Here is a 144,179-nt window from a genome sequence, read left to right as displayed (position 1 = left end):
TTTTAGTCTGTGTTACTGGTTTGCCATGAATAAGATAAGTGGAATTAATTTGTTTTAGTTTTTTTGTTACTCTTAACAACTGACATTTTTCTGGGTGGAAAGACATGCTCCAATTTGATTCCCATTTCTGTAATTCATCTAATTCTCTTTGTAAAATATCTGTGTCTTGTGTTGTTTTTATTGTTCTATATATTATGCAATCGTCTGCAAATAATCTAACTTTTGTTCCTGAAGTAATGCAATTTGGTAAATCATTTATGTAAATTAAAAATAGTAGTGGACCCAAGACTGTTCCTTGAGGTACACCTGAGTTTACTGTTATCGGTGTTGATTTAGAGCCATTTATTATTACAGTTTGTTCTCTCCCTATCAGAAAGTCTTTAATCCACTGATGCAGTGGACCATTAATGCCGAAATATTTTAATTTTTTAAGCAAACTATGGTGGTGAACTTTGTCAAAAGCCTTAGAAAAATCTAGTAAGATAGCATCTATTTGTTCACTATTATCTAAACCTTTTGAAAAATCATCAATTAGTCCTATTAGTTGTGTTTCACATGATCTATATTTCCTAAAGCCATGTTGGTATGGTGTGAGGACATTATGTTTGTCTAAGTGGTTTATGATGTTGCTACATATTATGTGTTCTAGGATTTTACATGTGATGCTGGTAAGTGATACTGGTCTGTAGTTTCCTGGGTCAGATTTTTCTCCTTTTTTAAATAGGGGGGTGACATTAGCTTCTTTCCAGTCCTTTGGTACTCTGCCCTGGTTAAGAGAAGCCTGAAAGAGTATTTTGAACACTGGGGCTAGCTCATTACTTAGTTCTTTGAGTAATCTAGCTGGAATACCATCAGGTCCAGAAGCTTTATTTGGTTTGGTGTTGGCTAATAGTTTTTGAATTCCATTTTCTTGTACTACTATATCTTTTATGTTGTCTACTTGGTTCAAATTCAGTAATATGTCTTTGTCTCCTGGGGCTGAGAATGCTGATGCAAAGTATTTGTTTAGAATGTTTGCTTTAGTTTCATTATCATTATGTATTATGTTATGTTCATCTTTTAATGGCGCTACGCCTGTTGTTTCCATTTTCTTAGACTTAATGTATGACCATAGGTTTTTGTTGTTGTCTTTAGATATTACATTGTTTATGTATTCACTCTGCAGCTGTCTGCTTACTTTTTGGGTTAAGTGTTTAATTTTTATATACTTTTTGTAAACTCTTTCTGCATTAGTTTCTTTAAATTTTCTATATAGGTTTTCCTTCTGTTTACAAAGCTTCTTTAGTCTATTATTAAACCAGCATTTATTTATTTTGTTTGATGTGTATTTAGTTGGTATTTGATTTTCTATAATGCTTTTAAGATGGTTTTTAATGAAATTCCAGAGGTCATCAACTGGATGGTTAATGTCTTTTTCTAATAAGAATGTTTGTTGAAAGTTTAATGCAGCTTGGTGTAGTTGTGTTAGGTTACATTTATTCCAGAGTAAGATTTTTCTTTTGGGTTTTATATTGGCTACTGCTTTTATCTGACTGTGTATTTTTATGATCTCATGGTCTGATAGACCAGGGATAATATCATAATCAACTACTAATCCAGGTCTGTTGGTTAAGAAGAGATCTAATGTGTTGTTTAATCTAGTTGGCTCGTTTTCCACCAAGCTTATCTAAACTCACCTCGTCAGTCTGCCCGACTAACACCAATTAATTAATCATATAACTACTTACTTAATTACAGGTGTTCAATTAGTTTTGTCTTATATTGATAAAGGTAAACAAATCTTACATCATTTAGATTTGTGGCTATAAATGTGCAGTGTTTCCCCTTATAAAAACTTTTTTTTTTTTTTAATTTTTTTTTTTTTTTTTTTTACTTTTAGAATTATATTATTCTTGTATATATAATTTATCTTTGTACACATTTAGTTGTATTTAAATATATTTTATTTTAATATTTTAATTGACTCATCTAGGCGCATCCAATTGTCTTTCGAAACAAAAGGAGCAGTATATTTTAATTCAGCAGAAATCGTTACATTTTATAAAAGACATTATAAGTGTATTACTATAAGTATACTATAAGCTGAAATAAGCGACTTTTTTTTTTTTTTGTGCTTTACATCACTGAAACAATGTATCTTTAACTTAAAATAGGAAATTCATTAGATATTATGCTTTTAATTATAAAACAGTAAAAATTGATTCTTCTCTAGCTATAAATCCCTATGAGCGCAAATTAGATATAGTAGTTGTTTATAGTAGCTTTCAGCTTTTACCTAAGGTCAAAGAAGTGCTACTTATATACAGTAGTTATTTACTGTAGTACTCATCGTTTACCTAAGGTCGAAGCAGTAGTTGGAACTTGTTGATGGCAAAGTCCAGTAACTCTGTCACACGTTTGTTGCAAGCATAGATTGTTACATTCATAACTGCAGTTGTGTCCCCATTTCCCTGAAGCACATTCTGTACGATAATAAACAATGAGAAATTTACCATGCTGAGAATTACTCCCTTAGAGCACGAAAGAGGAAGCGGGAAGTGAGTTGCAAAGTCACCTATCCCCGTACAAGGACAGGCCTCTTGCCGCACATAGACCAGTATTCTCTCTTTCTCAATTCCTTGTCCCGATCGTCCCCCATGCAGAGCTCGGCATTCATAAAGAATGTGCTCTATTGTCTCGTCGTCCTCGACGCATTGGCGGCACCGTGTGCCGTAGTTCTCCTTCCACCATCCAAAGTACGCGCCCGACTCGGAACAGGGCTAGGACTGCCTGCTCCGCATGGCAGAGCTCACACCACGCGTCCTTTCGGTCTGGTCTACTCGTCTGTCTATGTAGCTCTCTGCCCTTGTCGAAAGCGTCCCAACTGTCGTACCAACGTGCCAATAAAAGGGTGTCGGCTAGGGATCAAACACTCGCGAGGGAGCACGGTTCATCATAAAAGGTGCACGTTGCCGCCGCGCCTTCGCTTTCAAGACCAGCTTAGGCGCCAATTTGCCTTAGCTGACATAGAAGACAGCACCTACTTCAATAGAAAGTGATTTTTTTTTCATCATATTAGACAATTATTTTTTTTTTACAATGTATATTCTAAATGTGACTTAAATAAGAGATTTACTGAAAGAGTCAATACATTTTTGAGAGTGTCATTTATTAACTTTGTTTATAATGGGTGATATAAGTTAAGTCTGCGAGTGAGTCGGTCTATATAAAATAACAATAGTGAGTCAATAAGCCTTTACTCTTTACCAACTTTTGTTTAGATCTATAGTAATGGAAAATCAACCATAAAAAAATTAAATCAATGATGTATTTATGACTAAATGAAAAATCTGCATTAAAATTTCGGCCTTCAAGTTATTAGTGTTTTTTTTTAACTAACTAGAATCCCAAATAACATCCAATTCTTCTAAAAGCTATAAAAAGATCTGATATTGTTCCAAATATTTCTTCGCCCACTAAAATTATAGAATCAATACAAAGTGATTGTGCACATAAACATGTAGACTTTCACACAAATACATGTAGTGACCTATGGCTATAAACTTCATCTTCAAGTACGACCGTACACACTACTATATAGTTTCTTTATTTTATTAATAAACAAGTTAGAACACTATTCATGTAAATACAATATACCACACCGATAAAATCAGAATTTGTTTTTATAAAAATCTGGCTATCACTATAGTGCTGTTAACAAAATTATGACTAATAATATTTTGAATGTCAAAACCGTCAAGTTGCTAGATTGATCATCATGTTTGAGTGTCTGTTAAACCCAGAGAATCAAGATCTAGTCTAAATAAGACTTATTTTGGCATATGTTCATTCACCATACGAGATATGTGTAAATTGTCTATGAGATTACCAAACGAGATATGTGTAAATTGTCTATTAGATTACCAAACGACATATGTGTAAATTGTCTATGAGATAAAAAAAATAATCCAAACTGGCATCACAATTCGATTAATGTGGTAAACAAGAAAATACACGAAATACAGGCTTGGCTAATTAGTCTATATTGGCTAAGAACATCAGTTATAAAGCTTTACAGTTATAGACCTAAGTCACATATTGGTTTGTTCACACTTACATCTGTAACATCTTCTATGACAATTACGTTTCCATTCATGATTTGCTGTAAAAGTGGCGGTAAAAATCTTCGGGAATGGTTTCTTTATGTAGTAAAACAAATCTACAGGAAGTCAATTTGATCATGCAACTAAGGACGCCTAGGTGAACGGGACTTATTTATTGAAAAATATAGGTTTATTGCTTAGTTTTGGCAGTCCATGTAATATATAGTCTATGATTATGACCTTGTTTCGTTTCTATTTCATTTTCATACAGCGTCTGTTTTAATAGGCGTCATGATTCAGAAAGTCTCAATTTTGAGTACTTGGCGCTATAATATTTAATGGTTATGAGAAAATACTATCTATTTTATCTTGTCAAGACAATAATAATAAGGCTTGTATTTCATAGTTTCTGATATTCTTTAATGAAAATATTGAAACCTGCCTTTTTATCTGCCTGAGCGGACTAAGGGGGGGGGGAAGGGGATTTTTGTTTGGAAACACAAACTGTCTTTGTAACTTCGTAGTTTAGATGCTTTCAAACTCAATTCAATTAAATGACTAATGATTATAATTGAAAAAACACATTAAGCAATGACTAATGATGCGCGACGGTGCACGATCCAGCGACCAACCAACCCACCTGGTTTGTTATGTAGCATCGTATAGTGTTTCCGTCACCTATAGTAAGTTTGATCAGTTCCACATCATTCACGGTGACCCTTCATCATCTTTCTGCAAATCAAGCTTATCTGGAGTAATCTTCGTAAATCTCCCGCGCACATTCCACACTGTTGATGGTCTGTATGTTGATAAGTCTATCTATGAATGTTGATGTTGTACGCGATGTTCGTTGCAGACACAACAACATATTAAACATAGAAGATAAATTGAATCAATCACAGCTGATAAACCTCAAACACTTTAATGCATAAGAAAAGGGGACAGTCCTCTGTCGTTGCTAACTTGGTGGCATCCTTCTTGTCCGTTACGACTCTATTTCCGTTCTTACTTTTTAATTTCTCGTCACGTCAATACGGAAAACCCCAATCAACCCAAACTTCTACGCGTCGTGTCATTACAATACGCACTGTTCAGGTACAGCTGGTTAGTCGTTTTTGGGTGCAGTGAAGCGTGACATCATATACATACAAAAGCAATCATAACTTCCCTTTCTTAAACCCACATTAGACAATTTTTTTTTTACAATGTATATTCTAAATGTGAGTTAAATAAGAGATTTACTGAAAGATACAGCATCAAATCATAATGACGATTTTTTATTAGAAGGTAAATTTAATAAAATGGCATCTATGTAGGAATTATTATCCAAGCCATTAAAAAAGTCATCTCTGGACCTATTAAAATAAACATGTCTTTTTATTACATGTAGAAAAGAAATCCGATGCCTTAATGGGACAGGACTGCTTGTTGTGGTGACTGAGCTGTCGCATGAGGTTCTCCAACAGAATGAACTACACACACCAAGAATTGCAATGACATGCAGGACAATTCCAGAAACTTGCAAACAGAAACGTCCTCGTATAGGCGTTAACCTTCATGGAGGACCTCAAAGCAGTGGACAACAGGTACCAGGTGGGAAGAGGCTTGAAACATAGCCAGTGACACATCTTTACGGAGCCAGCTTACCGACTAATGCTTCGAACGGCTAGAGAGGATCTAATTAAGTAATTACCTTTACTACAATGAGGAGGATCCAGATACCCTAGGCATTGATAACATGTTCCTGTATCTTGCTTGCACGAATATCTACATTCTGCCGGGCAGGGGCTTGCGCATTCAAGCCCCCATGTTCCTAGTTCACAGTCTGAAAATTAAAATAAAATAAATTAAAAAACTAAATCGCTATGTTTTTATATAGAATAAGCCTATATCTTATCCTGTAATGTGTATTTTAATTAACATATTGTATTTTTTTAAAAAATCGTATATAAATTTTAACTTTCCGAAAAACTCATGATATTGTTTTTACAAAGCTTTCATCAACTCACTTGTCTGTCTGGTAAAAAGTTTGAATATGTTGTTTTCTCCCATTTCCAGATCTCAGAATAAGTTACAATTTTGCACAATTATTCATTGCACGTGACAGGATATGAACCATTTCAAAATGAAAAAAATTAAAGAATTATTTGATTAATAGTCAGTAACTGATTAATTTTTTTTTAAATTCGAAACAAGGGAAATAATATGATACTTTATGAGAGATGTATGCATAGTTATAGTCGATAACAATACACGAATCGATGTAAAAATTAAAATATTAGTTAATTATTTAGTGCAAATTATTATTTTTTGTTTGATAATAATAATAAAAATAATAATAATAATAATAATAATAATACATGTGTTACATCGACTACAAAAAAGCTTTCGATTCAGTTCCGCATGATTGGCTTTTAAAAACCCTGGACATCCATAGAATCAACCCAAGAGTAAAACAACTATTAAAAGTCTGTATGAATAATTGGAAGATAAACCTGCACCTAAATCGTGATAAACTAGGTTCTGTGCACATAAGAAGAGGTATATACCAGGGTGACTCACTATCTCCACTCTGGTTCTGCCTAGCGATTAATCCTCTATCTACATTACTCCAAGACTCTACAAACGGTTTTAGGGTTGACACTAAATGTACAAAATGTGTGTCCCACTTATTATACATGGAGGATCTAAAGCTATATGAAGAAACCGAGCAAAAATTACACACCTTAATCAAAACGGTAAAATGCTTTAGTGACGATATCTGTATGTCTTTTGGTCTGGATAAGTGTGGCATCATAAGCATTAAAAAGGGCAAGGCAACGAACACCAACATTGCATTTGAAGGCATCGAGGAATTGAACTCTGCCTCTCTTTATAAATATCTTGGAATAAACCAGAATGCCAAGATAAACCATAAGAAATTAAAAGAGGACTTTCTTGGCAAATATAGACAAAGAGTTAATAAAATCCTCAACACCAAACTGTCTGGCAGTAATCTCATCACTGCAATTAACAGCTGGGCCGTCCCTGTGCTCCTTTACACGTTCGGTGTGATCAAATGAACTGACACCGACCTACATGACATTGACAGACTCACTAGAAAATTACTAACCAAGTTTCGATGCCTACACCCCAAGTCCTCCACCATAAGGTTATACCTGCCCAGGAAGGATGGGGGTCGTGGATTGCAGAACATCTTCAAATTGTGTAAGATGCAAGTTTTAAAAATACGATCAAAACTGCTCGCCTCCAGCAACAAATTAGTTTCCTTCCTACGGAAATACGACTCCGATGCAACCCCTCTGAACCTACACAATTCTGATGTCAATATCGGTTTGGACGACGTAGGGCATGAGATTCGCCAATGGGAAGAAAAAACACTCCACGGAAAATTTCCGGCTTCATTACATGGGGACAACATCGACAAGGCTGCTTCCTTAACATGGCTCAAAGCAGGTCATCTCTACCCTGAAACAGAAGGCTTTGTCACAGCAATACAGGACAGAGTAATCAGGACAAAAAATTACGAGAAGCATATCCTGAAACTCAATGTTGTCGACAAATGCCGAAAATGTGGAAATGTGGGCGAGTCGATTGAACACATTATGGCAGGATGTCCAGCCCTATCAGAATCAGCCTACCTAGGTCGCCATAACCAAGTTGCAAAGTTAATACACCAACACCTGGCTTTGATGTACAAATTGATCGATAAGGACACTCCCCCTTATTATAAATACTCTCCGCAAGAGGTTCTCGAGTCTACTGATCATCTGCTGTACTGGGATAGGCCTATTCTGACCGACAAAACGGTAGATTTCAAACGCCCGGATCTGCTGTTCATCGATAAAAAAGAAAAAACCGCTACCATTATCGATATCGCCGTACCACTGTCTCATAATTTAAGAAAAACTGAGATAGAAAAACAAAGAAAATATGGGAACCTAGGCTTGGAGATTAAGCGTCTATGGAAATTGTCCAAAATAACAATATACCCCATTGTTATATCAACCGAGGGGATAATAACAACTGACCTCACAGACACCTTCAAGGCCCTTAACATTCCTAGGAACATCTTCGTTGCCTGTCAGAGGGCGGTACTGCTGCAGACCTGCCACATCACCAGAAAATTCCTCAGTGGAAACTGTTAAAGGGACTACGATGAATTTTGTTTCTCTTTAGCGAAACTCGACCCTGGCAGCGCCAGAGAATGACTACTCGTTCATTTCTAACATAATAATAATAATAATATTTATTAAGAAAAAAACTCTACCATTTTTGACATTGCAATACCACTGTCTAAAGACACACGGAAATGAAAAACATCAATGTCGAATACCATGATTGCCTTGAGCTAGCCAGGAAAACCAGTGACTTGGCAGAATTTTAAGTCATTGGTTAATATGCATGGCTGCCTGGTCGTGCGGTTTGCGCGCTGGACTGTCGTTCAGATTTATCGATGGTCGAGGGTTCAAACCCTGCCCGCTCCCATCCCCCGTCGTCCTGCGGGAGGTTTGGACTAGGAATTAATTATCTTCAACTCTGAAGGAACATCCGAAACATGTAAAACATTTTACAAACAAACATGACGCGTAGGACTTAATCATCTTTTTTGAAGTAGCGTCTGTATTATAAGAGGATAAGATACCATTCAAGACCCTTAATATTCCTAGGAACATTCTTGTTGCCTGTTAGAGGGCGGTACTGCTGCAGACCTGCCACATCACCAGAAAAATTCCTCAGTGGAAACTGTTAAAGGGACTACGATGAATTTTGTTTCTGTCTAGAGATACTCGACCGTAGCAGCGCCAGAGAATGACTTCTCCTTCTTTTCTAACATAATAATAATAATAATAATAATCTTTATAATTATTAAATGTAGAAACTTGATTAACAATTTTATAGATATGTAACTAAGAGCTGTAATCTTTAGGTTGTTTTGAAATGTGTGTGTTTCTATGGTGACAGTAAGAACAGGTAACTGCGGTTAGCGATTGGTTCTGAATGATGTAGCATTGGTGACATTGTCCTCACATGGTCTTAGTTAGGGGAGATGACTCCAGAACGTGAGACAGAAAGGTTGTCTTATAGTAGTGAGTTCAATTTAAATAATAAATATTTTTTACCAGATTCTACTACTTTATTTTATTTCATTCCAACTTAATTTCGTTTATCTTATAAATTAAGTTTTATTTACTTATATAATATTCAAGTTATTTGAAGTTTTATCAATTTAGAAATAAATATAACGCCTGCAACGGTTAATTGTCTGCCAGTACTTTGGTGCTACAAGTCAACGACCGATAACAACACAAATAAATGATAATAATTATTTCCCTTCGATAAGCCTTACGTTCCTTACAGTGACTTTATTCCTTTAACAATTGCTATTGATTAGTATGGTTTATATATTTCGTCCATTGTGGCTCTGACATTGCCACTTTTGTCTTCCAGGGGGCTGAGGGCTTTGTACTGGGGTCATCTGCCTCCTCATGTGGCTGGTGAGACCTATGTGAGCCCGGAATGTTCGGCTATACTCTGGGCAAGTTCTTTCAGCTGAAACTTCGCGGAATTATACATTTGCATAGTCAAGACATGAATCTATTTAAAAACTTAGCGATTTGATAATTAATTACTGAAAATTGATTATTTTTATTTGATACTAACAAAGGAAACTAACACTATTCACATATATGGTTTAATGCAGCGGTTCTCAACCTTTTATGCTCGGCGACCCCTTTTTACAATCCCCCACTTAGCCGCGACCCCCCCCCCCTCTCGCACACACAGCATTAGAAGAATAGACAATAACAATCCATTTTTTCAATGGTCTTTGGCGACCCCTGGCAAATCGTCAATCGACCCCAAAGGGGGTCGCGACCCACAGGTTGAGAACCCCTGGTTTAATGTGTTTGGTTTAGTCTCTTTAAGTGTCAATGCTATGTCTCCATCATACTTCTTGGTTCAACTTCAAACAGTTATTTATTCTACGTAACAAAATAAGAAATAAAGAAATTAAATTTATCAATTAGTCAATTCATTATTGGTAATGTATTATTTGGTTTGATATCGTAAAAGGGAAATAACTTGAACATTATTGATATAGTTTAAGGGCGGAGTTCTTCTCCTTTAGATAACTATTGCTTGTTGATTATTCCGACCTCATACCGTTTTGTTTAGCTGGAAATCAAGCGCCGATAATTATAATGCTTGTCTTCGAGTCCGAAGATTAATGACGAATGCAGTATTTTCCATTGATACGCAGCCCCACTGTGACCTACATATTTTGCCACATCCAAAGCAAGCATAACCTTTGTCCACCGGTGGTCGATAAAGATTTCCTTTTCGCCGTCTGCTTCTGTCCTCGGCGATAATAATGATTTATCAATGACAGAAACTTACCTCCAAACACAAAGACTTCGCACAAAGTAAGTATAGCCATATGATATCGAGTGTCATTCTTAGTTGCTAAAATTAATATCTTCTTGACAGGTTTCTGCTGCAGAGTGTTTAATTTATAGACCAGTGACGCGTTGACTGGACCCTCGTATGTCCATACTGTGTGATTGTTAGTGTCCAGTGACTCTAGTTTAAAACTTTCGAGTCTATCACTGCAACAGTCGGCTGAAAAAAAAGTCACATATATATATGTAATTCTCTACGGCACCCATCCATGCGGGACACCAAGCACGCAGTCTCTCTAACCCTCCTCCCTCGTTCTCCAGGCATGCGCAACAGCAAACACACTATGATTGGAAAAGCTACATGAGACTCTATATGGTGGATATTAAATATACTAACATACAATAATTCTTGAGCCATTGAATATAATGTAGTATCTTATAATAGTAGGTATACATCTATTATAATAGTATCTAGACTTTAGATCGAAATCTAAGTATATGTAGGCCTACAAACAATTATTTTTATTAAAAAATGGATTTAGGTCGATTAGCTATTTTGATAGCTCCATTCATACTATTTTTACATTCACTCATTAGCTTTTTTATAACATTATTATTTCGTTTAATTGTTTCACAAAAAACAGAGATACTCAAATGAAGTCCCACGGGTCACGCGTAATAAATATGTTGTTTTTTTTTTATATTAATTTGTCTTTGAGAAATCATCCAGGTATCACGTTGCATGGAAACGTATTATGCTAGTCTATCCTATTACAAGGGTTCTTCAGCCGTGAAACGACAATGAATCATCACATCGTTACGGTGTCGCCTATAATGCAGTAAGCTGATACGGATTCTGAATAGCGGCGTCTAGGTTGACTGCGAGGCTGTAGCATCGTGTACTACAAGCTGCCTCAAGGTAACCGGCGCCTGATTTTTCTTTATGTTTGACTCCAGAAGCCTTATCCATCATATTAAACACAAAAATTGGCGAAGACAGATCTTTGTGGAGACAGCTTGCAACCCAATATGCCGAATGTCGCGTGAAGATCTAAGTTGAAGTAAGTAAGCACTGACCTTTGGTCGAATTGGTAACATTGTTTGTTCAAGCAGCTGACGTTGTAGAAATAACCGGTTCGATACCAGGTTGGAACCAATTTTTTTTTAATCCATTTTTTTTTTATATTTTAAATCGTATAATGGAGGTATTGTCTTTTTTTAATATATATTTAAAAATGTTTTCTTGTTTTATTTTTTTGGTCATTTTTCTTTTGGCTTAATTGTTTATATTCAGATATATTTTCTAATAAATGTTTTAAGATGATTAACCCTGTAAACATATATTAGGACATCTATAACTGGATCTATATTTATAGCCTGGAAAAACTGTTAGAAGATCAAAATGGACACGGTTGAGTTAATTAAATCCGGATCAAAAACATTAACAACAATAATAGTAAAAACAACAGTTACAACAACGCCAACAGTAACATCAACAGTAACATCAACAGTAACATCAACAGTAACATCAACAGTAACATCAACAGTAACATCAACAGTAACATCAACAGTAGCAAGAAGATCAAGAGTAACAATATGAACAATTAACAACAACATCAACAGTAACATCAGTAGTAATAATCACCTCAGCAGTAACAGCAATATCTACAGTAACAACAATAACAACAACATCAGCAGTAACATAAGCAGTAGCAACCATGTCAACAGTAACAACCACATAGACAGTAACAAGATCAACAGTAACAACGTCAACAGTAACAACAACAATAACAACAACATCAGCAGTAATATCAGCAGTAGCAACCATGTCAACAGTAACAACCACATAAACAGTAACAACCACATAAACAGTAACAACCACATAAACAGTAACAACCACATAAACAGTAACAACGTCAAAAAAGGGATGTATGTTTCGTTAAGGACAATGTGCACAAATTCCACTTGACCAGAGATTGGGGTGTGGAGAAATAATGTGGACAAATAGTGTACAAGACAGACAAGGCTGATAATAAATTTTGTAATAATCTACCTCTGTTATATATTGTAATCCTGCTGACCACTCGTGCGGTGTCCAGTGTTAGTGTCCAGCTTGCTGGATAGACACTTCGTGTTGAGTCTTGAGTGGTGTGAGTGCATTTATTTTGTAGAAAGTATGGATTGGTATCACCATCAACCGCCAAGGAAGAAGTATAAAAAAAATTAGACTCCTGATAAGTCCCCGTCTGATCTGAGGGTTGTTTTAAAGCAACATTGCGATCTGAAATAAAAAAGAAATAACCAAAACAATTTTTATTCACTTCCATAGTAACAAAAGTATAATTAAATATTTAATTAATATATTAATGATATTTTAAAATGTTCCCAACTTTTCAATGCAATCGCGAGTTGTTGTTTTTTTTACTATATTTGTATTGCTCTATATTCCTAAATGCCAGAGTAAATCGCCTGGCTTTCGAACAAGTAGACCAGGATTCGAATCCTGGTTAAGACTGTTTTTTTTCCCGTGCTCTTTGGGCGCCTCAGAGTCCACCCAGCTCTGATGGGTACCGGACATTAGTTGGGGGGTGAAGCAAGGGCGGTTGGTCGTTATGCTAGCCACATCTTGTTAACCGTAGGCCGCAGGAACAGATGACCTTTTCACATCATCAGCCCAATAGATCACAAGGTCTGAAAGGGGAATTTTATTTAACTGTATATTCCTATAAAAAAATGCTTTATCCCAATTTCGGTCAGAGTGTTACAAGATTATCTGTCGTCATTGACAAGTACATGGAAGTCCTAATTCATAAAGCACTGGTTGTGAATGTGTATGTGTTTAGTGTATGAATGTTCGAATTTTTCATGTATATTGTTATTGTACAATAGTTACGACGCTGAGGTTGTTAATTGTAGTCAAACTGAATTTCCATTTGATTAGATCAATAAAAATTATCTTATCTTATCATTTATCATAACGGTGTTCAATGTTTTGGTGTTAAAGAGTATTATGTTTATATATTGTTATTGTAATGCTATTTCTCAATTAGTCTGGCTTCGATGACATGGTGGTAATAGTTATACAATTTTATTTGATTGATTTGAAGCATAACTTCATTGTTAAATTAAAAACTCAAGATACGGACGTGTCGGAGAATTGTTCAAATGATTTGGGAAGTGTTAGATTTAGTTTTTTTTTTTTCTTTTTTTTTTTTAAAGTGTTAGATATAGTTTACAATGTGGCTAGTGTGTGTGAGGCTCCTCGTTTGCAAAACACGCTTTCAAATAAATTAATTTCATTTCGTATACAAAAATGGTTTTAGTAAATTGCATAATATTAAGAATAATGACAAAGGAACCTAAACATAAAGTAAAGCATTTAGAGTTACGAGTTTCTACAAAGTGCAATAAAGAAAATAAGCTCATTTCATACCACCACTGACGTATAACGAGCACAGTCCATTGAGACCAGGTCCCGTAACTCTTAGACTCGTTATTGTATTATTGACCTCACATCTGTAGTCTACGGTCAGTGTGTCAACAATAGCTAGAAGTTGATTTACACAACTGTATGATATATTGGAACTTGTAAATACAAAATGCAATTGCAAATTAGCTGTGGGAAGAAATAATAGGTATTAAAAAAGCAATCTAGTGTAATTATTCACACAATTTAATAATTAGACTTTTGTTTAAATGCCTATGAGTACTGCACTTTTATAAGCACTGGGTCTAGAGTTTTTAATGACAAAAGGTTGAGCTAAATCAGTGTTTCCCAAACTTTATCCTTAACGGAACACTTCGCACATTCAGAGTATTTAGCGGAACACTTTGCTTATTTTTTTTTTTTTTTTACAGAAATTAATTCACGTGGCGGCCTACTAGTTAAACCTAGTCAGGCCTCTCGGAACACAAAGGATAGCGAATTGACAGTTTGGGAAACACTGAGCTACATACATGAGTAGGGATGTAACAGACAGAGACAGAGAGAGTGAGTAACAAGTAGAAAGAAAGAGAAAGAGTGAGCAAGAGAAGGGGAGAGATACTGAAAGAGACGCAGAGTGAGAGAAAGAAATAATGAGATAGAGAGAAGGTCATCGAGACTTTGGATCTTTGACCATTCAATGAAGTGTACAACATTGAATTCTAGCAGACGGAGATGAAACTATTTTGACAAGCGTAAGCTGTTTGTCTTGGAGGCTCGGTGACTGAGCGGTAAAGCGTTTGGCTTCTGAACCTTGGGTCCCGGGTTCGAATCCTGGTGAAGACTGGGGTTTTTAATTTCGGGATTCCTTGGGCGCCTCTGAGTCCACCCAGCTCTAATGGGTACCTGACATTAATTGGGGAAAAGCGGTTGGTCGTTGTGCTGGCCACATGACACCCTTGTTAACCGTAGGCCACTGAAACATGACCATTACATCATCTGCCCTATAGACCACAAGGTCTGAAAAGAAAACTTTACTTTACTTTTTTTTAAGCTGTTTATCTTAAAGTCACCTTTTATTCAGTCATCTAGCTGGAAATGCCAAAGTTGTTGAAAAATAAGAGTAGCCATTTCATGGCTAAGGGTGCTAGCTTTTGGTAATTTTTAAATCATTATAGAAGAAATGAAAAATAATGCATTAGAACAATGAAACAGCTGTATCCTGTTTAATTACACAAAAAAAAATGAAAATATTTACATGCATTTTTAGCTTGTAGTCTTAACCATGTGAAAGGATAAGGTTTATCCCATTGCACTGTAATAGCGTCAAGACCCGGATCTTCGTTGCATGTTGTCACGTCTCGATCAGTCAACCATGACGTAGTACCCGAGCCAGCAGACGTAAAGATTTGTGTGCCATCAACAGTCACCAGGTCCTCTTAAAAAATAGGTTTTTCAAATGAAAAATTATTAATAAAAAATATAGACCTTTTTATAAAAACTGAGATTCTAGAAATATTTAAAAAATTTTTTTAATAAAATGATGTTTTTGTGAAATATTTTACATAATTAGGATGTTCTTTCAGAATTGAAGATAATATACTTCCTAGTCCAGGGGTTCTCAACCTGTGGGTCGCGACCCCCTTTGGGGTCGAATGACGATTTGCCAGGGGTCGCCTAAGACCATCGAAAATTGTCTACTCTTCTATTGCTGTATGTGTGTTTGTGTGTATGTGTGTGTGGGGGGGGGGGGGTCGCGGCAGAGTGGTGGATTGTAAAAAGGGATCACCGAGCATAAAAGGTTGAGAACCGCAGTCCTAGTCCAAGCCCAGTTTGCAGAACGACGTGGGAGAGCAGCGGTCAGGGTTTGAACCCGGGACCATCGATAAGTCCGAACGCTAGCCCAGTGAGCATACCGCACGACCAGTCAGCCACCAGGCAATGATTTCTAAGATTAAGTATGAGAGCAATGTTCCACGTGACTATGCAATGTTATATAATTAGGATACAGCACAATACCCATGTGTGTGTCTAAATATTATACACTATGATCTATCTATATATATAATTCTCTTCTTCCCTCAACAGTTTAAACGAGAAGTAAAGGAAAGATCACTCTCTTATTTCTGCGCATAGTCCACGAAGGGAGGGGGGGGGGGAGAACACGTTTTCACAGCTCACTACGGATGGCCGCGCGTTGGACTGTCAAACCCTGCCGGCTCCCATCCCCCTTCGTCTTGCGGGAGGTTTGGACTAGGATTTAAACTATCGTCAACTCTGAAGGAACAATCCTAAACATGTCAAACATTTTACAAACATTTTACAAACACTAAATAGTTTGGGTAGGGAAGCGGACAATAAGTGAAATTTAAGAGTTTGCATTAGAAAATAAATTCGTCTATGCATTTTATTCATTCTTTACTAGGTACAGAATTACTTAAACGAGCCTTGCGTGTAGCAAAGTCATACAGTATATCATAATAATTCTGTTTCCTACATAGATCCCGCTCAATAGCAAAAATTACCAAATGTTTCAATCTATCTTTGAGAATAGTTGACCTCAAGTAATTCTTCATTAGTTTGAGGCGCGAGAAGCTTCTTTCACCTGATTACACATTTACGGCTAATACATAATGCCGTTTTTATTAATAGCGCGTAGGATTGGCGTTTTCCATATTGAATGACACATCAAAATTACAATTTTTATCTATATATTTTCTTATATTTTGCAATTTCGGGAAATTTCCAGGAGCTCCTGGTAAATCGACAGGAAGGCGCGGGAAATCTGTTTTAAGTTATAAAATGGTTTAATTTAATAATCTATACACCTTGAACTAGCGCGGGTCCCATGAAAGTGCGGATCCTTCGGTCGCTTAGGTTGCAGTGGAATAAGACCGGCCCAGCAAAATAGCGGCGTATGCTACGCCGCGGGTCGACTAATATTGTTATAATTGCACTGGCGACTCGAAAGGGTTAACTGTGTCTGCGATTAGCTGGACACAAGTGACACAGGCCATTAGCACAGGTCAGTTTGCTTAGCGGTCACGTGTCAATGAAGGAGGGACAGTGCTTAAAATGTAAACCAGTGATATGATCATGGTATGAGGACTGGTAGTTATTCCAGTACTGTTAGTCAACTTTGAAGTCAGATCGATACTGTTAGTCCCCTTTGAAGTCATATCGATACTGTTAGTCCGCTGTGAAGTCAGATCGATACTGTTAGTCCACTATGAAGTCAGATCGATACTGTTAGTCCGCTGTGAAGTCAGATCGATACTGTTAGTCCCCTATGAAGTCAGATCGATACTATTAGTCCGCTGTGAAGTCAGATCGATACTGTTAGACCACTGTGAAGTCAGATCGATACTGTTTGTCCGCTCTGAAGTCAGATTGATAATGTTAGTCCGCTGTGAAGTCAGATCGATACTGTTAGTCCACTATGAAGTCAGATCGATACTGTTAGTCCACAATGAAGTCAGATCGATACTGTTAGTCCCCTTTGAAGTCATATCGATACTGTTAGTCCACTGTGAAGTCAGATCGATACTGTTTGTCCGCTGTGAAGTCAGATCGATACTGTTAGTCCGCTGTGAAGTCAGATCGATACTGTTAGTCCGCTGTGAAGTCAGATCGATACTGTTAGTCCACTATGAAGTCAGATTGATACTGTTAGTCCGCTGTGAAGTCAGATCGATACTGTTAGTCCACTATGAAATCAGATCGATACTGTTAGTCCCCTTTGATGTTATATCGATACTGTTAGTCCGCTGTGAAGTCAGATCGATACTGTTAGTCCGCTGTGAAGTCAGATCGATACTGTTAGTCCACTTTGAAGTCAGATCGATACTGTTAGTCCCCTTTGAAGTCAGATCGATACTGTTAGTCCACTTTGAAGTCAGACCGATATTGTTAGTCCACTTTGAAGTCAGATCGATACTGTTAGTCCCCTTTGAAGTCAGATCGATACTGTTAGTCCACTATGAAGTCAGATCGATACTGTTAGTCCACTTTGAAGTCAGATCGATACTGTTAGTCCCCTTGGACGTTATATCGATACTGTTAGTCCACTGTGAAGTCAGATCGATACTGTTAGTCCGCTGTGAAGTCAGATCGATACTGTTAGTCCACTATGAAGTCAGATCAATACTGTTAGTCCGCTTTGTAGTCAGATCGATACTGTTAGTCCACTATGAAGTCAGATCGATACTGTTAGTCCGCTGTGAAGTCAGATCGATACTGTTAGTCCGCTGTGAAGTCAGATCGATACTGTTAGTCCACTATGAAGTCAGATCAATACTGTTAGTCCACTTTGAAGTCAGATCGATACTGTTAGTCCGCTGTAAAGTCAGATCGATACTGTTAGTCCACTATGAAGTCAGATCAATACTGTTAGTCCGCTTTGTAGTCAGATCGATACTGTTAGTCCACTATGAAGTCAGATCGATACTGTTAGTCCGCTGTGAAGTCAGATCGATACTGTTAGTCCGCTGTGAAGTCAGATCGATACTGTTAGTCCACTATGAAGTCAGATCAATACTGTTAGTCCACTTTGAAGTCAGATCGATACTGTTAGTCCGCTGTGAAGTCAGATCGATACTGTTAGTCCACTTTGAAGTCAGACCGATACTGTTAGTCCCCTTTGAATTCAGATCGATACTGTTAGTCCACTTTGAAGTCAGACGATATTGTTAGTCCACTTTGAAGTCAGATCGATACTGTTAGTCCCCTTTGAAGTCAGATCGATACTGTTAGTCCACTGTGAAGTGAGACCGATACTGTAAGTCCACTATGAAGTCAGACCAATAATGTTTGTCCACTGTCAGGCTAATACTGTGAGTCCAGTGTGAAACAGTACTAGTCTTAGAGTAGACAGAGAGACCAGTAGAGTTATGTACAATTAGAAAAATATATTTATTGATTTACTTATTTTGGAGCTCTTTCTGTCTAGTTCTTGAATTAGATGTGTTGTGTTGAGCGGTGTTTGCAACGAACGCGATACAGTGGATCATAACAATATGATACGTTAAAATTTGATACCATACGACAGTTTTTCTTATCATTTTTTACCGTACTGACATCCCGGACCAAACCAGCCTGTGATACATTTTGTCGGACATCGACCATCACTGTCACACATGGAATTTCTTTCACAGTGACACATGTACTGACACTTGGAACCAAACCAGCCGACAGGACATTGAGCCGCTTTGAAATAAATTCAAAAGAAAAAACAATTATTAAGTTACTATGTGAAAGTTCTAAGTGTGTTAATTATATAAGACATCTATCACATATGATGGACAAGTATATTGGAATCCGTGGTTGTTTAATTGTATTGTACAATGTGTATTTTACTAGTGTAATTCCTGGTTTTCTAAATTATGTATTATTTATTATTTGTATTTATTGTTTGTGTATCTTTATTGTTTGAATTAATAGTTTGTATTTGAATCTCTGGCATAGCGATCAAATTTGAGTGTTCAGTAATTGTTTATAAGTAGAAACTTGCACTAAATTACAACATCACAAACGCATTGTCTGACCAACAAAACCTCATCGTAACATCAAGACATCTTTATATCAAGCACCAAAAAAACAAAAGATTATCACATCTGGCACTCAAATACTATTGATGGTTACACTCACCTAGATATTTCAAACGTGTCCACAGTATAAACCATATTGTAAACTGTGCTAAGAACCCCATTGAGTCGTCATGTAGATTGAGTAGAATTTAATCTGATTCCATGGCAAAAGAACATATCCACTTAGGAACGATGAAAAGCGAGCTGAATGCAGCACAAGTGATAAACCTCTTCCTCTAGTGCAAAAAGCTGAAATTTAACAGATCAGGACACAAATAATTTACACTATATACAGTGCCATGTTAAATATATTAAGCTTAAAATACAATCTCTGCTGTTATGCGGTGGTAAGTCAATAATACTATGGTCTATTTTTTGTTTCAATGCAAAACTAGGGTTATTAAATTTACCGTAAAATAAAAATTATAGTTCCCCCTTTCAGACCTTGCGATCTATAAGGCAGACGATGTTAAGGTCATATGTAGTGACGCCTTAAATTCTTACGAGGAAGTTTTATATATATATATATATATATATATATATATATATATATATATATATATATATATATATATATATATATATATATATATATATATATATATATATATATATATATAAAGAGAGAGAGAGAGGGGTAGAGAGAGAGGGGGGTAGATAGATAGATAGATAGATAGATAGATAGATAGATAGATAGATAGATAGATAGAAATGTACATACATATATACATACATACATACATACATACCAACATGCGTACTTACGTACATACATACATACAGGACCGGTCCTACAGATTGTGGGGCCCTATGTACAATGAATTTCGAGGGGCCCATTCTGGGTAAGCATAAGGAACATAAGTGAAAATTAAGATTGATATTAAAAAACTAAATTCGACTTTGCATTTTATTCATTCTTTACTAAGTACAAAATCACTGTCTAATTAACTTTACGAGCCATCTGCAGTAGATGGTAGTTTTCAACAAAAAGCCGATAAACATTCAGATCTGCCTTCTAGATTTACTATCAACTTTGCCAAATATGTTTTTTTTTATGTTTTTTTTTTTGAAGTGGTCAAGATGGATTTAGATCTATATTTTTATGCCAGTGACTGTTAAAAAAAAAAAGTATTGGAACTCTTGTTCTGGTTAAAATTTGCATTATTATTACAGGAACCCTTTTAGAAATAAGTTAAAATGATTTAATTTAATAATTTACACCTAGAATTTGCGCGGGGCCTTTGAAAGTGCGGGGCCAACTGCGTCCGCTTAGATTGCAGTAGCCAAAGATAGGCTCTGCATACATACATAGATACATAGATAGATACATAGATATAAATATATTTCATTTTTCATAGGTCAGGACACATTCTTTTATCCCTAGTGCCATTAGAACAAGGCACAGGTTGCCTCAGTATGTCAGGAACGGTTCCCTGACATCTCATCATACGAGACATTTCATCATTGCAACATTTCATCACTAAAACTTTTCATCATTGCAACATTTCATCACTAAAACTTTTCATCATTGCTAAATTTCATCACCATAACTTTTTATCATTGCAACATTTCATCACTAAAACTTTTCATCACTGCATAAAGTGCCTTTTGCAAACATATGTACATGTAGGTGTAATTAAGTAATTAACATACTGAGCAAGTTAACCCTAAACCCTAACCTTAACCCTAATGATGAATTGCTATAATGATGAAATGTTGCAATGATGTAATGTCTCTGTCACGAGTCGAGTCTGTGACCTATTTCGACCAGTTTCTAGAAGCGAGTTCAAACCTGTGCAAGTGTCCAGCGTAAACAAGTTAATTTTAGGTATCCAATCAAAGAAAGAGGTTAAGGGAAAAAAATAGCACACGTCAGCTTCTAGAAGGTCAAAGTTACTAAAATAATTATCTGAGAAGGTTTTATGATTCTGAAACGTACGATCAAAGAAAGTATAAATTAGGGGAAAGTCAGTTAGACGGGGTCCTCGCATAGTAGTAGTTCTTGTAGAGCGATGGTCCTCGCTTAGTCCTCGATTAGTAATGGTTATAAAGTTTTGTGATATTAGCGGGTCCATTAGTTAAAGTTTTATAATTTGAAGTTGAAGTACTAAGTGAAGTTTCATGTATCTTTAAGTTTTATTTAAGAAGTATCAAGTCAAGTTGTTATTGAATTGAGAAGTTATGCTGCACTTTTGGAAGGATGGCCTCTTCCAAATCTTCTAAATCTCTCACATATGTGTTCGAGCGCCATGTCCTAGAGAACCGCTTCAACTGGCGGACTAAACCATGTGAAGGGGTGGTGATAACAATGCACCACTGGGTGAAAGGCCTTATTGAATAAGGTCACCGGCTAGGCCCTGCAGCGGTTCTCAACCTTTTAAGCTCGGCGACCCCTTTTTAAAATCCCTCACTCTGTCGCGACGCCCCACCACCACACACACAGCAATAGAAGAATGGACAAAAACAATCCATATTTTCGATGGTCTTAGGCGACCCCTGGCAATTGTCAATCGACCCCCAAGGGGGTCGCGACGCACAGGTTGAGAACCCCTGGGCTAGGGTAAAAGAGTCCCAAGACAGACTAATAATGGACCAAGGTTAGCTACCTAATTTGAGGTACGCGGATGTTATTTGGAATGAATGTTAGGTTTATGTATATAATTCTTAATAATAAGTAGTTTTTATTTGTTATATTTTTTTTGTCACTTTTAAAAACTGGCTTTTTTCTGATTAGAAAGACAAGCTACAGTCTGGTATCTATTGATGCGAAACACTTCAGCACAGTTATAAACAAAATTAAATGAAACTAGCTGACACATTTAAGCAATTCTAAACCATAGAGACTATTCTAGAATTCAGAGTAAATCTTCTCAACACAAATAGTAACGAAATCCACATTGTGCCGTTCTAAGTCGATACTGGATCTCTAGACATGCAATTGATCGATTTCAAAAGTAAAGCTTTGTGGAGTGGGAAATTTACATACTAGAAGATCAAGTTGACATAATTGGATTTCTAGAAATGTATGAACGTAACGCATTAAAAGTTGACAGCTTGAAAAGAAATCCCGCTAGTTGAGGAAAGTCTAATTTTAACATCGAACCGTCTTCCAAATAGCTACAGTGATTTTTGTAAAATGTTTTACACGTTTCGGGTATTCCTTCATAGTTGAAGATTTATTTCCTAGTCCAAACCTTCCGCAGGACGACGGGGGATAGGATTGGGCAGAGTTTGAACCCGGGAGCATCGATAAATCCCAACGACAGTCCAGCGCGCAAACCGCACGACCAGGCAACCATCAGTCAGGTGAAGAAGTTGGCATTGGAAAGCTGACTATCTTCAGACTGACATAATCGTGCAATAAAACTTTCACTTGCATGAATACAATTACAATTTAAATAGGAAGCCAACTAACAACTGAAAATTTTAAGTTGTGTTTATAACTAAAATCAATACTTTATGAGCCAAATAGTACAAGCTACATTGTTTAGTAAAGTTTCAATTTTTTACTTGAATAACCTTGCACAGCCATAGCTCTCCATAAAGGTAAAGTTCCCCTTTCAGACCTTAAGGCCTATAGGAAAGATGACTTACATACATACAGGAAGCACAATACATACAGGAAGTATCATGCATACAGGAAGCACAATACTGTTATAACCCTAGTGGCGAACTGAAAGGGTTAATGACAAACAGGATTTATACCTATCACACAGGTCAAGGGCTGTTGAACAAGGGACATTAGTACTAATGCACGCAATATGACCAATGTTATGGTCCTGTGACCAAAAAGCCTTAACAGACGAGAGACAGTGTGTTAGAAAGGACAGTAGAGTCCGGGACAGCAATCAGTAAGGACTGTGTGCTACGAAGTGAGTCCTCGAAAATGTAGCTGTACGAGCAAGAAAGACTTGTAGTGATTAGTTAGGCAGTTCTGTAGTGTAGCAAAGGATTTGAAGTTCGTGTAGCCAATTGTGTTTATTGGCTGTTGTTGATGTAATTGTAAATAAACCGCCTCCTTGTTTATTGAAGCTCTTGTTGTCAAGTTCTTGTGTTAGATGTGCTGTGTTTTGTTTAGCAGTGTTTGCAGAAGGCCTGATTGAGAAGATCGTAACAAAACATACAGGAAGCACCATACATACATACAGTACCATACATAATACATCACCATACATACATACAGCACCATACATACAGTACCATGCATACAGCACCATACATACAGTACCATACATAATACAGCACCATACATGCATGCATAGAGGAAGATTCATTCATACAGGAATCACTATACATACATACAGCACTATACATACATACAGCACTATACATACATACAGCACTATACATACATACAGCACTATACATACATACAGCACTATACATACATACAGCACTATACATACATACAGCACTATACATACATACAGCACTATACATACATACAGCACTATACATACATACAGCACTATACATACATACAGCACTATACATACATACAGCACTATACATACATACAGCACTATACATACATACAGCACTATACATACATACAGCACTATACATACATACAGCACTATACATACATACAGCACTATACATACATACAGCACCACAATACAGGAAGCACATATGCATACAGTAAGCACCATACATACAGAAAGCACCATACATACAACACCATACAGACAACACCATACATTCATCACCATACATACAGCATCATACATACAGCACTATACATACAACACTATACATACAGCACCATAAATACAGCACTATACATACAGCACCATTAATACAGAACCATACACACAGCACCATAAATACAGAACCATACACACAGCATCATACATTCTGCACCATACATATAGTAACATACATACAGCATCATACATACAGCATCACAGCACCATACATAGAGCAACATACATACAGCACCATACATAGAGCAACATACATACAGCATTATTCATACAGAACCATACACACAGCATCATACATCCTGCACCATACATACAGCACCATAGATACAGCACCATACATACAGCACCATACATACATCACCATACATACAGCACCATACATACATCACCATACATACAGCAACATACATACAGCAACATATATCCTGCACCATACATACAGCAACATACATACAGCAACATACAACCTGCACCATACATACAGCAACATACATACAGCAACATACATCCTTCACCATACATACAGCAACATACATCCTGCACCATACATACAGCAACATACACACGGCATCATACATCCTGCACCATACATACAGCACCATACATTCAGCAACAGACATGCAGCACCATACATACAGCACCATACATACAGAACCATACACACATCATCATACATCCTGTACATACATATAGCACCATACATACAGCACCATACATACAGAACCATACATACTGCAAAATACATACAGCAACATACATACAACAACATACATACAGCACTTTACATACAGAACCATACACACAACAGCATACATACAGCACCATACACAGAGCATCATACATACAGCCCCATACATACAGCACCATACATACAGAACCATACACACAACAGCATACATACAGCACCATACACACAGCATCATACACACAGCACCATACATACAGCACCTTACACACAGAACCATACACACAACAGCATACATACAGCACCATACCCACAGCATCATACATACAGCACCATACATACAGCACCATACATACAGACCATACACACAGCATCATACATACAGCACCATACACACAGCATCATACACACAGCACCATACATACAGCACCTTACACACAGAACCATACACACAACAGCATACATACAGCACCATACCCACAGCATCATACATACAGCACCATACACACATCATCATACATCCTGCACATACATATAGCACCATACATACAGCACCATACATACATCATCATACATCCTGCACATACATATAGCACCATACATACAGCACCATACATACAGCACCATACATACAGCACCATAAATACAGAAAAGTATTTTGCACTTACCCAATTCCGAGTTTGTTGTCTTGAACTTTGCTACATCAAGACTATAGAAGACAGAGATACACTTCCACACTTTCACCAATAAAGTCGCAACTTGAAATGTCGTCTCAATAATCAAAAAGAGAGGACGTCCAACGGAGCTGCGCTTTAAACCATGTACATCAACAATGTAGGCGTATTACATTTTAGTACGCACCGGCAATATAGCAGGACAAAAGACGATATTAATTTTTAGCGCCCCGAAAGGGAAATAACGCTATTAGTTTTGTGTGGCCTGTCCGTCTGTCTGTCCGTCCGTCACGATTAGATCTCAGAAACTAGATGAGAAAATAAAAATCGGACATCATGATATTTTAGATCATTCAAAGTTCTGATGCAACGGCTATATTTTTTCTTTTCCGAAAGTTAACCATCTAATTTTTTTTTAAATTATATATGCAAGCAGATTTTTAAAAAAAAAATTACATCAATTTTCAATGAAAAACTTCAGGGGAGGTAACTCTTAATAACTCAATCTTCATTCAAAGATTCCAGCATTGGTACAAAAATTTACATTTTCCATTTATCAACTAATATATTGAATAGAATACTAATTCAAATGTTGCTTTTAAAAAATTATTTTGATATTATTTAAAGAGCTATTTGAAAAATATAATTTAATACATATATCAATATTGTATACATGAAAACTTTTCGCTAATAACTACACGAACACAGTCGACACACAGAACATAAAACCACATGTTTATTAAGCTAAACACAAAACGCTTGCATTTAAGAGTACGTGTACAAGTTAAATCCACATATAACACACATATATCAAAAATGGTAATATGTGACTTTTGCTTAATATAATTTGTGTATATATATATATTTGAGTAAGGCTATATTACAGAACTTATTATAATTAAATCTTCACTTGATAAATCCCCATGCAATTAAAAAATCCAATAAAATAATCTCTGATACAAAGATTTCAAAAGAAAAATATTTTTTTTGTTTCTGATTTAAACATTATTTTCATAACTCGCCTGTTTTACAACCAGGTAGATCTAGGTATCCATCTTCATAACACGTTCCTTTGTCCTGCTGGCAAGAGTTCCTACATTCTGCGGGGCATGGATTGACACACGATAGTCCCCAGGTGCCTAGTTCACAGTCTAAATATTTAAAAAAAGCATAATATATATATATATATATATATATATATATATATATATATATATATATATATATATATATATATATATATATATATATATATATATATATATATATATATATATATATATATATATACAAAGTATATATGAAGTGTATTGGTCTAGATTCTTCATGTAATTAATTTTGTAATGTATCTATTCATAATTAAATATATGGAAAATTGTATTATGGTGCGCAAAGGTGCACGCGTTCAATATAATAAAGTATCATTCTCCGCCATGACACTAATGGTTGTTAATTGTTTATTGCTGACTGTGAACCTTGATCATAATTAATAAGTGAGGCACTTTTTCTTAATAGCTTTAAACATGTATGCACATGTAGCCATATCTTTGAATGCTAGAGGATTAGTTTTCTTTGTTGGTATCAAACAAAATAGTTAATTACCAGTAATTAATTGACTGATTGGTTACATTTTATTGATTTATATTTTGTCTACGCCAATGCAAAGTTTCAACTTGATCCGAGAATGGATGTGGGAGAAATAACGTGTGCACAATTTTTGCTAGACAGACAGACTAATAGACAGACAGACAGACTAATAGACAGACAGACAGAGACAGTTGATATAAGCTTTGTAAAAATCAAATTTCGTAAATAAGATTTTTTTTTACATTGCTTTTTTTTGGCCCCATTTTAACCTTGCAATTTTTAAACGAAAAATGCATACCTCCAAATACTAATACTTCACATAAGGTGAGTATAGGAAAATGATAATAAGAATCATTCCATGTGGCTGAGATTCGAATTGTCTTGACAGGTTTCTGCTGCATTATGTTTAACGCATAGACACGCAATACTTTAGCTGGATCATCGAATGCCCACACAGTGTGGTTGTTAGTGTCAAGTGTTTCAAGTTTAAATCTGGACAGTCTATAACTGAAACTGTCTGCTGAAAATGGAAAAAAAACAACAAATTATTTGAGATGCATTTAGAAGAAATCTTCATTAGCAAGTTAATCACAGTTTGTTCTGTGTCTGCGATTGAGATATACAATTCCTGCTTAGTTCTCCTTTCAGACCTTGTGGTCTATAGGGCAGATGATGTAAAGGTCCTCTGTTTCTGTGGTCTATAGGGCAGATGATGTAAAGGTCATCTGATTCTGTGGCCTATAGGGCAGATGATGTAAATGTCATCTGATTCTGTGGCCTATAGGGCAGTTGATGTAAAGGTCATCTGATTCTGTGGCCTATAGGGCAGATGATGTAAAGGTCATCTGATTCTGTGGCCTATAGGGCAGATGATGTAAAGGTCATCTGATTCTGTGGCCTATAGGGCAGATGATGTAAAGGTCATCTGATTCTGTGGTCTATAGGGCAGATGATGTAAAGGTCATCTGTTTCTTTGACGTACGGCGAGAAGGGTGCCATGTCGCCAGCACAACGATCAACCGCGTTAACGTTCCCCCACATAAAGTCAAGTATATTAGAGTAAAGTGGACTTAGAGGCGTCCTAAGCATCCCAAAAATAAAAATCATAGTCGTCGCCAAGATTCGAACCCAGGACTCTAGGTCCATAAGCCAAGCACTTGATGCTTACATTTCTAAAAAAAAACAAAAAAAAAAAAAACAACAGAAAAACAGTAAAAATAAAATAATCAATACAATATAAGTTCCTCATTATAAAACTTAATATATAATAAAAAGTTAAATCTAAAAAAAATAAAATTGTTCGAATCTGTATCAAATCCATGATTTTAACACCGTCACTGCTTGAACGAACGATTTTACCTATTCGGGTATCGGCAATATACCTATACTTGTGTAATTATTCATGGTATTTTCATTATATTTACATCTAGATCTAACACTAGACCTTGACTTCTGGTGCAGAACCGATTTAGAACTCTTATCTTCAACTTGTTATATTGGATGAGTCCATATATTGGTAATAAATTCTTCGTTTGATATTGGACAAGGGAGATAACTTCTACATTATTGTGATATATTTTCGCATGTGCAGAGTTCTTACCCTTGTGTCGTTTGTTTTTAAAAGGATTCTTTAAAAATATTTTGCTTGTTTTTACAATAATAAATAATTTGATTAACTAGTGATTGTCCTAAGAAACACCCATTAATAAAGTTTTATCGAAGAAAAGTGACTCTATAATAACATAAAGAACTCTACCTCTGTTGTATATTGTAATCCTGTTGATCACTTTCACGGTGTCCAGTGTCAATGTCCAGCTAGCTGGGTAAACACTTTGTGCTAGCTTGTCCGTTGTATGAGAGCAAGTCTTGTTGTAAAAGACAGAGTTGGTATTACCGTCCACGGCCAAGGAGGCTCGATACCAAATATTGCCCTCCGAATAGGTTCCTGTCTGATCTGCCGTTTGTTTTAAAGCAACGTTGCGACCTTAAAGCCATAAAAAAATTGTAATATAGTTTAGAAAAGACATGCATGAATAGATCTCTCTTTCTTTTCAATCTTTTTCTCTCTTTCTCTTTCTATCTGTCACTTATTTACTTAGACGTAGATCCTCCAGTGCCGTTCAGCACATTGGCGGCAAGCGGTCTCCATAAAAATCTGTCACTGCAATGTCTTAAGCGTATTCCCACCTGGTGTCCACTGCTCTGATATTCTCCATTAAGGTGTGTCGCCATGTTTTACGAGGACGTCCCTATTTGCGCTTCCATGTCATCGCGGCTCGGTCACAATCTCATTTAGTGGTTGAATTCTAGTTCCTATGAACTTCTGCTCTTGCATTGCAAATGTTCCGATGTTATAATTATTATCATATTAAAATAGAGAGACAATAGCAGAAGCTGATGTATACACAGAAACTTTTAAAAAAAGAAATTATTTTATTTTCTGAATTTTTTAAAAACTTATTTAAACGCTATCAATTTGCTCAAAAGAAGTTTAAAGACTCCTAAACAAATTGCCCATGTTATCAAAAAGTAAAATCAGCTATTGAATTGTTTGAGGGTTAAGGTTAGGGTTTAAAACAATCAGCGACAGGCTATGTCCGTAGATTTGTTTCCTTGATATTTATTGAATATTGTAAACACAAATAGTTGCAGTTTTTATTTTTCTTCCAATGAAGCTTCTCTAGCATTCTTTTAAGCAGTAAATGTTAGTATTTGTTACTTTGTTTATGAACATCACGTTTATTTTACTGTCTTAAATACGCATCTGCTTTTAACCCGTGAATTCTAGTATCCCTTTTCACCTCCCTCACTCAGGTAATTTATTTTTGACATCATGTGGAATGCGCTCTGGACTGTCGTTTCATTAGTCCCCGGTTCACTACTTGTCACGGTTGACCACTCTTCTAGCGCTGGGGGCGATTTGTGTCGGCTGACTATACATATACACTATTACCCACATTCTCCCCAACACGAAAGTTATAACGATAAAATATAGTGTCAATCATCATCATCATCATCATCATCATCATCATCGTTAAACTCCATTAGAGTGAAGGCTTGAGAGGCTCAAATCCTCTCTTGCAAAAGCTCTGGACAGAAACCCTGCTGTCTTGCGTAGTGCATAAATGTCGCCATACAGGTCGAGATTTTTTGGTCTCCCAGTCCTGTCTAGACGGAGATCAGCAACTCTGGACTCTGGGGCAGTCAAACAGAATATGAGGCACGGTTTCCTCTTCTTCCCCGCAGCGCGGGCACCGTGAATCAAAATTTGGCCATAGCCCCGAGAAATATGAGCCAACAGGAAAGTGGCCTATCCTGCACTGTGCTTTAATAGCTTGCTCAGGCCTGGACAGCCTCCACCACGGGGAAGTGCGTTCAGGACGCCTCATGCGCTCCTAGACTCCACGGGCTTTTCGGGACTTGTCCCAGCACTCAAACCACTTTTCCATTTCTGTTTTTTTTTTAATTATAGCCAGAGCTTAATGAAAGCTTACAGCCTGTTCAGTGGGTGGAATTTGCCCTCCCTGGTAGGCCAAAGAGTCTGCGATTGTGTTGCCAGTCAATAGATTGTCAATAGATGTTTAGATCTGAAATTGAAGTGCATTTTTTCCTTGAAAAAGGTGATAAGGAAAAAAAACCCCACATTTATGAGATGGGACGCTAGAATCTACAAGTAAAAGTGAACGGATCTTTACTTGTTTGCGCATTATTATAAAAAAGTGAACAAGTTTGTTTCGTAAAGAAAGTGTGGCAGTTTTAAAAAGAACAACAACATATAATCGGCATTCTTGATTTGAGCCGCGAATAAAAAGATTATTAAACTACGGGTATCTTTTATTGTTAAACAACGGGTACTAATGTTAATCTACGGGTACTAGATCCACGGTTTCTACTTTCTAATAGTTTCAGGTTAATTACATTTTGCTTCTGTATCTTTTTGTTGATGTGGCCCGCGACACAAGTGTTGAATATGAAAATGGCCCGAGGAAGAGTGTGGTTGGGCATCACTGATCTAAACAAGTAAAAATAATTTTATTTTAATCTTTTGGTATAGAGCATTTTAGACATGCATACCTCCACTGATATATAAAGAACATAACATCTCGATACTAGGCCCTGTGACTGTCATTTGTATTACAGTTTCGTTGATGGCAAATCTGTAGTCAACTGTGGCTGTGTCAACTTTGGCTAGTCTTTTGTGTATACAGCTGTACGATTTGTTTAAGCTTGTTGTAAATACAAAATTTAGTTCCAAATTAGCTGTGGAAAGATATAAAAGAGAAAAATTCAGTAAATCTAGACTATAGGTATATTCGCAATTATGCGATGATTATGCCTTGATACGGCCTGTTTTAAATGCGAAGCGAATATGGATTATGTCATATGTGATATGAATGAGATAAAAGCCTGGGCAGTTGATATTGTCGAATTAAAAAAGTTACCCTTTCAGACCTTGTGGTCTATAGGGCAGATGATGTAAGATTTTCTATTTCTGCGGGCCTATTGTAAACGAGGGCGTCATGTGGCCAGAACAAGGACCAACTGTCTTTACTTTTCCATAACTAATGCCAGGTATCCATTAGAGCTGGGTGGACTCAGAGGCGCCCGATGATCCCGAAATCCTTGTCTTCACTTGGATTTGAACGCTGGACCTCGGTTCAGAAGCCAAGCGCTTAAATTTTTCCTCAAGGTTGACTCCCGAACCCTTGTCCATGCATGGGTAGCTCCTAAAGCCGACAGGGGCTGACTTACAGAACTTTACTGTCACTCAAACATTTCTTTGCACACATGAACAGGTTTTAATGAATCAATAGACCTAATTAAACATTTGCGCACCACCTTGGTACCTGGAAGCAGGTTTCCGTCCTGCCTTTAAACGCTCAGCAAACATAACTCTGCTCGAGTCGGGATAAAAACTCGAGTCCACTTGATAAGTAGTCACGTGACTCGTGTCACTCTATCAGCCTATCAATTTCCAACCCCTCTCTATGGGTCTGAGTCAACTAAAACATGGGTACTGAACAGAAGCAGCTAAGACTCCTTGAACGCTTTCAGCAAAGATGTTTGCACTCCACCATGCACTGTTAAGCTCTTCCGCGGTGTTTAGTACTTGAAAATCATCAACGTAAGTAAATCCAACTGGAGGTAACACTGAAATCAATACTGGAACAGATAACACCGACGAAAGGCCAACAGTCGATCATTAGAGTCGACGCTGGTGTTAAAACAACAAATACTTTTAATACTGAATACGGGAACAGTCCGATGTCCTTTATTACAAGCCGTCTATATAATTCTTCTTATTCTTGCTGTCAATAAGAAAACGTCTTGATTCTAAAGCGTCGCCTAGAGCGCTCTTGTTTTTTAAAGATCTGTCACGTCACTTGTCGCTAAGTAAAACTTTCCCCTTATTCCCGAAACAAATAACTAAATTCTAATCATGTCATAACAATATATACGGACTCCACCATGGACATACGGTGGCAAGACAGTACTATAAACTGCGATTTTTTTGCGAATGCCGGTATGGACAGTAATGATGGAATTCTTATAGTCCGACGCTTGCGCTGGTCAGGACACGTATCCCGTATCCCCTTATGAGAGTATAAATTAATATAACTAAAAAATATGGCTGAAGTACTAAAAACTATTTATCTCAGACTTAGAAGTCTTCAGGGTTTTCTGAATGTGAGCTTTCTATCATTCAAAAGTTAAACAAATTAATGATCTTGAACATTAATACTAGACAAAGAATACGGTACGCAAAACGTTTCTGAACAAAAATTCATTAAGTTCTTGAATGAATAGGGCCATATACATAAATAAATATAAACTGGAAAAAGGAAATAACTTCATGTAACTAGAAAACATGCATATCTATTGTTGTCGGATTTCCGAATTCTGAAAAGTTGCATGATCTTCAGTCTTAGAGATTAAACAAAACTACACTGCTCATAAATGCTGTAGAATAAAGTACACAAAATTGCAAGTCACAAATTTTCGTTTCATAAAACTCTTTTATCGGCCAATCTATATTTATCTATATTTATTTATGTCTATGAATAGAGCCTTCATGCTGAAATACCCGAAGGCGTAATGTGTTCAAGATAAAGATGTTCTAGTGCTCTAGTCACATTTAACTTTTTTTTTTTCTTTGAAAAACTATAACATTCAAACTAGAGTTTTCCAAGTGTGGCCGATAAGCTATTAATTTTTTTCTTTCAAAAATCATCAAAAAACAAATTTCTAAAAAAATCGTTAGAGACATTTTTCGAGAATCGTGTCCAAGTCAGAAGGATAGACCTAAATAGAGGAATTGTCAAAATAGAAAACGAGGGTTTAGGTTTATATGACAGATATAAACATTGGCAAATATGAATATATTTACATGCATTTTTAGCTTGTAGTCTTAACCAGGTAAAAGGAAAAGATAATTCCCATTGCACTGTAATAGTGTCGAGACCCGGATCTTCATTGCATGTCGTTACGTCTCGATCAGTCAACCATGACGTAGAACCGGAGCCAGCAGACGTCGAGATGAGTGCGCCATCTACAGTTGCCAGGTCCTCTGAGAAATGTGTTATCATAATGAAAATATAGTCATTAACTGAGAGTGCAATTAGAATGAAAGCAAAAGATGTAGGTAACTGGTTATTTAATGTAGTTAGTAACATAATAATTACACAAGAATGTAAGACATTCAACGATGTTGTACTAATGTTATGAATTATAACGTACTATATGACATACTACTGAATATCATGAAATATTATAAGTTATGATTTAATATGACATAAAACAAGAAAAGCCAAAAAATTTAAGTGTACTTGTATCAATTAGTTTGAATCAATTATTTAATATTTTTTTTAAAGATCTAGACCAGTGGTTCCCAAACTTTTTTGTCTCGTAGACCCCTTGACATGTTTTCTGGTTTTGGGTAGACCCCCTGCGTCTTATATAACTTGTGAACTGTTGTGAGTGGAAGAGTGGACAAGTCATTCAAAGCTACATTTTAGTTATAAGAGATCTATCCAATCAATTAAAATAACAATATGTATCACTGGAATCACCAAATACACTGGATATTTGATTTTTTGGCAGTTTCATCATTCGTTGCTACGGATATTATGTTTCATAAAGGAATTTGTTGTCCTATGAAGTAGTCCTTCAAACATTTAATATTAGTTAATTTATTAATTTGCCTTAAGTTTCATTGCAAAGGTTTTCGCAAAGAGCAGTTTCTCGTGTATTTCTTTATCTTTCATTTCTGGCTCAAATTTTGGAACCGCGGAACAGTTTTCATTAACAGGAGAATGGGCAATGGCAAGTAATTGGAGCCTAAACCAGTCAGCTTTGGGCGACAGAGAATCGTTAGCCTTTGCTTGCAACCCACCTAGCAGAAGGAAAACTGAATTCAAATCTCTGCTGCTGTGCAGCTGTACCCTAACATGGGACAGGTTTCGTCGGTCAACGCTAAGGAAAAATAAGGTGCCGGCAACCTTAAGGTTGTTTGCAGCACACAGTGATACACACTGTCAGAGCCTGCAACATGCTAATCCTAAAACTGTGTATGTCATTTGCCAAGAATTACATGAAAAGCTTATACTGTTATAACTCATACCACAGATGTACCCTTGAATTGTTATGTTGTTAAAAAATGTGTTTAATAATATAAGATGTAGGTCTGTGTAAACAGGTTTTTAAAACTACTTCAACAGCTGGTAAAATCAATGTATTATCTATAGTGTTTTCCGTATTTGGTTATAAGTAAAAAAAATTCTTTTAAGACGCCCACAAACCAACATCTTCTCTGAACGATGTTAAAAATAGATTGTGTGGGTCTTTGAGACTTTTTCAAACCTTAATCTTTTTATCAGGGTGGTATTGTCTCAAATGATTCTCCAGCGTATTAGTTTCATGTCATCATAAAAAGTCACTTAGACAACCGCTTGTTTGACAAGGAAGGACTGAATAACAATTTTAAAGAATTAACGCTGTACAATCTACATTTCTTACACGCAGACAAAATTGATGTATTTAAATATCTTGAAATACAACAATAATTTCATTTGATTAGCAGAATAAATATTTAAAGGAATAACTAATGTGCAAATCATATAGGCCCTATAGCCTAGTGTATGAAATAATTACATTAATGGAATGAGAAAATTAAAGTCATGACCTGCTTAAATGAAATCTATTATCGTAAACCCCCATGGACATATCATAGACCCCAATTTATTTTTTGACTTTCGTAGACCCCTTGGAAGTCTTCATAGACCCCTGGGGGTCTATATAGACCACTTTGGGAATCACTGATCTAGACTAACAATTTTAAAAAGCATTCATAAAAATAATAACAAAATAAAGTAGAACGACTTGACTTCTTACTCACGGCTGAAGCTTTCTCTTGCTAACGCTGTAACAGCTCTGCTAGCGAAGAGTCTATGAACATGGAAGGTTGTATAGTTCTCTATTGTTTCTATTTCATGTTTGTGTTTACTAAGCCCAAAACGGCTGTCTAATATAAAAGGCACTAATTCAGTTTATACTACCATTCAGTCAAGTACTATTTCATTCCCTTGTTTGAGAAACAAATAAAGTAATAAACCAAGAGTTCATTAACTAATTGGTAATTTTTTTTTTCGAATTTGTGTTATCAGGTAAAAGAAATAATTGTGCAAAATGTCAGCTTGATTCGAGATTGGGTGTCGGAGATATAAACTTTTAGCCAGACTGTCAGTGTGTCTCACAGAGTGAGTTGATATAAGCTTTGTAAAAATAAGCTGAACATTTTGTATACTTTCTTACCGTACTGACACTTCTGGCCGAACCAGCCAGCGTTACATTTTGTTGGACACTGACCATCACTGTCGCACTTTGAATTTTTGTCACAGTGGCACATGAACTGACACTTGTAACCGAACCAGCCGTCAGGGCATTGAGACGCTAGTAATAAACAATAAAAATAGCTTTCTAATAATACATGACCTTTACTCTCTATTGAAATACTAGCAGTACAAATCCGGTTACGCCCAATTATTTATTCCCAGGCTTTATATTGTTTATTAAAGCTTTCATTTTTTTTTATTATTTTGATAAACGGGCCACATTTTAACGAGTTTTTAGCCCAAGAATTAGAGTATACTAGTCTACCGGCGGTGTGGAATACGCCGCTATTTTGCAGGGCTGGCCTTTGGTGACCGCACTGGGTTCCGCACTTATGCGACCGCAGTGGGCCCCGCACTTTCATAGGACCCGCGCTAATTCTAGGTCTATAAATTATTGAATTAAACCATGATTAAATCATTGTATAATTTATGAAATTGCAAAATATACGAAAAAGTTCTGGAAATATCCGGAAATAATTATTAAGTATAGAAAACTCATACAAAGCTCCTGAAATATATAAACAAAAATAGACAGAAATATTAGAGTGATCTTTCCTTTACTTCAATGAAATTTCCCGACCTGCTCTCTCTTTCCCCCTCCCTCTCTCTCTCTCTCTCTCTCTCTCTCTCTCAGGAACACCCATCGTTATTTCTCCCATATATAATTTTAACTTCATTTGGAAACACCTGCATCATAACCCGCCCCGACAAATACACACTCTCATAATTTTGGCCGTTCATTTTAGTAGCCTCCTTAGTTATCCCCGTTTGTTCTCTATGAATAAAAAGAACTATAATTTTAATTTTATTAATTGGAAACCTTTTTTTTTTTAATTTTAACCCTTTTTGAATGTAGCTAAATATTGATAGAAATGCGCGCTGGACTGTCGATGGTCCCGGGTTCAAACCCTGCCCGCTCCCATCCCCCGTCGTCCTGCGGGAGGTTTGAACTAGGAAGTAAACTATCTTCAACTCTGAAGGAACATCCGAAACATGTAAAACATTTTACAAGCAACAAACAAAAAAAAAGAAAAAAAAAAGGTTTGCTGTATCTATCAAAGCTAAATCAGTCTTAACCTATTTTAACCTGATGCTTTTTTTTTTTAGTTAAATCTTTGCTATGAAAGCGTTGTTTTATATTCATAAAATCTTGTAAAACATATCTATAAAAAAGCTAACAAGATCCTCGAAATAGAGAATCACCATTTGTGTCAGAATTTTGTGATTTTACCATCACAAAAGAGATACAAGACACCGATAGCAAAGACAAACAGACACAAACACTCTTTTGTTCCCCTGGCAATCAAATCATTAAATAAGAACAATCTGGTATAAACTTTGTCACATGTAAATTATGAGTGAGTCTGGTGTGAATGTACACTTTGGTTTCTTATAGTTATAATGTTTTTTGTTTGGTGTAATGCACAAATTGTAAGACAAATTTCCGTACGGACAATAAAGATTATTATTATTATATATAAAAATTATTTAAGTTAAACAATCTTACCTAAAAAGTTTAAGCGCATCCATACAACAAAACACACTACATAGTTAGATAAGAACCCCATGTAGTCCAGATCTATAGGTCTTTCCACTCCATCTCTTTCTTATTTCAAACGAATGCCGAACAACCCTCTAGTCGCGTGCTTTAAAATAAATAAAGAAAGCAATACGCAGTTTTGAAAAAGAGACACACGACTTCTCTAGTGCACACGTTTGGTTTGAATAAAACATTTCTTTCAAATTGCACTTTATACAGTTGCATGTTAAATAAAATAAGCTTAAAATAGCAGCCGTTTTCGTAATTCAGTGTGTATCTGCAGTACTTTGGACTGTTTATTAAAAGAGTTGATTCTAAATGATTACCTTACCAGAAATCTCGTAAGGGCAGAAGACGAAGACTTAGTCCCTCGGCAGAATTTGTCTGGGTTTGCTTTGATCAAATAAAATACTGCATTCATCAGAAAGTAAGACAATACCTTTTAAATTATAATAACTATAATATAACCCGGCATCGCTTGCTTTTTTTTTTTTTTTTTTCATTTTGTTTCAATCTGTTTCAAGTTACTTATATGTTAAATGAATCTATTCTGTTTTAATTTTAATAATTCAAAATATACAAAACATCCTTTTGTTACATTTTTGGAGAAGTACAATTAATTAGAGTGGAGTAACAATATAGCAGCAGGATGATCTTATTATACCTAGTTGTCACGTAACGTACAGCAGCTATTGCATTAAGTTTATTTTTAGATTATTTGTAGCGCAAGGTCATGGTTGTCTGTTGTTGACAAGTAATGATAAATTTATTCAAAACGTTAATGGTATTTTTCATACGCTCTAAAAATAAATCAATTGTTACTACAATGGGGGGGGGGGGAAGTTAGTATTTAAAGGAAGGATATTGAGTCTTGAAATAGTGCAACGACAAGAGTAAAAAAATTTAAATTGAATTTTATTGTGCCTTTAAGTAGTGTGTATAGTATCAAAGTGATTCCTAGTCTCAGAAATAAAAGTTTGTTTTTTTTAAGGGGAGGTGCTGTGGCTGAGCGGTAAAGCGCTTGGCTTCCGAACCGGGGACCGAAGTTCGAATCCTGGTGAAGACTGGGATTTTTAATCTCGGGATCTTCGGGCGCCTCTGATGGGTACCTGACATTAGTTAGAGAAAAGTAAAGGCGGTTGGTCGTTATGCTGGTCACATGACAGCCTTGTTAACAGTAGGCAACAGAAACCGTAGGCAACAGAAACAGATGACCTTTACATCATCTGCACTATGGACCACAAGATCTGAAAGGGAACATTTATTAAAGGATTCTTCAGGTTTAGGTTTATACTTTTTTTCAGAATTTAGAAACTGTCTTTGGCTGACTATTAATATATATTGTTACGATTCTCTCTCCTACTCCGGCCTTCTGTAAACACTGCTAAACACAACACAATACATCAACACATCAAGAACTTGACAACAAGAGCTCCACAATATCGGGTACTTTAATAATGAGTGAATAAGTAGATAACAGCCAATACTAGACAATTGGCATCAAACACAACAACTAAAATGTCACTCTGTACATCACCGTACAAAACTCTACTGTCTCTCTTTCTGGACTTGTACATCAACACCTGAGGACTCAACCAGGACCGACTTCATGGCCGACTAACAGTCCCGGTCTCGACGCTCTCCGGTCTTGAACTGCCGCTTTCCTACACACTGTCACTCGTACACGCAGGCTTTCGATCACATGGTGGTGAACTTTGTCAAAAGCCTTGGAAAAATCTAGTAAGATAGCATCTATTTGTTCATAACTATCTAAATCTTTTGCAAAATCATCAATTAGTCCTATTAGTTGTGTTTTACATAATCTATATTTTCTAAAGCCATGTTGATATGGAGTAAGGACATTATGTTTGTCTAAGTGGTTTATGATGTTGCTACCTATTATGTGTTCTAGGACTTTACATGTGATGCTGGTAAGGGATACTGGTCTGTAGTTTCCTGGGTCAGTTTTTTTTATGGGGGGGGGGGTGACATTAGCTTGTTTCCAGTCCCTTGGTACTTTGCCCTGGTTAAGAGATACATGAAAAAGTATTTTTGAACACTGGTGCTAGCTCATTGCTTAGTTCTTTGAGTAATCTAGCTGGAATACCATCAGGTCCAGACGCTTTATTTGGTTTGGTGTTAGCTAATAGTTTTTGGAATCCATTTTCTTGTACTACTATATCTTCTATGTTGTCTACTTGGTTCAAATTCAGTAATATGTCTTTGTCTCCTGGGGCTGAGAAAGCTGATGCAAATTATTGGTTTAAGATGTTAGCTTTAGTTTCAAATCATTATGTATTATGTTATCTTCTCTTTTAAATGGCGCTACGCCTGTTTTTTTTTTTCATTTTCATAGACTTAATAATAAATACATTTGCACCCCTAACAGCAGAAGATAAGTTATTGCCTTAATGATTAGCATTTTGTTCAAATTATTAATACATTTATTAGATATATATATATTAAAAATATATCTAGATATAGCCCTATTTAGTCTAAGTAGATTGTAAGTAGACCCCTATAATGACGATATGTAATAACTGCGTGCTATAAAATGAGTGGGCTATTTTTTAAACTTATAACTAAAACGAAGTTCGTATCAAAATTCTTTTCTAAAAACAACATTCGAATCAGTATTCTATTTAATGTGTTCGTTAATAAATTGAAAATATATTTTAGAATGATCCATTGATATATATGTAGCAATGCGCGAATCTATAAATAAAGCTTGATTTATTAATGAAGAAGTCTTTGGCATTTTCACAGGACATACCTTCCCCGAAGTTTTTCATTTAAAAGTGGTGTTTTTTTTTTTTGTTGAAAAATCTGCTTTCATATATAGTTTTAAAAATGAGAAGGTTCATTTTCGGAAAAGGAAAAGGTAGCCGTTGCATCAGAACTTTGAATGATCTAAAATATCATGATGTCTGATTTTTTATTTTCTCTTCTATTTTCTGAGATCTAAACGGGACGGACAGAAAAACGGAAGGAGAGACAGGCCACACACAACTAATAGCGTCTTTTCTCTTTTCGTGGAACTTTGATGGAACTTTGATAAGGGAATAGAAATATCAATTTAAAAAAAAAAAAAAGATAAAACGAAACATCTTTAATCGTACAAAGACAGTGAAAACACCTTCATAAAAGGAAGACAACTCAGGTATCATTACAAAAAGAACATTTTCCACGGTTCTGACCCCTTCCAAGACTTTTGACAAAGTTCATCACCATATTTTGCTAAAAAAATTAAAATATTTCGGCATTAATGGTCCATTGCATCAGTGGATTAAAGATTTTCTGATAGGGAGAGAACAAACTGTAATAATAAATGGTTCTAAATCAACACCAATAACAGTAAACTCAGGCGTACCTCAAGGAACAGTCTTAGGTCCACTACTATTTTTAATTTACATAAATGATTTACCAAACTGCATTAGTTCAGGAACAAAAGTCAGATTATTCGCAGACGATTGCATAATATATAGAACAATAAAAACAATACAAGATACAGAAATTTTACAAAGAGAATTAGATGAATTACAGAAATGGGAATCAAATTGGAGCATGTCTTTCCACCCAGAAAAATGTCAGTTGTTTAGAGTAACAAAAAAACTAAAACAAATTAATTTCACTTATCTTATTCATTTTAAACCAGTAACACAGACTAAAAACGCAAAATACCTAGGTGTTATAATAAATGAAAAACTGTCATGGAATCCCCATATTGATGAAGCTATCAAAAATTCAAACGAAGCATTAGGGTTTATTAAAAAAAATTCTATACATCAAATAAGAACATAAAACAAAAATGTTATTTAACCTTTGTTAGGCCAATAATAGAATATGCATCCTCTGTTTGGGACCCTTCAGCTCAAGAAAACATAAAAAAAACTAGAACAGACACAAAATAGAGCAGTGAGATTCATAACAAACGAATATTCACATTCGACTAGAGTAACACCTTTAGTAAAATCACTAACTTTAGAAAGCCTTCAGGATAGAAGACTCAAAAGTAAAGTAGCAATCATACATAAAACACTGAACCATAATCTTCAAATACAAAAACAAAATTTAATAAAATACTCAGAAAGACACAAAGATAAAGGCACATTCCTCGTCCCACATGCTAGGACAAATTTGTACAAATACTCCTTCTTTCCTAGTGCTATTAGAGCATGGAATGGGTTGCCTGAGCTAGCCAGGAAAACCAGTGACTTGGCTGAATTTAAGTCATTGGTTAATATGCATGACTAAATGCATGACGCGTAGGACGTAATCATCTTCTTTTTTTGAAGTAACGTCTGTATTATATAAGATAAGATAAGAAAACAAAAACAAAAAACAAAAAATCTAACAAGGGACACAACCGTTTAAAAACACAAAAAGGGAGCGTAGTAGGAATTGTATCCCTTGGAATTGAAATAAAAAAAAAAACAACAAAGTGCATGGAATTTTTCGCCGATTGTTTATGGAGAAGAAAGGACAAGCGAAGGAACAAGTAAAAAAGGTGAAACTGAATGGTTTGAAGTTTGAAGCCTGAGAAGAAACTATAAACAAAAAAAAAAAAATAAAACCAATATAATCCAAAGCAGTATAGACAAGGGCAGCCAGTTGATAGTCAAGACTCTGTAGTGAACAATGTCGTTATATTAACTATATTAAAATTTTATGATCTATGGGATGTAGATAATGTCTATGTGTAAGCTTATTATAAGGTAGTGTTACACTAATGTATTGTATGGTACTTTGTTTTAAAGACTAAAACTGGTGTATGTAGACAGAGTGTATGTAGACTGTTTGTTGACAGAGTGTATGTAGACTGTTTGTTGACAGAGAGTATGTAGACAGTGTATGTAGACAGAGTGTATGTAGACTGTTTGTTGACAGAGTGTATGTAGAATGTTTGTTGACAGAGAGTATGTAGACAGTGTATGTAGACAGAGTGTATGTAGGCTGTTTGTTGACAGAGTGTATGTAGACTGTTTGTTGACAGAGTGTATGTAGACAGTGTATGTAGACAGAGTGTATGTAGACTGTTTGTTGACAGAGTGTATGTAGACAGTGTATGTAGACATAGTGTATGTAGACTGTTTGTTGACAGAGTGTATGTAGACAGTGTATGTAGACAGATTATATTTTGACAGAGTGTATTTAGACAGATTGTATGTTGACAGAGTGTATGTAGACAGAGTATATGTAGACAGTGTATGTAGAGAGTGTATGTAGACAGTGTATGTAGACAGAGTGTATGTAGACAGAGTGTATGTAGACAGAGTGTATGTAGACAGAGTGTATGTAGACAGAGTATGAAGACAGTGTATGTAGACAGGGTATGTAGACAGTGTATGTAGACAGAGTGTATGTAGACAGAGTGTATGTAGACAGTGTATGAAGACAGTGTATATAGACAGAGCGTATGTAGACAGAGCGTATGTAGACAGTGTATGTAGACAGAGCGTATGTAGACAGTGTATGTAGACAGAGTGTTTGTAGACAGAGCGTATGTAGACAGAGCGTATGTAAACAGAGCGTATGTAGACAGTGTATGTAGACAGTGTATGTAGACAGTGTATGTAGACAGTGTATGTAGACAGAGCGTATGTAGACAGTGTATGTAGACAGTGTATGTAGACAGAGCGTATGTAGACAGAGCGTACGTAGACTGAGCGTTTGTAGACAGAGCGTATGTAGACAGTGTATGTAGACAGCGTATGTAGACAGCGTATGTAGACAGAGTGTATGTAGACAGAGTGTATGTAGACACTGTTTGTAGACAGCGTATGTAGACAGAGTGTATGTAGACAGAGTGTATGTAGACAGAGTGTATGTAGACAGTCTATGTAGACAGAGTGTATGTAGACAGAGTGTATGTAGACAGTGTATGTAGACAGAGTATATGTAGACAGTGTATGTAGACAGAGTGTATATAGACACAGTGTATGTAGACAGTGTATGTAGACAGAGTGTATGTAGACAGTGTATGTAGACAGAGTGTATGTAGACAGTGTATGTAGACAGTGTATGTAGAGAGAGTGTATGTAGACAGTGTATGTAGACAGAGTGTATGTAGACAGAGTGTATGTAGACAGAGTGTATGTTGACAGAGTGTATATCAGCAGAGTCAAAGAGTGTATGTATATGACTGAGGCGTCATATACTAGAATAAAATAAGTATTTGATTGATGACGAAGTTAAGCCTCGTTCTGACTGAACGTTTAAACATAATGCTGTTAGATGATAAAAACCATGATATTTCGCAATAACTCCTTATCTTTGTTATTTCTTTTCCTATCTTTATTATTATGTGGTAGAGCCTATATTTCCGTATTTCTGTTTACAATCAATATAAACAATTGTATACTTTAAAAAAAAGTAAAGTTCCCCTTTCAGACCATGTGATCTATAGGGCAGATGATGTAAAGGTCATGTAATTCTGTGGCCTACGGTTAACAAGGGTGTCATGTGGACAGCACAACGACCAACCGCCTTTACTTTTCCCCAACTAATGTCAGGTACCCATTAGAGCTGGGTGGACTGAGGCGCCCTAGGATCCCGCAATAAAAATCCCACTCTTTAGAAGCTAACAGCTTAACCGCTAAGCCACCGCGCCTCCAAAATGGTATAATTACTATACTAATAAACGTTAACATCGAAAGATTCATTAAGGAGCAATTTTTTTTTTAAAGTATATGTTACGAATCTCCCTATCCACGCTCGCTGCAAATGGCACCAAACGACACCACCTACTTAAAGAACTTGACAACTCTGGGCTTCAAAATAACGTAATAGTTTAATGTCAATAAATAACAGCCAACACTGTACAATTGGCAGCACGTAACACAAGACTGTACAAATATCTCTCCGCCGTGTCAACTCTTGCACTGGTCTCTCTGTCTCGTCTCGGACTTGTACTGAGCCGTTGTAACGAACTGTAGATCGGGAAGTTGTGTCTAACTCGTCTCTGATACCTTCGCTTTTTATATAGGGTCCCTACTGGCCTTCTAGAACCGGACAGAACGTCGCTCGACCATTCTGGGTGGTCAGATGACTACAATTCTCGTGACGCTCCTGAGCTGTGTTCACGACGCCGATCCTTCCCGAACCGTCATGTTGAAACTCGTCTCGGCTGACCGTCGTAGCTCGTCACGCTCGACCGCTCATCTAGCGCTGGCCTGGGGCGATTGGCGTTGGCTGACTACACACACACACCACCCCCATCTGTGACACCACCAGGTTTATAACAATATGTTACATTTTCAATACATTGGCTTTTGGTACAAAAATCTTCGTCGACATTCTAGTCTAATCCTACAAATGTCATAGATATAGATGACACTTCAAATCCCTGGTACCAAAAGAAAAGACCTTTGTTGTAAACAGAAATATTAATGAAGATATGAGTGACTTAGAACAGTTCGAGGACTCCATTCAGTCATTCATTCACCTGTTTTATTATGAAAAATGACAGAATTTCTCTTTCACCACTTTATAGGGAACATTCCGATCAAAGGAAAGTCCCTACAAATCTTAAGTCTTACTATATACAAGGTCATGTATATATCTTTCAATAGTAAAAAAAATATCACACTTGATTGATTCAGTGTGGAGTTTCGACCTGAATCAAAGAATGAATAATCCAAACATAGAACGTTTTTCTTGGCGCGCAAACGTCAACAAAACGATGTAAATGAGGTGGCGCGCTTATTGGGAATAACAAACTCAATGAAGCGATTATTCCATTGTTCGGTAATTTCATAATAGTCTTAAATGTATAACTCGACTTCTTTGTGGGGATCGATCTCCAGATGTTTCTTTGAAAGCATTTTTTTTTGGCCACACCACAATTTATGTACTAATTTGTCATTTTCAGATTTAAATAGCTGGCTTTGAGGTTTTCTTTGCTTTCAATGCACTTTATTATATCTATCATTATTCATTTTTATAATTTATTATTTTTTAAGTACTAAATAAATAACAATTATTATTAATCAATATTATAAACTATGTATGATAAAGATGATTTTATGGTCAAAACTTATTGAGGGCTTCTAGTTTAATATCATACTTTTACATTGTTGTCAGGAAACTAGTAAAAAGATATTTGCTAACTTGTTGATATTAGCAGATCAAAGCATTAAAGAAGCAAAATGTAGAAAAAAAATTAAAAAGTGTTTAAGGTTAATAGGTTCTATACAAACTAAAAATAATCCTGGACTTCAATAAGAAAAAAAATTCTTGTTTTGTAGAGGTAGTAGTTTAATTAACAGAAGACATAAAATTTATAAATTATGTATTTTTAATTCATTTAATTTAATAATTTAATATTATAAATTATAATTATAATTTGTAGCTAACCGAACACATATAATATAGTTATAAACATATTAATCAAAACAAATTTTTCAGAAAATTAACAAAAACAACATGTACATAAAAATATTGTAAAATATGCAGGAAATGGATCACATTTTGACTTGTATAACAGTATGGTCTCCCTTGTTTGTTTTTATTAATATTTATAGTGAATAGTTTTAAAAATAGTGTACTTTGCACATTTACTTTTAAAAAGTACACGTTGTATCAGAACTTTAATAGTTCTTAAATGTCATGATATCATGATAAGTGCCACTTGTTGTTTGTTTGTTTTTACATTGTCAAAAAACTGATGTAAAAAAAAAAAATGATAGAATAAAATTGATGAACTTCGCAGACCTTGACTATACTTGAGGTAGGACTATGACCTATCCTATTTGGCGATGTCTTGCTATATTCATGAAATTTTCTAAAATGTTTATTTAGAAAACGACGCTAAAGGGAAAGGGGGCAGTTATTTTTTATATAAAATCTATTGTGGAGCGTAGCAAACAGTGTGATTATAACAAGTATAGATTTTGGAACAAAGAATGATGTATTTCTCCTAGACGTCTAAGCTTTAAAACTGATGTCGTGTATTTTGCTTGTACTAGGATGTCGCTTACCGTGTCTAGTTACTGTGATAATATTTTAGTATAAGACTCTTTAATATAATATTTTTTTTTATGTTACTTAATTACTTTTTTATCTACTGACCAGCTTTTTTGCAGCTGAGCTGGTCAGCTCTTTTGCAGACTGTGCCATGGAAAAAAAAGTGTGCTGTTCTCTTCAGTTGTTCAGCACTGCCGTACAGGGTGTTGGTTATGTTGGGCTGTAGTGGAAGTAGGGTCTGCATAAGGTGGATTAGGGAGGGGCATTCAAAGAGGATATGGTTTACGGTTTCAAAGGGGTGGGCTCAGCACTACAGAATTGCAAAAGTGAGTACTTGTTGCAGAAAGTCAAAATCAACACTCAAGTTACAAGTATAAAATATAAAAAAAGCAATGGGTAGATGTAGAAGTAAAGAAAAATAAAATATTTTTAGACATTTTTGTGTGATTTCAAAGGCAATTATAACAAATAATGTTTTGACAGCCAGAAAAATAAGTAACTATTACATAACATGTTTAAAAGAAATATTTGGGATAAATACTATTTTTTTCAGCCAAATTTACCATGTCGTAAATATTATTGTCGTTATAAGGAATATTTAAAAAAAAACACACTACATTTGTACAAAAACTCCTTCTTCCCTTGCACTATTAGAGCATGGAATGGGTTGCCTGAGTCAGCCAGGAAAACTAGTGACTTGGCAGAATTTAGGTCATTGGTTAACATGCATGGCTAGATGCATGACGCGTATGACGTAATCATTTTTTTTTTTGAAGTAACGTCTGTATCATATAAGATTATATATTTATTATGATATCATTATTTTCTTAAGCGAGAATCGGAAGACTAAACAGAAGAAAAAAAGTAACTGTTTTTTATAGCAGCAATACCAATTTACAAAGGTGTCTTGTGGTAAGCGAAACCACAAACCACCTTTACTACGTTGACTGCTTCAGGTACCTATTATTGTTACATTCAGGGGTACCATAAATTTAAAATTCGAACCTTTAACGAGATTCAAACCCGTGTCCCTATCTTTGACAGCAAGCCTCTTAACCTCTTGTCACCGAGTTAAACAACATAGAATTATATGAATCAAAAAGATGGAAAACTGATGATGAAGTTCATGCTAAAATGAAACAAATAGCAAGATTTAATGATAACAGAATCAACAAAGCTTTAAAATTCATACTGCTACTTTGTGTAGTGGTTTCGGGTGTATTCCTGATTCGAGTATTTGTGTTGGTGATAGTACTCATAGTACTAGCTGCAGTAGTGTTTGGTATCTCGCGTGTCGTTTCTTTAAAATGGTTGGTAGCTGTGGATGGCACCTCAGTGGTTGAAGTGGTAGCTGTGGTTGGTACCTCAGTTGTTGTAGTTGTAGTTGAGGTTGGGGTCTCAGATGTTGAAATGGTAGTTGTAGTAGGTGCCTTAGTTGATAAAGTTGTATATTCTGTTGGTTTTATTTCCTCAGTTGCTGAAGTTGTAGTTGTGGTAGGGGCCTCAGTTGCTGAAGTTGTAGTTGTGGTTGGTGCCTCAGTTGCTGAAGTTGTAGTTGTGGTTGGGGCCTCAGTTGCTGAAGTTGTAGTGGTTGGTTTCTCAGTTGCTGAAGTTGTAGTTGTGGTTGGTGCCTCAGTTGCTGAAGTTGTAGTTGTGGTTGGGGCCTCAGTTGTCAAAGTTGAAGTTCTTTGTGCTGTATTGCCATTATGATGTGCCCAAATAAAATAGATACAACATATTTATATTTATATTAAATTTCAAAACTATAAAGAACGAATACAGCATATTTTATAACTCAAATATGGATGCATATATGACTATTTTTATTGATTTATGTATGTATGATTTACGTTTGTATATAATTATACATTTCTATATGTGCTAGACATATATTTCAAGCGGCCCGAGGATCTTGATTTGTGTATCACTGTCGATATAGTCACTGAGAGTGTTTTGGAAACAATTAAACGAAATAATAATAATATAAGAAAGCGAATGCGTGAATAAAAAAATAAAGTATGAATCAAAATAGCGGATCTTTAAAATAAGGTGCATAAAAAAAACAATGAAGAAATCTGCTAGGATAAGCAGGGTGCCAGGACATCTGCTGTGTTATCACTAGGAGACGCGTAGACGCGTGTTTGCATTTTTTTCATTCTTTAATTCGTGGAGAATTAATTTACGAGCCTTGCGTGTAGCGAAGTCATACAGTATATTACAAATTCCTAAAAGTAACGTCTGTAATTTAAAATATAAGATAAAAAGACTTACTACGACGGCCTTGACCAAATACTTGAAGTCCATTGCCCACCAGGAGTAAAAGAAACAGAAAGCTATGAAGTCTCAGCGACATGGTTATCACCATCGCTTTTATATGTTTAAAAACAATAAAATGACATTATTTTGTGCTTGTTTGGTTCTTTCGCCAGATAGATGTTAATCATTTGGAAGCTTCCAACTTTGACTATATTATTGCTTGAATATAACCTTTGAAAAAACAAAATCATGCTATATTAAAATATATTTCTATCACATCTGTTATACCGTTACTTACAGAAAATTATTTCCCCTAAAGACAATGTGACAGCGAGTGCAATCAAATAAGCGAACGAGCTTATATAATATATAATAATACTGGGTTTGGCAAAATGTGTAGGTCAAAGCTGCAATATGTAGGTCAAAGCTGCAATATGTAGGTCAAAGCTGAAATATGTAAGTCAAAGCTGAAATATGTAGGTCAAAGCTGAAATATGTAGGTCAAAGCTGAAATATGTAGGTCAAAGCTGAAATATGTAGGTCAAAGCTGATGCTGGGTAGCCACGGGAAATAATTCCTCATTAATATTTGGACTCGAAGACTAGCCTTATTATTACATCAACAATATCTTAATTATTAATGTTAAAGTTTTTACAAATGTTTTTTTTTTTTTGTTTTATTGTTTTCTTTTTTATTTACATAAATAGAAGGGCTGCTTCTTTTCATATTACACATAGGAATTAAAGATTTGTCTGACTTAAGCTGGTGTCCGGAGGTGCTGTGAGATAAAGCGCTTTGGGTGGTCTCTGAGTCCACCACGCTCTATTAGATACGTAACATTAGTAATGGGAAGGTAAACGCTGTTTGTTGGTCGTTGTGCTAGCCACATTAAACCCTCGTTACCCGAAGGCCAGATAAACGGTTGGCTTTACATCATTTGCTCTATAGATCACAAGGTCTAAAAGTTAAAATGTCCTTTTTTTTTAAGCTGGTGCCATTTTCTTAGTAAGGTAGTAATACTACTTAGGAATTCCTTAGACTTTGAATCAAGAATTTTTTTGTCATGGGGAAAAGACCAAAAAAAAAAAAAAATAAAAAAAAAAAAAAAAAGGAAAGAGAATTTTTTTTTAAAATGAGCTAATAAGTTTTTGAAAGATAACGAGATATCCCAGTATAAAAAGTAATCTTATCTTCTTATCTTATACGATACAGACGTTACTTCAAAAAAGAAGTTGATTACGTCTTACGCGTCACGCATTTAGTAATTCATATTAACCAATGATCTAAATTCTGCCTAGTCACTGGTTTTAACCCTAACCCTAACCCTAACTTAGGCAGCCCATTCCATGCTCTAATAGTAGAGATGGGAAACGAACCGAACCCGAACCGAACTCGAACCTTGCTTTTGACCGAACCGAACCGAACCCGAACTTTGAAACTGCTTGAAACCGAACCGAATGTACTTTCCTTTTCTTAAAATTTTGCAATTTGTACATCCCTTTTTTTTAATATATTTTTGGTTTAATAAAAATAATAAAATTTACTTAAATATTTTATTTTAAATTTTAATGATTCCATTATAGTTTGAAAACTTGGGAGGGGGGGTATTTTGAAAACTTTAAAAATTAAAAAAAAAACGGCGCGCTGGGGTTCCCATGGGTTTTTCCGTAAGTGCCGACTCTGCCCTGTCCTTGAATTTTCGCGGGCTGTTTGCAATATTAGTTTTGAGTCGATAGGCGCCCTCTAATTAGATCTAGATGTAGACTCTATTTTCTAGTAAGTAGAAAGTCAACATTAAAATATTGTCACTTTTATTTGAGATGGCTGCTAGTTGAGAGTAGAATATTTTTTGCTGATTATAGAGTGTAGATATAAATCTACAATAAGTTCATTTGTGTTCCAGTTTCAAATAAATTTTAATTATCTTCTATTTAGTGATTTATTTTTGTTACGTCGACCACCTCTTAGCTCACCAAAAAAAAAAAATAAAGACGGCATACGTGCCCTGCCCAGAGTAACTGTCGGACCATAAGAAGTTCATCTATGCTATCCTTACCATTAAGATATAAAACGCCTATATTGGATCAATTGTACTAGCTGTTTGTAAGCGACAAATCAACGACCAACTAACAAGGAGAGGGTGCGTCGAAAAAAAAAGTTTTATTTTCAGTGTAACTTATCTGAATATTAGTAAAATTGCATGTTTAAAAATTAAAATATATTAAGTAGGAGATGTCATTTTATCTTCAAATAAGACCTTGTCAACTGTAGACTGCTTTTTTTGAGGCGCGTATGCACAATATGGGTCAAAACGTTTTGAAGAAAACATTTTAAAAAAATCTCCTCTAGTGTGATTCTTCTGCATTTTTGTCTCAGAATAGTCGAATTTCTTCCGTATATTGCTATTTATTATAGTGACGACTTATGTGTGAAAATAAAATCCTCGATAGAGACGTCTTTACACGAGGAATGTTTGTTTAAAAAGATCACGGCCATTATAGAAGTACGTGCGCAATATGTAGGCCTACCTAGAATGTCCCTTGCATACTTCTATTGGCCAGGTCTGCCTCTTTATTATTAGATTTAATATGGCCCTCGACTTTTTTTTTTTTTATTATGATGAATAGTGCGTTCTGAAAGAAAGCACATCGATATTAGCCTTTTTAAAAAATTCTCTCTGCTTACTAAGAGAAAAAGGTTAGAATACGCTTAGCGCCGAGTCACGCCCGGAATTAAACCCCTTGCCGACTTGAGCGAAAACCTGCCGCATCTTCAATTCTATCTCTGTTAAGAAATTTTTACAACGCTTAAAATGTATGTAGGAAACACTATTTTGGAAAACGTTTTGCCCATAGGCCTATTATATAATGTTGCAAAGTATTTGTTTAATTTGTTTTATCTAAAAATTCAAATGAAAGTGTTTTAACTAATAAATTTCATTAAACCTTGTAACTTAATTTTACTATTACATAATTTCATAGCATCGAACCGAGCCGAACCCGAACTTTAGACCTGACCGAACCGAACCGAACCCAAAATTATACTCGTCATCGAACCGAACCGAACTCGAACTTAAATCTGACCGAACCGAACCGAACCCGAATTTTAAAAGTTTGGGTTCGATTCCCATCTCTATCTAATAGCACTAGGGAAGAAGAAGCATATCTGCAAATCTGTCCTAGTATATGGAACGACGAATGTGCCTTTATCTTTGTGTCTTTCTGAGTATTTTATTAAATTTTGTTTTTGTATTTGAAGATTGTGGTTCAATGTTTTATGTATAATTGCTACATTACTTTTAAGTCTTCTATCCTGAAGGCTTTCTAAATTTAGTGATTTTACTAAAGATCAAACTGTAATTAAATGTGTAATGAATCTCACTGCTCTATTTTGTGTCTTTTTCTAATTTCTTAATCGGTTGGCGTATCTTTCTTATCAGATCATGTATCAAGGTTAGTGTTGATGTATTAGTCTCGCAAATTGATTATGGTCACTATGGCCATTTGTGATCGATCGACACACCAGCGTTCCCGCTCTTTCACTATTTTTCAACAACATCGAGAGTTGGGATATTGTCAAATAATGGGGAGTTGACTGTCTTTTGAGCTACTATAAAGACAGGAGTGATTGCCTTTAGAAAAGTTTATATAAGGGCATATAAAATGTACCTACAGACCTCTTGCTCCAGAGTTATCAGCTTAACTACTGGGCATGTGTTGCGAACTGTATTTTTTTTGTTATGTTAGGTATTGGGCGTGTGTCTTCGGGTACTCGAGAGAAGTGTGCCCTGCTCTGAAGATCATTGGGCTACGTATATCTTTAATCATTATAGTATTTTATATATTGTGATTAATTAGTTGATATAGCCTCAAATTATTCCCACATTTTAAAACTTTAATTATACATCTTATCTTATCTTATATGATACAGACGTTACTTCAAAAAAGAAGATGATTACGTCCTACGCGTCATGCATTTAGTGATGCATATTAACCAATGACTTAAACTCCGCCAAGTCACTGGTTTTCCTGGCTAGCTCAGGCAACTCATTCCATGCTCTAATAGCACTCGGGAAGAAGACGATTTTGTACAAATTCGTCCTAGCATATAGAACGAGGAATGTGCCTTTATATTTTTGTCTTTCTGAGTATTTTATTAAATTTTGTTTTTGTATTTGAAGATTATTTGTGCTTCAAAACCATTTTTTACATAAATTAGTTCCTTATATCTGTGACTACAGATTTCATGACGAACATTTTTTCATTAGACAATACAGTAATGTTACTGTTAGGCACCTAGTTTATAGTATTAGTTATTTAGCCACGCACCATAGAAGACATACTGAACGGGACTAGTGGGTTAGAGACTAGAAAATCAGTTAGCGATAGGATTCTCTTGGGTAAAGACGTGTTTTATTTGACAGAGACTTTTACTGTGGCCTTTTATTGGAATGAATTATTCATCAGTGTTGACCACATCTCTTCACTAGTTAAATTGATGTCTTGATTATTCTTTACTGTTGATCAACTACATTGAAAACACACGAACAATAAAACTCAAACGCTTGCTGGGAAATTGATTGAAATCTAACAATCATCTATAGTTGACCTCAAGGCCATAACATTACACATCTTTCCATCCCTAGATCTAAAACGCTAATTCAGCTCTAAGATGATATAACTTGTCTTTGCACAGATTATACTTTAACACATGAACATACTAATTATAGTCCATTTTCATATTTTGATCAAATTAACATTTCAGTTTGGTTTTCTAAAGCATTTTTAATACATTAATTTATGAAAGCTGCGAAGCCGAGTTGAGATAGGCCTATATTCATACATGAATCGCGTACTAAAAATTATTACTTTTAATTGTTTACTTTATAATCCCATTCATTTAATAAAGCTATCGCTCTTTTCGTTTTTGATAGATATGTATGTATTGGCTTCGGGTAAACCTATTTTCGCAAAACTAATTTTATTTTCGTAGCGAAAGAGAAAAAACTTGAAAGGATCATTAGCTAAGTTTAACGTAGATATACATCTAAATCCAATCCACTAGATTAGTAAACACAAACTTAGACCCGCAGGCCGCGGGTAATGTCAGGCTAGTATATATATATATATATATATATATATATATATATAAATATATATATATATACATATATTTATATATATATATATATATATATATATATACTAGCCTTATATATATATATATATATATATATATATATATATATGTATGTGTGTGAGTTTGTGTGTGTGTGTACATAATTAATCATTCTTTCGGGAGACGTTTATTGTATCCTAGAATACATCTTCCTGGAGTTAGTAGAAAAAATTGTAGATTTCCCGCGTTTGCCAGCAAGGGGGTCTGACGTGCTGTGACTCCCTCAGAGGGTTACGCCCCGCCGTCATGCACTTTTTTGGTATTGAAAGCCAACAAAATGCATATTCCTAGGTTTCTACGGTGCATTATCCTGCTATTAAAAAGTTTTATTTCAAAATCCTTATCTGCCATAAAATATACCTCCTTTGATTTTGCTCTAACACTGTCTAAAAAGATAGCATTTTTCCTAAGATGAAACGTCCTCCTATATTGCCTAGTATAAACCTTTCGGTTTTAAGTCTTTTAGATATAAGTATTTTAGATCTTCGCAACATGAAAAAATATAAATAAGAAAAAAAAACAATGACACAACAAAGGAAAACATATTTTATATTTAAATTTATTCACGGACATCCCGACCATCAACGATAACGTTCAAAAGATAAGTATATTTATAGTGTATTTCTTACCTTCGCGCCAGGCTCCATATGACAGTATTGTTTGCAATTATGACATTCAATTTAACAGTGTTTGTTAGCACGCTCGCAATATTTATATTTAAATTATTGATCTTTGTTGATTGTAATTAAAGTAATAAGCATCTAAAGAAGAATTTGAACGTTGGCCAAAGCTACTATAGCAGCCGTCAATACATGAAGATATAAATAGAATTTCATAGTTGTCATTTGTCTTATTCTAAGAAAAACTATTGATTTTATGAAACTATTTTTGAAGATTGTATCATCCTCTTAAAATCACAGTAACTCATGATATTAAAACGTATTTACTGTTGAATATATAGTTAGAAAATATACTCAATAGTTTTAATGTTCGCATTACTGTAATAAAAAGGCAGACATAGAAAGCGATGGGCGGACAACACAATAGAATAGACGAGCCAGCTATATAAAGAGGTTCTAAGGCAAAAAGAAAAGAGAGAAATGGAGAAAGACGATTGACGAATCTTGCATGGTGCCCCAAAGGTCAAACACACTAAGGGACGGTTAAAGGTAAAAGTAAAAGTTTTCGTTAGAGTCTATGAACATTAAATATTGGGTAGTGTTCTATTGTTTGTATTTCATGTTTGCGTTCATTACGCCTGAGAAAGCAGGCTTATATAAAGGGAACTGATTCAGCTTATACCACCACTTCAGGCGAGCACTACTTTTATCCCTTGTTAGAGATACCAAAACAAAGAAATTTATAACCAATTAACTATTTTGTTAATTTTTATTTTTATTGATTTTTGTGTTGTCAGGTAAAAGAAAGAATTGTGCAAAGTTTCAGTGTGGAGAAGTACGTCCTCTCAATACAGAATTGACCAGCGCAGAACTACCCCCCTCCCCATCTTAACCACTAGTTTAGCCTTATACGGTCCCCTCTCAACGCTAAACTGACCAGTGTAAAATACCCCCCCCTTTTTTTTTTTAACCCCTAGCTTAGCATTGTACAAATATCCGACCACCCGTTATAGGACTCAAACGCACATCCCAGGTTACGCCCCAAACACACACATACACGCTCTTAACGGCCACTGCTATCCAAATCGTTCCTGTCCGCCGTGGAATCGGAAGCAGGTCAAGCTTGATAATTGCTACGTGGTTCCGATTTCCATCTCCCTTGCCCCCCCCCCCAACCAAAGGTCGCGGGACAAGGAAGTCAGGTGGCTGAGCCCCAATGAAACCATTGGTCCAATTTATCTGATTTAATTCGGAAAACTTGATGCCAATTGGATCGGCACGGCTCTAACATACCGCGTGGGTAAAAATGTTTGTAAAATTTTTTCCATGTTTCGGATGTTCCTTCAGAGTTGAAGATTAGTTTACTTCCTAGTCCAAACCTCCCGCAGGACGACGGGGGATGGGAGCGGGCAGGGTTTAAACCCTCGACCGTCGATAAATCCGAACGACAGTCCAGCGCACAAACCGCAAGACCAGGCAGTCAGGTCTCTGATAACTATAACATTTATGTTCATATATCGTTACCATGTTAGCACTTGTTTGCCTCTAAATATTACAGGTGTGAATTTCTATAAATATGTATTTCAACCTAACCCTAATTTCAAAACCTGTGCTTATGTACCTATATATGTGCGCATATAAGTACATTAATTATGCTTTATTTTGCTATGCACATACTGATCTGTTAACACGCACCCTTAGGCCCGAGGATCAGTCTTGCGTGTCTACTCCCTCATTTTCGGCCCATCGGCCTGCATTGCCCACGTGCCCTATAGTACCCACTCACCTTCCTCATCACTGTCGTCTGGTCACCACAGCGACCAAAACGGAGGTCTACAAGGCATGCGATCTTAGCACGCTACTATACGTCAGCGAGTCGTGGACCACCTTCACAAAGCAAGAGAGAAAACTAAACTCACTCCACTTGCGCTGCCTTTGAAGGATCTTGAAAATCACATGGAAAGAAAGAGTGTGCAATACTGAGATCCTCACAAGAACAGGCCTTCCCAGCATCTTTACGGTCCTTAAGCAACGCCGCCTGCGATTGCACGGATATGTTCGCGGATGGAGGACAATCGCATCCCAAAAATCATTCTGTACGGACAACTTGCGTCTGGCTCAAGAAAAACTGGTCGCCCACACCTCCGTTACGTTGATGTGATAAAATGGGACTTAAAAACAGTAAACATTGATACTGACCATTGGGTATAGCCTTAGACCGCACCATTTGGAGAGAGACGGTGACCAAGAGATGCTATAGACAGCGAGAAAACATGGGCCTCGATTCTTGAAGAAAAGCGTGCCACACGGAAAATGGCCAACTCCTCAACCACCAAAGCGTAAGCCACCTTGACATGCAATATATGTGGACGGTAGTGTCTCTCCAAAAAAGTGTTCGAGATCAACAATAGTCGTTTCACGACTGAAGGAGGCCAATGAAACCAATGATCTAGTTGACCCGAAACGTACAGCAGCTATTGCAGTAATTTTGTTTTTAGATTATTTGCAGTGCAAGGTCATGGTTGTATGTTGTTGAAAATGATGAATTTATTTCAAACGATGACGGTATTTCCATACGCTCTAAAGATAGTTTGAATGTTACTACAAAGGGGAAAAGAATTAGTATTTAAAGAAAGGATATTCAGTTTTGAAATTGAGCGACGTCTAGAGTAAAAGAATTTTAAATTGAATTGCATTGTATATTTATGTAGCGTGCATTTTATTAAAGTGATTCCTAGATCCAGAATTAAAGCTTTTTATTTATTTAAAAGAACATTTCAGTTCGCAGTTTGTACTTTGAAGTAGTATCTCAGGCATCACGATATTGTTGTAGAATTTAGACATTGCATAATGACAATACTATGATATTATAGAACTGTCGTATTTATGTGTACAAAATCAATTGTCATATAGCACTCTCAACTTGTATCATCACACTAGTACATCCACTTGTTGGATTTTGCAGTCCTCTGATTGGGCAAAATTTTACCTCTTGTGAAACTGAAAGAAAACCTATATAGAAAATTTAAAGAAACTAAGGCAGAAAGAGTTTACAAAAAGAGTATAAAAATTAAACACTTAACCCGAAAATCAAGCAGATAGCTGCAGAGTGAATACATAAACAATGTAATATCTAAAGATAACAACAAAAACCTTTGGTCATACATTAAGTCTAAGAAAATGGAAACAACAGGCATAGCGCCATTAAAATATGAACATAACATAATACATAATGATAATGAAACTAAAGCAAACATCCTAAACAAATACTTTGCATCAGCATTCTCAGCCCCAGGAGACAAAGACATATTACTTAATTTGAACCAAGCAGACAACATAGAAGATATAGTAGTACAAGAAAATGGAATTGAATTCAAAAACTATTAGCCAACACCAAACCAAATAAAGCGGCTGGACCTGATGGTATTCCAGCTAGATTACTCAAAGAACTAAGCAATGAGCTAGCCCCAGTGTTCAAAATACTCTTTCAGGCATTGCTTAACCAGGGCAGAGTACCAAAGGACTAGAAAGAAGCTAATGTCAACCCCCTATTTAAAAAAGAAGAAAAATCTGACCCAGGAAACTACAGACCAGTATCACTTACCAGCATCACATGTAAAATCCTAGAACACATAATATGTAGCAACATCATAAACCACTTAGACAAACATAATGTCCTCACACCATACCAACATGGCTTTAGGAAATATAGATCATGTGAAACACAACTAATAGGACTAATTGATGATTTTTCAAAAGGTTTAGATAATAGTGAACAAATAGATGCTATCGTACTAGATTTTTACAAGGCTTTTGACAAAGTTCAACACCATAGTTTGCTAAAAAAAATTAAATATTTCGGCATTAATGGTCCATTGCTTCAGTGAATTAAAGATTTTCTGATAGGGAGAGAACAAACTGTAATAATAAATGGCTCTAAATCAACACCGATAATAGTAAACTCAGGTGTACCTCAAGGAACAGTCTTGGGTCCACTACTATTTTTAATTTACATAAATGATTTACAAAATTGCATTACTTCAGGAACAAAAGTCAGATTATTTGCAGACGATTGCATAATATATAGAACAATAAAAACAACACAAGACACAGATATTTTACAAAGAGAATTAGATGAATTACAGAAATGGGAATCAAATTGGAGCATGTCTTTCCACCCAGAAAAATGTCAGTTATTAAGAGTAACAAAAAAACTAAAACTAATTAATTCCACTTATCTTATTCATGGCAAACCAGTAACACAGACTAAAAACGCAAAATACCTAGGTGTTATAATAAATGAAAAACTGTCATGGAATCCCCATATTGATGAAGCTATCAAAAAATCAAACAAAGCTTTAGGGTTTATTAAAAGAAATTTATATAATTCAAATAAGAACATAAAACTAAAATGTTATTTAACCTTAGTTAGGCCAATAATAGAATATGCATGCTCTGTTTGGGACCTTTCAACTCAAGAAAACATTAAGAAACTAGAAATGACACAAAATAGAGCAGTGAGATTCATAACAAACAAATATTCACATTTGACTAGAATAACACCTTTAGTAAAATTACTAAATTTAGAAAGCCTTCAGGATAGATTACTCAAAAGTAATGTAGCAATTATACATAAAACACTGAACCATAATCTTCAAATACAAAAACAAAATTTAATAAAATACTCTGAAAGACACAAAGATAAAGGCACATTCCTCGTCCCATATGCTAGGACAAATTTGTACAAATACTCCTTCTTCCCTAGTGCTATTAGAGCATGGAATGGGTTGCCTGAGCTAGCCAGGAAAACCAGTGACTGTGGTGACTTGGCAGAATTTAAGCCATTGGTTAATATGCATGACTAATTGCATGACGCGTAGGACGTAATCATCTTAATTTTGAAGTAACGTCTGTATTATATAAGATAAGATAAGAAAACAAAAACAAACAAGATTACAAAGACAGTTTGTGTGGAAACACAAACTCAAAATCGGCCCCCGAAGTGGACCACCCAGGCAGGCTTCAATATTTTCAGAAAGAACATCCAAATGAAATTATATCAAAGACAAATGAGAGATAAGAATGGAGAAAGAAGGTTACAGATCTTGTGTAGTGCCCCAACGGTACAGCAGATCAAAGGATAGGTGCAAGTGAATGCAAAGTTAGATGTGAACCTGGCCTAATTAGTTCCCGCTTAAGACCTTGTGGTCTATAGGGCAGATGATGTAAAGTTCATCTGTTTTTGCGGCCTATTGTTAACGAGGGTGTCATGTAGCCAGCACAACGACCAACCGCATTTACTTTTCCCCAACTAATATCAGGTACCCATTAGAGCTGGGTGGACTCAGAGGCGCCTAAGGATTCCGAAGTTGAAAATCCCAGTCTTCACCAGGATTCGAACCCGGGGCCCCCGGTTCAGAAGCCAAGCGCTTTCCGCTCAGCTACCGCGCCTCTCCTGGACTAACTGAAGTCTTATAATTTTTTATTTTTTTTTAAAAGGAAACCTCAGAATTTGCGCTATTCAGTTTTAGCTTTATCATCATAGGGATCGTTGGGCCTTAGGCCTCTTTTCTTTGCCTCTTTTTGGGCTTTATGTGCCTCTTTTATGGGCCATCTTGCCTCTTTTGTGGGCTTTTTTTTTAATATGTTTTTATTTGTAAGTTATCATAATTCACAAGTATTAAATCATAAACAATTGAAAAGTGGTTAACCTAAAAATATAATAATAGTAATAGAAATATTATTTAATATCAAAGACATACTACCTAACCAATGAACCCCCTAAAGACAGAAAAATGATACAAGTATCCTCTACTCCAGAACAACCAACACAATAACAGATATCCCTGACCCCCACCACCCTATTTCCGGAAAACTACATCAGCATTGTACAGGTATATAAAATCAAACCAGATAATTCTCTACCCTAAAGTCCATTATTTTTCTAAATGTTAATTCCAAGTGATTAGGATCAAACACCTTATTATTATGTAGACATTTGAGCCAGCTAGCCCAAACAAGATTCATGTATCATTTTATTTTTTAGTTTTGGCAGCTTGTTTAAAATAATAGACAAGTTAACATTTACATAATTGCCACAGTTTGCTTCCAATAGGTCCATTACAGTACTTCTAACTTGAAGGAATAATGGACATTCCAAATACCTATGTTTCTCATTATCAGAATTTTCAAGGTGGCATAATATACATTCACTGTCATTTGCCCGTCTTCTAACCATAGGGGTCATCCCAAAGATAAGTCTATAACTTATCTCTCTAGCTTTTGGTGGGATATGTTTGCTGTTTAGGTTTATGAATGTGTCCTTGAGTTCTGTCACCCCAAGAACTCTCCCCCACTTAATCCTATTCACTAGGCTTTCATGTAACAGCTTTTTAAGTGTTGTGTATGATTCTTTGGTTTTGTTGTGTATTAAATGTTCATTACCAGGTAAAATTCTTGAAATAGATCTGTAAAATGGATGAGTGACTGTACCAAAATAGTGAGGAGTATCATTGTGTATTGGAAGAAGACTACTTAATCTTAAACCATAATAGTAAATTGTCAAGGGAAAGTCTTATAATTGACGTAATTGTTTTAAAAAGGCCCAATAAAATTATTCCCAATCAAGAAAATGTTAACGAAAATGAAGTTTACAAGATTACTATTCGTTTTAATTTAGGTCTAACTTATAATGTATACTAATTAGCTTTTTCTCTTTAAAAAACTGCTTGCATAACTGATTTTAAAAATTAGATTTTTCGCTTTCAGAAAAAAAAAGTAGCCGTTGCATCAGAACTTTGAATGGTCTAAAATATTGTGATGTCGGATTTTCAATATCTTTTCTAGTTTACAAGATCTAAACGGGACGGACGGACAGACGGACAGGCGGACAGACGGACAGACGAACAGACGGACAGACATTTCGCACAAAACTAATAGCGTCTTTTCTACTTTCGGGGGCGCTAAAAAAAAAAAAATCTAACAAGGGACACAAGCGTTTAAAAAACTCGAAAAGGGAGCGTAGTAGTAATTGTATTTCCTTTGGAATTGAAATAAAACTTGAGCAACCAGGGGCTTAAAAAACAGAACAAAGAGATTCGCAAAAAAAAAAAAAACAAAGTGCATGGAATTTTTCGCCGATTGTTTATGGAGAAGAAAGGACAAGCTAAGGAACAAGTAAAAAAGGTGAAACTGAATGGTTTGAAGTTTGAAGCCTGAGAAGAAACTATAAACAAAAAAAAAAAAAATAAAACCAATATAATCCAAAGCAGTATAGACAAGGGCAGACAATTATTAGTCAAGACTAGTGAACAATGTCGTTATATTAACTATATTAAAATTTTATGATCTATGAAATGTACATTATATCCATGTGTAAGCTTATTATAAGGTAGTGTTACAATAATGTATTGTATGATCCTTTGTTTTAAAGACGAAAACTGGTGTATGTAGACAGAGTGTATGTAGAGAGAGTGTATGTAGACACAGTGTATGTAGACACAGTGTATGTAGAGAGAGTGTATGTAGACACAGTGTATGTAGACAGAGTGTATGTAGAGAGAGTGTATGTAGACACAGTGTATGTAGACAGAGTGTATGTAAACACTGTGTATGTAGACAGTGTATGTAGACAGAGTGTATGTAGACACAGTGTATGTAGACAGTGTATGTAGAGAGAGTGTATATAGACACAGTGTATGTAGACACAGTGTATGTAGACAGAGTGTATGTAGACATAGTGTATGTAGACATAGTGTATGTAGACAGAGTGTATGTAGACAGTGTATGTAGACAGAGTGTATGTAGACAGAGTGTATGTAGACAGTGTATGTAGACAGTGTGTATGTAGACAGTGTGTATGTAGACACAGTGTATGTAGACAGAGTGTATGTAGACAGTGTATGTAGACAGTGTATGTAGACAGAGTGTATGTAGACAGAGTATGTAGACAGAGTGTATGTAGACAGAGTATATGTAGACAGTGTATGTAGACAGTGTGTGTGTAGACAGTGTATGTAGACAGAGTGTATGTAGACAGTGTATGTTGACAGAGTGTATGTAGACAGTGTATGTAGACAGAGTGTATGTAAACAGTGTATGTTGACAGAGTGTATGTAGACAGAGTGTATTGTTGGCGAAATCCTTGCTAGAGTGGCACTATCCAGGCTGCATGTGATAACTTCAAGAGTCCTCCCAGGGTCCGAATCCGGATTCATGAGTGGTAGATCCACCAAAGACATGATATCCTCCCTAAAGCCTACTGTTTTGCATTAGTGTTTTGGATGGTCTTTGACTTACTACACCAAACTGCTAGTAGGCGTATTATATTGTAACTTGCACAACTTTAAATAACATGAATAACTTCTTTTTTGAACAAAAATAAAAATAACATTTATTGAAATATAGACAACATCAACTTGGAATGAAACGCAAAAAATATAATAGACTGTAAAAATAATATAAAATAGTATTTTAATTATATATATATATTAAAGTTTTGTACTTGAAAAATGATTAATTTTAACATTTTAATAGTGGAAACATACGTAAATTAAAAAATGTTAAGTGTTCCGCTGAATTCTCCGAATAAGCGAAGTGTGCCGTTAAGGACAAAGTTTGGGAAACAATGTTGTAAAAACATGTCAATTCGAGTCAATAAATAAAGAAATATTTATATTTTACAGGTAATTCTGTCATTCTTCGCTTGCTGCAGCTAGATCAGGTTCACCTCAGGACGGGAGATCGGAGCCAATTCTTTGGGAGGCCCACAGCTGTGTACAATACTTTCTCTGGATACCTAATTAACGCGAATTTAAACCTGGACTGGATGTCATTCTGAGTTTAGATGGATTTTGTTTCTAGTTTTAAATACTCATCTTTATTTTTAATGAAGCTGAGCAAAGAATAAACTGTCATGTCATTTTCGTTTTTCACGAGAAAATTAAAATCTCGTTTCGTGAGCTGACCCAGGGCCGGTCCTACAGATTGCGGGGCTCTATGCGAAACGGATTGCGCGGGGCCTAGCCTGGATAGGGATAAGGAAAATACCGTAAGTGAAAATTTAGATTTATTTTTTTTGAAAAATAATTCGTCATTGTAGTTTGTTCATACTTTTCTAAGTAGAAAATCACGGTCAAATTAACATTACGAGCCATCGACAATAAGCCGATAAACATTCAGATCTGCCTTTTAGATTTACTATCAACTAGCAAAATGTCGCTTTTTGATTTTTTAAAAAGATCGAGATAGATGAATATCTATATTTACCAGCCACTGAATATTACAGTAAATAAAGTATTGAAACTCTTGTTTTGGTTAAATTCGCAGTATTATTTTTATTAAATGAAAGTTGACATTGCCGTTTTTTTTTATCGCAAGTAGGATTGGCGTTTTCCATATTGAATGGCACCCCAAAATGACAATTTTGTCTACTTTTATAGGACATTTTTATGAGTTTTCAAGATATCTTAATAATTTCAGGAGATTTCCAGGAGCTCCTGGAAAATCAGGAAACCCTGTTAAGTTAAAACGGTTTAATATAATAATTAGAGCGGGGCCTATGAAAGCACGAGGCCCACTGTGGCCGCATAGACTGCAGTGCCCTAAGGCTGGCCCTGATAGAATCAATTTCACTAAAAGATATTTCAAACGAAAACTACCTGCTTTGTGTTTGGCAAACCTATCAATAATTTTATAGAATTTATTTATTTTTTTAACCCACGATAAACTATATTGCCCAATACGTGAGTCCTGAATGTATAGTTAGTGAGTCGTAATTATACTTAGTGAGTCTTGAATGTATAGTTAGTGAGTCGTAATTATACTTAGTGAGTCTTGAATGTATAGTTAGTGAGTCGTAATTATACTTAGTGAGTCTTGAATGTATAGTTAGTGAGTCGTAATTATACTTAGTGAGTCTTGAATGTATAGTTAGTGAGTCGTAATTATACTTAGTGAGTCTTGAATGTATAGTTAGTGAGTCGTAATTATACTTAGTGAGTCTTGAATGTATAGTTAGTGAGTCGTAATTATACTTAGTGAGTCTTGAATGTATAGTTAGTGAGTCGTAATTATACTTAGTGAGTCTTGAATGCATTTTTGTTGATTGCAAACATTTCTTTATCAGCTTTCGTTTGGTAAAATTTCACAAATACTCACATGGTTAGACATTATTCTACTTAAAGTGTCGTAATGGGGACTGAATGATCTAGCTAAGTACTCCAAATAGTTTTTAAACAATGGACCCCTTTTATAATTATTATTTACCCATGGACTCTTAAAGTGAAAAAAGCTGAATTAATGCAAAATATAATTATTACAAGCTAAAAACCAAACACTTTATTAAATTGAAGAAGTAATTATTAAAAGTACAATTTTTTAAACCTAAAATAAACAAGAAAATCATTAAAACATATTAACCGTAGTTGTATCACTTACTTTGGATAGGTCATGCAATTAAATTTGCAATAGATCTAGACCTGAGATCAGCATACAGTGAACGTGCCAAAAAAAAAATGATATAAAAAGTAAGAAATGGCCATAATCTTTTTATGTGTACGCAAAATAAATAAAATTGTAGTATTGCATGTATATACATATAAAAGTAATATTTGGTATAATGTTTTGATAGTTATTGTAATTGTTTTCTCAATATTGTACGCTCCAATTTAATAATCATGTGTATATAGTATGCCTACAGCGGTTTAATTGTATACCAGCGGTTCGGTGCTACAAGTCAACGATCGACAACAACTCCAATAACAAGCAAAAAAAAAAACAACACATTTTTTTAAAAATAAAAAGCTTATCTAAGGAAAAGATACACAAAATCGCTGCCATACATTAGTGCACTCACTTATTCAATATAAAACAAAATCTATTAAATTATCTCTACTAGATTAATAAATGGTAAAGACTTTTTTTTTCACTCATTCATAATTGTCGACGACGCTGAATAATTATGTAAAATTTTAACTTGATCCAAGAAAAGGAAGTAGAAGAAAAAGGGTGTAGAAAACGTGTACCAGACAGACAGACAGACGGACAGACAGACAGACGGAGTGAGTTGATATATAGTCATTGTAAAAAGAAATGTGTTAACGACGACAGGGATAGGATAAGCGTGTCATAACCTGTTGAGAAAAAACAATAAAATGAGGAAAAAAGGTCTGTGAAGTCGTAAAAGAGTCGATAATTTGGGCTCAAACAAGACCCATACAAATTTAGGAAATAACATTTAATATTTTACATGAGTGCATAAAAACAATTCACTCATTACGGAAATATAAAGTTTACATATAAACAGATATTACATATCCTACTATGAAACATTATAAGTGTTGTATAACGTAAATTCATTAGATTTAATACATACAATTTGAATAGTACATTAACACACACACACACACACACAAAATCAAAGTTACAAATACAGTTTCTGTAGAAGCACAAACTCAAAATCGGCCCCCGAAATTGCCCTCTCAGACAGGTAATAAGGCAGGTGTCAATATTATCAGTAAAAATATCAGAAACTATGAACTACAAACTATCAACTAGTTACTATCTCCGTCGATACAAAAAGGAAAGACGTATACGTGTTGAAAGTTGACACTACACACACTGTATTGTTAGTTCGACCAACAACCTGATACTAAAGGATACAGAGCTCTCTTAATGTCATCTTTATTGCATTGTTAATATTCAAAATATATTCAATAAACTGATATTTTTGAGGATATAGTTAAATGTGAACCTGGCTGAACTTTCTTGCTTTAATTGTTTTGTGAATGGCCTATCTCTCATTCAAATCCTCAAGAAAAAAAAATCCTTTAAAAAAATAAAATTTCCGTCTAGTTTAGTGTAACGTTCTGTGTGTAACATGTATATCGTTGCAGTTCAGTTGTAGAATATGAAACACTGGTTACTAATTGTTGTTTTAACTTATATTCCACTTATATGCATACTAATGAGATTTATTCTCTTTTTTAAATAATGTAAATATTTTTTTTTTGTAGAAGTAGGTGATTAGTATGACTGAAATTATTCAATTTAGTAATAAAAAAAAATATAAAACTGTTTGCTTAAATGTTGTAAAATTATGGTTAATGATGGTGGCCTCATTAAATAGTCTCCTGATTTTTTTCGCTGTTAGTAGTGAATAGTTGTAAAAATGGTGTAGTCGCAGAATGAACTCTTTATGTTGTGTCTGTTGTATTTATGTGTATTTTTCTGTTGTGTTGTCTTTATATGAGAAAGAGGTCCTTGTAATCACAACAAATTTCCGTAAGGATAAATAAAGCAGTCTTAGTCTTAGTCTTTATGACAAAAGTGCTTGAATAGTTGATTTTAAAAAGTAAATTTTTCAATTTCAGAAAAAAAAAAGGGAGCCGCTGCATTAAAACTTTGAATGATTTTTAAAAATAATGATGTCGGATTTTCAATACGAGATCTAAACGGGACGGACGGACAGACAGACATCCCACACATAACTAATCTTCTAATCCAAGCGCCTTGGGATATGAGCCATCGGTATTAGGAATGTAATAATTTACATCTGCAGAAGTTTGTTCATACACGCAGATGGAGGCAGACTTCCATAGGCCTAGAGTTCCAAGAGTCATAGACTCAGGCTCTTGTGACAATTAGAAAGAAGAAGCCTGACTGTTTTATTCAGATCTTAAAAAAATTAAAAGCTCTAATGAGAATCCGATTTCACGTCTGCTTAAAAATATGTCAATGTTAAATTATTTTGTCTTGTGAAAGCGAAACGTTTTACAACCCTCTATTCAAGTGGCATATTCTAAATAGGCGGGCAAAATATTCTAGTTGGCGAAACCTGGGTGGGTGGGGTATATTTCTTTAAAGTGGCTCTCTGGGTAGGGATTAATTGGTTATGTAAAAAAGTGTTCCTTTTTTTTTGTTTATCTAACATTTATTAGTTATTCAGAGCAAAGTAATCGCTCTATTAGATGTATGAAGGAGGTATTGTCTTTTAAAAAAACAACAGTTAAAATGTTTTTCTTCGTCAAAAATTAAGTACGTATGCTGTTTCTTATGAATAAACAATAATTTCTAAAAATTGTTCTGTAAAGGCTATATCTTTCATAAGAATGGTAGGGCTAATCAACATTTTTGTCGAAAATTCTTACAAATTGGTTTATATAAAGTTTAAGATATTAGTTCTTAATTATATTTTAAATTTAGATATTACTTTATGTGTTTTCTGTTGCATAATCTTCTATGTTGTATTTTAACCTGTTGGAATTACCAAATATAAGCGGACCCCTAAAAAATTAGCGCAAAAAACGAAACTCTTGTTTTTTTTCTTGTTTGGAGATGCTAAAAATTAAAGATTAAGAAATAAGTAGATATATTTATATTTGTAAACAATTATAAAGTTAGTGTAATAAATCCCGAAAGTAGGCCTGTCACCGCTCATTGTGAAATGTTTATGACTTCCTTTCCATTTTTCTAAACCGTATCAAGAGCATGAGAAGAAAAAAAAAACTTAATTCTAGACAGGAAGTAAAAGTTGGTAGGCAGTTGTGTCTGAAGTCCAGTAGAGAGAGGACGTACTTTATGATTCCTTGTGTTTACTGGAATTTGCATAATTTTTCTATATGCAATATTATTTATAATAAATTGCATGATGTAATTATGTGCAACTTATGGAAGGAATTATCTATATCAGTGATGCCCAACCTAATTTTGGCCTGCGGGCCATTTTTAGTTCCAACATTCGTGTCGAGGGCCATATCACCAAAAAGGCATATAAACGAAATTAAATTATTTTATTAGAAACTCGTGGATCTAGTACTTACATTAATTAGTGGGAAATTGGGGTTTGTCTATTTTTTACACGTCGGAAAATGGCTTCATTTCTCTGCTTAAAATGTGAGCAACATTGTAGCTAGCTTTACCATTGACTCATTTTCCTGTACCTTTCTGAAATATTCCCATCAATCCTCCAATCTCTGGGCATAGTTTAAATGTCATTTATTTGTGGCTCAAATCACGAATGTCGCCATATTTATTTGATTGTGGCTTTTTGTAACAAAATATTTACATTCTTTTTAAAAGAAATATGTTAGCTTACTGTCATGTTCACATCTCTAACAAGACTAAACTAAGAATCTTTAACTCTATTGTCAAGGCTATTCTACTGTATGGTTCTGAAACATTGAGAACAACTGAGCGACAACAACAAAAAAAAGTACAGACCTTCATCAACAGATGCCTGAGAAATATCCTAAAAATACACGACAAAGTAGAAAACACCAAACTGTGGGAGATGAGTGGGCAGAAAAATATAGAGGTGTAGATCTTAGAGAGAAAGTGGAGATGGATTGGTCACACCCTTAGAAAAGATACCAACAACAGAGCTAGGCAGGCCTTAGAGTGGAACCCACAGGGAACAAGACGTAGAGGAAGACCAAAAAGAACATGGCAACGCAATATACGAACCGGCAGGACAGGAAAGAGATGGGAAGACATTAAAAAACTAGCTAGAGACCGTGGAGAGTGACGTGTTTTTACTAAGGCCCTACGTTCCATGAGGAACGCATAAAAAAGATGAGGATGATTATCATTTTCCAAAATAAAAGTAAAGATCCGTTTACTTTTCCTTGTAGATTCTACATACAGAGTCCCAGTTCATAAGAGATCATGACAGACGGACAGACAGACAGACTACACAAAACTAATAGCGTCTTTTCCCTTTTCGGGGGCCGCTAAAAAAGTGAGGTCCCTATCGTAGGAAAAAAGATACATATTTGTATTTTTATTTTTAATTATTTTTTTTTTAAAAGGTAAATTTTCTACAGTTTGTGCTGACGTTTTCAGGGCTGGATCTAGCTCGCGGGCAGTATTTTGGACATCACTGATCTATATCAACTAATCTATTGTATGTAATAAATAATGTCTTCTGACTTAAGTGGTACCCAGTGTATTCTAATCATCGTTGTGATACTTAAGCAAGCCTCAAGCTTCCCATTGGTATTGGCACACATAAAGTACACGTACATATAAAACCAGAGTAACATCTTCACTAAAGATATGTGCTACAGGCCTATGTAACATCTTCACTAAAGATATGCGCTACAGGCCTATGTAACATCTTCACTAAAGAAATGTGCTACAGGCCTATGTAACATCTTCACTAAAGAAATGTGTTACAGGCCTATGTCACATCTTCACTAAAGAAATGTGCTACAGGCCTATGTAACATCTTCACTAAAGAAATGTGTTACAGGCCTATGTCACATCTTCACTAAAGAAATGTGCTACAGGCCTATGTAACATCTTCACTAAAGAAATGTGCTACAGGCCTATGAAACATCTTCACTAAAGATTTGCGCTACAGGCCTATGTCACATCTTCACTAAAGAAATGTGCTACAGGCCTATGTCACATCTTCACTAAAGAAATGTGTTACAGGCCTATGTCACATCTTCACTAAAGAAATGTGCTACAGGCCTATGTAACATCTTCACTAAAGAAATGTGCTACAGGCCTATGAAACATCTTCACTAAAGAAATGTGCTACAGGCCTATGAAACATCTTCACTAAAGAAATGTGCTACAGGCCTATGTAACATCTTCACTAAAGAAATGTGCTACAGGCCTATGAAACATCTTCACTAAAGATTTGCGCTACAGGCCTATGTCACATCTTCACTAAAGAAATGTGCTACAGGCCTATGTCACATCTTCACTAAAGAAATGTGTTACAGGCCTATGTCACATCTTCACTAAAGAAATGTGCTACAGGCCTATGTAACATCTTCACTAAAGAAATGTGTTACAGGCCTATGTCACATCTTCACTAAAGAAATGTGTTACAGGCCTATGTCACATCTTCACTAAAGAAATGTGCTACAGGCCTATGTAACATCTTCACTAAAGAAATGTGTTACAGGCCTATGTCACATCTTCACTAAAGAAATGTGCTACAGGCCTATGTAACATCTTCACTAAAGAAATGTGCTACAGGCCTATGAAACATCTTCACTATAGATACGCGCTACAGGCCTATGTATGGTTTTTAATATCACAACCACTGCACTGATCCCTTGTGTATTTCAATATGAACATCATAAAAAGTCCATGATTTGCGACTGACATAGTTGATCATTCTAATTGGCTAGATAATATGTGATTATACATTTTTAGGACTGTAGGTTTCATACTGTGTTACTTCGTTTTCATAAGCTGAAGAGTTCATTGATGAAGAAGCAGGAGTTATCTGAGCATTGTTCATGTCTGAAACAGATTTTTTTTACATAGTTTTTAATATATAGATCTATGTGTACATTAAATAATGAGATTTATAGATCAATGTGCTAAATCTAGTCGGCGACACGTCGAATTAAGAAGTTTCTCGGATTAAGAAGTTTCGGACAATCAAGAGTCAACTATACATAGTAAAGAACATTAAAAATATGACTTTTTAAATAAGTCGTAGCAGAAAGCAAGTCAAATGAGTACTTGACATTAGTTGAGGACAAGTAAATGCGATTGGTCGTTGTGCTGGCCACATGACACCCTTGTTAACTATAGGCCACAGAAACAGATGACCTTTACATCATATGCCCCAAAGGCCTCAAGGTCTGAAAAGGGGAACTTTACTTTTTTTTTTCACTAGAATACAACGTGCGCGGTAGTTGCTAGGGTTCAGGAAAAAAAAAAGTATGTTAACTAATTTAAAACTGTCCGAGATGAGCCATAGGCTATGGAAGCTCTAGACCAGTAAAAACGAACAAGAGATCCCTTTCACCGGCCCTGATTGAACAAAATGCTCGATCCGGTAGAGAGTCTTACAACTCGCGGATTAGAGAGTGTACACCTGGAACCGCTGCCATTTTCCTATTTTATAGCATGCAAACCGTGCGGGGAAAAGCCATTTATGAAACAGACACTTGAGGAATGGTGCCTGGATTGTTGACAAGTTTGTGGGAGCTCTTTTGCAACCCCGTACAGTGCAATGGCAATCCTCTCGTGCCCCTGATGCACTCCCAAGGGAGTCTTGTTCAACTACTCGTGCGGCCTTGCTGTTTCCTCTTATAACAGCTTCTGCTCATCCGGCCTTGCTGTTTCCTCTTATAACAGTTTCCTTGCAGGCGTGGAATGTGGTTGAATAGAATCTGATAGATTTTATTTCATTGTATTATAGAATTTAAACGAATTAATCCTAAAATTACCATTTAAATCGACTGTGTCATAGTGTGGTTTATCTTGGAGACTTTCTTTCACGGTGTCATATTGTTGGCGAGGTATCGCTTGCGTCTTATGTACGGGTTCATTTGTAATGTCTGGCGGTTTCCTCCTCTTGAGAAATATGAAGTATAAGGCTACTTCAACTAGAACTATAGTGATCACACCAATGGCAATACCGATACCTATACCAGCGCCCAATCCTAGAGAACTGCAGGACTCTGAAACTAGAATAACAATATTATGATGAGTACAGTGATGTAGTAATGAAAATATCGGTTAATATCAATAAATGATAGCACACATTTTAATGCGTGATAGGCAATAAAATAAATGATGTTCTCTTAGTAAAATATTAGTTACATATACCTTTTTTCGTTGTAAACAGTCCTCATTAATATTTATGTTCATATTGAAAAAAAACAACTGATATGGTTGTCGGTGCTATCTTGTATTTCGTAATTAGAAATGTCTAATTTATCACTGTGAATTTGGTTGTAAAAAAAATAAACCTTTAAAAAAATTCTAAAACACATGCTTTTTGGCTTATAAAACATGAGCTACTCTTTAAAAAAAAAACACTGCTAATTATTTTGACACGAGTGGAGTTTTCTTCTTAAACACGAACTCTTTTGAATTACGTATTCTTCTAAATTGCGTGCTCTTATTAATCGTAATGTCCTCGGTTTGGATACACGAGCCCTTTTTGTTTTAAATCACGCACTCTTATAAAACACGTGCTTTTCTTTAGTTGAAATCGTGCCCATATTTGAATCCTCTAATTTCTCTTCTAAAACATCTGTTCTCATCCTTTTTAAAATATGCGTCTTCTATTCATATGCACGTGCTTCTAAAACACATTTTTTTTATTTTTCTGAAACACGTGCTTTTTGGAATTCCATGCTATTCTTTTCCTTATTATGGGCTTTATTTTATACACGTGCTTTTTTCTTCTGAAACACGTGCACTTCTTTTTTTTTTAAACCCGTGCTCTTCTTTATGGTACTCTTGCTCTCATCTTCTGAAACACCTACAATTCTCTTTTGAATCACGTTCTCTTCTCTTCTAAAGCACGGGCTATTCTTTTTTTTTTTTTCTTTTTGAAACACGTGATTTTTATCTTCTGAAACATAGTTTACCAGATTTTATTTTAAAAATACTTGCATTTCTGAAGCAAATATTTTGAGCCTAAGACTCAACTCTCTCGGCAAGTACAAAAGGATGCGCGACAAAAGCGCCTTTGCAGTGCATAGCTACAATAAAAAATATACTTTAGCATTTACCGTTTACCTAAAGTCGCAACAGTTGTTGAAGTATGTTGACTACAAAGTCCGGTAACTCGGTCACAGATTTGTTGTAAACAAAGACTGTTACAGTCGTAGCTGCAGTTGTGTCCCCATTTCCCTAAAGCACATTCTGTACAAAGATAAAGAAATTAGAAAGGTAGGCTATAGAAAAACAATATTACAAAGAGAGTTTGTGTTATCAAAATAACTCAGAGGTGGCCCCCATAGAATTCGCCAATAGGTTTGGACTATTCAAGCCAGAATTTGTTTTGCATGTCTAAACTAAACTTTTAGTCTAAAGAACAAAAATGCAAAGAACCATTTGGTGTTTCTTTATACTTAAAAACACACTCTATAACCAACTATTGATAGACAGACACCATTTGTCAAGAAAATTAATTTACTTTGTGAGAAATGCTATTTTAGATAATTTTTGTCATTGTTTTTTTAAATTAGAAAGAAAATTCTTAACGTATTATTGATTATGAAATTTCTGCTCAGAGTACATTAATTTGTTTAGTCAAAGAAGAAATCTGGTTTACAATAACTATTAACAAAAAAAATAATAAAAAAAAATAAACGTGACAGGTGACATACAGACAGACAAAGCTAAAAAAAAAAATAAAAAAGAGGGGGGGGGGGTCATTTTACAAGGACGGATAAAAGAAAAAAAATTGACAATTTTTTATTTTTGGGTGGAGGAGGGGGGATTTAACATTGTTCCCCGTGTACGCTAAGAAAATATATTCAAAACCAATGTTAGATCTAGACCTAGTTCTCCTGCCCAATTTCAATTCATTGTAAGTTTTACTTGAAAAATTTTATAATGGTAAAACTAGAGGTTTCCTTGTCTGGCCAAAGAGCTAGTAATTGTTGTCTCAGCAATATACATCCACTGTTAAATTTATACAAAAATCGTTAGATCTGTTTTTTTTTTAGATCAGCTGTCCAGTGTAATGACACAAGAGGCGTAGAAGTTGAGGTGAATCGGGTTTTTCCTAAGTGACGTGACGAGTAATTAAAAAGTAGGATTACGAACTAGAGAGAGTAACGGACAATACGCCTTAGAGGACGACGCTAGGCTAGAGACGACAGAGGACTCTGCCCTTTTCATTGTTCATTAAATTGTTGGAAGTTATCAGCCTGCATTATCAAGTATATTCTTTATTCATTCTGTTGTTGTGTCTTCTTTGAACTCGCATGCACCATCAACATCTATAATCATCAACGAAACAGGCCATCAACACCAGGTTCCATACCCCCCCCCAAAAAACCCTCCATAAAGTTCTAACTTGAATAGAGGTATTGTAGTGAAAGAAAGAAAAGGTTAAGACAACAATTCGTGGAAAGGAAATGATCACACCTCTTGGTATGGGAGTATCACCAAAGATACGCGTATCAAAGTTTAAAAAAGCACTGCTGTAAACTATGTAGTATGTAGACCGTAAGGACCAGCCGAACTCCACAATACATATATTAATTTTTTTTTTCAAATTCTACTCTTTATTCTAAGTAAATACTGACATAGGCCTACCTGCTGTGCATGCTGGGGGATTACTGTAACCAATACAGCCTTTGTCACATACACCAGTTACTCTGTCACATGAAGTATCATAACAAAAAGCGCTACAATTGTGCAGACAGTTTACTCCCCAAGTTTTAGTGAAACAACCTGAAACAGAATTGTTTCTTAAACAACTTTTATTATAATTGTATGACAATGTTGTTTATATATATATATATATATATATATATATATATATATATATATATATATATATATATATATATATATATATACAGAGAGAGAGAGAGAGAGAGAGAGAGAGAGAAAGAGAGAGAGATGTATTATTACTATTTTACATTTTAGTTTTTCACGGTATTGCAATTTACAATTAAGAACATCTTCTTGTGATAGAAAAATAAATGAGTTTCACAAAATGACCATGTAGGAGGAACTACGTGTGAAAAAAAAATATGTACTAATAAATATATACAGTCAATACAAAATCATAAAAATTTATAAAAAATACTTTTTTTAAAAAAGACAATACCTTATACCACTTACAGAGCGATTATTTTCTCTTAATCAGTACTATATGTTAGATTTTTTTAATAAAGGAAATTTTGTTTTACCCGCCACATCCCCTAAAAATTTAATAAATGTTGTATGACGCTGAGAAAATAATAATTTTTCGAACTATAAAAAAAATAAATGCAAATTTGGCTAGAGACTAAATCTAGGTCTGGATTTTGAAAAGTTTATCGCCTTCTTGAAAAGACTATTGCGTTCGGAGATTTCCAAATGTAAGGTACTATCAATTCAGGAATATAATAGGCCTAAATTAATTTTCAGGAAAATTTTGCGTATCTTCTTCTAGGTCTAAATTTAAAGGCCTATCATTGGAATTATTCAATCGTTAAATAAAAACATGGCGTAGTCAGCGTATGTGTACCGATTATACAATACCTGAGTAAATTACGGATATAGAAATAGATCTAAAAAGTACTAAATTAGAAGTCTAGGCCTAGAGTCTGATTGGATAGATGTCCATATAATGATTATATCAATAAAAAATTCTATTCTTCGCATTTCCTGTCTTTCTTATTACTGGTATAGTCTTTTTTATATAATTATATGCAAAAAGTATATATTTTTTTCATACCTGATACATTGCTATAAGTATGGCATTTATGTCAGAAACAGTAGTTGACCCTAGACTTTTCTTTGATGGACAACTGAGTTACTGCTATTGGTATTGATTAAGCGATATATATATATTTTTTTTTTTTTTTTTGCTTTACCTGCAACGAAAGCCCGAATCCATAGAATACAAGATATGCGGAAACAGATAAACCAATTTCTAACACGTAAAGCTGATGAACTTAGTTAAATGCTTCAGAGGAATCAAACTCCACCAACCCGCACTTTACTCACGTTAAACAAAGCAATTTGAAAAAAGTCGTCTTTAGATTCTGAAAAAAATGTGCACAATAGTCATTTTGTTTTCCTACCTGTACTACAATGAGGGGGATCCAGATAGCCCAGGCATTGATAACACTTTCCTGTCTCTTGCTGGCACAAACCCCTACATTCTATAGGACAGGGACTTGTACATTCAAGGCCCCATGTTCCTAGTTCACAGTCTGAGGATGATATAACTAGCTTTAAAACTGAAACCCTTTGCTTACAATTAATCTAATATGTATATGTATATATGTATATGTATATTTATATATATATATACATACATATATATATATATATATATATATATATATATATATATATATATATATATATATATATATATATATATATATATATATATATATATATATATATATATAATATATTAGAACAAATTGTTATACTGATACCTTCACCTTTTGATTGTTATGTAAATGCCATATTGATCAATTTTCACTTTGGATTTATTTGCCTTATATTTATGTAGCATACTGTATCCGACTGTATACTACGATAATCCCTCTAAGAATTAATTATGATTAGTAATAATAATTGAATGCATTCAAGAAATGACGGAGAGCCTAGACAGAGAGGCACCCAAAATTGGCCTCCGCATAAACTTGGATAAGACTAAAATTATGCGAGTTGGATATAAGGCAAAGGGTATCCCCGTCAGACTTGGCGAGTCAAAGCTTGAAGAGCTGGACAAGTTCACGTACCTTGGCAGCATCATAACAAATGATGGAGATGCTTACCATGATGTAGCGTGCTGAATAGGAAAGGCAGGGATCATTTTCCAAAGGCTGCAGCCTATTTGGACTAGCCAAGCCATTGGACTCGAGACAAAAATACACCTTCTCAACACAATCGTCATTCCAACTGCAACATATGCATGTGAGACATGGAAGTCATCTGTCAAAATTGAGAAAAGACTAAATGTGGCTCAACAAAAATGGCTGAGACGGATTTTGGGAGTCAGTTACACAGATCGGGTGTCAAACAAGGAAATCCTATGCCGAACTGGGAGTCGAACACTTAGTGAGGTCGTGACAGAGCGTCGCATGAGGTTTGCGGGACATGTTCTAGGTCAAAATGAACTACGCATACCAAGAGTTACGATGACATGAAAGCTAATACAAGGAAAGCGCAAACAGGGACGTCCTCGTATTACCTGGCGACACATCTTCATGGAGGACCTCAGAACAGTGGACACCAGGTGGGAGGAGGCTTCAGACATTGCCAGTGACAGATCTTTAAGGAGACAGCTTGCCGCCCAATGCGCCGAACGGTGTGGGAGGACCTAAGTCTAAGTAAGTCTAAGTAATAATAATCATTGTCATCACTTGCAAACTGGTATTATTTTTTATTTTGCAAAGTCTGTAGAAATAAATTGTTTTATCTGTATTTTATTACACTAAAATGTTTAAATTAATGATGAAAGTTTAAATCACCTTTTAAAAAATGTTTATAGTCTTCGAGAGAGGGTATCATTGTGCAATGTTCATTCAAAGACAGTAACATAACAATGCATTATAATTTTTTTTTAAAAATGAAAAAGAATTGCATTTTAATTGCAGGGGGAGACAAGGCTGTTGTATTCATATTAGAATAAAATGTACGTGTACTTCAAAGTTAGAAATATTTGTCTGAGTGACTGCATTCTCTTCGATACTTTATCTATAGGGCTGGAGTTCCAATCCGATTGAACTTAATGTTTTTAATCGAACACATGGCTCAATCTGAGATTGTTTCTTACACAGGTCATACCCATAGTATTGATTAGGCTAGATGACACATCATAGTATACAAAATACGCGCTTTAGAAAAGCAAAAATAACAAAATTAGGCTACTTTCTTTGCAAATTCAATGTATATCGCTATAAGTATTATATTCTAAAAAAAAAAAAAAAAAACATATTGTTTTTATTATATTATTTTTTTTTTATTATATTAGAAATTTTTCTATTTAATTTTTTTTTTTTAGAAATCTCTATGTAGAAAATTTATTAAAAAGTAATAAAAATATATAATTGTGTTTTCATTACAATAAGTCCCGAATTAATTTAATAATTTTCTCATGTCCTTTCATTTGAGTCACGATGATATTTTTACTTCCAATTATAACAAGTTTTGGTTGAAAATGTTTGCGTTTTTAATTTAATGACATTACCTCCAAATACCAAGACTTCACATAGAGTAAGTATTGGAAAATGAAAGGTTGTATCATTCTTCGTGGCTAAAATTCGTACAGTCTTGACAGGTTTCTGCTGCAGTGTATTCAGCCTATAGACAAGTGATGCTTCGGGGTTATCGTATGTCCAAATGCTGTTGTTGTCCAGTTGTTGTTGCTGTTGCTGTTGAGTCCAGTAATAGCAGACTAAAAGTTTCAAGTCTCTCCGTGCAGCAGTCCACTGGAAAACAATATAAAGAAAACGAGGTTACAAAAGACAGTTTGTGTCGGAAACACAAACTCAAAATCGGCCCCCCGAAGTGGTCCACCCAGAGTATTCACCAAGATTCGAACACCTGACTTACGGTTCCAGGTGCTTTGCCCCTCAGCCTCAGCCTTTCCATATATTCATTTAGCGTACACTTATATATTTTTTTAATAATAATTATTAACCTTATCCATAAATTCAAAATTAATTACATGTTACATGTAATTAAAAGAAACTAAAAAAGATTAGGTCTTCTAACAAATTTAGATAAATTGGCAACACGAAAAGACCTACTTTAAACTACAGTTGTAAATAAAAATTAATATCTCCATTGTCATTTGTCATACAAGCTAGACATAGATCTTAAATCTATATTTAGATTTTAAACTAGGTCTAGATCAGCGGTTCTCAACCTTTTATCCTCGGCGACCCCTTTTTACAATCCCCCACTCTGCCGCGACCCCCCCTCCCCGCACACACACATACAGCAATAGAGGAATGGTCAATAACAATCCATATTTTGGATCGTCTTAGGTGACCCCTGGCAAATCGTCAATCGACCCCCAAGGGGGTCGCGACCCACAGGTTGAAAACCCATGGTCTAGATTCTAGATCTATAAATTGATAGAGTTAGATAACAGTCTACATCTAGATCTAAGTCAATCTAATCTAAGTCTAGATATAGTTCTAGGCCTATAGAATATTGATATAGAATCTACTATATCCAGACTAATACTCATATGATTAATCTTATGTTTTTTTCACTTTGACCTTAAGAAGGCAAATGTTATGATTATAAATAGTAGACCTTTTGTTACTGAATAATGGTGTACTATGCTGTTCATATCCGATTCATTTCTTAATATTAATTGTTTACATAATAAATAAATCTGCACCCCTAAGCTGTCAGAAGATAAGTTATTGCCTTAATAATTAAAATTTTATTCGAAATATCAATACATTTATAATATAGAAGAATATCTAGATCTAGGCTCTATTTAGTCTTATTTAGACTGTCAAGTGTAGGCCCCTAAAATGTGGATATGTCAATACTGCGCGCTATAATAGTAGTTCGTTATTTTGAAACTTATAACTAAAACAAAGTTTGTATCAAAATTATGTGTCTGTTTTTATAAAAACAACATTTGAATCAGTATTCCATTCAATGAGTTAATAAATGGAAAATATATTTTATAATGACCCATTGACACTTTTACCATTACGACCTAAGATGCAAATTTTTGTACCAAGGAATCTACGAATGAAGCCTGAGTTATTAGTGAAGAAGTCCATGATCTTTAAAACAGGACAGTCTACCCTGAAGTTTTTCATTGAAAAGTGGTTTAATTTTTTTTTTTGAAAATTCTGCTTGCATATATAATTTTAAAAATTAAATGTTTCACTTTCGGAAAATAAAAAAAGTAACCGTTGCATCAGAAATTTGAATGATCTAAAATATCATGATATCCGATTTTCATTTTTTCTTCTAGTTTCTGAGATCTAAACTGGACGGACGGACGGACGGACAGACAGGCAACACAAAACTAATAGCGTCTTTTCCCCTATCGGGGGCCGCCAAATATTGTTTTGACAATTAAGATCCATTGTAAGAGATTTTTGCAATTTGTACACAAACTCAAAATTCAATTCACCAATCTTATATTAACTCTGTCTGTCTGTCTGTCTGGTCAAAAGTTTGTACACGTTATTTCTTCTCAGATCCAGTTGAAATTTTGCACAATTATTCCTCGTACCTGACAAAATAAGAATGAATTTCTAAAAAATTAACCGATTCGTTAATTAGCTATTGGTAATTGATTATTTTGATTGTCATCGAACAAGGGAAGACATTGTCTTAGAAATTGTATTAGTCCCCTTTATACTGCATTGGCTTGAGGAAGCTTGAGTTTAAATTCAAGTGAAACAACTTTTTTTCATTAAATGCATTTCAAAAGCAATCACGGTAACATTAACAAGAAACTCCATTTTTCTCCATCCCCAAACCTTATTCCCAAATGCTCCAGGTAAGCGATAGGATCGAAGCGCATGGAGAAAGTATAAGGAGGAAATTGAGCTCAACAAAAAAACAAACAATAGGTGAAAGTAGTTCTAAGCGCACAGATCTATTTTTTGTTGTTCAAGATTTATTACAAATTAAACTACACGACTGTCCCAAACTAATTGATACAGTTATACTTAATATAAGCTCTCTTTAAAACATTTTTTTTTTCTATTTTTCTTATTTTTATATATTATATGTAAAAACAAAATCAATCAAATAGATATAGTGTAAATTAATTAATTGGTTTAACTTTTGATTGATTCTTGTGTTGTTATTGAACATGAGCTTGTAAGCAATATTAAAAGACAACTATAGGCGTTAGTGGTCGAAAAATCTATTGCGAAAGTCTTAAAAAAATATATAAAAAATTATAGCTTTAATAAAGAGCTACTTTCATACTTATGGCATGCTCGGAGCGCTAAGGTCCAATCTCAATTGTGGACCAGGTGGGGAGTGGGAGGTATCTGGGAGAAGGTTTTCCGTGCTGCCTTTAGGCGCTCAGTAAACACAACTCTGCTCGAGTCGGGTGTCGAACCTCAAGCCCCCTTCATAGGTAGCCAAGCCAAAGTTCAAGCGTACTTAGCCTCTCAACATACAAGAGTGAGTGCATATAAGCGTGAAACAATCTCTACCTCTATTAAATATTGTTATCCTGTTGACCACTCTCGGGTTGTCCAGTATTAGTGTCCAGCTAGCTGGGTAAACGCTTAATGCTGAGTCTATCGTCGTATGAGTACACGAATTATATTGAAAGTCTGAGTTGGTATTGCCATCAACAGCTAAAGAAGCAGAATAAGTGCCCATTGTTTCTGTCTGCTCTGCCGTTTGCTTTAAAGCAACATTGCGACCTAAAACCAAAAATACGAAAAAAAAAAATAGTTTTCTCTTTTTTATCATTAAGCAAAACACAAGTATAAGTACGTATACACTTTGAAGACACTTTTTCCTATTAAATAAAAAGTGCTTAGTATTTTTTTTTTTGTTCCTTGAGAATTGAATGTCATTACGTCCTCGTTTTAACCTCCTGCAGGCTAGCGAGACGCCGAGGAGGCAGGGTGAAATGGAGTATTCAAGATCCCATAGCCTCAGCATGGCGCATCCGTGGACAGGTCCACCCGGGGAAGCAGATAGGCTAAGAACGAGAGCTAATATGGCCTCAAGTATGCTACTAGTGCATGTTCTACGTATATGTGGTGGGAATGTGAGAAAGGCTCGCTGACCACGTCACATCCGTTGCATTGTGTTCCCCAGCGGGGACAATACGGGCGGCGATGCTTCCTCCACTGAAAGCTTGAAACATTATAAGAAAAAAAAAAGAATGTTCGTTTGTTAGCTTTGACTTATCTTCATTTCATTTTGTTGTTTTAAGTGTTCGCCGGATGGAGGACAATCGCATCCTGAAAGTCATTCTCTACGGACAACTCGCGACTGGCACAAGAAAAACTGGTCGCCCCCACCTCCGTTACATAGATGTAATAAAACGTGACCTCAAATCAGTGAACATCAATACTGACCATTGGGAAGACATAGCTCTAGACCGCACCAGATGGAGAGAGACAGTGACCAAGAAAGCTATGGACAGTGAAAGAACATGGGTCTCAGCTCAGGAAGAAAAACGTACAATACGAAAAACGGCCAGCTCCTCTACCACCGAAGCAAAAGCCACCTTAACCTGCGCTATCTGTGGACGGGAGTGTCTTTCCAAAATAGGGCTCCACAGCCACATGAGGAAGTGTGCTCTGAGATGAAGCATAGTCGTTCTACGACTGAAGGAGGCCAATGAGATGATCTTCATTATATTTTGTTGTTTTAAGTGTTAAGTGTACACCAATTTATTTCAATTATGTTATAAAATACATCTGCTCAGTGGCGTAGCTAGGTTGGGCAACTGCGGCTTCTCCTCGTGATGTCTTTTTATCCTATATGAAATAAAATAGCGAAAAGACTTTTTTCATAACTAATGTGTATTCATTGTCAAAGTATTGCCAATTTGCATTAAAAAAAATAATTTAACAAAAAGAAACTACATCTTTGGTGTTTTCTAGCTTGCATAAAAAATAGACAAAAAATGACAATATTTAGAAGTGAAACATCTAGCCGAGATATTTTTTTAAAAATAAAAACAGTCCTTTTTTCAGTAGTTTAAAAGCTTCAAACCGTTGAAGCCTTTTTTGCTCAAGACAAATATAGTTTTGTCAATGTCGGCATCGGTACTATCGAGATTGATTTCGGTCTGATGATTCAATAGTTGGGATAGCGAGTAAAATTAATATGTACCTTTACATCATGATATTATATATCTATAATATATTTCTTGAAACATCCAGTCCAAGGAAGAATAAATTTCCATCAGTAGGTCATTTTGGGTGTTTATCCAGAATTCTAATCTTTTTTGTGCCTGATATTTGTGTGTGTGTGGCCAGTACGTTTTTGAGGTTCTGCTAATCACCAGATCTGTGCACATGCTTTCGGGAAAGATAACACTGGCTTCAGTGATGTCGTCCCGACAATTAGTTAACAATTAATCCATGTTTTTGAAGGCAGACTAACGGGTCCTCTATTTCACTTAATATACGGGACAAAAACCCCTAGGTAGTAGAAATAAATGAAGACTACATAACTGCTAACTATCCCCTTGCTTCAAATCTAGTAGAAGATTTTTACATCTGTACTAGTCAGTGTCTCCAGAGTTTCTATGATTTAAAAAAAATATAACCCATATTCATCTTGACGCTTTCTTTTCTGGCGTTCCATTGGGTTTTAACCAAGCGCTTAAGTCTAGTTTCAGTTATTTTGATGAGGACGTCCTAGCGGTGTCCTGAAGGTGATAAAACGGAGACATTGTCATTACAGGTTGAAATGGTTGACGGTATGGATCAGTCACAGTCCAGTGTACTAAAAATGAGATTGGATTTATTTTAGCTTCAGCACCACGACATCCTGCTAAACTCAAAGAATGGTTCGATCAGACCATGAATTGAGAATATGTCAATAAAAGCCTTTGTACTCCGTTATTACTCGTGACAATGTAACCATTACATTTGGGAACAATGATCCAGCTTTGAGATGTTGAAATAATCGAGAAATATTTGGCTCGTAAGCATCCAATATTAGGCTTACAAAAAAAGATCGTTTTGTCTTTGTTGGGACATGTACGCCAGGAACCAGCTTCGTTCGGAGCACACTTACTCTTGAGAGCGGATCGTACTTGGGAAATAACCTTACAAACTCCTAAAATAACCTAAATTTCTCTTTGCTATTTTTCTTCAACTTGTTTGCGATGCCCATTGAGTGCTAGATTCTGCTTTGAGAGAAAAGAAATGACATCTTTTTTTTTTCAGATTTATAACTGTTGGACCCTTTGATCCATACCGTCCACCATTTCAACCAGCGATGACAATTTCTCTGTCTGAGCTAACACTTGGCGCTCCAAACCGACTTTTCAGTCTAAAGAAACGGCCTTAATACATACAGTATTACAATAACTAGTTAGTGATTTAACAAAAAAAAAAGACCCCCCCCCCCCCAAAAAAAAAAAATACTGATATCATTGTCATTACTCAGTTGTTATTCAAATTTTAAAAAAATCAGTAAATTCAGTATCGAAGCTCTATTGAAGAGTTTACAAATTTTTGACTGAGAACTTCCTAGAACTGAATGTCTCAAAAACTAAAGAACTTATGGTTACGTATTTCTGAATCTTCTGGCTAAATGTACTTGTAGGCACACAAATAAAAACACTGCAAAGAACTTGATATCTCCACTGTCATCGTCATATAACTTTATTGACTATTAACTCTATCAATTCATCACTGTAACATGTTGCGTAGAAGACACAATATCTGGTAGTTTACAGTTAGCTATACTTCGTTGCAGTTCAAGTCTTCTCAACTTGCATCGAGCCGTATTCGCTCTACTCAGCTGTTCCGAGTCATACTCCACTACACAAAGCAGAGCCGTACACGTCTTACATCGACTGTAACGGCTCAAGTCCACTGTAGTTCGCTGTATAGACTTGAACGACAGTAGTCTACTCCAGTTAACTCTACCCAAGTTAACTTGCATCGAGTCGTACACATTTCTCTTCTACTGTCTCGCACAGTAGACAACAGTAACGACGACTCTACCTACGACTCTACCGACGACTGCCTTTTCACATTAACTCTCTGGTTTATATAGAGTCCCTAATCGCTTCTCCAAAGTTGCACTAACACGGCTAGTATCTTCTGGAACAACACGTGAGGACACGTCACATCCTGTCTTTGTTTATACATGTAGATTCCAGAGAAAACTCGCTGCTGTGTCATCTTTCCGGGGTCACACGATGACCTCTACCTGTCACTATTCATTTGTAACATTATAATATATTTCAGAAAGAAAAAAAACAAAAACAAATGATAGACGAACTGCGAATATAAATATCTAGGCGGGCCTTGTTAATAACATGCTTTAGTGGGAAGACCACATTGAAACTCTGACAAAGAAAACAGCCCTTTGGCTATTTTTCAATAGAAACTTTGAACTACACAAAAGATCCTAGATAATTTTTACTGCGAGACTATGCAAAATTTGCTAACACATGGAATAACTTGTTGGCAAGGCAACGCTCCCACTTAACTTCTGCGTCGCTTAAACATCATTATAAAAAGGGCATCAAAAACACACGCACAACATTACCACTTTTAAAATGAACTTTTTGAACAGAAATGTCTCAGAAAATCGGAAAAATCTTTGGAAATGACAGCCACAACAGTATATATATCTATCTATCTATCAATATATCTATCTATCTATCTATCTATCTATCAATATATCTAATATCTCTTTCTATATATATATAGTTCTATGTATATATATATATATTTATTTATCTATCGATCTATCTATCTATCTATTTATTTATCTATCTATCTATCTATCTTCTATCTATCTTCTATCTACCATCTATCATTTATCATCTATCTATCTATCCATCTATCTATCTATCTATCATCTATCTATCTATCATCTATCTATCTATCTATCTATCTATTTATCATCTATCTATCTATCTATTTATCAGCTATCATCTATCTATCATCTATCTATCTATCTATTTATCAGCTATCATCTATCTGTCTATCTACCTATCTATCTATTATCTATCTATCTATCTCAATATTTATTTATCATCTTTCTATTCATATTACAAAAAAGATAAATAAAAAAACTAAACGTGCAAACGTAATACCACCACTGATGTATAATGAACAGAGTCCATTAAGACTAGATCCTCTGACAGTTAGTCGTGTTATAGTGTCATTAATTTCACATCTGTAGTCCGTTGTAGTTGAATCCATTACAGCTATTAGTTGATTTATACAGTAGTACGACGAATTTGAATTTGTAAATGTAAAATTGAATTGCAGTTTTACTGTGGAAAAAGTATCAAGTACAAATAATGAATATCATAAATGTTTTAACTTAATAACCCCCCCCCCAAAAAAAAAAGGCAAAATATAAAAAATCCTTTTTTTTAAATTAAAGCATAATCATATTTAAAGAGGAAGAACTCCATACTTAAAACTATATGTACCAATATTGTACAAGTTATTTCCCTTATTAAATATGAACTAGAATAATTAATTACCTATAAATAATTGACTAATTGAGGATTGTTGATTATTGTTTCATGTTTTTGTCAGCTAAAATTAATAATTCTTTAAAGTATCAACTTGATCGGAGAATGCGTGAGGGAGAAATAGAGTTAACAATTATTGAATTGGACTAAGCCCAACATAAAACGATGGCTGCCTGGTCGTGCGGTTTGCGCGCTGGACTGTCGTTCGGATTTATCGACGGTCGAGGGTTTGAACCCTGCCCTCTCCCATCCCCCGTCGTCCTGCGGGAGGGTTTGGACTAGGAAGTAAACTATCTTCAACTCTGATGGAACATCCGAAACATGTAAAACATTTTACATTTTTTAAAACATTTTACAAACAATTGAGCCATCTTTGTGAATACTGAAGTATTAGTTTCCCTTGTTGCAAATTAAACAAAAGAATGAATTACCATTAATTATTTGTCTAACTGGTTACTCTTTCTTAATTGATTCATGTCTTGTCTATGTCTATGAGCAATTTTCAATTTTTCAGCTTTATCTGAGAATGGGTGTGGCAGAAAAAAAACGTCTTCACACTTTTTACCAGACAGACAGACAGTGTTGATATAAGTTTCGTAGAAATAAATAACGAAATACATTTTTTAACCCCTAATAGGTAATTGTATATTTGACACGGTCCAACAGTTAGCTATCTAGATATCTACTTTCATATATCCGCTCCCATCTGCTATGATTTTTATCAGACGAAAGAATTTCTTCATTCGCTAGTTTTCGCATGTACGGATGTACCTTCAAATTGGAAGACTATTACATCCAAGCGCCCCTCCCCCTCACCCAGGAAGACAGGGGATTGTAACGGGAGGGTTTCGAAAGTGATGAAAAGCTCCCGTTTCACGCCTGGCGTTGGATAAAATTGTTACCGACGATTATTAAGATTGCGGTGCCTTAAGCGCCGATATGTTGCTTGACTTTTCGCTTAGGTTCTTTTGAGATGATAGCCCATAAAGCCAATGAAAAGACCAGGCATCCATTTTTTCATTTAATTTATAGTACGCCAAAAAAAAAATAATTTCATAAAGCCCCTTAGTCAAAGGGGCTACTAAATAAATTAAGGCCTTAGGGAGCTCTTGCAGATATTATTTGCTTTTATGTAGATCCTTGTGGAAACTTTGAGGCTTTAAAATTTACTCCATATACAAAGTTTTCAATACAATATAGAAAAAAAGAGAGAGGGAGAGAGAGAGAGTGAGAGAGAGAGAGAGAGAGAGAGAGACGGAATGGGAGAGAACGAGAAAAAGAGAGAGATACGGGGGAGAGTGTAATGGTCTGGACTGCTCAATAAAGGCGGTGATAGACTGAGTGAAAGAATGAGAGAGACAGAGAGATAAAAGAAAGTGAGAGGTTGCAGGAGAGAAAGAAAGATAGAGATATTAAGAGTCTGTGATCGAGGTTTGAAATCTCAGACATTTTAAACAAGAGTACATGATTTAAAACTAATAAGTCTAGTATAGTAAGTCTAGTAAGTCTAGTATAGTAAGTCTAGTATAGTAAGTCTAGTATAGTAAGTCTAGTATAGTAAGTCTAGTAAGTCTAGTATAGTAAGTCTAGTATAGTAAGTCTAGTATAGTAAGTCTAGTATAGTAAGTCTAGTAAGTCTAGTATAGTAAGACTAGTAAGTCTAGTATAGTAAGTCTAGTATAGTAAGTCTAGTATAGTAGGTCTAGTATAGTAAGGCTAGTATAGTAAGTCTAGTATAGTAAGTCTAGTAAGTCTAGTATAGTAAGACTAGTAAGTCTAGTATAGTAAGTCTAGTATAGTAAGTCTAGTATAGTAGGTCTAGTATAGTAAGGCTAGTATAGTAAGTCTAGTATAGTAAGTCTAGTATAGTAAGTCTAGTATAGTAAATCTAGTATAGTAAGTCTAGTATAGTAAGTCTAGTATAGTAAGTCTAGTATAGTAAGTCTAGTATAGAAAGTCTACTATGTCTAGTATAGTAAGTCTAGCATGTCTAGTATAGTAAGTCTAGTATAGTAAGTCTAGTATAGTAAGTCTAGCATGTCTAGTATAGTAAGTCTAGCATATCTAGTATAGTAAGTCTAGCATGTCTAGTATAGTAAGTCTAGTATAGTAAGTCTAGTATAGTAAGTCTAGTAAAGTAAGTCTACTATGTCTAGTATAGTAAGTCTACTATGTCTAGTATAGTAAGTCTATCATGTCTAGTATAGTAAGTCTAGTATAGTAAGTCTAGTATAGTAAGTCTAGCATGTCTAGTATAGTAAGTCTAGCATGTCTAGTACAGTAAGTCTAGCATGTCTAGTATAGAAAGTCTAGCATGTCTAGTATAGTAAGTCTAGCATGTCTAGTATAGTAAGTCTAGCATGTCTAGTATAGTAAGTCTAGCATATCTAGTATAGTAAGTCTAGCATAACTAGTATGGTAAGTCTAGCATGTCTAGTATAGTAAGTCTAGCATGTCTAGTATAGTAAGTCTAGTAAGTCTAGCATGTCTAGTATAGTAAGTCTAGCATGTCTAGTATAGTAAGTCTAGCATGTCTAGTATAGCAAGTCTAGCATGTCTAGTATAGTAAGTCTAGCATGTCTAGTATAGTAAGTCTAGCATGTCTAGTATAGTAAGTCTAGCATGTCTAGTATAGTAAGTCTAGCATGTCTAGTATAGTAAGTCTAGTATAGTAAGTCTAGTATAGTAAGTCTAGTATAGTAAGTCTAGTATAGTAAGTCTAGTATGTCTAGTATAGTAAGTCTAGCATGTCTAGTATAGTAAGTCTAGCATGTCTAGTATAGTAAGTCTAGCATGTCTAGTATAGTAAGTCTAGTATAGTAAGTCTAGCATGTCTAGTATAGTAAGTCTAGCATGTCTAGTATAGTAAGTCTAGCATGTCTAGTATAGTAAGTCTAGCATGTCTAGTATAGTAAGTCTAGCATGTCTAGTATAGTAAGTCTAGTATAGTAAGTCTAGCATGTCTAGTATAGTAAGTCTAGCATGTCTAGTATAGTAAGTCTAGTATAGTAAGTCTAGCATGTCTAGTATAGTAAGTCTATCATGTCTAGTATAGTAAGTCTAGTAAGTCTAGCATGTCTAGTATAGTAAGTCTAGCATGTCAAGTATAGTAAGTCTAGCATGTCTAGTATAGTAAGTCTAGCATGTCTAGTATAGTAAGTCTAGCATGTCTAGTATAGTAAGTCTAGCATGTCTAGTATAGTAAGTCTAGCATGTCTAGTATAGTAAGTCTAGTATAGTAAGTCTAGCATGTCTAGTATAGTAAGTCTAGCATGTCTAGTATAGTAAGTCTAGTATAGTAAGTCTAGCATGTCTAGTATAGTAAGTCTAGCATGTCTAGTATAGTAAGTCTAGTAAGTCTAGCATGTCTAGTATAGTAAGTCTAGCATGTCAAGAATAGTAAGTCTAGCATGTCTAGTATAGTAAGTCTAGCATGTCTAGTATAGTAAGTCTAGCATGTCTAGTATAGTAAGTCTAGCATGTCTAGTATAGTAAGTCTAGCATGTCTAGTATAGTAAGTCTAGCATGTCTAGTATAGTAAGTCTAGCATGTCTAGTATAGTAAGTCTAGTATAGTAAGTCTAGCATGTCTAGTATAGTAAGTCTAGCATGTCTAGTATAGTAAGTCTAGCATGTCTAGTATAGTAAGTCTAGCATGTCTAGTATAGTAAGTCTAGCATGTCTAGTATAGTAAGTCTAGCATGTCTAGTATAGTAAGTTTAGCATGTCTAGTATAGTAAGTCTAGTATAGTAAGTCTAGCATGTCTAGTATAGTAAGTCTAGCATGTCTAGTATAGTAAGTCTAGCATGTCTAGTATAGTAAGTCTAGCATGTCTAGTATAGTAAGTCTAGTATAGTAAGTCTAGCATGTCTAGTATAGTAAGTCTAGTAAGTCTAGCATGTCTAGTATAGTAAGTCTAGTAAGTCTAGTATAGTAAGTCTTATAAGTCTAGCAAGTCTAGTATAGTAAGTCTTATACGTCTAGCAAGTCTAGTATAGTAAGTCTTATAAGTCTAGTAAGTCTAGTATAGTAAGTCTTATAAGTCTAGTAAGTCTAGTATAGTAAGTCTTATAAGTCTAGTAAGTCTAGTATAGTAAGTCTTATAAGTCTAGCAAGTCTAGTATAGTAAGTCTAGTATAGTAAGTCTTATAAGTCTAGTAAGTCTAGTATAGTAAGTCTTATAAGTCTAGCATGTCTAGTATAGTAAGTCTAGTAAGTCTAGTATAGTAAGTCTTATAAGTCTAGTAAGTCTAGTATAGTAAGTCTTATAAGTCTAGCATGTCTAGTATAGTAAGTCTAGTAAGTCTAGTATAGTAAGTCTTATAAGTCTAGCATGTCTAGTATAATAAGTCTAGTAAGTCTAGTATAGTAAGTCTTATAAGTCTAGCATGTCTAGTATAGTAAGTCTAGTAAGTCTAGTATAGTAAGTCTTATAAGTCTAGCATGTCTAGTATAGTAAGTCTAGTAAGTCTAGTATAGTAAGTCTTATAAGTCTAGCAAGTCTAGCAAGTCGAAATAAAAATAGTTATGTAAATGTAAATCTTTTACCCCACTGTCAGTAATTTATGCCCTTTGATTTAAGTCAATGTTGTATAATAAAATTAAAAAAATACAAACATTATTCTTGTTTATTCACTTGAAAAGGTAACATTTGAAGGCTACTTGTAGCTGCAATATAATGTGCTAAGTAATGTACTAAGTGCTATTAGAGCATGGAAGGGATTGCCTGAGCTAGCCAGGAAAACCAGTGACTTGGCAGAATTTAAGTCATTGGTTAATATGCATGACTAAATGCATGACGTGTAGAACGTAATCATCTTTTTTTTTGAAGTAACGTCTGTATTGTATAAGATAAGATAAGTAAGTCGGGCGCAAATTTTATTTGTTTAAATTAGGTTAAATATTGACTAAAACTATGGATAGCTTTTATCTTTTGAGGGAGCGTACCACAAGTCTATTAATTCAGCATTTGTTATTAGTACATGTTCAAAACCTCCCCAGATAGGGCCCCATGTTACCCTTTCCGTCGCGTCAAATCGGAATCGCCGTTATAGCGAATGTGTAGTTATAAAATACTTATTAAAATAAACATTTGAAGCTTAGCTTTATCAAATAATTAGTCTATTGTTTGTACGTTCGTGTGTAAACGTACAAACTAAATTATTATCTTAGCGAAAAAGGAAAAATTACATGTATTTTTAGCTTGTATCCTTAACCAGGTGAAAGGATAAGGTCTATCCCATTGTACTGTGAGAGAGTCGAGACCCGGATCTTCATTGCATGTCTTCACGTCTCGATCAGTCAACCATGACGTAGAACCGGAGCCAGCAGACGTAAAGATTTGCGCGCCATCAACAGTTGTCAAGTCCACTTAAAAAAGTATGTAATTAAAATAAACATGCAAAATATAAAGAAAAAAAATATCCTTAAAAAAAAAAAACAAAGCTTATCTAAATGGGAAGAACTCAATCCTTTAAAACTATATCTGTAGGTAATGTACAAGCTATTTATTTTCCTTATTCGATATCAAACAAAATAATTAAGTATCAATTAATATATTAACTAATTGAGTTTGTTTATTGATTAATGATCAACTTGATCGGAGAATACGCGAGGGAGAACTAGTGTTAGCTATAATTGAAGAGGACTAAACCCAACACGTTTAGCTATATCTGTAAATACTATACTAAAGAACTGGTTTTCCTTGTTGGTATAAAACAAAATAATGAACTACCTGTAATTAATTATCTATTAGCTTTCTTGAAAAAAAATATTAATTCATGTTTGTCTACGTCAGTAAATAATTGTGCGAAGTTTCAACTTCATCTGAGAATGGGTGTACACGCTTTTTAGTTTTTACCAGACAGACAGACTGAGTTGATATAAGCTTTGTAAAAAAAAAATAATGATGTATAGATCGAATAAAGACTTTAGAATTATTAGGAAATGATCAAATATGTTACTATTTAAATACTATTTGATTTGCAAGGATGAACGTTTATTTGACTAATGATATGATTACATATATCGAACACGTGTGCGAAATATTTACCGTACTGACATTCTTGGCCAAACCAACCAGCGTTACATTGTTCTGCACATTGACCATCACTGCCGCATTTTGAATCGCTCTTACAGTGGCACTGGTTCTGACATTTGGAACCAAACCAGCTGTCAGGACACTGAGCCGCTGATTTGAAAAAAAAAAATGAAAAGAATAAGAATAATGAAAAGACGCCAATAACGTTGTAAGAACCCTGTGATCCCTAGTGTTGCCTCCGTGATCCCTAGTGTTGCTTCTGTGATCCCTAGTGTTGCTTCTGTGATCCCTAGTGTTGCTTCTGTGATCCCTAGTGTTGCCTCTGTGATCTCTAGTGTTGCCTCAGTGATCCTTAGTGTTGCCTCTGTGATCTCTAGTGTTGCCTCAGTGATCCTTAGTGTTGCCTCTGTGATCCTTAGTGTTGCCTCTGTGATCCCTAGTGTTGCCTCAGTGATTCCTAGTGTTGCCTCTGTGATCCCTAGTGTTGCCTCTGTGATTTGATCCCTAGTGTTGCCTCTGTGATTCCTAGTGTTGACTGTGTGATCCTTAGTGTTGCCTCTGTGATCCCTAGTGTTGCCTCTGTGATCCCTAGTGTTGCCTCTGTGATCCTTAGTGTTGCCTCTGTGTATATAACATTGTCAGAACTCAGAACCCTGCTCCAGCGCCGACACTGATAGTGCGAGCCAGCACACCGTTCCACACGAGGAATAGACGACACATTGATTGGAGACTGTTGAAGATCCGGCTGAAGTGAACTGCATGTTGTGGAAGTCTGAGCTGTCTGGCACTAACAGCCATCCTGCAATGATTCTTCTGAACTGCATGTTATGGAAGTCTGAGCTGTCTGGCACTAACAGCCATCCTGCAATGATTCTTCTGAACTGTATTGAGGACCTGCAGTGTCACTGGGAAGTGTGTCGGTGGTCTGTTCTAGTGTTTAAGTAGAAAAGGACTTGTAGAACTTAAGATTAGACTCCCTGTGACTTGATACCTGATGTCCATGCATTTAAAAATCAATCACGGTACATCCTCCCCCTTCCCCTCCACCCCATCCTTTCCCTATTGATCTACACAAGTGATAGGCTCATAGCGTAGTGAAAAAGCTAAAAGCATGAAATTTCGCTTAATACAAAGAATAGTTTCAAATATTTTGAATTGCACGAATTTATTATTGTTAGTCTACATTGTCTACATCTATTATAAATTTAATTACATGACTGATCCAAACTAATTGATACAATTACACTTAAAATAAGTTTTGTTTTCTTTTAAAGAATTTTTAAATATATTTTCTTGTTTCCCAGTGTAACAAATTAGCTAGTAATGTTTTTTTCTAAAATGTCACATTTCTAGGGGAAAATAAACGCTACAGTCATTTTCGATATCCGTGTCCACCCACGTTCCATAAATGACTTTGCAGACTAAATAAAGTATTTACAGCTCTTGGCATTGATGTACAATGTAATGCAGTATAAGATTAGTGACTTAGTGTAATAACTGCAAGTTTTTAGTGATCTGTTATAGTAGTGATATGATGGAATTAAATTTAGGACATGTGTCATCATTTAATTTTGAATAAACATTATAAGTATTTCAGAAGCCCCCTTCTCAAGTAGTTGAACTGATGTCGTCCTATTCGTTATCGTTAGTTATTGTTTTTTTTTTAAATTAAATCTAGTGGCCAACGTCTTCTACACCAGCAGTATAAAAGCGTTTAACAATCTAGAAGACTTAAACAATGTTAGCCAAATCCTTACCAAAATACTGCAACCGTGTCCATAGAATAAAACACACAACAAGTTTTGTTAAGAATTCCATCTAGTCTATAAATACTCTTTGTGTAGAACTTAATCCAATCCCATAGCTAAACATTTCCGCAGCACATAGGCTTCTAGTCAATGAAATAACATCTGATCGCAGGCATTCGCAGCAGGCACCGACACTTCATCTAGTGCAGTAGTTCAAGTTTAATATGCCAAGACATTATGAATAACACTACATACACTTTAATGTTAATATAATATTATGCTTAAAATAGGAACCTTTCGTACTGTAGCGTATGTCAATAATACTATGGCCCATTTTCTAGCAATTTGAAAAAAAACGTTATTGTACTGAAAAAGAAGTGCATTTTATTCTAACTAGGAAGTATATATATATAAGTATATATAAATAGTAATTTGCCTTTTTTTATATTGAAGAGGTATTTTTTAAAGCATCAAGCCCCCCTGAAAGGGGGTTTAAACTCAAAACCCTTTTGGCAACGCTGATAGCATTTTAATTGTATAATTTGCTTTGTTTCTAATATTAAAGGTATTTGGCTACGATGTCAGAGTGTGCAATTTGCTTTTTTTTTTATAGAAAAGGTATTTTTTAGCTTCAAAAACCACTCGAGGAGAGTTTAAACTCAAAACCCTTTGACTACACCCATAGAATTTTGAGTGTATAATTTGATTTGTTTTTAATATTCAAGATGTATTTTTTACCTTCAAACCCCGCTGAAGTTGGGTTTAAACTCAAAGCTGAGCCAAAACCCATTTAGCTACGTTCATAACATTTTGAGTTCGTAATTAGCTTTTTTTTTATATTGAGCAGGTATGTTTTAGTTTTAGCTTCAAACCCTACTGAAAGGGGGGGGGGTTAAACTCAAAACCCCTTCAAAATTTTGAGTGTGTAATTTGCTTTTTTAGATTGAATAGGGCGTTTATCGTAAATTTTGGAAGGGTTTTAAAATCAAAATCTTCTTTAACTGTGCTCTTGGAATTTGGGGATTATAGTTTGCATTTCTTTTTTGTGGTTTTGTTTTATAGAAGAGGGGGATTTAACTGCTAAAATCCCTGGTAGGGGGTTTTAAACTCAAAACCCCCTGTAGAGGGTTTTAAACTCAAAACCCCCTGGTAGGATGTTTTAAGCTCAAAACACAAAACCCCCTGGTAGGGGGTTTTAAACTCAAAACTCCCTACTAAGGGGTTTTAAACTCGAAAACACTTGGCTGTGCTGGGGCAAGTGATGGTTTAGTATTAAAAATCTCAACTAAAATAAACAAAAAATCAAACCAAAAATCAGTCACTAAACTCCGATCCGCCCCCCCCCCCATGTATATACTCACAATCCGAAGAGTACATGGCGATTAGAATAGAAATGAGTATTACACTCTAACCACTCTGCTAGTGGAGAGCTTATGAATATGGAAGATTGTATAGTTATCTAAATCTATCTCATCAGCAAGTGACCATGACTCATGGGTCACCCATGACCCCTTTATCTATCTATCTATCTATCTATCTATCTATCTATCTATCTATCTATCTATCTATATCTATCTATTTATCTATCCATCTATGTCTATCTATCTATCTATCTATCTATCTATCTATCTATCTATCTATCTATCTATCTATCTATCTATCTATCTAGATCTATCTATCTATCTATCTATCTATCTATCTATCTATCTATCTATCTATCTATCTATCTATATCTATCTATTTATCTATCCATCTATGTCTATCTATCTATCTATCTATCTATCTATCTATCTATCTATCTATCTAGATCTATCTAGATAGGTAGATAGATAGATAAGTAGATAGATAGGTAGATAGATAGATAGATAGGTAGATAGATAGATAGATAGATAGATACGTAGGTAGATAGATATGTAGATAGGTAGATAGATAGGTAGATAGATAGGTAGATACGTAGATAGATAGATAGATAGATAGATAGATAGATGATAGATATACTGTTGTGGCTGTCGTGTTCCATGATTTTTCCTTTTTTTCTGATACATTTGAGAGGCTTGAGCCATGAATTCAAATTCAGGTCGTTCCACCTTATTTTAATTTTATAAATATACTCATTTCTATTCTAATCGCCATATACTCTTTGATTTGTATGTGTATATATGGATAGATGATAGATAGAAAGATAGATAGATAGAATTGTAGATAACTAGCTTAGATCTAAACGAGAGCTGTGAATGTCATAAAGTTCAACATATGTTTTTAACAAAAACTCAGTCATTAGTTAGGAAGAAAATTATTAAAATTCTAGAACATTTTTCAAAAGTTATTATACAAAAATACAATGTGTACAATTGGAAAGCTACAGAACAATACTTCTATTAACATTTTTATAATGACACTACAATGACAGGAAACATGCCTATATATGTATATATATATATATATATATATATATATATATATATATATATATATATATATATATATATAAACATAATATCACAGTTTAATATTTTTTGTGATTTGTACAATATGACAGTACAGTATGACGTAAGCCAGTCGCTAAAATAAACATACACACACACACACACATACAAATCAAACTATCTTATTTTGTGTCATGATAAATGTCATCTTCAAGGTACAGTGAAGGGAGCGCGAAGAAAGGGTCGTCCACAGAAAAGCTGGCTTAACAATGTGTTACAATGGAAGGCCTGTCTCCTGATATCCCTCTAGGAGCATCTGCTTTTGAAAAGGAAGCGGGGATTCGGTTACGCAAGCTGTCACAATTCCAATGACGATAATTAAAGGTAGGATAATGATGATAAAGATGATGATGAATGTTATAACACTAAGGTTTATGATAGGAGGCGGTGGTTGAGTGGTTAAGATCCTAGCTTCCGAACCTGGGGTCCTGAATTCGAATCTCGGTGAAGACTTTGACTTTGAATTTCGGAATTCTTAGGGTGCCCCTGAGTCCACCCAATGGGTGCTTGACTTAACTGGGGAAAATGAAGCGGGTCGGTGGTTGTGCTGACCAGATGACACCCTGCTCGTTAACTGTTGGCCAAAGAAACAGAAGACCTTAACATCATCGGCCGCATAGATAGCAAGGTCTAAAATGGGAAAATTTACTTTTTTTCTTCTTAATGTTTCTGATTAATCTTTACAATATTTTTTACTTTAACATTTATTATTGGTCATCTTCAGTCGTAGAACGACTATGGTTCATCTCAGAGCAAGTGAGATGAAAGCCTGGGTATTGTTTATGGTCGGAACGATGTCGCCCACACAGCAGTTCCCCCATCTTCGCGCAGCTGATGAGACCAAAGGAACGGAATATCCGATAGTTTGGGATCAGTAGCGCCGCAGGATCTGCCAGGCTTTAGCATGGTGTGCCACAATCTGCCGAAGGGTCACCAGCTCCTGATTTTTCCTCAGGGTTGTCTCCCGAAGTCTTTCCCGTGTTTGGGTATAGCCGCAGGGCATCGGAGGTTTGGATTCAAAGTTTTACTTCTCCTGTATATATTTAACTAGTCGACCGGCGGCGTAAAATACTCCGCTACTTTGCATGGCCGGCCTTAGGCCACTGCAACCTATGCGACCGCAGTGGGCCCCGCACTTTCATAGGACCCGCACTTTCATAGGACCCGCTCTAATTCAAGGTGTATAAATTATAAAATTACACCATTTTATAACTTAAAACAGATTTCCCGCGCCCTCTTGTCAATTTACCAGTAGCTCTAGGTATTTTCTTCCGAAATCGCTAAATGTACGAAAAAGTCATTAAAATATACTGAAATATATACAAAAAAAATTGTCATTTTGGGTGTCATTCAATATGGAAAACAATTCTCAAAGATAGATTGAAACATTTGGTAATTCATGCTATGTAGGAAACATAATTATTATGATATACTGTATGACTTTGCTAAACGCAAGGCTCGTAAAGTAATTCTGTACGTAGTAAAGGATGAATAAAATGCATAGACGAATTTATTTTCTAATACAAACTCTTAAATTTTACTTATTATCCGCTTCCTTACCCAAACTTGGCCCCGCGAAATCCGTTTCGCATAGGGCCCCACAATGGTTAAGTCCTGCCCTGCTATTTACATATAGTCGATTTACTAGATTACTTAGATTAGTTCCTAGTCCAAACCTCAAGCAGGACAAAGGGGGATGGGAGTGGGCAGGGTTTGATAAATTTAAACGACAGTCAAGCGCGCAGCCAGTCATCCGTAGTGTGAACACTACTCTTGTTTTCTCGTGGACAGAAATACTTCTTACTACTCGACAAAACTCTTGAGGGAAGAAGAGAATTATATATATAGATAATTCTCTTTTATAATTATTTTTCTATGCCATGATTGTATCAAAAAACATGTGCAATAAGAACGTTTCTTTTAAAAATAAAATCCCCCTTGATGCACTGCTTCATAAATGCAATGAGATAAATATTGCACAACTACATTCACTTATTTAAAAAGGATAGTCTTATTTCTATAAGAGACGATGCGCAAAATTTATATGCAAGAAAATTAAGAAATGCGGAATGCGGTTCTTATCACTTCAGTTGTATTCAAAATAAAAAGACAAGCCAAACTTAATTTTAAAATGATTATATTTTGAAAATGATGTAACTGTCAAACCAGATTTTTTCAATGTTAGGCCAGTTAGGTAGTTACTTTAACACCAGTGTCGAATTTCTATGGAAATCGTTATAATTTGTTTTTATGAAAATGCCCACCCAGTTTTACAGTCGGTTTCCGGTTTAAAGTCGTGTAGAGTTTGTAAGCAAATAGGAGGGATTGTCCATGAAACAAAATTGACATTAACATTTCTGTCTTAACTATTTGTAGGTACAGATATATGTGTGGGGCTATGACATTTTTATTTCCCTTTAAGTTTATTTATTATGTTTAGGACTGTATCTTTCATATGGTGCTACTTCGTTCTCATAAGGTGAAGATGTAGAGCCTTGAGTCACTGAAGTCTTGTCTATGTCTGAAACAAATTTTGGCACATTGGTTCAGTATCATTTGTGCAAAGCCTTTATTTAAGATTGTTCAGTATTAAGTTGATAGTTAATGTTGATATCATTATAAATATTTTGGCACATTGTTTCAGTATCATTTGTGCAAAGCCTATATTTAAGATTGTGCAGTATTAAGTTGATAGTTAATGTTGATATTATTATAAACAGATTAACACTATAAACATTTAGTAAGCCACTCGTGTGTACTGAGATGCTGAATGGTTAAGCAATTGGATTCCGGACCTGGAGTCCTGGATTCTAATCTCAATGACGACTTTAAGTCCACCCTACTCTAATATACTTTAATTGGGTAAAAGTTAAGTCTCTTTAACCGTTGGTCAAGGAAACAGATGACCTAAACATCATCTACCCTATAGATCGCAAGGTCTGATAGGGGAACTTGACTATACTTTTCCTTCTGTGACTAATAAATAAATACGTTTGTTTTTAAATTTGTAAATAAAAGACGGTTATTTATTTTATTTTAGTCTTGAAATAATACTGTTTGTTATTAAAACCATTTTTTGTGAGAGTAGAAAAGTTTAATTTTACACAGTCTATTAAACAAATGATGTATAGCAGTGATGCCCAAAATACGGCCCATGGGCCACATCCGGCCCACGACGAGGTTCTATCCGGCCCGCCGAAACGTCAGAACAAAGTGTAGAAAATCGCCCCTTCATTAAAAAAAATGTTGAAAAATGTATCTTTTCTTACTTTAGGGACCTCACTATTAACCTGTAACACTGGCGCGTTTCTGAAATGGGACTCTGAATGCAAATTATTCATCATTCGAAAATATTTTTAATTTATGCATTTTTTAAATTTTGTGGAAGGATGCTTCATAATTTTTCATGCCTCATGTTAACTGAGTAAGGATATTGATATAAACAAGTATTTAGAAAGAGTAGTGTAGGCCCTACACAGAATTAATGTCAAACAGCAGTTTAATGCAACTAATGATCAAGAAATTTAAGCCAAACCTCTTGAGGCTGATGATAATTTAACACAAGAAAACCGGGCACCAATATACCTTAAGCCTAAATTATGTGAAGTCTTAAATCTCTATGTTGCCCTTGTTGCAACTTATATTTTTAGGAAAAATGAATGGATTTTTACTTTTTTATGCAACATTATAATAAGATAACATATTTAATTTGTTAATTGTGATTGTTTTAAAAACATTATATATAATAACATTATGAAACAGATATGACGCATAATTGGTTTGAGCCGCGAATTAAAGATAGTTAAACTACGCCTAGAGATTGGAGGATTGATGGGAATATTTACCAAAAAAAAGAGACAAGAAAATTGAGTCGGTAGTAAGAGGGGGCTACAATGTTTCTCACATTTTAAATAGAGAAATGAAGCCACTTTCCGACGCGTAAATAATGTAAGCTTCTAATCAAATAGCTTCAGGTCGATTTCATTTCGTTTTTGTAACTTTTAGGTCATGTGGCCCGCGACACGAGTGTTGGAAATGCAAATGGCCCTCAGGTCGAATTAGTTTGGGTATCACTGATGTAGGGTACTTTATTACATACACTCTATGCTAGTAGTATGTAAATACTGAAAGTGAATTATCTCATTTATCTGTAGACTATTGAAAAGGGCTGTACCTTATAACCACCAGCAAAAGTATGTAACAACATATATTAGAAAAGTGCCATAGCCTTTAAGATATACATTATTAAGATGTGTATCTAATGCAATAATTTATAAAATTACCTATAGGATCGACTGTTTCATAGTGTGGTTTATATTGAGTGTTTTCTTTCAAGGAGTCATATTGTTGGAGTTGCGTCCCATGCGTCTTCTCTACAGGATCATTCACAGTGGCTGGAGGTTGTCTTCTCTTGATAAATATAAAGTAGATAGCTATGTCGACTAGAACAATACTGACCACACCAATGGCGATACCTATACCGATGCCAGGTCCTAAGCCTGGACAATTGCAGGGATCTGAAACTAAAGTATGAGTAAGATTTATGTTGAATTTATAAATGATTAAATAATAAAGAATAAAATGTTTTAATACGTAATACATCATAGAATTATGCTTGATTAACTTAATAATAAAAATAATAATACTTTTATTTACAAAGCGCTGTAGCCTATAGGGGCTGTAATAACATTACAAACACAAACACAAGAGCTAACATGACAAACTAATCTAAAAAAGTTTTAAACAGATAGGTCTTAATGTTCTTCTTGAAAGTTGAGTAGCATGTTGTCTGTCTGAGATCAATGGGGAGTGAGTTCCAAACCTCTGGTCCGTGAACTAAAAAAGCCCGCAGACCGTAGCTTTTGAGGGAGAAGCGTGGCACCACTAAAAGCGTTGCGTCCATTGAGCGCAGGGCTTTATGAGGGGCATATGGAGTAATCAGTTCGCTAAGGTACAGCGGCATCTCATTGTTATATATGCACTGATGACAAAGTGTGGCGACCTTGTAATCGGTTCTCGCTTTCACGGGAAGCCAATGGAGCGTGCGCAAGAGCGTAGTAGCAGAATCTCTTGTCTAAATAACATCATTCGGTCATTTTAATATTTGTGGGCAATCTTTTAAGTCACATTGTTTTATCTGTGACCTCTAGAAAGCCTGAAAACCATTGGTATCCTCAAAAGAAACTGCTTTAGTTTGGCGTCAGTGTATTTTGTTAATTGTATGTTAATATAGTTAATATATGTTTATATAATAGACTTGTAGAGGTAAATTGTGATTAAAGCAGTCTTTCTTAAATGTTTTAATAGAGCCTCATTCCACAACCACCACCACCCCACAACCAAAAAAAAAAAATTTTTTTTTCGTCCAGTCAGTTCTACAATATGTTGGTTGAAATTCGACTATTCTGATTAAAGAAAGTCGGGAACAGTAGCGTTTTGCAATAACCAAATAATACAAGAGAAATGTCAATGCTGTGCATAGCTATAATAAACGCTGTGACAAAAAATTAATATGTAATGAAGGAAAATCTCGAATGTGGTATTATCTATATGTTTACTCCGGAAACAAAAGCCGACCTCTCTCTTAATGTGCCAAGAGTATTCTGTGTTTGATTTCGCTATATATATATATATCTATATATCTATATATATGAATATTTTATCTATCTATATATCTATCCATCTATATATCTTTCTATCTATCTATATCTATCTATCTATTTATTTATCTATCTATATATCTATCTAGCTTAAGGAAAACAACATAAAAGAATGGACGGGCCTGGACAAGGCAAAGGACAGAGAGGAATGGAATAAGACGGTTGACAGATCTTGTGTGGGGCACAAACGTTCAACAGACTAAGGGAAAGGTGAAGCTGAAGCTGAATATATTCTTAATTAAACTCCTTCCATTTACCTACAGTTGTTGCAGTTGTTGCAGTGGTCTCGCTTGTGTATTGACAAAGTCCAGTAACTCGTTCACACGTTTGGCGAATACAAAAACTACTGCACTCATAACTACAGTTGTGTCCCCATTTCCCAGAAGCACATTCTGTAGAATGACACATTAAAAAAATGATACAACCTAAGATTTTTACACACCTACTTCATCTCTATAGTTGTTATAAGCTTTTTTTAAATTTATTTTTGTAAATGATATAATATATTTAATATATGGTTTATTTCAGTTATGCCCAAAATACGGCCCGCGAGCCAAATCCGGCCCGCGACGAGGTTCTATCCGGCCCGCCGTAACGTCTTCTCAAAGTGTTGAAAATCCCTCCTTCGTAAAAGAAAAAGGCTGAGAAATGTATCTTTACTTTTGTTAAGGCCATCACTTTTCTCTGATTGATTTGTATCATAACTGTTCTCATCTGTGCGTTTAAGAATTTGTACTCTAAATATAGAATTTACAAGGAAAAGTGAACGGATCTTTACTTTTTTTTGAGGAACATAATATTAAGCCAGCTACAATGTTGCTCACATTTTAAACAATGAAATGAAGCCACTTTCATTAATGTAAGTTTCTAATTAAATACTTACAGGTCCATTTCATTTCTTTTTTATAACTTTTGGGTCATTAGGTCATGTGGTCTGCGACACGAGTGTCGGAAACTAAAATGACCCGCAGGTCGAATTTGGCTGGACATCGCTGGTTTAGACATTGTGACTATTTTGTTACATCTATTATCCAATAAAAAAAATGGCTATTGATCGCGAGTGCTTTTAAATAAATGGCCATGTACTGTGATCTATCCTATGAAGTCATCGAATTTAGACCCACCTGCTGTGCATGCTGGGGGATTACTGTAGCCACTGCAGCCTTTGTCACAAACACCAGTTACTTTGTCACATGAAGTGTTGTGACAAGAACTGCTGCAATTACTCTGACAGTTTATACCCCAAGTGTTTGGTAAACATGCTGAAACAGAACAATATGTTTCTCATATCAATAGTGAAAATTAAATCATACAAAACAAGCACTTTTTAAAAATATGTTTTAAACAAATAAAATAACTTCTTATAAAACTTATAGACATTTGATTTTTTTTTCTCTTAACAACTAGTGTATATTAGATTTTGAAAAAAAAAATAATTTAACTATAATAATCTCCACCCCCTGTCCCCAAGAACAAATCCTGGTTAAGCGAATGTTGAAATCTACTAGACAGTATACTATTCTAAAGATGGGCCTTTAGATCTACACTGCGCAAAATATTCCGGAGTATGAATTTATTAACCTTTTGTATGAAGAGAACCTGCATGTGGAAATACCAAAAAAACATATAGTCTGTTCAAGCCCTCAAGGCAACAATATTCTAGTCCTCTACCCAAATTTCAAGAAATTTCTTGTTTGGAAAATTATAACGGTCAAACCAGAGTTTTCTCACTGATTCCAACAAGCTAATATTTCTTTTCTCAGCGATAAATATCAACTGTGAAATTTCCATGAAAATCTTTGAAGCCGTTCTCGGAAACCGTGTCTACACTGCTAAAGGCTTTGTCCGGGTTTCACCAACTCGAAATGTGTGGCTTGATCAGAGATATTGTAATAAAGGTCCAACTGTTTTAAATTAATTCAAAATGTTTGGGAGAATTATATATATGGCCTCCTTCAGTCGCGAAGCGACTATGGATCATCTTGGTGAGATGAATGTCTGGGCATTAGCTGTGGTCGGAACGATGTCGCCCACACATCAGTTCCCCCCTCTCCACGCAGCTGATGTATCCAAAGGAACGGCAGTGCCGATACAGTTTGGGGTCAGCGGCATTGCAGGTTCTGCCAAGGTGTAGCACTAGGTGCTGCTAACTACCTTAGTGTCGCCAGCTCCTGATTTTTCCTCAGGGTTGACTCCCAAAGCCTTTCCCATGATTGGGTATAGCTGTAAGGCAATAGAGGTTTAGAGTTTTCCTTCTCTTAGGTGGGTAGCCAGCCATGGCTAACGAGCCCCTCCTACCCGAAGCTTACTGGTTAAGGTGCCAGTTACTCGCCTTTGCCCCTTCTCCTGTTAGTGAGAACAGTTCCGCCGGACTCATTATCTGAGCTACACATGAAGGCCAGGAGTTGGACTGGTTGTCAGAGGCTATTTGAGACGCATGCCATTTGGAAACATTTTATAGGAAGTGGGAGAATTATACATTAGAATAAACCTGCACAAATAAAGATAACATAGTGAACATCAGTGATGACCATTCTATGGCCAATGAAGCGTAGCTACGCGGGTCTTTTGAAACTCTTACCCACAGTGCATAAGAAAGCCGTTGAAGCTTAGTCCCAGTGGACTCATGAAAAAGGAAGTAACGCGCAGGAAAGAAATATTTAACCCATAGACTTATATATTATATCTAGACTGGAAACAGAAATAAATTCTTATCCGCGATTGATCGATTCACAAACCTATACATATATAGATTTTTATGTACTTAAACTCTTTTTTCAGGTTCTAAGGGGAGTCGCCCCAATCAATCTTTTCTGTCTTAGACAAGTAATGATCTTTAGTTTTCAAAGTTTAGAAATAATGCAAAATCATTTCTCGGGTATTCACGCAAATATATGAAACAACCATTTCCCGTTTGTTTCCATTGAGATAATGTTTCAAAAATCCTAGATGGAAATAATCCATGTTGATTTAAATCATCTTATGTACATTTAAATAGATTGATTGCCTAGATCTTTCTAGATTATGTATCTAAAAATAGCAAAATAATAATTATGAGACAAGAGTACTTTTCTTTTTGATGTTCAATTACTAGATGTAGCTCTAAAAATTAAATTATATGTTACATAGGTTAAGGTTGAAAAAAAATACTCTACTTCATTTAACTACTTTACAAAACAACGCCTTGATCCAACTTTAAAAAAAAAAATTTTAACGACATTTTTAATAGTGTAAAAAAATCTCCATGTCTAGTCTAGAGTAGTATATATAAGTCTATGATTTAACCCTTAAGTTACCAATTCCAAAATAAGTTGTTTACCCTTCATTAAAATATTACTACATCGCATTTTTGGTATTTTCACTTTAAAAAAGATGAAATGTTTGTGTGTTTTAGTTACCCACCTGTAGTACAACGAGGCGGATCTACATAGCCCAGACATTTAAAGCATTTTCCTGACTCTTGCTGGCAAAAATCTCTACATTCTGTGGGGCAGGGGCTTGTACATCCAAGCCCCCATGCTCCTGGTTCACAATCTGAGTAAGAAAGGACACACTTTTAGCTGCATTGATAAAGCTATATATGTATATATGTATGTAAGACTTGTGTGTTTGAGTCTGAAGCTAAACTCCCGAGAAGTACAGTATTTTACGTTACCTACAATGTTGCCACATCTAGACATAACCATTGTCCGCCGGTATTCGATTTAGATTTTTATTTTGCCGTCTACGTCTGTCCTCGGCAGTTTTTGTGGTCTCATATGTGTATCCCCCTGATCTTTGTAAATTCAGAGGCAGCATGCAACCAGGTACTTTCTTCCATGCCAGCTATAAAACAAATTGACTCGCAGGGTGGTCTTTTAAGCGTTTTTGTGGGACACCTCTCTTACTTTCTTCTTACCAAAAGAGACTGCTGTTGGCAATCAGTGTTATCTGTTTAATTTATTTTTACATAATTGTGAATTTAAGATCATCCTAAAAGTTTTGCTCATTGGGTTTCACGATTGAGGCACAGTGAGTATATGTCGCTTCCTTATGTTGATCGTATATGTCATCAAAGCAAGGTCAAAGTGTTGGTGCACATAAATTTACTTGGTCTAGGAGACAAGTACCACCTTCACCAATATTCGAGCCCAGTGGCTCAGGTTAGGAAGTCAAGGGCCCAACTACTAAGCCATCGCGTCCCATATATAAACTTGTAGTTGTGTTTAAATCGAAAGTTAAAGTAAAAAGTTTTCAAAATTTTTTTAAGTGAAACGAAATTACCTCCAAACAAAAAGACTTCACATAAAGTTACCAGTGGTGGCTTAGTATTTACTTCAATTCTTGTGGCTATTATTCGTATCGTCTTGACAGGCTTCTGCTGCAGTGTGTTCAACTCATAGACAAGTGAAGCGTTGACTGGACCCTCGTATGACCACACGGTGTGGTTGTTAGTGTCCAGTATTTCAAGGATAAAATTAGACAGTCTGTCACTGCAGCAGTCAGCTGGAACAAGAAGGAACATACATGTACTTAGTCATGTATAGCCGTTCTATATGCTTACCCCTTAAAATACACAAACGGACCCAACTTATATAAATATATATATGGATGGATAAATGGTGAATGGATAAATGAATAATTCGAAAGGCAAGATGCTAGATAGCTAAAGAGCCATATAACTAGATCTATATAACAGAACGTGGTTATTTAAAAGGTAGTCCTGCCAGAGAATGTCTCTTTTCTGGAAAGAAATGATTTTTAATAAGTACTTTTTCGAATCCCTAGTCGGTTTCTATGGAGCATATGTTAACAAAAAGTTGTTACTGAGTAGAGGGGAAGGGGAGAAGAACAAATGTTTGTAACAATATTTACAATTGTAACAATAACCAAATAACCACGAATTAACGTTAGACTGAAGATTTTATAGAAATAATAGCAAAGAGAATAACAAAAAAAATACTTTTTAAAAAAGGATAAAGCTTATACGAAGTGTATCAGTTAGTTTGAATCAGTCATGAAATGAAATTTGTAATACATCTTGACCAACAACAATAAAGTAGTGCGATTAGAGATATTTTTACCAATTTTCCAATTGTATTTGTTTAGAGCAATTTCATGTTTTTAGCTTTCTCAACAATACGCTACGATCCTAAAACGTATCTGGGATGATTTGACCGTAATACATTTATTTAAAAAAAAGGTGGGGAACAACTTCAATTCGAACTCAAGGCTCACACCTTCTCAAGCCGACATACTAACCACTCTGCTAGTGAGATGAATGTGAAAATAGAAGATTGTATCAATCGTTTGTTTCAGGCCTACTTTAAAATGACGACCTATAAAGGAGACTAATTCAGTTCATACCTCCACTTCAGTCAAGTACAATTTCTTTCCCTTGTTTGACATACCAATCAAAATAGTTAATTACCAAATTTCAGCTTGATCCGATATTCGGTCTGAGAGAAATAATGTGTGCAAACATTTTACAAGAAAGAAAGACAGAGTGAGTTGCTATACGCTCTGTAAAAACAGGAAAACATTAAGCTTATACCTCTGTTGTATATTGTTATCCTGTTAATCACTCGTGGAGTGTCCAGTGTCAGTGTCCAGCTAACAGGAGGCACACTTTCTTGTAAGATGTCCGTTGTGTGAGAGCACGTCTTGTTATGAAAGTAAGGATTGGCGTCGCCATCCACAGCCAAGGAGGCAGGATATGAAATATTGTCAAACGTATATGTCCCTGTCTGCTGGGCTATCTGTTTCAAAGCAACATTGCGCCCTTAAATAAACAAGTAAAAAAAAAAAGATTTTTAGTATACTTCTTTTAAAGTCAAAACTTCATGGAAACTGGAACCAACCAGGATCTAGATAGGAATCAGCCTTGACGCTGATTTCAAAAACGGCTCTAACAATTTTTCCTAGAAATTTAACGGTTGTTGTATATGGTTGAAAAAAGGAATTACTAGTTCGTTGGCCATACGGGAAAAACTCTATCTTATCTTATATAATACAGACGTTACTTCAAAAAAGAAGATGATTGCGTCCTACGCGTCATGCATTCATGACTCTAGTTTGACCGTTATAAGTTTTTAAAATCGAAATTGAATACATGTAAATGTGGCTTAAGTACTAGACTTAGGTCTAGAACCAACATCGGTTTTGAAAGAACTATCTCGTTCGGAATTCTCGTTTTAGATTCAAGTGTATTATACATGTTGAGGAAAATTTTTACGCTTCGTCCTCTATGTCTTACTTGAAAGGCTTGGATCTATATCATTGGAAGTCTCAATAAAACCACAACATAAATTAAACAACAGGATGCGCAGAATACATATATACACACTTCGAACTGTCATAGACCATTTGTTTCCCGTTCTACAAAGCTAAATTTCTGGAAATGGAAAGCCTAATGTCCGATTGGAAAAATAAATGTGAGCAATATGAGTAATGTCCAAACTGGTGGCCTTCAGCATCAATACATTGCTGAGTACGAGTCAACACTGATTCCGTACATCGTACCAAAGTGTCCACTGAGATTTCTGCCCACACCGCCTGAATCTCATTCCACAGCGTGTCCAGGTGACGTGGTTTACGTTTGCACACCTCATCTTGAACTGTGCCCCATAAGAAGAAATTCAGCGGCGTGAGGTCTGCAGAGCGTGCAGGAAACTCGATTGGTCCCCTGCGTCCTATCCACTGGCCTGGCACATCGAGATCCAGGTATGCTCGTACGTCCACTCATCAAAACCCAAACGCACGTCCGCCATGTTGCAGTTACTTCCTTGCCACTGCTGCAACTTGTTGAAGAAACATGACATTACTTTCTCACAGAAATTTAGCATTTTAGAACAGGAAATAAGTTGTCTTTGACAGTTCGAAGCGTGTATACATTTTTTTTGACGCACCCTATATAGCGATGCACACGTACAAAATTGATTGGCTAAAGTGAACATATCTATCTGATGTTGTTCCCATTCATCTTTGTCTGACGTCTCCGCCCCTGGCTTAAGTGAACATATATATCTGATGTTGTTCCCATTCACCTTTGTCTGACGTCTCCGCCCCTGGCTAAAGTGAACATATCTATCTGATGTTGTTCCCATTCACCTTTGTCATACATCTCCGCCCCTGGTTTAAGTGAACATATCTATCTGATGTTGTTCCTATTCATCTTTGCCTGACATCTCCGCCCCTGGTTTAAGTGAACATATCTATCTGATGTTGTTCCTATTCATCTTTGCCTGACATCTCCGCCCCTGGCTTAAGTGAACATATCTATCTGATGTTGTTCCCATTCATCTTTGCCTGACATCTCCGCCCCATCCAATTTCCCGCGTTTTTACACCAACGTGGCTCATTTCTTTTCTGTCTCGGACAGTTACGTTCACTTAAGACTATTTGTGTTTATTATTTGTCTATTTTTGTTTGTTTTGTTGCTGATAAAGGCCTTGTGGCCCAAACGTCCTTTTTTTTTGTGCTCGGTCCTGCAGGGCTACATATATATGCGTGTTTATCATACTTCCTATACAGTCGTTCACCCCTGCAACACTTTTGTTGCAGTATTAGTTCGACTAACCACTTGATACATAAAATACGCAGATTTAGTAATGTTATTATTCTTACCACATTGTTAATATTCACATGTATTTAATGAACTGATAGTTCCGAAGATATAGGTAAATCCCAGGTGTCACTTACAAAGTCCGCATCACGAATGAATAGATTAGAAATAGGATTAATACAGCTATTTGACCCCACAATGACACCCCAACCACTGTCCAAAAACGTAAGCTTAAACTCTATGGCTAAATAACAAGGTTTTCAGGGATCAAGTAGTTTTTGTACTTTGCTTGTTTCAAATTATAACGCCGTAACCTGAGACTTAGTTGTGTAGCCAATTAACTAGTTTCTATTTCCAAAAGATCTACACAAATTGTCAAATTTCTAGGAAAATCGTTGAAGCTGTTTTCGAGATCCGTTTCCATAATTTAAGTTCCACACACACAAACTGATTTCACTAATTTTAAAAAATATACAAAATTAATAATATTTTCTTTAGTACCTTTGTGTAAATTTACCATTGCTGATATTTACATTGATAATCTTTTATATAATACTTTATAAAAATGTTACGACTTAGTGGTGGCACTACGCTGTAAATTTGAATTATTTTTGAATTAATTTACAAATGGATAATCATTAGATGTGATTAATGGTGTTTGAAAAATGAATACATTTAAGTAAACGTATACAATAGAAGGCTTACTAAAGAGTACAATATTTCAATATATGCACTGTATTTAATTTAAAATGGATAGAGTATAAATAATCATATTCATATATGGTACGAAAAGATTTGTAAGAAAAATAATAAAACAAATACCTCCACTAATATATAAGGAACACACTGAGTATAAACTAGGTCCAGTAATGATCAGTCTAGTTACTGTATCATTAATTTCACATCTGTAGTCTACTGTGACTGAATCAATAATAGCTTGAAGCTGATTGATACAGTTGTGTGATTTGTTTCCGCTTGTTGTAAATAGAAATTTAAATTGGTCAACAGCCGCTGGAATATAATTCAAAGTCAGAATACATGGATTAGATTATTTTGAAAACTAAATGTAAATTTTAATATTTGGTTGAATCTTTTAGAGTGGAATTATTAAATTAACTATTAAAATATGAACAGACTTATCGATTTTGTTTATGATTGATTGCTCTTTTTTTTTCCTATAGTCAAAGGCAAAGTTGACGTTTAAAGAAGGGCGAAATTGACATGTCAATATGGGAAAAAACTTGACATTTTAAGAAGGGCAAAGTCGGCATGCCAAGAGTTAAAAGTTGACATGCCAAGAAGGACTTATTAGGTATGTTAAAAGTGGAAAGTTAACATGTCAAAAAAGGCAATGATGGTATGTTAAGAACGCAATGATGACATGTTAAGAACGCAAGGATGACATGTTAAGAACACAATGATGACATGTTAAGAATGCAATGATGACATGTTAAGAATGCAATGATGACATGTTAAGAATGCAATGATGACATGTTAAGAACACAATGATGACATGTTAAGAACACAATGATGACATGTTAAGAACACAATGATGACATGTTAAGAACACAATGATGACATGTTAAGAACACAATGATGACATGTTAAGAACACAATGATGACATGTTAAGAATGCAATGATGACATGTTAAGAATGCAATGATGACATGTTAAGAACACAATGATGACATGTTAAGAACACAATGATGGTATGTTAAGAACACAATGATGGTATGTTAAGAACACAATGATGGTATGTTAAGAACACAATGATGACATGTTAAGAATGCAATGATGACATGTTAAGAACGCAATGATGGCAAGTTAAGAATGCAATGATGACATGTTAAGAACACAATGATGACATGTTAAAAATGCAATGATGGTATGTTAAGAACACAATGATTGTATGTTAAGAACACTATGATGACATGTTAAGAATGCAATGATGACATGTTAAGAATGCAATGATGGCAAGATAAGAACACAATGATGACATGTTAAGAATGCAATGATGGTATGTTAAGAACGCAATGATGACATGTTAAGAACGTAATGATGTTATGTTAAGAACGCAATGATGACATGTTAAGAACGCAATGATGGTATGTTAAGAACACAATGATGACATGTTAAGAACGCAATGATGACATGCTAAGAATGCAATGATGGCATGTTAAGAATGCAATGATGACATGTTAAGAACACAATGATGACATGTTAAGAATGCAATGATGACATGTTAAGAACGCAATGATGGTATGTTAAGAACGCAATGATGACATGTTAAGAACGCAATGATGGTATGTTAAGAACGCAATGATGACATGTTAAGAACGCAATGATGACATGTTAAGAATGCAATGATGACATGTTAAGAACACAATGATGGTATGTTAAGAACACAATGATGGTATGTTAAGAACGCAATGATGACATGTTAAGAACGCAATGATGACATGTTAAGAACGCAATGATGACATGTTAAGAACGCAATGATGACATGTTAAGAACGCAATGATGGTTTGTTAAGAACGCAATGATGACATGTTAAGAATGCAATGATGACATGTTAAGAACGCAATGATGACATGTTAAGAACGCAATGATGACATGTTAAGAATGCAATGATGACATGTTAAGAACGCAATGATGACATGTTAAGAACGCAATGATGACATGTTAAGAACGCAATGATGACATGTTAAGAACACAATGATGACATGTTAAGAATGCAATGATGACATGTTAAGAACGCAATGATGACATGTTAAGAACGCAATGATGACATGTTAAGAACGCAATGATGACATGTTAAGAATGCAATGATGACATGTTAAGAATGCAATGATGACATGTTAAGAATGCAATGATGGCATGTTAAGAATGCAATGATGGCATGTTAAGAATGCAATGATGACATGTTAAGAACGCAATGATGGCATGTTAAGAACGCAATGATGGCAAGTTAAGAACACAATGATGGTATGTTAAGAACGCAATGATGGTATGTTAAGAATGCAATGATGGCATGTTAAGAATGCAATGATGACATGTTAAGAACGCAATGATGACATGTTAAGAATGCAATGATGACATGTTAAGAACGCAATGATGGTATGTTAAGAATGCAATGATGACATGTTAAGAATGCAATGATGGCATGTTAAGAATGCAATGATGACATGTTAAGAACGCAATGATGACATGTTAAGAACGCAATGATGTCATGTTAAGAACGCAATGATGGTATGTTAAGAACGAATGATGGTATGTTAAGAATGCAATGATGACATGTTAAGAATCCAATGATGACATGTTAAGAACGCAATGATGGTATGTTAAGAACGCAATGATGACATGTTATGAACGCAATGATGACATGTTAAGAATGCAATGATGACATGTTAAGAACGCAATGATGACATGTTAAGAACGCAATGATGACATGTTAAGAATGCAATGATGACATGTTAAGAATGCAATGATGACATGTTAAGAATGCAATGATGACATGTTAAGAACGCAATGATGACAAGGTCCGATGTGGAAATATGTATAAATAAAAGTTCCTGATCTTATGAAAATCTTTTGCTTGTATGTAATGACTGTTCACACTTTAGAAATTATTTATAAACAAAATTAATTAAAATGTGATATGCATGCAGCGAATTTTTTTTTCTTTTTTTATTTTTTTTTGGGGGGGGGGGGGAATGCTGAATGCGAAAAAGAACGGGAAATATAACTAAGCTAGTTCTGTATTCGAACTCACAAATGAACAGAAAGGCTGGGAAACCAGCAATGCCAATGTAGCCAATTTGAGGAAATTTCACAGGAGAGAGTACCATGACAAAGTACTACTCCGCCCCTTTTGCTCCTTTGGAAATCAGAACGATTACGTCTAGAAAATATAGTTCCATCATCATTTGCATATCTTTATGAAAGCGTCTCGTCTGTATTTCCTTATTATTTTTTATACTTAACCACATTTTATGCGGTACCATAGAACGACAAAAGTTATTGTAATAAATCAATTATAAACTAATATGCATTGTGGAATAATAAAGAATAAGAAGTCGGATTTTCACTATCTTTTATACTTTACGAGGCTTAACGGGACGTACGGACGGACAGACAGTTCACACAAAACTAATATCGTATTTTCCCCTTTCGGGAGCCGCTAAAAAAAAAAGGCGAGTACATAGATTTTTAGCTTGTATCCTTAACCAGGTGAAAGGATAAGGTTTATCCCATTGCACTGTAATAGAGTCGAGACTCGGATCTTCGTTGCATGTTGTCACGTCTTGATCAGTCAACCATGAAGTGGAACTAGACACAGCAGACGTCGAGATTAGCGCGCCATCAACAGTCGTCAAGTCCTCTGAAAACACAACATAATATCTAAATAAATGTGGAGAGTATGAACCAATTTCAAAACGAAAAACATTAAAATTAAAGTTTTTTTCAAAGATTTGTGTAACAGCTCCAAAAGAGAAACCCCCGAATGTACAAGTTTTCCTCCTAGTAGGGAAAATTTGGTTTAATTAAGTAGTTAGACTTCATTTATAAAAGTTCCCCTTTCAGACCTTGTGATTTATAGGGCAGATGATGTAAAGTTCAACTGTTTAGAAAATCCATAAATAATATTTGGGGGAAGTGGTCCCCTCCCGGGTTCGAATTCTGGTATTGACTAGGATTTTTAATTTCTGGATCCTTAAGTGCTTCTGAGTCCACCCAGTTCTAATGGTCACCTGACATTAGTTAGGGAAAGGCGAAATAGTTTTGGTCATTGTACAGGTCACATGACACCATCGTTAACCGCGGGCTACAGAAACAGATGACCTTTACATCATTTGCCCTATAGATCGCAAGGTCTGAAAGAGGAATTTTGCTAAATCGACTTTCGAATAAATCCAGAAAAGTCCCGAAATATAGTGTTGTGGGCTAATCCATGAAAAAAAAAAAAACGATAGCCATCTTTATAGTATGCCTTAACAATGACCTGCGACATGGAAACGAGCTATTCATCTCCTCGGCCCACAGGTTGCGACGTTGAAAATCAGTGTTAAGGCCTGCCTTGACGATCGGTCGCGGATGAGTAATAAGGAAGTGTTGCATTGTTGTGATGTTGGCTGTTACTGTCAATATTAGTGAGTTTAGGTAACTGATATTTTATCCATAAAAACAAAATCCTACAGAAACAAACAGATTAAAGATAAAGCAGACTAAAAAAAAAAATGTAAATTATTTATTGTAAAAGAAGGGTTTAGTCCAATGTCGCTAGAAGTTAACAAAAAACAACACATCTTGTACTAGGCCATATTACAATGAGTTGTTACCGTTAATCTAAGCTATTTATGTTTTGAAATGTTGTTTATAAATAAGTCATTACAATATATGTGATAAATGATAAATAGAAGATTGAAGACATATTCCATCTTAATATGATTTGAGACCATTTAATATCATACAGTAGTATACACATTGAGAACATATTATAAAAAAAAAAACATGTACCGTATTGACACCCTTGGCCAAACCAGCCAGCGTTACATTTTGTTGGACACTGACCATAACTATCACAATGGGCATTGCTTTCACAGTGACACATGAACTGACACTTGGAACCGAACCAGCCGACAGGACATTGAGCCGCTAGGAAGTACAAGGAGAAAAAAAATTGCAATGCTTTACAAAGCTTAAATCAACTCACTCCGTCTGTCTTTTTTTGCAGAGGCGTAGCTAGGGTGGAGGAGGGAGCGGGAAAATTCTCATGGGCCCCCCACTTGAAGAGGGCCCCCAATCGAGAATTTTTTTTACATTAAATATTACGCAAACTGCAGGGGCCCCCAAAAGAGTTCAAGCCGCCAGGGCCCTTAAATGATGGCAAATCCTAGCTACGCCACTGTCTGTTTGGTAAACATTTTGTTCACGTTGTTTCTCCCACTTCCCATACCGGGATCAAAATGAACAATTATCCGCCTTTAACAAAATATGAAACAAAAAAAATTAACAAATTAAATTAAAAAAAAATAAAATAATAATGGTAATGAGTTAATGTATTTGATAAAGGGAAATAATAATTACAGAATTGAAATATATGGCTTTAAAGTTTCCGTTCTTTTCATTCTTTTTTTTTTCTAAAGTATTCGTTTTTAACCGAAAATGCTCGAAGCTACATTGGAATCAGTATGGAGAGGGAAAGGAAAGAGAAATTACTAATAATCAGGCAATTTCATCAATTTTGGTAAAGATATGTTGGCTTAGGGTGACAAAACATAGGATTTTAATTTGTTTAAATTCACAATATTTGCACATTGTAACTTGTGGATCAATGTATCACCAAACTACATAAATATTTAGGTACTTATTTTTAAAATTGTATTACGTATTTATATCAGGGTTTGCGTGGTCATGTGAAACACTGCACTCATTCTTAAATCTTCGAAATTGAAGACCTTAGCATTGCCATTATATCTAGAAAGCTGGTAAAATGTTCACTATATCTTACCTACTCTACTTGCGCATGTCAAAACAGTGAAACACAATATAAACTTGAATATAAACCCCATCTACTGCATACAAATGAGGAACTTAATCCAAGTCCATTTTGAAATCAACTCAAGAGCACGGAAATATCCACAGTCTTACGCCTAGAAGCACACATTTAAAACGCCCCCCCTCTTTCATAAACTAGATTTCAATAGATCAGAACTTTAAAAGAACACTGTACAACTTAAAACAGGTAGATCACAAAGTGGCACCCGAGCCTAAACGTAATGTATGCCAAACATTCCAAGGCCTACTTGTGCAATGTAGATCTAGACTTGACAATAATAAGCTGTAGAGAAAATGAACAACTCTGACAAGGAAGTTTAAATGTAAGAACAAGAAGACGTTTATACTTTTTTTTTTAAATAAATATATAAAAAGGATATCAGTTAAACTATTTTGAATTAAAATATAATTACTTAAGTATTTGTTGTAAGTAGATCTTGCAGGTAGGGAAGAGAATATAGATCATCTAAAAAAAAATAAAAATCTTAGGTTGGAGCGATGTCGGCCACACGACAAAAAGATTCGCGCAAACAATCTAAGGAGACACCTTGCCCCCCCCCCTCCCCCAATACATAATTTTTTTGGGAAACATGTGACCTTGGTGAAGAAATAATAGTATTGAACACAAACTAAAGTGATTTATTGATTTTTCACTGTCAGCTAGGGGGGGACGGAAGATGTTTGGTCTTTTTTTACAATATCTCTATTTAACTCGCGCCTTCCTAGAAAAACTTCTGGGTGATCTGGGAAAAACCTAGTCACGGATCTCAATGACGTCTCAAACGATATTTTTGACAGTTGATGTATGTGGTCCAGAAAAGAATGACAAGCTCGTTGGCCAGTCAGGTAAAACTCGAGTTTGACCCTTATAATGTTTCAAAGTATGAAAACAAATTTTTTAATTTGTCTAGAGCAGTGATGCCCAAAATACGGCCCGTGGGCCAGATCCGGCCCGCGACCATGGTCTATCCGGCCCGCTCAAACGTTGGCACAAAGGGTAGAATATCCCCCCTCTCCCCTCCCCCATCTCAAAAAAAGATAGAAAAATGTATCTTTACCTATGTTAGGGCCCTCAATTTTTCTCTGATGAATTGGTACCAAGACCTTAAACACTTTGATGTAAAATCCACCAGGAAAAGTGAACGGATCTTTGCTTTTTTTATGGAATATTGCAATAAGCCAACATATTTATTTCATAAAAAAAGAATTGCTTTAAAACAAAAACAGCAATAAATAGACGTCATTATGAAACCAATATGGCGGTGGTCAAGCTAGCTCCAATGTTGCTCACGTTTTAAGTAGAGAATCGAAGTCAGTCCTTATCGCGTAATAAAAAAATACGAACTTAAAATATCACAATTAATGTACTAGATCTTCGGGTTTCTCATGAAATAAGTTTGAGCTTGATTTCGTTTCCATTTTGTAGCATTTTTTGTAATGTGGCCCGCGACACGAGTGTCAGAAATTAAAATGGCCCTCAGGACGAATTAGGTTGGGCATCAATGGTCTAGAGAACTAGAAAATATTTATCTTGACTAGACTATATGTCTTTGGGTATGTTTGTAAATGTTTGTTTGTAAAATGTTTTACATGTTTCGGATGTTCCTTCAGAGTTGAAGATAGTTTACTTCCTAGTCCAAACCTCCCGCAGGACGACGGGGGATGGGAGCGGGCAGGGTTTGAACCCTTGACCGTCGATAAATCCGAACGACAGTCCAGCGCACAAACCGCACGACCAGGCATCCATCCTCGTATTCTCGAATGTAGGTCCTATTCATTCAACAGTTAAATAAATTAATGCCCCGTAACATTCCTAATGGTATCTTCTAAATCTAGATCAAAAGGCATACTAAAATATTCGAAAAGTCAGATTTTTTTCTAGGAGGAGGATGAAAAAAGGATGGATATAAGATTTTCCTTTTTTTATATAAAAAAAAAGCTGAAATTAATTAGCTATTAAAGGTTATATTAGGGATTTTCTTTTTCAATAAAAGGTTGTTCTTTATTTAGAATACCTGTATTCAATTAACGGTTCCCTGACATCTCATCCTACGAGACATTTCATCATTGCAACATTTCATCATTGCAACAACATTTCATCATTGCAACAACATTTCATCATTGCAACATTTCATCATTGCAACATTTCATCATTGCAACAACATTTCATCATTGCAACAACATTTCATCATTGCAACAACATTTCATCATTGCAACAACATTTCATCATTGCAACAACATTTCATCATTGCAACAACATTTCATCATTGCAACAACATTTCATCATTGCAACATTTCATCATTGCAACAACATTTCATCATTGCAACAACATTTCATCATTGCAACAACATTTCATCATTGCAACAACATTTCATCATTGCAACAACATTTCATCATTGCAACATTTCATCATTGCAACATTTCATCATTGCAACATTTCATCATTGCAACATTTCATCATTGCAACAACATTTCATCATTGCAACAACATTTCATCATTGCAACAACATTTCATCATTGCAACATTTCATCATTGCAACATTTCATCATTGCAACAACATTTCATCATTGCAACATTTCATCATTGCAACATTTCATCATTTGCATAAAGTGCATGTAGCAAACATAAGTACATTTAGGTGTAATTAAGTTAACCCTAACCCTAAACCTAACCCTAACCCTAATGGTGAGTTGTTATAATGATGAAATGTCTCGTATAAGGAAGTGTCTGGTCACCTCAATTAACATATTCGTTTAACCTGGGCAAACCGTAGGTGGGCTTCATTCTCAGAAACAAATAACTATTCAGATAAAAGCACATTCCTCGTTCGATATGCTAGGACTAATATGTACTAATGCTCTTTCTTCCCTTTTGCTATTAAAGCATGGAATAGGTTGCCTGAGCCAGCCAGGAAAACCAGTGACTTGGCAGAATTTAAGTCACTGGTTAACATGAATTTCTAGATGCATGACGCGTAGGACGTAATCATCTTTTTTTTTTTTTTTTTAAGTAACGTCGTGTATTTTAAAAGATAAAATCTGTAACGATTTCCCCAGAAATTCGACAGTTGACGTAGATCGTTGGGAAAAGAATTACTATCTCGTTGGCCACACTGGGAAAACTCTGGTTTGACCGCTAAAACTTATAAAAAGAACATAATTTTATTTTGGCTTGACATATAGAACATTTCTTTTTCTTTTTTTTTTTTGTTTTTAAACGTTTTCGGCTATTTTTCTCGAGAACTAGAACAGCTTGATTGTTCTGGAATATTTTGGACACTTTCTTTAAGTCTAGATCTAAAGGGTTAACATACAAATATTCTAAAATCTAGAAGTTTTATTCACTAGCTTAACCAGAATTTCTCTTTTGTGCATGTTGTTGCGAGAGAAAGAATGTTACATTCCTCTAATGTTTTAAGTTTGATGTAGTGCACAAATGGTAAGACAAATTCTCATATGGATAATATAGATTATTATTGTGTAATATGTTTAGAGCAGAACAATCACTCTACAAGTTTGGAAGCGTGGTCGAGAGGCTAAGTACACTTAACATAGAAACCCCCTCCCCCCCCCCCCCCGGTCCACAAATGAGATTGGACCAAAGCGCTCAGAGCGTGCTATGAAAGCATGAAAGTAGCGCTGCATATAAGCTATAATAAAAAAATATAAAAAGATGTATTAAGGAGATATTGTATTTCTTTTAAGTTATTATTTTTATATTTTTCTTGTTTGTAATATCATTTATAGATAAGTAAGAGACCATACAGAAAAAAATATCGAAGGACTTTTTGATTATACGATTCTTGATATTTAATGCTTGAGGTCAGCGCCTACAACTGTTCATTTTTTTGCAATTTTTGTGATGTCGCCCTGGATTACTCCCCTTTATATAATAGTTTATCTTATCGACTTATCTATATATATATATAATTCTCTTCGTGGCTCAAGAGTTTGGACGAGAAGAAATAAGAAGAAGTAAAGGAAAGACCACTCTCTGAGGATACCCACCCCACCAAAAAAAAAACAACAAGAAAAGGGTGGGGGGAAGAACTGGTATTCACAAAATAGCAGGGCCGGACCGTTGTAACCAAGAAATATCACTTTTTTTTTTATTTCTACCTCTCGTTAAAAAAAAGGGGGTGGGGGGGGGGGAAACAAGTAATCCACTCTGTAATATCTATCTAGGTGATACAGAGCACGGTTCAGGAAAAAAAGAGGGAGAACAAGTATTTTTTCACCCGTCATTACGGATGGCTGCCTGGACAGTCGTTTGGATTTATCGATAGTTCCAGGTTCAAACCCTGCCCGTTCCCATTCCCCTTGGCCCTGAGGGAGGTTTGAACTAGGAAGTAAAAAACAAGCTTCAACTCTGAAAGAACATCCGATTAACATGTGAAACATTTGACAAAAAAAACAAACATTTTACAAACACTAAATAGCAGGGCCGGACTTAACCATTGTGACCAAGAAGTCATGGAAAGAGAACAAGTAATCTACTATGTATATTTACCAGTTACTTAATAGCAGGGCCCTATGCGAAACGGATTTCGCAGGGCCAAGTTTGGGTAGGGATGCGGATAATTTGTGAAATTTAAGAGTTTGTATTAGAAAATAAATTCGTCTATGCATTTTATTCATTCTTTACTACGAACTTTACGAGCCTTGAGTGTAGCGAAGTAATACAGTATATCATAATAATTCTGTTTCCTACATAGATAACGCTCAATAGCAAGAATATCCAAATGTTTTAATCTATCTTTGAGAGTTGTTGACCTCAAGTAATTCTTCATTAGCTTGATGCGCGATAAGCTTCTTTCACCAGATTACCCTAACCCATATCAGACGATAACAAAAATATACACTTTCTACTAAATAATTTTAAATATTAAAATTCAGCCATTCGAAATAAAAAAATCACAATTACTTTTTAAAAAAAAATAGCACAACACTTAATTTTAGTAATTATCAGAACTTGTTTTGGACCTTTAAACAAAATGAATTATTCCCATACTTTCAAACTTGCGAATTCTAGTCCAAATATTTTCATATTGATAATACTCAAGTAAAGCTATGACAACAAGCAAAATTGTAAGAAATACTTTAAAAAAGAACAACGCTTATCTAAGGGGACGAACTCCTTATCCACATCCATATATCTCAATACTGTAGATTTATTTTTCGATTTTGGTATAAAAATTATTTAATTATATGTAATAAATTGATTCATTAGGGTTTTGTTTAATTGGTTCAATGATTGGTTCAAAGTTTCATCTTCACTCAAGAAGAAATAAAAAAAAAAAAAAAATTGTACCAGACAGATATGAAGAGTGCTTTGATATAAACCTTTAAAAAAAAAAACTGAGTAGAACCCCCTACACCCATTTAATTTGTTCCCTAACATTAGGATAAAAACTTGCACTCTGTGGTACAGTTAACGTATTGTTCCTTATATGCCTATGACATTTTAAAGATTTACATTACGTTAATAGAAACCAAAATTGTATAGGAGGCATGGTGGCCAAATGGTAAGCGCTTGGCTTCAGAAATCTCGGTTAAAACTGGGGCTCTTGCGACGCTTTAAAGTCCGCCCAACTTTAATGGATGCCCAACATTCTTAAGCGTTTTGTCGTTTTGCTGGCCACATGATACTCTCGTTAACATTGGCACAACAGACAAACTTTACATCATAGGGCTCCGTAGACCGCAGGGTCTAAAACCTTTAACCTTTTGTTTAGTAAATTTAGGTTAAGCTCTGCAGTACTAATATATGAAACACTGAAACATCACTTACAAAAACAAAAACACAATCGAAAAAAAAACTCAGAAAAACACAAAGATAAATTCATATTTCTTTTGCCTGGATAAATTCGTACATATGCTCTTCCCCTGGTGGCATTACCTTCAAACAATGGCTAGCCTAGATCAGTCAGATAAATCACCAAGATGATTTTAAATCTTTTATTAACATGCTATACTAGATTAACAAACTGGATGGCTGCCTGGTCGTGTGGTTTGCGCGCTGGACTGTCGTTTGGATTTATCGATAGTTCCAGGTTCAAACCCTGCCCGTTCCCATTCCCCTTGGCCCTGTGGGAGGTTTGAACTAGGAAGTAAAAAACAAGCTTCAACTCTGAAAGAACATCCGAAACATGTGAAACATTTGACAAAAAAAAAAACATTTTACAAACACTAAATAGCAGGGCCGGACTTAACCATTGTGACCAAGAAGTCATGGAAAGAGAACAAGTAATCTACTATGTATATTTACCAGTTACTTAATAGCAGGGCCCTATGCGAAACGGATTTCGCAGGGCCAAGTTTGGGTAGGGATGCGGATAATTTGTGAAATTTAAGAGTTTGTATTAGAAAATAAATTCGTCTATGCATTTTATTCATTCTTTACTACGAACTTTACGAGCCTTGAGTGTAGCGAAGTAATACAGTATATCATAATAATTCTGTTTCCTACATAGATAACGCTCAATAGCAAGAATATCCAAATGTTTTAATCTATCTTTGAGAGTTGTTGACCTCAAGTAACTCTTCATTAGCTTGAGGCGCGATAAGCTTCTTTCACCAGATTACCCTAACCCATATCAGACGATAACAAAAATATACACTTTCTACTAAATAATTTTAAATATTAAAATTCAGCCATTCGAAATAAAAAAATCACAATTACTTTTTAAAAAAAAATAGCACAACACTTAATTTTAGTAATTATCAGAACTTGTTTTGGACCTTTAAACAAAATGAATTATTCCCATACTTTCAAACTTGCGAATTCTAGTCCAAATATTTTCATATTGATAATACTCAAGTAAAGCTATGACAACAAGCAAAATTGTAAGAAATACTTTAAAAAAGAACAACGCTTATCTAAGGGGACGAACTCCTTATCCACATCCATATATCTCAATACTGTAGATTTATTTTTCGATTTTGGTATAAAAATTATTTAATTATATGTAATAAATTGATTCATTAGGGTTTTGTTTAATTGGTTCAATGATTGGTTCAAAGTTTCATCTTCACTCAAGAAGAAATAAAAAAAAAAAAAAAATTGTACCAGACAGATATGAAGAGTGCTTTGATATAAACCTTTAAAAAAAAAAACTGAGTAGAACCCCCTACACCCATTTAATTTGTTCCCTAACATTAGGATAAAAACTTGCACTCTGTGGTACAGTTAACGTATTGTTCCTTATATGCCTATGACATTTTAAAGATTTACATTACGTTAATAGAAACCAAAATTGTATAGGAGGCATGGTGGCCAAATGGTAAGCGCTTGGCTTCAGAAATCTCGGTTAAAACTGGGGCTCTTGCGACGCTTTAAAGTCCGCCCAACTTTAATGGATGCCCAACATTCTTAAGCGTTTTGTCGTTTTGCTGGCCACATGATACTCTCGTTAACATTGGCACAACAGACAAACTTTACATCATAGGGCTCCGTAGACCGCAGGGTCTAAAACCTTTAACCTTTTGTTTAGTAAATTTAGGTTAAGCTCTGCAGTACTAATATATGAAACACTGAAACATCACTTACAAAAACAAAAACACAATCGAAAAAAAAACTCAGAAAAACACAAAGATAAATTCATATTTCTTTTGCCTGGATAAATTCGTACATATGCTCTTCCCCTGGTGGCATTACCTTCAAACAATGGCTAGCCTAGATCAGTCAGATAAATCACCAAGATGATTTTAAATCTTTTATTAACATGCTATACTAGATTAACAAACTGGATGGCTGCCTGGTCGTGTGGTTTGCGCGCTGGACTGTCGTTTGGATTTATCGATAGTTCCAGGTTCAAACCCTGCCCGTTCCCATTCCCCTTGGCCCTGTGGGAGGTTTGAACTAGGAAGTAAAAAACAAGCTTCAACTCTGAAAGAACATCCGAAACATGTGAAACATTTGACAAAAAAAAAAACATTTTACAAACACTAAATAGCAGGGCCGGACTTAACCATTGTGACCAAGAAGTCATGGAAAGAGAACAAGTAATCTACTATGTATATTTACCAGTTACTTAATAGCAGGGCCCTATGCGAAACGGATTTCGCAGGGCCAAGTTTGGGTAGGGATGCGGATAATTTGTGAAATTTAAGAGTTTGTATTAGAAAATAAATTCGTCTATGCATTTTATTCATTCTTTACTACGAACTTTACGAGCCTTGAGTGTAGCGAAGTAATACAGTATATCATAATAATTCTGTTTCCTACATAGATAACGCTCAATAGCAAGAATATCCAAATGTTTTAATCTATCTTTGAGAGTTGTTGACCTCAAGTAACTCTTCATTAGCTTGAGGCGCGATAAGCTTCTTTCACCAGATTACCCTAACCCATATCAGACGATAACAAAAATATACACTTTCTACTAAATAATTTTAAATATTAAAATTCAGCCATTCGAAATAAAAAAATCACAATTACTTTTTAAAAAAAAATAGCACAACACTTAATTTTAGTAATTATCAGAACTTGTTTTGGACCTTTAAACAAAATGAATTATTCCCATACTTTCAAACTTGCGAATTCTAGTCCAAATATTTTCATATTGATAATACTCAAGTAAAGCTATGACAACAAGCAAAATTGTAAGAAATACTTTAAAAAAGAACAACGCTTATCTAAGGGGACGAACTCCTTATCCACATCCATATATCTCAATACTGTAGATTTATTTTTCGATTTTGGTATAAAAATTATTTAATTATATGTAATAAATTGATTCATTAGGGTTTTGTTTAATTGGTTCAATGATTGGTTCAAAGTTTCATCTTCACTCAAGAAGAAATAAAAAAAAAAAAAAATTGTACCAGACAGATATGAAGAGTGCTTTGATATAAACCTTTAAAAAAAAAAACTGAGTAGAACCCCCTACACCCATTTAATTTGTTCCCTAACATTAGGATAAAAACTTGCACTCTGTGGTACAGTTAACGTATTGTTCCTTATATGCCTATGACATTTTAAAGATTTACATTACGTTAATAGAAACCAAAATTGTATAGGAGGCATGGTGGCCAAATGGTAAGCGCTTGGCTTCAGAAATCTCGGTTAAAACTGGGGCTCTTGCGACGCTTTAAAGTCCGCCCAACTTTAATGGATGCCCAACATTCTTAAGCGTTTTGTCGTTTTGCTGGCCACATGATACTCTCGTTAACATTGGCACAACAGACAAACTTTACATCATAGGGCTCCGTAGACCGCAGGGTCTAAAACCTTTAACCTTTTGTTTAGTAAATTTAGGTTAAGCTCTGCAGTACTAATATATGAAACACTGAAACATCACTTACAAAAACAAAAACACAATCGAAAAAAAAACTCAGAAAAACACAAAGATAAATTCATATTTCTTTTGCCTGGATAAATTCGTACATATGCTCTTCCCCTGGTGGCATTACCTTCAAACAATGGCTAGCCTAGATCAGTCAGATAAATCACCAAGATGATTTTAAATCTTTTATTAACATGCTATACTAGATTAACAAACTGGATGGCTGCCTGGTCGTGTGGTTTGCGCGCTGGACTGTCGTTTGGATTTATCGATAGTTCCAGGTTCAAACCCTGCCCGTTCCCATTCCCCTTGGCCCTGTGGGAGGTTTGAACTAGGAAGTAAAAAACAAGCTTCAACTCTGAAAGAACATCCGAAACATGTGAAACATTTGACAAAAAAAAAAAACATTTTACAAACACTAAATAGCAGGGCCGGACTTAACCATTGTGACCAAGAAGTCATGGAAAGAGAACAAGTAATCTACTATGTATATTTACCAGTTACTTAATAGCAGGGCCCTATGCGAAACGGATTTCGCAGGGCCAAGTTTGGGTAGGGATGCGGATAATTTGTGAAATTTAAGAGTTTGTATTAGAAAATAAATTCGTCTATGCATTTTATTCATTCTTTACTACGAACTTTACGAGCCTTGAGTGTAGCGAAGTAATACAGTATATCATAATAATTCTGTTTCCTACATAGATAACGCTCAATAGCAAGAATATCCAAATGTTTTAATCTATCTTTGAGAGTTGTTGACCTCAAGTAACTCTTCATTAGCTTGAGGCGCGATAAGCTTCTTTCACCAGATTACCCTAACCCATATCAGACGATAACAAAAATATACACTTTCTACTAAATAATTTTAAATATTAAAATTCAGCCATTCGAAATAAAAAAATCACAATTACTTTTTAAAAAAAAATAGCACAACACTTAATTTTAGTAATTATCAGAACTTGTTTTGGACCTTTAAACAAAATGAATTATTCCCATACTTTCAAACTTGCGAATTCTAGTCCAAATATTTTCATATTGATAATACTCAAGTAAAGCTATGACAACAAGCAAAATTGTAAGAAATACTTTAAAAAAGAACAACGCTTATCTAAGGGGACGAACTCCTTATCCACATCCATATATCTCAATACTGTAGATTTATTTTTCGATTTTGGTATAAAAATTATTTAATTATCTGTAATAAATTGATTCATTAGGGTTTTGTTTAATTGGTTCAATGATTGGTTCAAAGTTTCATCTTCACTCAAGAAGAAATTTAAAAAAAAATTGTACCAGACAGATATGAAGAGTGCTTTGATATAACCCTTTAAAAAAAAACTGAGTAGAACCCCCTACACCCATTAATTTGTTCCCTCACATTAGGATAAAAACTTGCACTCTGTGGTACAGTTAACGTATTGTTCATTATGTGTGTAAGACATTTTAAAGATTTACATTACGTTAATAGAAACCAAAATTGTTTAGGAGGCATGGTGGCCAAATGGTAAGCGCTTGGCTTCAGAAATCTCGGTTAAAACTGGGGCTCTTGCGACGCTTTAAAGTCCGCCCAACTTTAATGGATGCTCAAAATTCTTAAGCGTTTTGTCGTTTTGCTGGCCACATGATACTCTCGTTAACATTGGCACAACAGACGAACTTTACATCATAGGGCGCCATAGATGGCAGGGTCTAAAACCTTTAACCTTTTGTTTAGTACATTAAGGTTAAGTGCAGCAGTAATAATATATGAAACACTGAAACATCACTTAGGAAAACAAAAACACAATCGAAAAAAAAAAACTCAGAAAAACACAAAGATAAATTCATATTTCTTTTGTCTGGATAAATTCGTACATATGCTCTTCCCCTGGTGGCATTACTTCAAACAATGGCTAGCCTAGATCAGCCAGATAAACCACTAAGATGATTTTAAATCTTTTATTAACATGCTATACTAGATTAACAAACTGACTTGCTTAGGACATAATTATCATATCTTTTGTAGGAACTTGGCTTGGCTTGGCTACCTAGAAAGGGGCTCGAGGTTCGACACCCGACTCGGGCAGAGTTGTGTTTACTGAGCGCCTAAAGGCAGCACGGAAAACCAACTCCTAGATACCCCCCCCCCCAACTGGTCCACAAATGAGATTGGACCAAAGCGCTCTGAGCATGCTATAAGCAAGAAAGTAGCGCTATAAAAAAAAGCTATAAATATAAATATATATAATCTATAAGATACGAATGCAAATATTGACCATTCAGCCTATTGATGGTTTTGATAAATAATTTCCGCGTTTTTAATCTCAGATATATTGATGTAGATCTTCGACTCCGGGCATACGACTGAGTTTTTGACTGTCCCAATGACTGGGCTGTTGACTAGGGTAAAAACGGGGGAAGTAGCTGGACTGTAGACATGTTCCTCGTTGTCACAGGATTGATCTGGACTGTGGTACGTGGACAAGTTGTTGGACTGCGCATGTTTCTTCTTGAAGTTTAAATGACGCTTACAGCATACGATTAAAACAAGGGCAACAACTGATGTTAACAGTGCAGCGCCAAATCCAGCAGCGAAGCCGTGGCCCAAACCTTCTTTGTACATATCGCGAGATTTACAGCCTGAAATATAAAAAGATGACTATAAAATACAGGCGAGAAATTATGAAATAATACGAGATAGATTTTAAAAAAGTTAAACATAGTATAAAATTATAAGATCAAAAAAATCCCATTCAGTGCCTACGTTAAAATAATTATTGATATATTTATTTAAAGCTTACAGTGGTCATGAATAAAAAATCTGGCTTTGAGCCTTGTTTATGATAAAAATCGCAACAAGAATGACGTCGTTAGTATGTGCTATCGTTGCTAAGACTATATTCCAACCTGAATAATTGTTTGGGGATGCATCAAAATCTTGGGACATTGTAGGAGACACAGGCGCAGTAGTTACATTTGTTCCAGCTCTGTTAGTAGTTGCTGTTGCAGCTTTAGTTGTCGTGGTTACAGGCATTGGTTTTGTGGTTGTCATTTTTGTGGTAGCAAGGATTACCTGTGTAGTTAATGTTGTATTAGTATTCGCTGCTCTGGTTATTGGTGGAGGTGTGGTAGCTGTTAGCAATGTGGTTATTGGCGGTAATTTTGTCGTTGTCGCTAATGTGGTGGTCGCCGGTATTGTGGCTGGCTTTGATGTTGTGGGAATCGTTGGTAGGGTTGTGGCCGTTGTCAACTTTGTTGTTGTGGTGGTTGTCTTTGCAGAAGTGGAAGTCGTAGGTAATGTACTAGTCACTGGTGTTGAGGCTGTCGTTGATTTGGTGGTAGTCGCTGGTATCGTATTAGTAGCTGGCATCGTGGTAGTTGATGGTATCGTTGATGTCATGGGTATCGTGGTAGTAGCTGGTATTGTTGCGGTTGTTCCTAGTATGGTAGTCATTGCTAGCCTGGTGGGCTTTATAATATTCTCTGTGTTCACCATTTCGCTAGTAGACGTCTGTAATGTGAGCTTTCCGTCCCCTGAAATAGGCCGTTCTGACCACGTTATATTCATCGGTGCACCGTCAATTCTAAAACAAACAATCAAAATATAATTACTTTGATACTAAAAATAACTGCATACTGGCAATGTAATATTACTATATATCTCTATAATGTATAGGTTATCTCTCTTTTGGAAACCTTATTAAGAAATACAATGTTTCATTATTAATAAGTAAATGAAGTGAAAGACTCCGCATACTTAGATTCGGCTCTGACACAGAGTAAAAAGAAAAAAAAGTAAAGTTCCCCTTTCAAACCATGCGGTCTATAGGGCAGATGTTGGGGGACAGTGCCCGCCGACCACCTCGTGGTGTCCCCCGGTAACTGGAGTAAGTCCACCCTTTGCTCTCAAGGTGGTATGAAAAAGGTTAACGTTACGGGAGCCCCAACTTTCCTAGAAGGCTCTCATGCTCTCCTGGTGCAGAGTTCTGCTGGTGAGGTCTGGGTAATGCTAAGCTCTGATCGACATAACCCCTGCACGCTCGTCTGGTGTAGAGATTTGTGTCTGTCGGGGCTTTAGCTAATGCTGAACTGATCAGCCGCCGCCCTGGAGACTAGTGGAGGATCAAGCCATCAAAATTTGCGGGCCCTAAACTGGTGGCTGTTAAAAAAAGGTCTCCTGCCTCACTCCACTTTCATGGATTAAACCCTGCCCATACGAGCGAGTGGTTGAATTATAGTTTGATGATGATGATGATGATGATGATGATAGGGCAGTTGATGTTAAGATGATTTGTTGTTTCTTGGGACTACGGTTAACGAGCAGGGTGTCATGCGGCCAGCACAACGACCAACCGACTTCAGCGTTGGGTGGACTCAGGAGCGCACTAAAAATACCGAAGCTCAAAATCCCACTCTTTACCGAAATTCAAACCCAGGTCCCTAGGTTTGGAAGGCAAGCGCTTAACCACTCAGCCACGGCGCACCCTCTGACTCAGACTGCCTACGAGTTATTGAAAGTAAAAGATGAAGACCGTATAGTGAAAGATAATCGCAGACGAGAATTGCAACTCAAGGACCTCCGATTTAGGAAATTCATTTCAGTTTGCTACCAGTGTCGCTAATAAGCGTTTATGTCTAGCCAAAGGTTCCTAGTTCAAATCGTGACCGTAATGAAAAAGTCAAGAAGATGTTTTTATAATTCTGTTTCACGTACCTAAAGATATATTGTCCTGGCACGTCGACATTGGTATCATTCATAATACTAAACACATTCTTGGACATTGATATTGGCAGAAGTTCATGTGTTTGACCATCGCCTTTAAAGAATCCAGCCTTTTGGCCAGTGAGCAAAATAAAAGATTATAAATAAATATTTTTAGATTATAACTTATCTATATCTCATTAAGATAAAATATGTGAATAAATAGTAAATCAATCAATCAATAAATAAAATTATTATTACCAAGCTTTTATCAATTCACTCTTACTGTTCGATACACATTTTGTACACATTTTTTTCTCCCACTTCTAATCAAGTTAAAACTTTTCACAAATTAATTATTGTAGAAGACAACAATGAATCAATAAAAAAAAATTAACCATTAGTTAATTAAATAGACATAGTTGTTATTTAAGAACATTTTGTTTCATATCGAAAAAGATGAATAATTGTTACTGCATTTAGATATGTGGCTTTAAATGTGGAGTTATTCCCCTCAAATAAGCTTTACTTTGTTGGTTTTTTATACAATAGGTTTATATTTTGATAGACACTGTATTGCTTTCCTATGGCATGTATGTGACACTATAGTGACTATAACATGGTCAGTGTGGTTTAATCCAATGTCTTGTGTGTCTATATTGGATAGATGGTATCTGAGAAACGGCCTTTAGGTAGATGTGACGATACGTACTCTTAGTAAAAACACAAACAATCGATTTCAATAAATTACTCTGAAATTATTATTTTTTATTGAACGGTGTAAAAACGTTTTAGTCTAGAATAGATTTCCCCACCTCTTCCTCATCTTTATCAGTCACTTTTCTAAGCCACACCACATTTTAGTCAATCTGACCACATGGGCAACGTCCATATGTTTCTATTCAAGTGTCATGTCCATCAACTTTGACTCTCACGACCGCGCGAGACGATCTCGCCAGGCGGACAGACTAATCCCTCCCATTTGTCACGCTTGACCTCTGGCCAGGTGTTCGTCAGACTTTTATTAGCAAATAAGTGGGCGGCGCTAATTTTGGTAGCGCCAGTTGTCCATCTTGATCTATCACGTGATCTGTCTTTCCCGTCCGTTCCCTGTTTCCGCCCTAGCAGGATATAAGTATTAAAGCGTTTTCAGTCAGTAGAAGTCACTCCCTACCCTATACTATTGGAGTGTTCATTCACTGATTCCATTCATCGTTCTTCCTTAAACTTTATAGTAAGCACTTTGTGCATTGCTGGATCATGGTTATCTGGATTTACCTAATTTCATTGGTATTTAAAATGAAAGTAAAGTTTCCTTTACTCCTCCTTTAACTTTAACCCTAACTCATGTTGGATTGGATGGCTGCCTGGTCGTGCGGTTTGCGCGCTGGACTGTCGTTCGGACTTATCGATAGTCCCGGGTTCAAACCCTGCCCGCTCCCATCCCCCGTCGTCCTGCGGGAGGTTTCGACTAGGAAGTAAATTATCTTCAACTCTGAAGGAACATCCGAAACATGTAAAACATTTTACAAAACAAACATGTCAGGTACCCCATTAGAGCTGGGTGGACTTAGAGGCGCCAGAAGATCCCGAAATAAAATAAAAAAATCTTAGTCTTAACCAGGATTCTGGCCCCGGGTCTGCAGTATTAACACATTTCCGCTTAGCCACCTCGCCTCCATTTAAAATGTGCATTGTGAGTAGTTCTCACAGTCGTAAGAAACATGATTACTATACGTGTACACATTTATTTATTGCATTAGCTTATGTCCACCATGTGTTGGCATTATTTCTACATTGATTAATTGACCATTGATACAATCGTGTATATATTCGTACCTTATATCTTTTTTTTTTTCTTTTTATCTCGGGTGATCGATTTGATGATCTTTCTAACGCATTGACTCTACGCTTAGAAAATAATTTCAGCATTATTTCCCTTTGTCCAATTTTGTTCAGACAAGAACTGCGCCCCTTGAGGGGCACTCTCTCCCTGTGAGTCTCATTCCATTGTATATGGCCCACGGAGGTGTGTAAACAATGACGTCATTGTAGTTGACCACTATCCACATGTTTATGTTTATCTCTCCTGTTGTGTTATTATCTTTGCCATTGTGTTGTTCGGATCTCACTGAACTGCATTGTTTGTAAGTGTCAAGTGATCTAGTAAGTGATGCGTTGATTGACAGCTATGCCCGAGGAGAACACAATGCCCTTTTATATCAGGAATATATTTCATTCGGTGTTTTTATTTCATCCTGATTGCGGCTACAGACACCGACTGTTTCCTGTTCCTGGATCTGAATCCTTGTTCCTGCCAGTTGCTGGAGCCGAATCTTTGTTTCAGCAAGCTCCTGGATCCGAATCTTTGTTTCAGCAAGCTCCTGGATCCGAATCTTTGTTTCAGCAAGCTCCTGGATCCGAATCCTTGTTCATGGATTCCCGAATTCCTGTTTCTGATCCTTACGCATTCCTTCGAGAGAATCCATCCTTAACTCCGTGACTAGAGGAAGGAACCTCTACCATCTCAAGTCAATTCTCAGCCTCTTCTGTGCCTCTAATAGTTCAAGAACTTGCTTCAGCGACCGGGCCATTCTAATATCAGCACTCGCATGACATTGGGGGCCATTCCCAGCGGCGAATAACACAAATCATCTCGAGTCGGGATTTCAGCAGAGCGCCTAGATGTTTAATTTTATTCGTTTGAAACGTTAAATAAAATATATTAATTCAAACAAAATGTTCTATTGTATTTCTAAGTAAAGTTTTGAAGCTTCTTTTAAAGACGTCTTACTACTGTGCTAATATGTACGTCTTCTGGGAGTTTCTGAACGTCTTCTGTGCCCACTATGACGTCCTTTATACTAATCCACTCCATCTGTTCATACCACATCACCGCTAAACTCTGGACAGTGTCTGTAGCAATGACCAACTGAAACACGTTTTTCTGTGGGGCAAAAGAAAGTCTTAAAATGTACTGACCAGCTAAATAATCAGAACAAATGAAATTAGTCAGTATTACTTTATTAATAATAATAATAATAATCTTTATTGTCCGTATGGAAATTTGTCTTACAATTTGTGCATTACACCAAACAAAAAACATTATAACTATAAGAAACCAAAGTGTACATTCACACCAGACTCACTCATAATTTACATGTGACAAAGTTTACACCAGATTGTTCCTATTTAATGATTTGATTGCCAGGGGAACAAAAGAGTCTTTGTGTTTTTTTTGTCTTTGCCACCGGTGTTTTGTATCTCTTTTGTGATGGTAAATTCACAAAATCCTGACACAAAGGGTGATTCAATATTCCGAGGATCTTGTTAGCTTTTTTATAGATGCAATGGTACAGTTAGCTCTAGATGTAGCGTATAAGCTATTGCAGAGTATCTAATAGCTAAAAGTACAAGCCGATATTCTTAATTTTTATAAGTCTTGTCGCTTAACCTTTGCTAGTTTATATCCCCTATTACAAACAAGAGATGCTACAATATGTCTAAATTAAAATAATAGTAGGGCCTTTTTGATAGTTAAACACTGTTATGGAGTGTGTGTGTGTGTTTCTATGGTGACGGTGAGACGAAGTTAGAGATTGCTTGGTGGTTATGCAGTGTAACTGGTGCAAGATAAGCAGCACCGTTGTAAGCTGTCTTGGGTACACCAGACGACTCGAGAATGCCCGAGTGAAAAGACGTGTTTTTGTAGTGACATTTTAAAAGACCCTTCCATAGTATTACTAAGTCTACATTTATTTCATTTCAACTCAAGTTGAATTTGTCTATATTGTAGGCAATAATAATAATAATAACAGTAATAACAGTAATAACAGTTACAGTAATAACAGTAACAACAGTAACAGTAATAACAGTAACAGTAATAATAATAACAGTAATAACAGTAATAACAGTAACAGTAATAACAGTAACAGTAATAACAGTAACAGTAATAACAGTAACAGTAATAACAGTAACAGTAGTAACAGTAACAGTAGAAACAGTAATAACAGTAACCGTAGTAACAGTAATAACAGTAACAGTAATAACAGTAACAGTAATAACAGTAACAGTAGTAACAGTAACAGTAATAACAGTAACAACAGTAACAGTAATAACAGTAACAGTAGTAACAGTAATAACAGTAACAGTAATAACAGTAACAGTAATAACAGTAACAGTAATAACAGTAACAGTAACAGTAGTAACAGTAACAATAGTAACAGTAATAACAGTAACAGTAATAATAGTAACAGTAGTAACAGTAACAGTAATAACTGTAATAACAGTAACAGTAATAACAGTAACACTAATCACAGTAACAGTAATAACAGTAACAGTAATAACAGTAACTATAGTAACAGTAACTGTAGTAACAGTAACAATAATAACAGTAACAGTAATAACAGTAACAGTAATAGCCGTAACAGTAATAACATTTATATTTACTTTTGTTCACGGAGATGTTATTCAAGTAATTTTATATATACGCCTTAAGCGGTTTAGTTGTCTACCAGCAGTTTGGTGCTACAAGTCAATGATCATCAATAATATATGGTGTCAGAAAAAACGACACATGATGACATTGAATAATGACTCACAACGTAATGATTAATATTGAAATTTTAAAACCACACCAACGATTCTTTTTAATGTACCATTATCTATCTTGTAAAAAAAAAAAGGAAGAAAAGCATTAACTATATCAACTGTCAATACGGGACCTTGTGTGTGCGTTTAACTAACCAGTATGCATGACCCGCTGGTGGATGGTGTGGACAGTACTGAATTACCTTTCCATATCTGCGATGGAATGGAGGTTTACTCCGCTCTGGGGATGACAGCATGCCACGACGATCTTTTTTTTTTTTTGCGAGCTTATAAGAGGACGGTGTAACAGACATGCACTCCGAAAGCGCTCAAAATGTCTACTCCGGAGCCGATTCGACCTCATTAGAGTAGACAAAAGGAGCTGGCAGCAGATGGAGCTTGAGAGACACGGCTGGAGAGCTCTGAAGAAGGCCGAGAAAAAATGGAGGCCACAAGAAAAGCCCTTGCCGAGACATGCGCAGAAGACGACATAGACAATCTGTACATATATAATTCTCTTCTTCCCTCAAGAGTTTTGTCGAGTAGTAAGGAGTAAAGGAAATATCACTCTGCTGATAGTCCACGAGAAAACAAGAGGGGGGGGGGGGAGAGAACACGTAGTCACACAATAGCAGGGCAGGACCGTTGTAATATCACTCTTTTTTTTTTATTTTTACCTCACGTTAAAAATAAAAGGGGAGAGGGGGGAGTAATCTACTCTGTAGTAACTATCGAGGCGACAGAGCATGCTCAAGAGTTTAGACACAATGGAAAGATCACTCTTTTATTTTTGCAACTCGGACGGAGGGAGTTATCCTAGGTCATTTTAAAAAAAAGAGACAATTTTCGTCTGTATTTTTCAGGAGATTTGTATGAGTTTTCAAAAGATTTTAATAATTTCCGGATATTTCCAGGACTTTTTTGTATAATTTACAATTTCAGGAGATTTCCAGGACCTCCTGTTAATACGACAGGAGGCCGCAGGAAATCTGTTATAAGTTATAAAATGGTTTAATTTAATAATTTATACACTTAAAATTAGCGCGGGTCCTATAAAAGTGCGGGGCCCACTGCGGTCGCATAGGTTGCATTGGCCTAAGGTTGGCCCTGCAAAATATCGGCGTATGCTACGCCGCCGGTCGACAAGTTTAAAGGAAATAATGTAATGACACTACAGCAAGACGCGCAAAAGTTGGGGTTTAATCGGGTATTTCCGTAGTGACGTGGTTGATCATTTAAAAAGTTGAAACGGAAATTGAGAACCAACGGACAGGACGAAGAAAGACCGACTTGGGATATAGATAGAGACGATGTAGACCAGCGGTTCTCAACCTTTTAAGCTCGGCGATCCCTTTTTACAATAACCCACTCTACCGCGACCCCCCCCCCCCCATACACACACATACAACAATAGAAGAATAGACAATAACAATTCTTATTTTTGATGGTCTTAGGCGACCCCTGGCAAATCGTCAATTGACCTCCAAGGGGGGTCGCGACCCACAGGTTGAGAACCCCTGATGTAGACTGAGCCCTTATTCGTTAAAATTTTTTTTATTTAAATTCAAAATTGGATTTATTCAATCTATATATTAATTCTTCTGTTAGATGTGTTAGCAAAGAACTCGCGTTTAACAGCTGCACTCAACTAGGCTTAGAAGATTGATCAACCAACCACACCAACACGCATCAGCAATACAGTGCAGGTAATATTTTTTACCTGCATTAGATGTGACATAAGATGCCGGTTGCAACTGGGTTTAAGTAGTAACGTGAAACACTGCACTCATTGTTAAATCTTAGACATCGCCTTTTTTTGACGTTTTATATAGACCTATTCTAGCCTCTAGTGTCATGTCCAATGAGTAAACTGATCATATAGATCAAGGGTTCTCAACCTGTGGGTCGCGACCCCTTGGGGGGGTCGATTGACGATTTGCCTGGGGTCGCCTAAGACCATCGAAAATATGGATTATATTTTGTCTACTCTTCTATTGCTGTGTGTTCGGGGGGGGGGGGGAGGGGAGGGGTCGCGGCTGTGTGGGGCATTGTAAAAAGGGGTCGCCAAGCTTAGAAAGCTGAGAACCGCTGATATACATGCTTTATTATAGTGCAAATAGGATTAGTTGACAGCAGAGAGGAATTAACCAAATGAATGGTATTTAAAATGCGTATTAAGGATTTCAGTTAATAGGTTAAAAACACAAACGTTTTAGAGCAACAGTGTAGAAACCGACGATGCGCGGGATTCATTGCACTGGGTTCCATGTCAATTAAAGACGTTATAAAGTAAAGTAAGTGATTAAATAGAGGTAAATAACTAATGTTGTTTGATATCAAAAATGGATATAAATCTTACATTATTAAGAGATATGACTGTAAATATGGAGTTATTCCCCATGGGTAAGCTTTGCTTGTTCTTAGACTGTAATTGGTGGTAAAGCGTTTGGCTTCTGTACCGTGTGTCCCGGGTTCGAATCCTAATGAAGACTGGGGTTTTGAATTTTGAGTCCACCCAGCTCTAAGGGGTACCTGACACTAGTCGTCAGAAACAGATGACCTTTGCATCATCTGCCCTATAGATCTCAAAGTCTGAAAGGGGAAACTTTACTTTTAGTTTGACTGCAATTACATTTGTGGACTTGGAAATGGTTGGGTTATTCCCAGCTATATAAAAAAAAGCAAAGGGAATACCCGATAGCAGGCAAACATTAAATGCAAACAAAAGTAAATCAAGACTATCTTTCTCATGATCTAAATGTAAACTACTTTAAATCTTAGTCTCACAAAGATGATACCAAGGGCCTACAAAGTGCATTAATACAATCTAGTTCCGTTTCTAAAATCCAGTTAAATCTTGCAGTAAAATGTAAAAAAAAAAAGTTTCCCTTTCAGGCCGCTATCTAGAAGGCCTTATTTTTCTGTGGACCACGGTTAACGAACGTGTCATGTAGCCAGCACAACACAAACCGCCTTTTTACTTTTCCCAAATTAATGTCAGGTACCCATTAGAGATGGGTGGACTCAGATGCGCCCGTAAGATCCCGAAATAAAAAAATCCCAGTCTTTACAGTCCCAGGTTTACTCCCTTAGCCTTAGACCTGACAGGGACACATACACAAGGCAGTGCGGCTATTGACCTATAGCTAGGGGTTTGGTTTGTGGGCAGCAGGGCGTGTCCACACGCCGACGGGCCATGCCTGCCTCACATCTTGGGGCCAAACCTCCTGCTTGCAGTTTAGCCTGAGGCTTCGCAGCCTCAGTTTCCATCTGCCACCACGAGGAGGTAATGCATAAGACTAGCTGTGGAGAGGCTATGTACTGGCAAGAGAGACTTACACAATTACTCCCCTTTCACAGATGCTGGCCAGCGGTGGCAACAAGTTAAGCTACTACACTAGACGCTTCACACAGCCATTGGACATCAAGACATCATCACATCTAGCACTTAAATAGAAACATCGTTACAGACATATTGTCTGCTAGATGATTGACTTAAGCCTACTTACTTTGGTACTTCCGTCGCCTGATAGTCCTGATCCGTAAGCAATCCATGTAACTACCAGAGCGTAACGTGGATTGAAAGGCGTGTCCACATCTAGAAAGAGATGGTCACGTGAGACTCCCGCTATATACGTACAGACTTCGTCTTCCGCCTCTGTAAGTCTGAAATGACATAAAACATGTAAAATGTAACAAAGTAAAATAAAAATACAATACTTCAAATAAGCTTAAATAATAATAATAAAAAAATAACAGTATAAGTATTACCAGTGTCAAGTTTCTCGACACTGCAAGGTTCATCTCAAAGAGACGCCAGTGATGAATTAACAATAAAAAATATAACTTTAATCAAAGTAATCAGGGTTTCTGTAGCTGAAGACAACACATCAAGCATTAATTAAATGAATATATACATAATTATACAAACTGACTTCTATATTACTCATATCGTACGACTAGGCTCCATAGCTCAGGCCTCTAACAACAACAATAACAAAACTTCAAGCGAAGTCACTCTGTCTCAACCAATGGACCAATGAAAAAATAGTAAAAATAATAAATAAACATAGAATTCCTTGAATCTTATAACCCAGGTTGTATTAACTGCAGTTTACAATCCTATATACAAACATAATCACCACCAATAGGTAGTTTATTATTATATTCTTTTAATAACCCATGTAATGCCCTTGACTATGCATAATTATGAAAAATTTCAACGTGTTACGAGAATGGGAAGTGGGGTAAAAACGTGTCAAAGAATCCTCCTCCAACCCCCCAGACAGACAGAAAGACGGAATGAATTAATATAAACTGAGTAAAAAAATTATTTACAGCATAACCAGCAATAAGTGTGCCGAGGACTGTTTCTTAACAGTTAATGCCCTTGTTACTTGCAGACAGACAGTGCATATAACTTCTAAGTAATTTCACACGTTCATTTCTATCTATTCCATTATAGTATGAAGCTAAACCAAAAGAGAGAAAAGAGGTATAAAGAGAGAAAGAGAATTAGAGAATATTTTGCGACGATTAAGTGGGAAAAACGATGAAATGGTCGAAAAAAAAGTAGGTAAAAAACAAACGAAACAAGAAAAATAAATAAAAAAATACTTTTAAAAAAGGATATATTAGGAGAAGAACTCTACATTTACACTCACTAATCTCAATACTTCAAGTTTTATTTCCTATAATTGTTATAAATAATTATATTTTTTTTATTTTAATTAATTTTTTATTAATTATTAATTGTTTTAATCAATTAATTTTTTTTCTATTAATTCATTATTTTACTAGGAATATTAAACCATCGTACAAATTTTCAACTTGATCTGACATAAAAAAAAAATGACAACTACAACTTAGGACCAAAATACATAACGATCTCTAGAGTCACCTGTTTCTGTGACTCTCGGTTCACGAGTGTCAACTACCCACCACAATGACCAACTGCCTTTAGTTTCCCCAACTAATATTAACTACCCTATAGAATCGGCTGGACTTATGGCGCCTCGAAAATTCCGAAATTCAAAAATGTCAGGCTTCACCTGGATTCAAACTTGAGATCTCTCGGTTTGGAAGTCAAGCGCTTTATCACAGCCACCCCGTAGAGCTCAAACTTGAGTTACACCAAAGGAAAGTTTAATTAAAACAGAAAAGTATTAAAATGGAATAATTTATTCAATTTAAACAAAATTATGTAACGATTTTACCTGTAGTACATAGTAACCTTTGTTACAGGTGAAACCCATGGGCATATGGATGCAATGGTCACATTATTTACATCACTGAGATCGTCTGCTGATTTAACTAGCGGATTGTTGAACACAACGAAGCCATCCTTTTGTATCTATATAATAATACAATCAAAATTAAATGTAAAAAAATATTATATTACATTTTTATCTCTCAATACTGTAAGATTTATTTCCCTTTAGCAATACCAAACATACTTTATTAATCACCATTATTAAATTTACCGATTCGGGTAATGTATTAGCTGTTAGGAACAGTTGTAGCTCGATCCGTTTGATTGTAAAAAGAGCTGAGCCTAAGGCTCTTCGAGCTCTAGGCTTATAAGCCTGCCTGAGCAACCGTTCTGTCTGGAAGAGATCCAAGTCTATGCCTATGTAAAGCATTGCTATTTCCGATATATCTGGCACTCCGGGTGCATGGGCTAGAAAGCATGGCCAGAGGACGAGTACACCCGGAACCTCCGCCATTTTCCTATGTTGTACCAAGCTAACCGTGCAGGACTCGCCATTAGTGTAACGGTCCCTTGAGGAACGGCGCATGGATTATCGACAGGGACATGGGAGCTCTCTTTCACTTCCGCTCCGTGCAATGGGAAAGCTCTCGCCTTACCTTGGACACTCCCACAGGAGTTTTGTTTTGCTATTCATTTGGCCTAATCACTTTCTCAAATTATCTTTTCCAACCGAGTGCCACGTTGAGGCAGAATAGCGTACCCCGGGGTATAGCTCGATCCAAAACGTACACTAGATGAATGCACACATTCATCGACTTGATTAGATCTAGACCGTACCAATTCAACACTAACATAGACTGAGGCAATAGTAAAGGGAAATAGTACTATTAGAGCAGGGGTTCTCAACCTGTGGGTCTTGACCCCCTTGGGAGTCGATTGACAATTTGTCAGGGGTCGAATAAGACCATCGAAAATATGGATTGTTATTGTCTACCCTTCTATTGCTGTATGTGTGTGTGTGTGGGGGGGGGGGTCGCGTCAGAGTGGGGGATTGTAAAAAAGGGGTCGCCGAGCTTAAAAGGTTGAGAACCGCTGTATGGATGGAATGGGTTGCCTGAGCTAGCTAGGAAAACCAGTCAAATTTAGGTCATTGGTTAACATGTATGACTAAATGCAAGACGCGTAGGACGTAATCATCTTCTTTTTTGAAGTAACGTCTGTAATAGATAAGATACGATAAAAGATAAGAAAATTTAACTTTCGTAGTCATTTACTAATATCAATTACAAGAAAAAATATTTTTTTAAAGTTACGCTATTAATGACATTTATGACTCGTGTAGATGACTTTAGACCTAGTTCTAATTAGTCATTAACTTGTATGTATTATACTTTTAAAAGATTATAAATCACCATATTGTATCAAAGTAAAAGTCTGTTCATTTTTATGAAAATTACTACTTCGGCTTAAATATAGAAATAGATTCATTCTTAATATTCGGAATCGAAGACATTGCCATCATTGTTTAATATACAAATGCTCTTTCTTCCCTAGGATGAAATGGTTTTCAATTATGTACGAACATCAGGAAAAAAAACAACAACCACGGCCAAAAATATGACATCAAACATCACTAAAAACAAAACATCATTTGTAAATTTACATCATTTCTAAATATCACTGTTATACTTACAGCAACGGACGTGTATTTTCCACCATAAAATGGGAAGTCTGAGGTAAAGTTGATATGAGCTATATCGTTCGCATCGGTATCTCTCGCTTCAGTTCCATATGCAAACAAAGTGTGACCAAATTTGAAACAAATTGTTAAAATGACGAGCTTCATTCTGAGGGCTCTGAATAGAAACAAGAGTAACATTAATGCTGAATTAAACATTTTTATTCAGTAATATGTACAACTTACAATTCTAATGTGATGGCTGAGTTGTTAAACGTTTTGTTTCCAAACCCAGGGATCTCAAACTCAAAACCCGTTGATAATTAGAAATTTTTAACTTCTGGATTTTTCCTCTACTTTTCTGAACCAAACTCGAATCTAATGTGTACCGGGACATAAGGTGGCCATCTCGTTAAAATGTACATAGAAACAGGTGAGCTTTACATCATAGATCGCAACATCTGAAAGTGGTACTTTCAATCGTAATGCAGTTAGATGTTGAAGTAGAAAAAATAAACAATAAAATACCTTACGGTTTAAAACAATTTGCCTCACCTTCAAAATTATCGCCATTCAACTGACTTTCATCAGTTCCTTTTATCCACTCAGCTGATTCAATCAACATATAAGGTTAAATCAGAATTTATCAGCCTTACTAACGTTCGGTATAATTGGTATGGTCATGGGTGAATTTAATACGGTATAGAAGTTTAAATCCTATAACTAGTGGATGGTTTTTATTCCAAATTTGTTAAGTCTATGTCCAAGGCTAATAGATTCTATCGACTACAATGGTAGTATCAAATATTTGGACATATTGTTACCTCTATATGTGGTTACGAAGGTTACTCGTGCTTTCTAGAGTAGGCATAGGCACTGGTCTTTTGAAGTTTTCTAGTAACAGTTGGGAAAGGAGGCACTGGATAGATCCTCATGGAAAGCGATCGTAAGGGAAGAGTCCTGAATTGCAGACGCCATACTAAACAGAAGTAGAAAGAAGGTTGACAGTACAACGGCGCCTGGTGATTACTAATGTCAAACTTGTGATCGCAGCTGTGTATCAAGGATTGATTTCTTTAGTCACACAAGAAGTTGCAAAGGGAAATGCTAACCTATTCGGATGTAAATTGCTACAGAATTGTTATGAAGTGAATGCGCGGGCTTCTGATGTAGCTATGATAAAAGTAGGGTTGCGTTAACTAAAGAGTTTGTGTTTCTACATATATCTACTTTGATGTTTGACAAGCTTAGTTGTGCTAGTAATAGTAAACATAGAGTTGAAGCTAGGTGCATAAACAAATACGTACATATATTAAACATAAATGAACAGCAGCACCAGGGACCAAGTTTTCAAGTGCGAGAAAGTAGTGAATTAAATGCTTTGAAAATAAGGGACTGCGCCGACCAAGGCCCGAACCAGTGACCCTGGAAACAACAACACCTCCTAACGATAACGCACTTAACCTCTAGACCATCTAAATGTCCAAAAAAACAAACATTCTTCTGGTCCAGGGTCGTTTCGCCCGTATGCAAATTACCACCCCAGTGGTCAATGGTCACATGCCCTAGCTAGCCCCTCCCCCCCCACCTCGAAACATCCGTTCACCCACAACTTCAATAGAGCCGACACAGACAGACGTTAGGCATGTATTAGACAAACTATAGTAGTAGTAATACGTACATTTCACAATCATCACTGTAAAATGTCATTCTATAATTATTTTAAAAAAAAATCGCCCTTCTATAGGAAAATTGTTCTTCAACAGAAAAATATAAAACTGTTAGAGTAAATTGTCAATCAGATGAGTGATGTATTGGCGTACAGCTCTTTATTTACTTTGGTCGAATTTTAACGAAAGTGTCATGTGTTATCTTATCTTATCTTTTATAATACAGACGTTACTTCAAAAAAAAGAAGATGATAACGTCTACGCGTCAAGCATTCAGTCATGCATATAAGCCACTGACTTAAATTCTGCCAAGTCACTGGTTTTCCTGGCTAGCTCAGGCAACCCATTCCATGCATTAATAGCACTAGGGAAGAAGGAGTATTTGTACAAATTTGTCCTAGCATGTGGGATGCACAGTGTGTCTTTATCTTTGTGTCTTCCTGAGTATTTTATTAAATTTTGTATTTGAAGATTATGGTTCAGTGTTTTATGAATTATTGCTACTTTACTTTTGCGTCTTCTGTCCAAAAGGCTTTCTAAATTTAGTGATTTTACTAAAGGTGTTACTCTAGTCAAATGTGAATATTCGTTTGTTATGAATCTCACTGCTCTATTTTGTGTCTGTTCCAGTTTCTTAATGTTTTCTTGAGTTGAGGGGTCCCAATCAGAGGATGCATATATATGTTGAACACAACGACTATTGCTTTCTTAACAAATTTCGTCTACTAGATATTCTTCGTGAATTTAAGTACGTAGTACAATTCCGATGTTTTGAACTAGAGGACCTATGAGTTGTAAGTCAAGCGAATCCAAGCGTTCTAACACTCAACCACCATGCCTACTT

The 144,179-nt window shown here is 35.6% G+C and overlaps 6 protein-coding genes across 10 annotated transcripts in view; all 6 read right to left on the bottom strand.

Annotated features, from left to right (window-relative positions):
- LOC106074420 (uncharacterized) overlaps positions 1–19,904 on the bottom strand; it is a 26,561-nt gene extending 6,657 nt beyond the window's left edge. The window contains exons 1-8 of the mRNA XM_056029983.1: positions 19,554–19,904; positions 18,975–19,112; positions 15,166–15,345; positions 13,917–14,099; positions 12,537–12,764; positions 10,482–10,703; positions 5,776–5,907; positions 2,337–2,462 (exon numbers count right to left, since the gene is read on the bottom strand). Of these exons, the coding sequence (XP_055885958.1) occupies positions 2,337–2,462; positions 5,776–5,907; positions 10,482–10,703; positions 12,537–12,764; positions 13,917–14,099; positions 15,166–15,345; positions 18,975–19,112; positions 19,554–19,614 (1,270 nt within the window). The 5' untranslated portion in view covers positions 19,615–19,904. The remainder of the gene's footprint in view (positions 1–2,336; positions 2,463–5,775; positions 5,908–10,481; positions 10,704–12,536; positions 12,765–13,916; positions 14,100–15,165; positions 15,346–18,974; positions 19,113–19,553) is intronic.
- A 6,321-nt stretch (positions 19,905–26,225) lies between these two features.
- LOC106076992 (uncharacterized) lies at positions 26,226–37,764 on the bottom strand. Of its 3 annotated transcripts, none has more exons than XM_056030270.1 (7): positions 37,543–37,764; positions 35,956–36,093; positions 33,533–33,712; positions 31,219–31,404; positions 28,901–29,128; positions 27,443–27,664; positions 26,230–26,708 (listed from the first exon to the last, which is right to left on the bottom strand). In XM_056030270.1, exons 1-7 carry the CDS (start codon positions 37,601–37,603, stop codon positions 26,569–26,571), a joined length of 1,155 nt encoding a protein of 384 aa, XP_055886245.1. In that variant the 5' UTR covers positions 37,604–37,764; the 3' UTR covers positions 26,230–26,568. The 3 variants fall into 3 exon arrangements, with proteins under 3 accessions (XP_055886247.1, XP_055886245.1, XP_055886246.1); XM_056030271.1 differs by having other exon boundaries at positions 27,443–27,661; XM_056030272.1 differs by lacking the exon at positions 33,533–33,712 and having other exon boundaries at positions 26,226–26,708.
- Positions 37,765–45,881: 8,117 nt separating this feature from the next.
- On the bottom strand, positions 45,882–54,664 carry LOC106053525 (salivary glue protein Sgs-3-like). Its single transcript, XM_056028511.1, has 3 exons — positions 54,603–54,664; positions 48,811–49,026; positions 45,882–48,232 (listed from the first exon to the last, which is right to left on the bottom strand). The coding sequence occupies exons 2-3, from the start codon at positions 48,902–48,904 to the stop codon at positions 47,664–47,666; spliced, it is 663 nt and encodes a 220-aa protein (XP_055884486.1). The 5' UTR covers positions 48,905–49,026; positions 54,603–54,664; the 3' UTR covers positions 45,882–47,663.
- A 15,933-nt stretch (positions 54,665–70,597) lies between these two features.
- On the bottom strand, positions 70,598–93,045 carry LOC106058756 (uncharacterized). The gene is made up of 9 exons (XM_056028617.1): positions 92,924–93,045; positions 92,458–92,842; positions 92,234–92,371; positions 78,232–78,472; positions 76,106–76,237; positions 74,625–74,762; positions 73,095–73,220; positions 71,792–72,031; positions 70,598–70,853 (listed from the first exon to the last, which is right to left on the bottom strand). The coding sequence occupies exons 1-9, from the start codon at positions 93,043–93,045 to the stop codon at positions 70,750–70,752; spliced, it is 1,626 nt and encodes a 541-aa protein (XP_055884592.1). The 3' UTR covers positions 70,598–70,749.
- A 4,126-nt stretch (positions 93,046–97,171) lies between these two features.
- LOC106051604 (uncharacterized) lies at positions 97,172–116,430 on the bottom strand. 2 transcript variants are annotated; one of them, XM_056028255.1, is made up of 11 exons: positions 116,170–116,430; positions 115,176–115,313; positions 113,860–114,039; positions 110,481–110,669; positions 107,649–107,876; positions 106,379–106,600; positions 105,518–105,649; positions 103,240–103,377; positions 102,373–102,507; positions 100,739–100,978; positions 97,172–98,976 (listed from the first exon to the last, which is right to left on the bottom strand). In XM_056028255.1, exons 1-11 carry the CDS (start codon positions 116,228–116,230, stop codon positions 98,879–98,881), a joined length of 1,761 nt encoding a protein of 586 aa, XP_055884230.1. In that variant the 5' UTR covers positions 116,231–116,430; the 3' UTR covers positions 97,172–98,878. The 2 variants fall into 2 exon arrangements, with proteins under 2 accessions (XP_055884230.1, XP_055884231.1); XM_056028256.1 differs by lacking the exon at positions 97,172–98,976 and having other exon boundaries at positions 100,802–100,978; positions 102,377–102,507.
- Positions 116,431–127,316: 10,886 nt separating this feature from the next.
- Positions 127,317–144,179, bottom strand: part of LOC106067924 (hepatitis A virus cellular receptor 1-like) — an 18,359-nt gene continuing 1,496 nt past the window's right edge. Inside the window, exons 3-9 of one of the 2 annotated variants that reach the window (XM_056028257.1) lie at positions 141,681–141,843; positions 139,992–140,128; positions 138,285–138,441; positions 132,980–133,132; positions 130,198–130,316; positions 128,391–129,067; positions 127,317–128,123 (exon numbers count right to left, since the gene is read on the bottom strand). In XM_056028257.1, coding sequence (XP_055884232.1) covers positions 127,768–128,123; positions 128,391–129,067; positions 130,198–130,316; positions 132,980–133,132; positions 138,285–138,441; positions 139,992–140,128; positions 141,681–141,833 — 1,752 coding nt within the window. In that variant the 5' untranslated portion in view covers positions 141,834–141,843 and the 3' untranslated portion in view covers positions 127,317–127,767. The remainder of the gene's footprint in view (positions 128,124–128,390; positions 129,068–130,197; positions 130,317–132,979; positions 133,133–138,284; positions 138,442–139,991; positions 140,129–141,680; positions 141,844–144,179) is intronic. The other variant, XM_056028258.1, reaches the window with a different exon arrangement.

Source organism: Biomphalaria glabrata, chromosome 5, assembly GCF_947242115.1.
Source record: "Biomphalaria glabrata chromosome 5, xgBioGlab47.1, whole genome shotgun sequence".
In the NCBI taxonomy this organism is placed as follows: domain Eukaryota; kingdom Metazoa; phylum Mollusca; class Gastropoda; family Planorbidae; genus Biomphalaria; species Biomphalaria glabrata.
The sequence above is the reverse complement of the archived record's forward strand: the minus strand, read 5'-3'. Positions and strand labels throughout refer to the sequence as shown.

What these genes read in the sequence shown, in the direction of transcription:
- LOC106076992 (XM_056030270.1), bottom strand. Translation starts at nt 37,603, where the DNA reads ATGGGGTTCTTATCTAACTATGTAGTGTGTTTTGTTGTATGGATGCGC. An exon ending in GATGCGCTTAAACTTTTTAG is followed by an intron (nt 36,094 to 37,542) that starts GTAAGATTGTTT and finishes GTTTATTACTAG; the next exon opens with CGTCTCAATGCCCTGACGGC. An exon ending in TTCTTTATATATCAGTGGAG is followed by an intron (nt 29,129 to 31,218) that starts GTATGCATGTCT and finishes TATGGCTTTAAG; the next exon opens with GTCGCAACGTTGCTTTAAAA.
- LOC106053525 (XM_056028511.1), bottom strand. Translation starts at nt 48,904, where the DNA reads ATGGTGATAACCATGTCGCTGAGACTTCATAGCTTTCTGTTTCTTTTA. An exon ending in ATTTGGTCAAGGCCGTCGTA is followed by an intron (nt 48,233 to 48,810) that starts GTAAGTCTTTTT and finishes ATGGCAATACAG; the next exon opens with CACAAAGAACTTCAACTTTG.
- LOC106058756 (XM_056028617.1), bottom strand. Translation starts at nt 93,045, where the DNA reads ATGCAGTTCAGAAGAATCATTGCAGGATGGCTGTTAGTGCCAGACAGC. An exon ending in CAACACTAGGGATCACGGAG is followed by an intron (nt 92,372 to 92,457) that starts GCAACACTAGGG and finishes TTTTCAAATCAG; the next exon opens with CGGCTCAGTGTCCTGACAGC. An exon ending in TGACACAGTCGATTTAAATG is followed by an intron (nt 70,854 to 71,791) that starts GTAATTTTAGGA and finishes AATCTGTTTCAG; the next exon opens with ACATGAACAATGCTCAGATA.
- LOC106051604 (XM_056028255.1), bottom strand. Translation starts at nt 116,230, where the DNA reads ATGGGGTTTATATTCAAGTTTATATTGTGTTTCACTGTTTTGACATGC. An exon ending in GACATGCGCAAGTAGAGTAG is followed by an intron (nt 115,314 to 116,169) that starts GTAAGATATAGT and finishes TGTACTTCCTAG; the next exon opens with CGGCTCAATGTCCTGTCGGC. An exon ending in TCCGCCTCGTTGTACTACAG is followed by an intron (nt 103,378 to 105,517) that starts GTGGGTAACTAA and finishes GTTCTGTTTCAG; the next exon opens with CATGTTTACCAAACACTTGG.